The following is a 121896-nucleotide window of genomic DNA, read 5'->3' as shown; positions in this document are numbered from 1 at the left end:
AAGGAACCTCGAGCATCAATCTAGGATTAAGACAGTTACGTATATTACTATGCTTACTAAAGACGACAAAGTCACTAATGTTAAAGTCAATACTTTTGATGGGCAAAATAGCAAGAAACGCATTTTTCACTTCTTTACGGCAATATATCCTAGAAACCAATTCTTTTACCCTTTCTTGGTCCCAAAATCAAGATACTAACAAAATCTACAGCATATGTAAATCTAAAAACATTCTGATTGAAAGGGAATGATTGACACCAAATTTACGAACAAATCCACATGTTAAGGAATAAGCCTAAAGCGGGATGACGTTTTACCCCCGACTCTATACCAAAGTGGTTTTTAAAATTCTTTCATATTAAAATTTTTGATTCCTTAGAGAATACAGGAACAATAGTCATAATTAAACAACAAAAGCAGTGTGAAAAGGATTATGGTCTAGAGATGGGGGTAAAACGTCATCTCGCTTCAGGCTTATTCAAAAGGACGCGGCATCTTGACTGCATCGCACGGATCGAAAGTTTCATAAATCGTTATCACTAACTCTTACTCACACGCTTTTGATTCAGAAATGTTAAAATATATATATATATATATATATATATTTGATGGCCATTAATTTTTTTTCTGCATTTTTTTGATGTTTTCGAATATTTTCAAAGTGTTTCTTTAATACCCTACCTTACGCTATATAGCGCGCGTCATTTCAACGACGGATTCATCACATTTGTTCAGCGTTTAACAAATAAAATAATTTAAAAAAACGAATTTATTCAATTTTTTGAACAAGAATATGCTGGTGTATGTTTATGCCAAGTTTGAAAAAAAAGATTCTGATTTCAACTTCATTTGCCCGCGAACGTCCTTAAACCTACGACATGGAGGCTATTTCGAATCTATTTTCTAATACAATGCTGATGCTAGAAGAACTCGGTTTTGCCATAAGATCAACATACATATCTTATTTTCTGTTGCAAGATTAAAGACTGGAATATTCCAGATTGAATGACGTTTTAGGTTTATCGAAAATGTACTATATTTTGGATTTATTTTACTTTATTTCTATAATCTTAATTCATTTAAGCAGCCTGCAGTAAAATACCTTTCTTAAACAGCTGTATAACAATGAAACTTGTTTTTCTTTTAAAATGACGAAATAGAAATTTAAATTTCAATATTTTCAGGCTACATTTAAAAGGTTCATATTGTAGCCTAGAAATGTTAAAATTCAAGGTTTCTATTTCATCATTTTAAAAGAAAAGCATATTTCATTGCTGCTCTATCGATCCTATACAACTTAAGTAAAATTTTTAAAATCAGGTTATCAAATGATGACTTTGAGTGGCGATGAAAGGCGAGGAAACGAATCAAAGTCTGGTCTGTGAAGATAATCAGAAATACGACTACTGACACCACATTGTTTGGCATAGGTCATTATATATATAGCTGGAAGGAAAGCTACAGATTAATTTAGTCGTCAGAGCAGCGACTTGGACATAAAATGCGATATCAATCATTCTTTAGCAGAAGCCGTCACGTTAAGAGATTGATTGATTAAAACGGAAGTGAAACTAACATAAATGGCGCTAATGTGCTGCCATTCTAGACCACGTGTTATTTGAGTTTATGAATTTTCTCAGATGTCTCATGCACGTGAATACGCATTAATTAATTAATTCATTCATTCATTCATTCAATGCATTCATTCATTCATTCATTCATTCATTCATTCATTCATTCATTCATTCATACATTCATACATTCATCGTTCGTTCGTTCGTTCGTTCGTTCGTTCGTTCGTTCGTTCGTTCATTTACTTATTTATTTGTGCAGTCCAATTCAGCTTCAAGGCTGGTGTTAATGGAGGTCTGTCACATGTAACGAAATAACAATAAACTTACAAAATAGCACACAGGTATGAAAGAAATTATATTACAAGGTATATCTAGAAATGACAAGTGGTCTGAAATGGGGGAATATAGTACGCCTATGCTGTTAGACATGACGGCGAGCAAGACAAATGACATAGTTGAAGAGTAATCAGAAAGCACTGGTAATAGCTTGAAAATAAGGAAAAGTAAATCATCCTGGAAGTGACTCATTTCTAAATATGATCAATTTGAAATGATCATCAGAGGTTTTTTCTCTTATGCTCATGATCTGATGAAGTTTGTTATCAGCGATACATGATTTTATTTCTCCTTTCTTTCTTTCTTTCTTTCTTTTTTTCTCTCTTTCTTTCTTCCTTTCATGACTGACTTGCTACCCGCTAAATCTCATTTAATGCACGTACAAGCTTATAAACTTGTACGTGGAATATATTTGAAGTTCAAACAACCCTTTTCTTACTAATTACATCACGTAATATTTTACAGTTTACCTTAAATTTGCTCGTATGTTCTTTTTCAAGGACTTAACTCCTTTTACAGCATCAAACTGGTATTTAATATAAACAGTCTTGAAGTGATTCTTATGTCTCATGGATGTGGCCGGATGCTTCGCTTGAAAGCTAACCTTTTATTTGTCCTTTTATATAAGCTTCTGCTGGCTTGCCGTTTTTAATACAACCAAACATTGATTGAAACTTAGCATATGGCATGGAAAAACCTTTAAAACTTCAAGAAGCCGCACTCAAACTATGAAATATTTTCGGGTTATTCCACATCTTACCCCATGTAGAATCAACACTGAGAATATTGTCAGAAGGGTGATAGGCACTTTAAATTTAATCCATTGCCTTGCAGGAGATCTGAAATCTAGGCGCGCAATGCATTGTTCATCACAGAAAGTATCCAAGTATTTTCTATCATTTCTTGACAATTGTTTGAGCTTATATACCTACTTGTGTACAGAGTAACTTATAATTCAATAAAAACAAACAAACAGAAACTTTTAGTTTGCGTAACAAATTCACGCAAAACTTTTAGCAAAACGTTTAGCAAAACTTTTAGGCCATAGTTCGTTGCCTTTTTAGTATTGATAGGAATGGCATTTACTTTCATTTTTTCAATTCCCTCATCGGAAATTGTAACAAAACGATTGCCGGCAGATGCCATTTTGTTGCCGACTCAATATTCCGAGATTCAGAGGTGAATATCGTACAATATTCACCTCCAATTAACCAATGAGCGCGCGCGTTCTTATGAAGTACACAAGTTGGTATATGCTATTAAACGAAATATTTTCCACCAACGACGACGGGAAACACTATTTCTAAACGATATCTGATAAATCTTTCCACGGATGTGTTTTATTTCGAGTCAAAGATTTTTTTTCTTTTTTCGAGCGGAAAACTTTAAAATTAGGAAACCTTGAGCTACGAACAAAATGTTTGCTGATTGAGCAATTCGTTCTTCCTGATAGAAGCATAGTTAACTATGATAGAAGTGATATGTTTTCTTTTTTGTCTTGTTCGCATACTGTTAAATTTGACCAATTACCGCCATGGTTGACGGTGATGCCTAAAACGGACTCGACTCATTTCAGTAGCCCCAGGAGGTTGTTAAACAAGAGACAATAATTCCTATGCCGACAGTATCTGGGCTTGCTGCAAGGATGTCTCATTCAGATCAGTATCGACGTATAATATTCAAAATACATTCATAATATCAAACATAATTAATTAACACACCAAAAAGTTATAAACTTGGTTTTTCAAGGGTTTCGACCAATCAAAGCGCTCGCATTATTTGAAATATTTTATATTTAACAATTATTCGCCGAAGACGAATTGAATATATCCATGAGAGACCTTATAGGTAATATATAACATGCTACTTCAATTCAGCCCACAATTCATTTCAGTCTCAAATTTCAAATCTCCGACCTACAACGTGTTTTGGAATAAACAACAAATTGAAATTTATTATTTGTTTTTATCAATTTATTCATTAATTAATTCAATTCTTTGCCATCCGTGGTTCAGTAATAGTATTACCCTGCCGGAGTTTATATACTGTGCGACGTTTGGAAGTTGCCACGAAAACAATCTTCTGTGGCGGATTTAGGGGGGGTTCATTGGGTGCAAATGAACCCCCCACCGGCTGGTAAATTGGATTTTTTATATCTTTTTAAATAAATGATAAAAGTGTGGTACTAACTCAATCGATTTAATATGAAATGGGACTGGTGGATAGGTTTTCCTTATCAGGAGCGCCCCTAGGCCAGTGATGTGCCTCATGGGAAAAATGATGATGCAAGAGAACGTTATTGTTGTGCCGAGATTTCCAAAAATGAACCCCCCTCTTAAAGTCCTGGATCCGCCACAGATCTTCATTATAAACACTGGTATTTGTTTAAAATATCTCAAAATTCAATTCTTTTTCTGCCTTGAGCGTCCATTTGTCACTAAAAACACAAACATTGTTGTCGTTATAACGATAAAGGAGTCTGTTTGCAAAATATCGCCATAGTCGACCGCCTCAACACTCAGTTGGCGCCCGGAAAACTGACGTGGAAGAGTTCAGAACGAATGAAAAATGTCTGAGTTTTTATTTACACTCTCAGGTCCTTGCATTTGACATTCGACATTCGGTATATGATTATTTCTTTATTTAATAGTCTTGTTAATGAATAACTTTTAAACTAAATCTCTTCCTGATTAATCACCGGATAAATTGAATAGCTTGCATTCAATTTACTGAAAATGCGCGTTAAAAAAGTGGATGAAAATCAATATAAGGTTGTTATTGATTTCTTCCAAAAACAAACTACAAGACTGACTGTGACATCACTTAGCGGCAATGTTGTTGGCGTGTGTTTTATTTCGGCTTTAAAAAGTCGAGGTTGAAACCTTTTATGACTCGAGTCACTATAGTAGCAGAGGCGCAAATCAAAAAAAAATTTTGGATTTGAATTCTACACTATATAAATATTTAAGAACGACAAAAAATTCTAGGGTTGATATACACTTTAAGGGAAGCAGTGCCGGCTTAAAACAAGAATGGTATTTCAAAAATGCAAGATATGTCAGAAACTCTTAATCACAAACGTTTTCTTAACGCTAGAGAACTCAACCGCGACCTTGGCAATTCAAAAGTGTTTTTACTGGCATTTTAGTACACAATACTTACGGTTTATTGATAGCTTTTTTAGAATGTTTTCATTAACTGAAGCCGGGAACACTGCCCATTGAGATTCTAATTTCCTTCTCTCATTGAAGAAATAAATTGAACGTGACGTGGGCGGTATTTTAAAGGTGTACTCAAAAGAAAAAAAAAAGAAAAAAAAAAATTGGATTCAGTTTTCTCGAAAAGATAAAAAATTCAAGACATTCAAGACAGCTCGATGGGTATATATATTTAGAAATTAAGAATAACATGCACTGAAGTTTTGTTTTGTTTTTCTGATTCTTGCGGTATTATTTTTTTGAAACCGGTACGTATACGTTCTTCTGCGAGTTGCCTTTAGCTAATCTAAGCCAGCCGTGCTGCATGCCCAGCACATGCACATGAAAACACACTTTACTACTCACATATTATTCCCATTCTATATGATAGAACAAGATATTCACAAAAATGATTTTCCAACTTACCTTGGGAAGGCTTGAGCTTATTCTTCGATTGCACGTTACGTCATCGCGGCCATGTTGATGCCATTTACCAAAATATTTCTTATTAGCATCCATTGTGAACGGCACCACAATGGCCGCCATACTTTTGTCTTTTAACTCTCTTGGGAATGTTTGCAATCCATCAATTCAGTCGGTTCGCTTTGTTATTTTTGGTCCAGTTCAAAAACTGTAGCCACTATAACTAATGGACTTTACGTACAGTTGGCTGTGAAGGTTATTGAAAAAGCCTTGAAGCAATAAGTTAACACTGGATATTCATATTAACCAATTATAAAAGGGCTAAAGAATTGTCAGATATGCTTACGCTAACGTCACATAAATCAAAACAATGAAGCTTATACAAACTGAAGCACGAAACAATTTGTTGAAGTTGGACAGACATGGAGGATTTTGGTTTTAAATATATCCTGTTATAGTTCCGTTTGCTAAACAATAAGTAACCGTCCTAAATAAATAAATAAATTCCTTTCCTTTCCTTTCCTTTCCTTTCCTTTCCTTTCCTTTCCTTTCCTTTCCTTTCCTTTCCTTTCCTTTCCTTTCCTTTCTTTTCCTTTCCTTTCCTTTCTTTACTGCCAAATAATAGAAAATCTTTAAGACAATAATTTCAAAGTTCAAATTTGAGAAAAAATCCTGCGATACATAAGCATTCTGCCAGAGGCCAAGATGATAATGACAGCACTATAACATCTGTTCACCGCCATCTTAATGATTCACCAGCCACCTTGGCGCTGTAAAATTATGGAAAACAATTTTGCCAAAGCGATTTATCATTCAATGCTATTATTCTAGACAAACGTTGCTTAAAGGAAGGTGGGAGACTTTCTGGTGGCGTATATTAGGCGTATTGATTTCTCTCAGGCCGAAAATCAAGATTCATTTGTTCTAATGGAAAGTCATCGCCCCTTTAACACTCCGGTGTTTGTCATTAACGGGTAATACGTGTTATACCTTGGAAAGGATGATCACATTCCACGGCGCACGAATGTGTTTTATGGTTGTTTTGCCGGTAAGATAAGATGGTATTCCTCAACCTCCTATGTGCCTTAAAACGTTTTTCGATTTCTGAAATAATGTGAATGCATAGTGAGTTAAATAATCTTAGACCGACTTTGACTGCAGCATCTAGAGTGCTGATGACAGTAGCCTTGCGCATGCACAGGTAGGGCTTGATCGAACGAAAGACCAAATTCTTCAGCTTGTCAAGAACAAACTATTGGGTTAAGTAAGACCAGAATCACGAAATGCAGTCGGACGCATGACTGTTCATGTAGACCACACACGAGCAAACCACTTTTTTTAAGGTCGACGCACGACCACGAAGTCAAAATTCGGTCGGACGCATGAAACGTGGCCAGGCAAACGAAATATTATTGTCGGATGCACGACCAGACTAACGAAATGTGGTCGGACGCACGACAGACTAACGAAATGTGGTCGGACGCACGACAGACTAACGAAATGTGGTTGGACGCACGACCAGACTATTGGGATACACACGACCAAGATTGTAGTTCGTAGCAGCGTAACAAGCTATTATTATACATTATTTAATAGATTTAGCAGTGTTAAATTATAGTATTAATAGATTTAGTAGTAGTTTTAAGGTTTATTTATCTAGTATTTCTTTGTAAAATCCTGATGAGTTTACTGTGGTTAAATAAAGTCATCTTATCTTAAACCCTTGGCTAAGATTGGACAAATGATTGGAGTAACGAAATTTTGCCAAAGACTAATTTACCAGACTTATACGAGAACTTGAGTATATACCTATAAATATGTCTAAATGGATGTAAACGCTTTTGAATGCTATTGAATACTAATGGAAAAACAGCTATATAAATATACTTAATACACAGTTAACCAAACTAAGTTAACGGTTTCTTCTGAGAGGATGTTAATAATCTAGTAACTATTCTTAAAAAAAGAGACGATGACCAAGGCAGTGGGTAAAAAGCTTGGCGCCGGATTAAACTTCTTGGTGGCCTTCCTTAACGCGGAAAACTAAAATGCACTCATGCGACTGAGCTAGAAGAAATGTTACGCAATCGACGAGCTTACGAGTGAAATGAAGCCTGCTAGGTTTTCCATAGAAAACAAGGAATAAGACAGTGACAATTGTCGCGCACATATTAAATGCTAGAATCGAATTACCCTGTAAAGACCAAAAGAACAGCACGACACAAAAACAATATGAATACCTCGATTGTTTGATCATCAATATTGGTTTGGTCATGAAGAGAAGCCTGACGTGGTCCAGTGAGCCAAATACTAGTAACCTTGGAGCTTAGCTAATATCGTTTCGGCGAAATAAAAATTTGCCGTCTCGGGTTGCTGGAATTGCATATCTCAATAGTTGAGGCCAAAATCATTTCTCACTGTCTTTTATAGGAGGTGAAGCTCCCTGTGGGCATTGAGGTGTTTCTCGCCTGCTTTCGCGTTAACATTAATTTGGTCATCCGCGCGGACGCGTTTCATGACCGGAAAAATAGAAGGAAAAATTAAAAAGCTTTTTGTAAGACACTCAGTCAGGTTTGATCGGCGCATCATCTAAACATCGAATTATTGGCGGAGATGTTATCTTCACATTTAGGTTCTCACGGCGAATAAACGTTACGTAAATCATAGTATGTTATTTCTCATATCTGTGTTAGGAATGATAACTCTTCTTCGGGGGGCGTAAGGGTAAAAGTCACTTTCATAGTAAAGTGGTGTTGGTGGTTTTCTAGATCTTTTCGAAAACTTTGAACATTATATTATTTTTCTCCTTTCGCCTTTTGTAAGAGTAAACACCTCTAAATATTAATAATATTCACTGAAGAAAGAAAAAAAAAAACAAAAAAAAACAAAACACGACAATGATAAGACGTCAATGCTAAATGACCTCCCCCCCACCCCACCCCACCTCACACCACCTTCATACACACAGTCCTTTTAATTGTCTATGAAAATGTTCATTTTTTAATTATTTTTGTCCAATTACTAATATACTTTTCCAATTAACATCCGAACACAGATTTTAATTCACAAATAAAAAAGTTAACGGTCACGTGATATGCTGAGAGGGACTGAAGGAAGATAAAAACCTAAATTTTTGACATACAGAAAAATACTCTTTTACTGTGAAGGTCTAGTCAAAGAGCCCGTTTTATAGTGTCTTATATATATTGCGTGCGACAAGGCATCAACTAGTTCTTAGACTTGAGGACTGCTCATTTCAAAACATGAGCATGCATTATGTGAAGCTTCCTATATAAGCATCTAGCAACAATGCATGGATAGAGAAACGAGGTTCTTCCGCCGACTCAACACTGAAGTCAAGTTATTAAACACCTTTTAAGTATATTGTTATCTAGTCGCTGCCTTTGTTACCTGTTTTATTACCATAGAAGCCCTGCTATGAGAAAAGGAAACGAAAGAAAGCAAAAATAAATAAATGGAAGGATATAAACGAATATTAGTATAAAGACAAAATAAGTGTTAGTTTTTCGATAATGCCGCAGGTCTTGCTAATCAACTTGTTCTTTTAGAGAGCCGAAAACAGCTGAGTTTGCTGTTTAGTCATTGTAACGTTTATTTTATTTCAAGTTGAATTTTTTTCTTTAGTATTTTGCCTTCTTTCTCATTTTGCTATTGAAATCTTTTTTTTTCTGCTCCTTTTTCTTCTTTTTCTGTTTTGGAATTCTGATCTCCTCGTCTACTTTTTACATCCCTTCCTCTCTTCGATTTCTCTTCTCCTCGTTGTCTCGAGCTCTGTCTCATTCTTTCTCTCTCTCTCTCTCTTTTCCTTCTCTCTTCTTTTTGTCCTATAGAGTATCATTTAGCTTCAAACTAGCATCTACCATCGTAGTAATATTGAAATCCAATTTACTTGTGTTCCGGATTCGGCTAACTTAACAAATTAAATTTCAAGCAATCAAAAAAATAATTAATAATTATTGGCTACAAATTGAAAAAGAAAAGAAAGAAGAAGAAGAAGAAGAAGAAGAAGAAAAAGCCAATTCGTTTCAAGAACAAGAATTTTTGAATTTTTCTGGTCTCATCAGTTTTCGTTCAATTACAAAATCTCCATCCAATAAAAACGTTGCTAAAAATGATCTTATTGGATTTTCTCTAAATAATAATCATTACATTTTACTCTCGCTTATGACTGCCCAAGAGCCTTCGGCCAAACCCTTATATGGCGTGAATTTGACATAATAAATGTATTATATGAATTTTTTTTCGTGTCAAGTTCAGTTAAGGTCACAAGTAATTAGCTATTCAGAGGTAGAAGAAAAAACTGGGTCGAGTTGGCATGGCAGTGCAGTGTGGGACTGTTTTAGGTGACGAATTAAACGCTATCTTTGAAATATGTCCCCTAGAAGATAAATCCAGTTTTTTCCAAAACTTGGAACAGCTAATAATAAGCCTGAAGCGAGATGATGTTTTACCCCCATCTCTAGACCATAATCCTTTTCACATTGCTTTTGTTCTTTAATTATGACTATTGTTCCTGTATTCTCTAAGGAATCAAAAATTTTAATATGAAAGAATTTTAAAAACTATTTTGGTATAGAGTCGGGGGTAAAACGTCATCTCGCTTCAGGCTTATTGCAATTTTTTTCTAAACCAGAATCAAGTCGTCATTATTTTTAGTTTATATCATTGAATTCGGCTTTCGCATGCATCGCAAATTATCAAGGCTTACTGTTTCGGCAGATAACACGGCCTTGGTCTCGATAATTTACAATATCACGACAATATCCGCCGATATTCCAGTGAACCAGAAGCCATTTATTTTATATTTCAAGGATTCCACTAACTAAAAACTTCGTTACGTTCATAATCTATAGACGATTCAAAATATTGCTTCGCTTGTCAGCCAATTGTTTTTTTTTGCGGACCTTTTCTCATCTCAGCCGCCTCGTGAACACTAGAGTTTGTCAACCAATCATGATTACGAATCGAAAACAGTAGAATTCGAATTACATGTTTTAAAAGTCTATGAAAGCTATTCAAGGAGATGCAATGATATAAGGGAAAGAAAAAATATATATATACAGTCAATGTCATTAATGTTGTACACCAAAAAAGACATTTACACATTTACACATTTACACATTTAGACATTTAGACATTTAGACATTTAGACATTTAGAAATTTAGACTAAAAGAAATATCACGTGTTTCCTCGAAGGTTCTGGCATAAAACAAATGCTGAAATAACATTCTCCATCGAGTTGAATTTTACATTTAAAGTTCAGGCTGACGCACACAAAGCAAAGAATACATAATGAAACACGTGATATATCTTTTAGTCTAAATGTGTAAATGTTTAAATGTGTAAATGTCTTTTTTCGGTGGACAACGTTAATGACATTGACTGTATTTCATTAATTAAATTAAAAAGTATATTTACACAAATAAAAATAAGATAAAATAAACTCGAGTGTTCAAGGTTAGAGTAGAACGACAGTAAAAGAACCAAGTGGGACGGTAAATTTTATAGGTGTTTTTTATTTAAGCTGGAGAAGGTGCGAAGATTAAAGGATTCATCGTTGATATCCAAGATATTGCTTCACTTCTAGGCCAATTCTTTTTTTTTTTTCTTTTCTTTTCCGGACCATTTCTTATCCTCGGCCATTATCGCTCAGTCCCAGCTGCAAGAAGAGGTTTAATCATTAACTCAATATTCCCTCTAACTTCTAAAATCAACAATGAATCCCTTAAAGTACCTTTCACCCTTCTGACAATATTCTCAATATTGATTCTTCATAGAGAATGCTGTTGAATGACCCCCAAAAAATCAGTTTGAGTGCGGCTTTTTGAACTTATAAAGGCTTTTCAATGTCATATGCTAATGATTGTGACGTTCGCGGAGTAATCATTTAATATGCAAAACATTACGAGCACAAATTCCCTGCTAGCAGAGCCTATTTTCCTTTTGTTTATCGCGCCTGAGTGGCGTAACTTAGCAACGTTGTCATGAATTTGACAGTCGCTCTCGTCACAATCTCGTACCCAGAGCCTGTGTTTCTTCTGTCCTGCGGTGAAGAACGAGGGCTCTGGCATAATCCATTTTTCGAGACCAGGATTTCGTGGACTTACAGTATAAGAGCGTATGCGTTCAAAGACTTGCCAAAAAATTTTAAAATATGTTCCTCATTCCTAATTATAATTCTGATGGGGAGTCAACACAGAACTTTGTTTTAAAGCATGATTTTCATATATTATATTTCACTTCCGGAAAATTGCACATGCGCCAAAAAATGGATTATGCTAGAGCCCTCGTTCTTCGCCGCAGGCCAGAAGATACGCAGGCTCTGGTTAGGAGATTGCTCTCGTCAAACAACTGTTTGGCACCACGGTGCGTTACATTAATTTGCTCATGCGCACTACATGTACCCGGTTAAAAATCGGTTTTAAAACAGGTTTCGTTCGTCCACAATAGTGGAAGGCGGCATCCAAGGAAACACTCTACATCGGCAGATTCTCTCTCCTCCCCGCCTAATAGAAGGGAGGAGAAACTCCTAGCAGGGAAGAGCACAGATAAATTGAATTTAAATTCATGTTATTGTTTTCCCCATTGCCCTAATAGAAATGATTTCGAGTTAGTTTAGTTTTCCAACAGAAGCCGGTGTTTCGAATTACATGGAAAAACAAATAAACAAATGCCTCCTCATACCTCAAACCTTTATAACTTCAAGAACCCGCACTCAAACTATGACATTTTTTCGGGTCATACAACATCTTACCCCCATTTAGAACCAATACTGAGAATATTGTCAGAAGGGTGATAGGCATTTTAATCTTCACTTCTCCAACAGCTTAAATGAGTATCACTTATAAACTTTACCATTTGACCATGTTCTTTTAAAAGAGATTAGCCGCTTTTCTATTCTGCCAAAAGGTGCAAGGAAACTGGGTCGAGTATTTCTTTCCCACGTGACATGGTTATTTTTAGATATTGTATCCATTGAATTACCGGTTCCCACCAACAAAGAGTAAAGAACGCTTTTATTTATTTATTTATTTATTTAGAAAACAATAGGATTAGCATAATTTAGCAGTATTTATGTTACACACTTATAGTGCTTGTACTCTATCACTATAGTGTGTATCATTCCTTTCTCTAATTTCTTAGCTTTTTATGCTGTATATTGATCGTTATTGACCGGCTGTGAGGTTGCATATGCTGTATGTTGAGCGTTATTGACCGGCATTAGAAGAAAGGTCTACAATGAGAGAGAGAAAACACTGCCCTACTTCTTAGTGCAAAAATCAATAGCAAAAAACAACCAAAAAACTTATAACCATCACTCCTCGTAAAAGGCTCTTCTGCGAGGTCGTTTGCATGAAATATGGCGTCATTTTATAATTTTCTTACTTTTTCAAATAAACATTTTGTTCAAAATACACAAAGGATTCTTGGAGTTGAGTTGGAGTTCAGTACATGAAAACTTATTTAATAAAATAGTGAGGGCAATGCATTATTCAATACAAACTGATTTTTTTTTTTTTTTGCTTAAAAGCAAAGCAACTGTATAGAGTGAATATCTTTCTTTTTGCTTTGTTTCCACGTGCTAAAATCAGCCTGTTTTACTCAAGACAATAGCTTGGATAATAAATTCATAATCTCTTTAGTCCGGCAGGGGAGGGTTTGGTACCAGCATTTCACTCATCGCAGATTCGAGATTCAAATCGCATCGTTAATCATAACAACGAAAATACTTTGCTAGGAGAAGAATCAGCGAGTTCCTGACGATGCTCGAGGACCATTAGTCCAGGTCTGGTGATTGTTAGGAGGCCGTTTAAACAAAGGTAAGGTGACTCTAATGCTAGGGATAACTCTGTTTCTGTTTTCCCCTGGGTATATAAAGAAAGCAAGACTTGTTTCTAGCTTTAGGGCCACCCTACGTTTTTCTAAACTGCCTCATTCCTTCACACGGCACAAATTATTTTTGAAATCGGCCTTGTCTCTTTTCACCATGATGTTAATTTCCCACTTTATTGTCCGTTGTTGTCTAGTACATTTGCTGTGAGTGATAAAGCATAGGACCATTTCCCCCCACCCCTACCACTGGGGATTAATGAATTTGAAATTTCCCTACGAATTAATGATATACGTATACTATGTTCACTGACTAATTCTAAAGTAAGACGATATGGTAGAGAATCTTTTTACATAACTTACATTACTGTAGTGTTAAGGCAACATTTTTGCTTTTTAAGTAGGAGAATTTACGTTTATATATATATATATGTTAGAGATACCGGAAGCAATTCTATCTTCCTATCATAACTTCTTAATAATAAGGTAATAATAGGATAAGAATAGGATAAGAATAGGATAAGAATAGGATAAGAATAATAGGAGAAAAATCGTAACCACAGAACGTCTTCGCAATTCATGAGTAAAATGTTTTCCCCCAATTTTTTTTAGTGTATTTGGATAGGGTCAGTTCACTTTCGAATCAAAATAGCTCAGAAGCAACTAGAAAAGTCAACTGCCACATCAATAATGATACCAAAAATACGTCTAGTGGGCTAATAAAATATATTGGCTTAGTTATATATTAAGCACAAGGCTACTTATGGTGTGTGAGCTGGCACTCTTGCCACTTGATTCGGCTTTAACTCTGATAGGCCTAATATATGTCGAGTGCTGTGATTGGTTCTTTGATTGAGCCTTTTGTTTGCTATCGAATCAGCCACATCTGTGAGACACCATTAGAAAAGAAAATTTATTCCTAGATGTTATCTACTTAAGTAACTGAGTAACTTATTTGATTTATTAGCCCAGATTCACAATAAATGCCTTTGCCGATTACCTTGACTACTATTCTTTTGAGATTACAGCACTCGAAGATTCGGACAGATGACGCACCACTACACACCGATGCGTAGTTGTAAGCGCTGTGTCCTGTCTTGTCACTCATTTCAAAGTCATTTTTTGACGTACTACGTGAATCATTATGACCACACCACTTAGACGTATATGTTTTCACATTCCAGACCACGTGACATTTCCCTTGAGAACGAGATTCTTCGTTTGAGTTGCAACCATTATACGAAGAAATAGTTCTGTAATGACACGTGATAAAAAACGATATAAATCCATCCATGTAGATTTGCTCCGTTGGTATATCATCTGTTTCGAAATATTCACCTATTTATGCAACCGTTTTAATCATACGGGCTTAGAGGAGAAGCTAGAAGTAATAATCTCATATGCAGTAAAAGATCGGCAAATGCTTTTAGGATGTAATGCTGTTGGTATATGTCGTTGTATGTTTCCGTTTTTAAGTTGGCCATTCATTATTTGGCTATTTTATAACCGGATTTTGCTTCATCTATGTCTATATAATATGCTATCATCAGTAACTAAGTAACCTGTGCCTAAAGCGTGATTAAACAACGGAAAAAGTTCTTCACAATTATTGGATTATTGTGTTTTGATGACAGAATATAGCTCATAAAATTTCAGAGTTAGACCCAAACTCAAAACCGATTGTTTTACGCCGATTCTTACAGAGTGGTGGTTTTGAGAAAAGAGTATTTGGTGACCGATGCTTTGCTAATGGAATTAGACCTCGGTCGATTTTTCTTTAGAGCTTTTCGGAAGTCATTTTTGCCGAGAACATAGATACATGGATTAAGAAGTGAACTCAGGAACCTCAAATAAATAAAAACATATTCTGTGATCATCCCTAACTCAAAAAACGAATCACCGATGTTTTGTTGCAATCTCCATAAGAAGTATGGAAGCCAGCAAACGATGTAGACGATGAACATTATAACGAAAATTAGAGCCGCTTTCCATTCGCGTCTTTGTCTTCTTTTCGAGTCTTCCATTCCCGGCGCATTGTTCTGCCTCATAATGTTACTCTGACGTACAACCTCGTAGAATATTTTCGAGTTGACGAAGATCATAAAACAAAGAGGAAACCCAAAGAATACGACAAGGTTGACAATGTCGTAGGTTACCTCAATATCTTTAATCTTCTGAGATGGATCTTTATTAACATCGCTGGTTGATGGGTTGTGCCAGATGAGCTGTACAAAGGCAACGATGACTGACACCGACCAAATAATGGCCATTGATGCGAAACCACGGCGAGGAGTCACTAAGATGTAGTATCGCAGAGAATGTACTATTGCGAGGTAACGGTCAGCAGTGATGGCCAGCAAATGCAACACAGTTGAAATCGAGGTAAAGCGTAGGAAGTTCTCCGATAAGATACACACCATGTCTTCTCGCAGGATATTGCATGCGATGACGAGCGGGACGCAAACTAGACCAGTTAGGGTATCCGAAAGCGCCAGGCTGCAGAGCATGTAGTTAGCAGCATTTCGTAGTTGTTTTCGTCGTACAACAAGAAGCAACACAAGGCCATTAAAGGCGATGATCAGAACTGCAAGAGTGATGGGCAAAACATCAAACTTAACACTGAAACCACTATTCAGGTCACTATGATCGTCATTGTCTGTAGCGTTGAAACGACGATCACCATCTTCACTACCATTGCCTTTAGTACCATTTGAATTCATTCTGTATATCTTTTCTTCTTCTCGATATTGGCACTACTAATTCTGTTTAGTCTGTTTTTAGTCTTTATTTGGCTGTTCCTTTTATAGTCTTAGTCCCCAAAGTAGATGTATTTCTATAAGACAAGGAAATATTGTATTAGAGCAAAGTGGAGCTTTTGACAATAAAGTGTACACAGATTGACACACAATATTAACCTTAATATTATTATCCTTTCGTTTTTACTTAATCATAGGAAGTGTGCGCGGGATGACTAATAGCCGGAGGAAGAAAGCAGGCACACTTAGAAAAGTATTCACATTTGCGGGTTAGTTGCATTTCGATTTCCCTTTGATGGTTGAAGAGGCACGAGCACAGACACGAAAGTAAATTTAAACCTTCACATGTGGAAAAAAGAAGAAAACAAAAAAAATCCTTCAAATTAAGCAACCTATTCTCACAAATACGTCAAACCAACTGAGACAAGTAGTTAAATCTATGTCAATGTTGCCAAAGATATTTCCTTCGAGTTTCGTGTTTGATTAGACAAGAAGTTAAAAGTGTAGAGCAGATAACATCGATCAGTGAGTACTTGGAAATCGTGGTCACATCCATCAAGAGAATATAATATCTTAAGCGAGAATGCCCTCTGATCGAACTAATTATAGAAAACAAGGCAGAGCCGCGTGCAGATTTCTCACTTACTCTCTAAAATATTCCTGTCGGATTGTTACAAGATTTAGACGCCTTATAGAATTACTTACCAAATTCGAAATACTCTGCCAAATTTTACAAAGAATTTTCAGGAAGCAAACGACATCAGTTACCGCTTTGCTGATCTCTGTTTTATACAGAAGTTGCCACCCTTTTTAATGCTCATAATTTCTCTTCGGTAACGTTATATACAAGTGATGAATGGCACTGATAAATGGTAGCTTTAGTTTTTATGATTAATTCGGTAATTCCGTATAAGAGGCCATCGAGCAGCACTTTGTATAACGTTAATCTACATAAGTCTTTGATGTCAAAGTCATAAATCTTAAGAATTTGAGTCTGGTTGCAAACAATTTGGCAAATACTTAATCTTTACCATGCTTTAGGTCTATTCTATTTATATTATATTTTTTTCTATTTCTTTGCTATTCTGAATTTTTGTCCAACTTGGCTATAGGTACAAATATATTTTACCATTAATTTTGGTATGGATTAAAAAAAAAGTGTACAAAAAAGCATTACATAGCTGTTGCCTGGAAAAAGGCGTAAGAATATCATTCCACTGGGATATCTTTTGATTTTTCTTGCTCTTTACAAATATGCCAAACTTTATATGACATGCATATACACATTTTTTTTAGAAAATTCACCTGTATTCTTCGTTATGAATTCAATAACAAAGTCCAGCAGCTGCCGCCCATACAATTCATTTTTAAATGGAAAGATTGGCAAGAACTTCAAACCCAATCAAACTGTTTTCAGCATTTGGCAGAGCATCTTGAACTTTATCACGTCATTCAGCATCGCTCCAGGAGATCTATCTTTTAATTCGTCATTGAGCTAAAATGCTCTAAAGAATCTAAAGGCTTTTTTCTTATTTTGAATCGAATTTTAAATAGTCGCACATAGTACTTTTACTTTGTCTTTAATCTAATTTCCCTTTCGGGAAAATTCAAAATCAAGCAAAACAAGAACTTAATAAAGGAGTAAGTTCGTTGTTGAATGGAGAGTCCAAGAAAGGTAAAGCTATACGATGGAGTGGTTGGGAATTCGGCCAGATTTTGGTCTGAGGCCCTGAGGCTTTGGATCAAGATCATGTCATGCTGTCGGAATTCGAAAGTCGAAGTAGAATTATTTCATCCACTGCAAGCCACACCAAACAGATGTTGTTAATTATGTTAGTACTTGTATAGATTGTAATTTTTACTTATATTCTTAGTTTGTTCATCTGAATTTCAAGGTGATCGGCTGATATGGATAGTGGGAAGACACACTGCTAAAGTAATGCACAAGTCGTAAAACGTTTTTCATAATGGCTCGGTGGAAGTCATGGGCTACATAGTTTTGAAGATGTGATTCCGTAAGAAAATATAATGTTTTGTAATCATTATTATTAGTTATTTATTATTATCATTTTATTATTATTATTATTGTTATTGTTATTATTATTATTACTATTATCATCATCATCATTTATGATATCAGAACTGATAAAAATGAAATCTCTGAATCCATTCACTTTATAGAACGAGGACAGTTTTCCTGCTTCGTTTTCTTAATCTAAATAAAAATGAAACGCATAAAAATGAGATATCAGTCAATGTCTTTTTAAACAAAGCTGTACACACAAAAGTGACACCAATTGGAGTGGAAAAATACGTTTGTCATTTTTAATGTGTATTTTGTCTGAATTTATAACTAAGGCAAGTCATTGCTGTACTGGCAGTCATGTCAAGTCTACAGACCTTGTTGACCTGCATTTGTCAAACTAATGACACAGGGATTGAAACTCCCACAGGATTTCCTGATTTTTTTGATTTTCTTTCAGGTTTTAGTCCGGTACCTAGACACTGATATGTCATCATAGAGTGGGGGAGAGGGGAGTGGGGAGTGGGAGTGGGGAGTGGGGATGTGGGAGTGGGGGAGGGGACTGGGGGAGGGGGGGAGTGGGGGGTGGAGTGGGTGGGTAGTGGGGGGGTGGAGAGTGGGGAGTGGGAGTGGGGAGGGGAGTGGAGTAGTGGGGGTGGGGGTGGGAGTGTGGGAGTGGGGATGGGGTGGATGGAGTCGGGAATTGATGTAGGGTAGGGTAAGAGTAGTAGGGCGTGGGAGTCGATAGGGTAGGGAGTAGGGACGTAGGGGTGGATGGGGTAGGGAGAGTAGGGAAGTAGGGAAGTAGGGAGTAGGAGTAGAGTAGTAAGTTGTGACTTTTGTTCCTGGAGATCAGAATTATTTTTAGATAATAATAATAATAATAATAATGATGATTTTATATAGCGCCTTTTCCTAAAGTCCTAAAGCGCTTTACAAGTATATTAAAGTTATTTATAAATATTTTTGTATGTATATTTACAATAACATTGATATAAATGATTAAAAGTCAATAATTAATATAAATAAAAATATGTATAAATCTTCTATCAATTAGTAAAAGTTAGAATCATATATATGTATGAGTTTTATTAAATAAAGTATTTTTTGAATAAATGAGTTTTTAGATTTTGTTTAAAATTGTCATTTGATTGGCTGGCTCGTATACGATATGGTAAATCGTTCCAAAGTTTGGGAGCACAAGTTGAGAAAGCACGTAGTCCATAGGTTTTCAGATTATATTTCATCTAGATAGATGGAATGGAGGAATAAATAAATAAAAGAATAGATGAAAATAAAATGATATCATAAAATCAGAAAGAATGATAAATTGGTTCCAAAAAAAGAAAGAAAAAAAAAAAAAAAAAAAAAGAAATCGATTCCGTCGAAAGATAAGCATTCATGTTTGTGAGAAGGAGACAAATAGTTGAAAGAAAGGAAAAAACGAAGCTGATTATCTGGATATAATCGACGCGCATCTGAAAAAGATCAAAACAAAACAAACAGAAACAAATGATAACGATAACGGCGTGGAAAAAGACCAAAAATATCAACAGAAATAATAAATTGGATAGAAAAAGCATGGAATAAAAAAATGAAAGAAAATAGAATAGTTAGTTTGAAAGGAAGGGGGAAGGTAGAAAAGAACAAAGAAAGAAAACAAAAGCAACAACGACAAATAAAAACAGTCGACGGAACGATGGTAAGGAAAAAAAAAAAAAAAAAAAAAAAAGAAAGAAAGAAAGAAAAGAAAAGAAAAGGAAACCAAAAATTAACAAGTGGATGATCTAGAATATTTTTTGTTTTATGAAAGCAAAAAGAAATCTTTGAAATCAGCAGAGAATATCACACGCACCAAAACACGACCACACAAGCCATTAAAAAAGAGATAAAAAACTGAAATTGAATCGGCTCCCTTTTTGTATGCAAATGGAGGCAAAAAAGGTACGTTTATAGACTACCATCATCGAACCTTATTGCCTGAAGGTTGGGATTTAATGGGACCGCTTCAGATTGCTCTTCAAGAAACAAATGAGTAAGATAATATCTGACAAACAAATATCATTATGTTAATTTAATAACTTTTTGGGGGTTCGTTCATAGTAACTTGGTAACTTATATAGGTAGGTATATCAATTATTTGAAAAAATATATTTATATACATATATGTTTGGGTGCTATTTTTAATTTGACTATAAAAAGTAAACTAAGGGTAAGTCGGCGTTCGAACATGCTAAAAACCTCATTAAGTATTCTAGAACAACAAGTTTGGTTATAACTTTTTACAGAAAATTAATTATAACAAAATTATATTTTTATATATTTGTATCTATATCCCAAATGCGTCAAAGTTTTAGGGATTTGGAATGTATGTACCCATGCATGGCACCCATGCATGAAACCGATGAAACCTTCCAGATCATACCGAAAAAATATCGAATCGTCGGAACTAGAAGGCATTATACATTGTTTATGCGAACCATATCTCGTAGCAATCGTGTTTCACGCAAAAAGCTAATATTTGTAAACTAACAACCAGAGTAATGAGATGTTATTTTGATGATATTGCTATTAATATTATGAATAATCTTAAATTTGATGTTCCATTTACAGAGGTATGGATTTTTAGGTATTGGCAGATGATAAGAGAGCAGATGTGTTGGGAATTCGATAAAAGAATAAAAATTAAGGTTTTGTATTCTCAAAACTCTAACGTGAACTTCTATTTGGGCAGTTCGAAGTATATACTTGTAAAGTAAGAATTCAGTAAAACAATAGCTATTTTAAATTGCTAAACGCAGGTGCAAGGAGACCTTTTTCTACCAACCTGCACGATCTAACAAAGTTAGTCTAAAAATAATAAAATAAAAACAAACAAAAGATAAAAAAATATATGAAATATTGTAAAAGCTTAAACGTACGTATATCTGAGTAAGAGCAAGACAACATTCTCTTATGCTTGTACTTATTGAATTTTGTACGTTTGCCCTACCTTCAATTGGGACTTATGAAAATTACTTTAGGAAGTCCAAAAAGAAAGGAAAAATTACTTCGTTTGTATCAAACACATTTACCTTTTAGTGGAGAAAAAAGAACGATCAAGACTGAATCCTCCAATAGCTATAGTTGCAGTTGAGCCTGCAATGAGATATTTTTTGTTTTAGAAATCATACAAGTGAGGCTATCGGGTCGATACAATGCTTGTTGTCTCATTTGCATCTCATTTGCATGCATCAATAATATCTGCTATTGGCTTCGTATGTATGTGTACCTCCAATTATCCAGCAATGTTTTATATACGCTCACGTCTCTCAAAAGGCTGACGGCAGCGTAAAGTCTAGATTTTTGGGTGGTTTGCTGGTTACATAGTGATGAAATACCTGCGTCAAAGGCAAGCAGATGTTTATGTCAATTTCATTTTTTGTTTCTTATTTTTGACACAAAATTCTTCACGAAATTTGGCCTAATTTATCGACTAAAAACAAATGACTGGAGTCATTATTTTTTCTCTCTTCTGAATGCGTCATTGGACTTTTCAAAGGAACTGTCGAAGTACCATTTTTTACCCTAGTCTTTCTAGCCGTCTTCTTTAATAAATGTTAGTGTTTCTAAAGCGAGTTGTAATATTTTATGTCACTGTGCGAAGATGAAGTATTTAGGGGGAAAAAAAACCAAGACAGTTAAAATTATTTATAGCCAAATCAGCCATAAATTGATATCTATAATCAAAATGCGAATTTAGGATTATTGCCACAAAATAGGCGGCCATATTTAAGATGAGCACAATCTTTCATTTTTACGCGAAGCGTAGAAACGAGTTATTGCGAGGGGTCTGAATATGCAGATGTGTCACTCACTCACTGAGTAAGGCGTTAGCAGATCGATAATCAAACGTTTATCAAAAGAATCAAGGAAAGATGCAAGTTGAAGTAAAATAATACGATTAACGCCTACACCAAAATTCCAATGAGTCCAATGAGTTGCTGATTTGTTAAAGTAAATAGAAACGCTTATGTACATTCGTCAACATATTTAGATTTTTTCAGAAGATTCGTAGGTAGAGCCGGATGCATCGAAAAAATTATTATCATTAGATTTCAAAACGAGTCATGGAGTCTTGAAGAAAGTTTGGCTAGTTTTGTCATCCAAATAAGCCGTTCTGTAAAAAGTAGATTGATCGTCGGATATCACAGACAGCCGAAGCAATGTTCTTGTATGTTTACTGCGACTCAATGGATGTCGCTCGAGACAACTAACGAGAATTTGCTTCAATAAATAATCAGTAATCGGTAATAATCAGCGAAATACTTTGAAACCTTCAACAAGCATAAGGACACAGGGCACCCAATTTCTGGAAAGTGCAACTAGTATCCACGAGTTTGCCAAAGGGCGGTTTGATTTACATCGTTATATACTTAACCGCCCGTCTTCACGTATGTCATATTTAAGGTTTTAGCTCTATTCCCTTATAGGAAATGATGCTTCGTTAATGCACAAGCCGAACGATTTTATGTGCTCATTTATTAGCGTTTTAGATTGCTTATATTTCCAAATCATATCGATATAGCATCCATCGTAGGTAAGCTAAAGGGAGGTATAAATAGATAAATTGTATAAGCCCTTTTTTTACTGATAATACAATTGGACAACTTAGTAAGTCAGAGCTTTGAAATACATACGTCCAAATTAATTAATAAATAGGAAAAACATTTTTTAAATGAGTCAAGAAACAAACAAAGTTGTAGGTGCATGGTCTAGACTCGAGTGATTGTTTTCAAGCGACTTTCTTTGATCTGGTTCGATTTTACACTGAACTGGAAATTTCTACTTCACCCAAGTCGTTATCTTGTGGCCAAGTGCTAGGGAGATGTATGGTTTTCTTTTTATAGAAACGTCATAAAACTGGGGGGAAAAGCCCTACAAAAAGTGTATCATAACAAGAGGTTCACCATGTTTTCTTCTAAACGAATTCTAAAGATGAAATCTACTCACACAAAATTATGTTGCCTCGTTATGATGCATGTTTACCGCGCGTATTTTTAAGAAGACTAGGAACCACACTAAAAAATAACTAATTTGCATGCGACACTGTATTCATTTCGCGTCTAGCTTTCTTTCTTTCTATCTTCAACCCTGAAGGCTTACTTCCCGACCGTGAGTGAAAGTATCTTTCTGATAGATGTATTTTGCTACTCTCAAGATAAGCTGTGACTGCATGCCAAAGGGTCTGAGTAGATATCAGCGTACGTGCGTGCACGTTTTTAGCTTTACTTGCTGTAACCTGAACGCTCACATAAATAAATACATAGAATGTGTACATTGAGTTTAGTAAAGCAAATACAGGATTTAAATTGGTAGTCGATAAGCAAACAACACTTAGACATTGATGACGGAAATATCTTGGTTTTTCAAGAAAAAAAAATAGTCAGAAACAAAGAGTTTTGATTTTTGGCAGTTGTTTGTATAGTATGATTTTCACAGATTGAAAATAGAAATATATATGTATATAAACGCAATTCTAGCCAGGCCTCTGAAGTCTAGCCATAAAAAAAATTGATAGATCAAAGACTTTCACTAAGACCTACCTTTTTAAAAATATCTTGTTATATATTTATAATTTATAATAATTATTTATGTATTTGAAGCCAGAAGGAGGAAAGAAGACGGAGGGGAGGGAGACAAACAAAGGCAGGAATTATATAACTTTAGTATTTTGTTTGTTAGCTTCTTATTTGATAATTATATTTTATGTCTACACGTAATTGGAAACATGTTTCCTTCCATGGATAACCTTTATCCAACAAACCAGTCGCACCCATGCATTAACATCGCTTACAATTGGCTACAAGGCGAAAATGCTAGTTGTCAATCCAAGACTTAAAGAACACTAAACCGAGTCTTATGTATTTTACTTAAGGATTCATATGATGAAAAATAAATAAAAAAAGGAAACAAAAATCCATGGCAAACGATGGGATCCGGACCCACGTCTATAAAGAAAAACAACTGGGCAAAAAAATTTGGTTCCACCGTATTATATACTTGAGACATCCGAAGAAACTGAGGTGCCGTATGGATTTTGGTTCTAATGGCAACATTTTATGGCCGATTCGCCCTTAGTGAAATGATTGGGCGGGAAACTGTTTTAGCCCAAAGGCATTAGGGGATAAACCAGCCGGTCCCATGGTCAAACCGTACGTACAGCTAAATCCGTTGCACTATCTGCAGCACACATCGATTTTAAGTGGAAAATAATCTAGTCCCTTGTCCTTTGTTCTTTAGGCTATTGTTATGACACATTCAGGCCTGGTCCAGTTTGGATAAAAAGCGGGTTCTTAAGAATGGATGGATGACCTTGGGAGACTACGTACTACAAGTGAATGAAACATGACTTCTTTCATTCATTCATTCATTGTTTGTTTGTTTGTTTGTTTGTTTGTTTGTTTATTTCTTTATTTCTTTCCCTCTCTCTCTCTCTCTCTCTCTCTCTCTCTCTCTCTCTCTCTCTTTATCTCTTTCGTTTTTTCTTTCTTTCTTTCTTTCTTTCTTTTTTTCTTTCTTTCTTTCTTTCGTTCGTTCTTTCTTCCTTCCTTCCTTCCTTCCTTCCTTTCTTTCTTTCTTTCTTTCTTTCTTTCTTTCTTTCTTCTTTCTTTCTTTCTTTCTTTCTTTCTAGCTTTCTTTCTAGCTTTCTTTCTTTCTTCCTTCCTTCCTTTCTATCTTTTGAAAAGTATATTCGCTATTTCACTATTTTTCAAAGTACAGTATGCTTAAAATAGATGATGGTTAACCACTCCATGACCGCTGTAGACCAGCTTGTAAACTCATTTTACCGCGGTTTTTCATCATAAATAAAAATATTTTGTCTCTTACAGCAACTACTTTAGGTAAATACCTGGAATCGATTATTTCAGGATGAAAATAAACAGAATAATGCCATTTTATGAAACCACCGACAAGACAACGGCAAATTTATGAGGTTCAAAACAGTTCAACCGCCATTTTGCATATGAGCTAAAAAAAACTATAATCGATATTGGTAGGCAAACTAGGGTCTTTATTCAGTAACAGGGATACGGACAAATGAAACCCTTGAAGAAATTGATGTTTACGTTTTCCTAGACAGATCATTTGAGAGTTTAATTTTGAGGGAGGGTAATCACGGTAATTATTTCAGAAGTAGAACTGATATTAGGGTTCTGGCAGGTTGAAATCTAATAAATTATGGTTTGCAATCATCTATTAGGAAAGAGTAAGATATGGCCGCCATATTAGTTAATATATCAAATGGAACTGATGACAATTACAAATAGTTTGGTTAATTAAATATAGCGACGAAGACAAGTCAAGATCTCTTTCGTCTGTATTTTCTTTTAAAAAAAACAAAAAAAAAAAAAAAACACTGATGCCTACCATACTAATGGTTAAAACAGTAAACAGAAACTGATTACCAATCATTAAGATGTTTCACGGGTTCGAATCCCACCTGAAGCTCGCACTTTTTTGGAGAAAAATTTGCTTGACTAAATATAATTTACATCTGTGAATTCTGATAGTTGATGAACGCAGTCTGGCAGCTGGCACTGAAAATGATCAAGTCTTGGGGGAATCACGCATGCGCAAAGCACATGACGGTGGTGCGCCACTAGTGGAGTCGAACTACAAATAAAATCGCATATCTCCTGAACTCACTTGGGTTAGTTTGATTAGGAAGTGATTCGAAATTGAGCCTTAAAGTAGGCAGTTACTAGGAGCGCGCCACTAATGAAATCAAACCACAATAAAACTGATCGCGTATCTACGTACTGAACTCACTTGGGTTAGTTTGATTAGGAAGTGATTCGAAATTGAGCCTTAAAGTAGGCAGTTACTAGGAGCGCGCCACTAATGAAATCAAACTACAATAAAACTGATCGCGTATCTACGTACTGAACTCACTTGGGTTAGTTTGATTAGGAAGTGATTCGAAATTGAGCCTTAAAGTAGGCAGTTACTAGGAGCGCGCCACTAATGAAATCAAACCACAATAAAACTGATCGCGTATCTACGTACTGAACTCACTTGGGTTAGTTTGATTAGGAAGTGGTTCGAAATTGAGCTATAAAGAAGGCAGTTAGTAGGAGCGAGCCACTAAAGTGGATTCAGACCACAAATAAAACTCATTGCGTATCTGCTGAACTCACTTGGGTCAGTTTGATTAGGACGTGATTCGAAATTGAGCTATATAAATGTAGGCAGTTAAGTAGAAGTGCGCCACTAGTGAGGTCAAATAATTGCGTATCTAGATCACTCAGGACTTGGAATTCGATAACTGGGTGGCGCCACAAAATTGCTCAGCAGGCAGTTAGTGAAGTCTCTCAGAGTATCTCAAGATATTTGACAAAACATTGATATTCAAGGGCTTACCCCAATGTAGCTCTATCGCTTGTCCCACAGTATTTCTTTCTCTGTGCAAGCATGGAATGTCATCTCTTCTCTGTGATATTTTTACTTTACTTTTGTTTATAAAATACCTATCGCGCTCAAAGCGTATTAATTTTAGCTTCTTAAGTGATTTGTATTTCCCGGCTGATTTCCGGTACCCAAGATTGAATTTATCTATATATACATATTTTTAATTTGCACAACATTGTTTCAGAATCAAACGCCCCTAGGCGAAATGAAAACCAATCGAAAATTAAATTAATAAAAAGCCAAGGTAGAAAACAGCAAGCGAGGATTTGCACACACACACACACACACAGATCACATCGGCAGGTAGTACGTTTTTCAATAACATTAAATTCAAAAGGTAGTCAAAAGATAGAGTACCTTTTCAATTTAATATTATTTAGAAAATAAAAAATAAAAATCATAATACGAATAAATTAAAAACTATAAATTATTATTTCCTTCACGAGGGGTGGAAGAGTCAATATAATATCACTTTCTCATAAAAGCTTCTTAGTTTTTTTCGTGGCATTAATAAGTAAAAGCCCTAAGAAGCTGTGGTTACAATGTAAACTAAGACACTAAAAGCCTCGTGGTACTTTTAATTCAGTAAAGTTTGAGTTTATTTCAATTTTGAGTTTGTCACCCTCGATCAAAACAATGCGAAATTTTCTCCTACAAATCAATTACCGATGGCTTTTCGTGCAACGAAAGTAAATAGATCTTGGCATGACTTTTCAGACAACAAAAATGTTTTGATGCTTCTCATTATGTGTTGCTGTATTTGTTTTCAAGGCTATTTGTGTAGAGTTTCAATTATTCATGATTATTCAGGACTGCGGGTTGTTTTCACCGTTCTTTTCCATGTGTTGTCGAGCTCCCCAAGTCAGAAATAGATATCTCTAATATATATCCAGGCACGAGAAAAAAAAAAAAAAAAAAAAAAAAATCTCAATAGATGTCTTGCTGATAAATTTATTTCAATTAATAAATATATAGCAATGTGATCAGTGCAAGATCTGGTTGACAATGTAGACACCTGTTAGGACAGAAAATTATCTTAAAAACATTATTGAATTTGAAGTCAGAATTTTTCAATTTAGCTTTTTTATTTATTTGTTATAGCATAAAGGTGTTGTAGTTGTTGTTGGTATTAGTAGTCGTAGGGTAGTAAAGGTAATGTTGTTGATGGTCATTGGCGAAAGTAAAAGTAGTAATAGCAGTTGTTGTTGTTGTTGTTGTTGTTGTTGCTGTTAAACAGCAGTTGTCTAGTGACAGAGTGGTATAATGATAATGGCGGTGATAGTGAAAACAATAGTAGTGGAAGTAACATGCAGTAGTAGTAATAATAGTAGTGGTAGTAGTACCTGTTGTAGTATATTGGTACTTGTAATGGCAGTGGTGGTGGTGGTGGTCAGGGGCGGATCCAGGACTTTGTTCAGGGAGGAGTGCTGCGCACAAAGCTAACCCAGGGAGGGGTGCACCCCTTAGAATCAAAGGGAAAAACCGTGTTGGTTATCTTCGAAGTAGGGGCACAAAGTGGAACCAGAGAGGGATGCGCACCCCCTGCACCCCTCCCCTGGATCCGCCCCTAGGCCTGGTGGTGTGGTAGTGGTAGTGGTAGTGGTAGTGGTAGTGGTAGTGGTAGTGGTAGTGGTAGTGGTAGTGGTAGTGGTAGTGGTAGTGGTAGTGGTAGTGGTAGTGGTAGTGGTAGTGGTAGTGGTAGTGGTAGTGGTAGTGGTAGTGGTAGTGGTAGTGGTAGTGGTAGTGGTAGTGGTAGTGGTAGTGGTAGTGGTAGTGGTAGTGGTAGTGGTAGTGGTAGTGGTAGTGGTAGTGGTAGTGGTAGTGGTAGTGGTAGTGGTAGTGGTAGTGGTAGTGGCTGTTGTGGTGGTGGTGGTAGTGGACCGTGGTGGTGGCTGTGGTGGTGGTGGTGGTGGTACTGGCTGTGGTAGTGGTCGTGGTAGTGGTCGTGGTAGTAATAGTAGCTAGCAATTCTTACTTCTTCTTAGTACTGTAGGTCTTAGTAGTATGTCGTTCTGAAATCTTATCTTACAATTCAACATTTAATATTTCGTTAAAAGCAAACAAATTGATCACATGCTTTAGGAAAGTCATTTTATCATTTTCATTCTTTGTTTCTCTTAATTAACAATAACAATAATATATAAGTCATTAGTTTATATTCTTTAAGGATCAAAATGGGGTTTCATTTGTTCCTAGCCTAAACAAGCCTTCTTTATGAATAAACTGTCCTTCTATCCTCCACTATACTAATAACTGCAATGGTGTTTACGATCCCCCCTTGTAAGGGAAATACTTATATCAAAATAGCCTTAAGGACTGAAATATTTAGAACGTGATGTTGTGCAGTGTGGGAGCAGAGATGTCAGTGTGGGTAGAGAAAGTTGATTAAATGTTATGCTGTAAAGTTTGATTTGATGTTGCTGCACGTATGCTTTTGAATCAAACTAGAATGAACTGCCATAGTATTACCTGTTTTTTTCTCTAATATTATATAATAGTCTATTTATATTATTTGTAAATAGTAGTTTGAGATTTAGGGTCACGAGTTTATTAGTGTGGACAGTATTTAGTGCTTCCCTCTTTAAATAAAGTATTTACTATTATTATTGTTATTAATATTATTATTATTGTTAGTATTATTATTATTGTTATTATTATTATCATCATCATCATTATTATCATTATTATTATTATTAATGATGATAATAATGATGATGATGATAATATTAATAATATTTACTATTAATTATTAATATCATGGAAAGCTTTATTACAATATTCTCAAATATGTCTTACAACAATTTCGAACCTAAAGGCCCAATTAATGCTGATTAAACTTAATTAAACTATAAATAATGTGAAACCTAATCGAAAAACTGATAGGCTAAAAAATTATTGCAAAATATGTATATATACTGAAATGAACTAACGAATAGTATGTACTATTAGACAACATTATAGTTATAAACATTATTATTTTATTATTATTATCATTATTATTATTGTTATGGTAGTGTTTCAGACGTTATATTCCCTTCTACAACTAAACAAAAATGAGGAGCCTATTGCGTAACAAATCTCTGTTAAGAAACCTTAACTAAAAAGAATAATAATGATAATAATTATTATTATTAATATGAAATTATTATTTTTATTATCATTATTATAACTACAACCACATCAATATTGTAATATCTAATACAAGGTAAATGCAAACAATAAACATAAATAAGCAAATGTAAACGGACAGACAGACAAATAGATGAGAGAAGCCAATATTTTGTTTTGTAATTTATCGCCGGAGTTCATCAAAGCAAATAAAAATAAGGTTAAGGAGTTATAATGAAATATTTAAATAAAATAAGTAGTGATTGTGACTTCAATATAAATCCTGACTTCAATATACTATTTTTAGTATAGTAATAAGAAATTTAGGCACAGATGTTTTTCAAAAATTCTAAGTCAGAGACAAGCATTTCAAGTATTACTTGCTGCTTGTTTTTTTTTTTTTTTTTTTTTTCTTTCATCAATTCCTTTCCTTTCCTTTCCTTTCCTTTCCTTTCCTTTCCTTTCCTTTCCTTTCCTTTCTTTCCTTTCCTCTCCTCTCCTCTCCTTTCTTCTCCTCTCCTCTCCTTTCCTCTCCTCTCCTTTAGTCTATATCTTTGTTTCTTTACTATTTCCTTTCCTATTTTTTTTTCATTTACCTTCCATTTCATTTCCGTGGTTTTGTACCCTTTTTGTCTCCTTATCCTTTCCCTCTTCTCTCCTTCTTTTTTCCTTCTCTTCCTTCAATTCCTACATTCCTTTTTCACGATTTATTTTTTGCGAAATTCTACAAAATTTTTCAATAACTTTCCCCCATACCAGCTCTTTCAGAACAGAATATAGAAAAATCTAGAGTGCAGCTCTGGACTTCACTTACCTCTTAAAATTTTTTATAATAATAATATGCGTCGATCATAATGAAAGCATATTACAAAAATAAAAAATAAAATCGTCAGAATCGCACACGATAGTACGTGAAGTGGCTTTGCGTTTGATTAATATCAATATAACCATGTACTCGGAAAATTCATCATACTTAATGAATGGATGAATGGACTAAGGATCACTGAAGGGTCAAGCAGCATCAGTATTATCCCAAGGAAGGAAAAAATTATCAATAATTCTTTTGAGATTTATTGCTTAAGGCAATCCTTAATTAACACGGCTGATATTGGATGTAAAACACTTGATGAGTTGTCATTGTTGATGGCTAAAGTGAATTCCAATTTTGCACTAATTTGACGTGTGTCTTGCACGTCTCATGTCATTACTAATGGATTTTTTTCTTTGGCGATCATGTGCTATCAAAATATAATTAACAGAATGTGGACATTACGCGGAATCAGTACCATTTTTTTACTCGAGCCTCTCATCTCTACATCACTATCTCTACCAGTATGTTGAATGCCTCGTAAGTCTAACTTGTAGATTTTTCACAGACTGTCAATTTCCTGGGTGCATTTACTCGGGCTACTTAGTTACACAAATGTAATTGCTTAACATTTTCTATTAACCACTATATAATCACATACTGCATTTACTCGGACTAAATGCAAATTTACATGCATAAATGTGATGTCTCCAATTATCTACTTTGCTATTGACCATTATGACGAATGCCTTGCGAAGATTTGAACTAAAACGCAAGTCAGTGACTATTTAAAGAGCGCGTTCAAAGGCCTTGTTCACAGGCCAGATGACGAGAGTCATCATACTAAAAAGCATTTACTCGGCCTTTATGTTTTAATTCCCTATTCTGGAATTACTGGAATTATTATAAATTGCTTAAAATTTGTGACGTGGAATTTGAAATTTGAAAGCGAATTAAAATGAACAATTAATCGGTAACAAGGATCGAAAACCTCGAAGGTCTAATTAGCAAAGCCGTCCAGGAGGGGCTAACTAGCAACATGACATTGAAAGAATAGACACACATATATCATAAATCGAGAAGATGAGGACTCAAACAAAGTTAGTTTTCTGTTGTGTTAGTTACTATTAGCGAGAAAAATGATCATACAGTATGGAGTATGCGCATGCGCATGAGAGGGTTTAGAGAATAACCATGGCCGATCATATATATATATATATATATATATATATATATAATATATATATAACAACACGTAAGAACAACGCGTTTTTAAACCCTTGTCAACTTACAAGTATTTCTATTCATGGTTGTTGAAGCCTTAAAATGCGATTTTAGTTGATAGTCACGTGACAGTTGCCGTTTGTAAGCTATGTTTGACATTAGAATGAATTATGGAGCTAAAATACAGAAAATCATTTTAATTAACAGCGCCTTGTCTATTCTTTGTTTTTGTTAACCATCTTACAGTAATCTCGGAGAAAAATAAATATAAGTAAATTCTTAAAAAATCTCCTGACCACAGTCAAAAAAATGAAATTATACCGAGCTTCGTATTTCAAATAATAATGTATCTTAGATATACTGGAGTTGAAATTATTCAGCGAATCACAATTCAGCGATCGCGACTCACAGCTAGCGAACGTAAGGGAATAGGTGAAAAAATCCGAGTCCCAGGGGATAATTATACCCCTAGCCTGACTATGGGAATTCTACACCTTGACAATAAATATATTGACAGAAATAATTTGGCACTGCGAAAATATTGTTCGAATTGACTCTAAATATTATAAAGTTGTTCGGTAAGAGAATAATTCGTTAAAAGACACAACTTTTTAGTTTTGAGTGCGCAATAACTTTTCATAATCCCTCGTTTCCGATAGCCTCTCCTGAACAGAAAGGGAAAGCTGTTCTTTCTACTCATTCACAATTCCACTAATATAGATTTAATTTTTTCTCACGTATTGGTTCTTTGTGTCAGGGGATGGATTTTTAAGTAGGTATATGAATTAAGATATGAAACTGTTAGGGCGGTGGGATGTCGTTTGGAATAATCAGTGTCATTTCATAAGAACCCAAAGTATTAATTGAGCTGTCAAAAAAGAAGTATGGCTTTTAAGGTAGAAAACACCACCATGACACAAATATATTCGTAGCTTGTTCGAAATGAATGAAAAGGACAAGGAAATGAAACTAAATTATAATAATAAAAATAATAAACTTTTATAGCATTCTCCCAAGAGGGCTTTTCAGAAACTATTTACAAAACTAGAATTATATAACTAACAATATCTTAATAATAAAAAGGATAAACGCAAGGAAGAAAAAAGGAATATATATGGTTTATTAATTGAGTCAAGACTAGTCAGCAAGCAAGAAAAAAAAGTGTGTTTAAATTTAAAAGAAAAGTACAACATAAAATGAAATCTGAATCTTGAAAAAGAGAATTTTCTACCAAGAAGAAAAATTCAACAACAAATAAATTGAATTAGAGTGAGTATGTAAAAATGAATTAACACTATGTTGAATTTTAGAGTGATTAAATGGAAGGGGAAAAAAAAAATGAATTCTGTTTAAATGAAAAATAATATAAACTTACCGGTGCCCTCTTTCTTTGGAAAAGAGATTTTTCACAGACGATAACAATTTCTTCGACTTCTCTTTAGTATCTTCGTTTTCTCGTGTCAAGCGTAAAACTCAGCGCGATCTGAAATGAAAAAAAGAAAACGCGACGTAAAGTCGTTACCACACCGCCAGCTTATCTTTAGGAACAAATGTTTTCTAAATAAACCCTGTTACTATAGTACCAACCGTTATTATTATTATTACATAGAGTATATATCTTTCGTAATACACTCCTAAGCCATTATAAAACCGCGTAGGTTTCAGAGTTCAATATCATAAGATGAATGTACAGACTAAAGACTATGTTGATTATAGAGCGGGTATAATAACTGCTGATGATATTGGTGCATATGCGGTATGCGCTATCAAGGAGAAGATTTAAACAATAACAACTGAGTGTATGCCGGTCGGTTAATCGGTAAGTGATTGACCAATGGTCAATAAATCAAAACCAGAGTTCTTGTAAGTTATTGTTCAGACTGGTTTTCCTCTAAGGTCCTTATTTGTGGACACTAGAGTTCCTTAACTCATTGAACTTCTATAAAAAATCATAGACAATATGTCGCAAAACGTGCGAAAATGCAGAATATTTTCTTTCTTGCGCCGACTAAAGTACTTAGCTTCGATAAAATCTTCTTTTGACGATTGTTTGCTATTGTATTAGTCATTATGGGACCATGTGGAATATACCAACCAATCCATTGATAACGAGTTTCAATAAAGTCTAGGACAGAAGTCGAGAAGTTGATGCACGATAATATAAGAGCCATAAAGTAGAAGGAAAAACGGATAGGAGGATTAAATACGAAAAATGATGTCATACAACATGTCACCACGTATTCTTTCAAAAAAAATGGAATGTCCGGAAATCAAGAAAGTCTACAGTTGTTTCTTAGTAAATTAAATAAAAAAAACGCAGCCATTATTAGTTTAAAAAATAAGTTGATCAAGAAATATAGGGAAAACATGAATTTTCTAAGATGTAAACGATATTATCAAACGATGTAAATTATGATTTTCGCAAAGCATTTGGCGATAGTGATTTTAGATTTAATGGGGGCGATTTTCTAAATGTTGTCGCGTGCAATGTAGGCGACGGAACAAGTACTTGTTTGTGTGAAGTTCCAAGTTATTCTCCCCAAAAACGAAAACCGGTTGGCAAGTTTGATCAAATAAATAAGCCAGCGTTAGGTGGCAATAATTGACAATAATATTAATAAACTCTCGTATAACTTGAAAAATGATCAGTCAAGTTTCTAGGCAGAAGTGACGTTTAGGCTTGAATCTTAAACGCAACATTTAGCGCAATTATCCTTCAATTCAAGTATTTTGAATAATTTTTAGCACGAGCAATTTGAATGATTTTCTGAAATCCACCAAGATTTTTTTAAATAAAACAATTGAAACCTACGTTTGTTCGTCGACTTACACATTCTGGACCTGTTCACCATTAAGCATACGTGCCCATGAACTACGTCGTCTTAGAATCATCAAAAATACCGCAGAGTCTCTTGCCACTGACTATATCAAAGTATACCGAATGCGAGAAAAGCGGGGGTGTTTATATACAGAGGTTTGAGAGACGTTTTCGAGTGCAAGAAGTGTTGAATGTATGTACACTATGCTGATATTGGCTTGAATCACATTGCAAACAAAACTTCCAAAACCCCCGATCGTGTAATAGGGGCATTTAGCAACGGAAACGAAGTCACGTTTTTCCTGAAACTTCTCAGGGTCTATATATCATGCGTTTCGATTTCTTGTTGCTAATACTGCACTGCAATGACAGGAGCATGTGACTGCTCACACGTAACCGCGGACGTACGCCATGTTCTTCGTCCGTAATTAAAGCGAAGGGCTATTTCTGGAAACAAACAAAACTAAACTGTCCGCAGGAAAATGGGAAATTAGTCTTAAGAGAAAACTGCTTGCGGGCATAAAATCACGACAAAAAATGAGTTCTCTGTTGATTTTTTGTTTTTGCGATCTCAATTTCTGACATTGACATTTCGTGCGCCTCACTGATGAGGAAATGTCTTCCTTTATAAGTTAGAATGGCTTTTTGAAACGGATGAAATAAGTTTAATTCCGCTATGGTTTTCCTTGATCCCTTAAAGGAGCGGATAAGAAATGTCTAAACGTACTGAAAATGAAATCAAAAATAGGTATGTTTATTTTGACATTTTTTTGTATTTGAGGGAAATCTGATGGTTAAGGATCAGTTGGCAAGAGCAGTTTCTCATCAAAGTTGCATTATTCTTGCTCATAAGAGAATGATCTTTTTTTAAGTTTTTGGTTATTATTTTTTCTCGCTCGTTCGGAAAGTGCGTTTTTTTCTTTGATAAGATCAAAATAAACTCGGTTGAATGATGCTTGGTCTAGTGATGGAACTCCTTCACAAATAACTTTTTCTTATTTGGCTGTAGTACTAGGCTCACATCCCGAAGTTAATCATGATGCTCGTTCGACACAAATTTAATTTCGGTAATTTCGATTTTTTCCAAAAACTATTTGCCTTGATGACAGACCTTGTGCAATAGTCCTTTTCTATTTGCTGTAGCTAAAATAAGCCGAAAAATATCATGCTGGTTAAGCTCTACGATAATGTGGTAATTTTGTTGGATTTTTTTAAACTTTGCAGTGGCTGAATCATTGAAACTGGGATATTTGCCTTGGTGACAAAGGTTGTCCAATATAACATCTTTATTTGCTGATGTTACACTAAGGCAAAATACTAGTGTTATGCTGGTTATAGCTGAGTGCTATTTCGGTAGTTTTGAAGGATTTAAATAAATAAAAAACCGTGAAAAATCAACCGAAAGATGTTGCACTAAGGCAAAATACTAGTGTTATGCTGGTTATAGCTGAGTGCTATTTCGGTAGTTTTGAAGGATTTAAATAATTTAAAAAAAACCGTGAAAAATCAACCGAAAGATGTTTGCCTTGATGACAGAGCTTGTCAAATATTTCATTCATTTTATTTTCTGTTTTAGCTATATTATAAGCTAAAACAAAAAGCAACACCGGAGTTGACGCTGGTTTGCATATGTTTAGGTAAGTTTGAAGGATTTTCCATAAACACAGCGAAGAATCAACCGACATTCGCCCTGTTGACAGCCTAAAGCTTGCCCGATGTAGTCTTTTCTATTTGCTGTAATTAGTACAACAGGCCAAAATAACTGGAGGTAACTTTCGCTTTTTTTTGCCGACAGCCTGCCACTTATGATAGAGCCACTTCAGTTGACACATGCGAGGTGCATTGCATGTAATCTAGCATGAGTACAAACACCAACATACAAGCTTAAGAAAGATGATTGAATCAAAAAAGGCTAAAAATAAAGCAGATCGATGCAGTAAGCCGGTTGGGTCAGCCTCTGATCTTTCTTGATTCAATTGAAGGTTTTTTTTTTTCGCTTTCTCTTTATTCGTTTCCTCCTATACCACTTAATTTTCCTCCAAAAAAAAAAATCAGTTATTACAATCAAATTCGGTCATGGAGCAAGGGCCACAGTTTGGTTAGCCACTGTCTGTTCATTAAGTGCTACACTCCTATAATAGGACGATTATCTTGTTGAGACATTACAGTCGACGATAATCGATAATATATACTGCTATAAGTTGATATACGATAAAGATCATCTAATACTGTTAATATTTCTAAGATGATCTGAGAAGCATGATTTACCGACAGTCAACATTTTTACTTTATATCAAAGGTTATTGATGAGAAAAATGATGATATTAATTCCTTCAAAAAAAAAAAAAAAGAAAGAAAGAAAGAAAGAAAAACACTTCTTCAACTCTTTTGCACATCAAGGATGTTTATATTTGAACACTCACGTTTACCTTAAGTTTTTGAGTCTTTCTTTTCACCCTTGGATTGTCTAAGTTTTTCTCGCTCTTCAACCTTTAAGTGTTATTTGTATTGTTTTGTCAATAGCAGGAAGTAATCCACGTCAACAACTCGAGAGTAAAAAAAGGTGAGGCCGAGATAGGTCAAAATATAGAAACTTGTGATTAACTGTAAACACGAATCTTGTTTTTTATAATCTTAGAAAGGAATAACTTTCATTCAAAATTGTCAAATCACTTGTGTCCTAAGTTTATTTTTTTACTAATTCATTTTTCGCTTTTGCTCACTTTTTTCACTTTCCTTTCTTATTTCTATCGAGTCTTGAAGAGTTTATTATTTCAAAGTATGTATTTATAGCGGAGACAACTGAAGTTCTAAAATTATCACCAACGCAGAGGTCAGTGCAATTGACATTTTTAAGTTATAGCGCTGCTGGAAAAAAATGAAAATAAAAGGACTACGACGAAAATAAATCCTAAACGAATATATAAAAATAGAATAAGAGTAAAAGCGGCTACATTAGATGTCGAGATACAATGAAAACGAATGATGTCATGGTTTTTCAGCGAATATTTTACTAGTCCTCTCTTGTTGTTGTTTGGGAGGCATGGAATACAAACGACTGCATGTGTTATTTATTTTCCTAAGTTAAAAAGAAAAAGCAAATTTCGAAGATTATTCATGATTTTATGATCAAAATCTTTAGCCGTTTTACTGATCCATATTTAACATCATGAGGGCTCGCTGCCAATGATGTCATTTTTCAGGTCGAGTGTTCTCTGAAATCTTCTCTGAAATGATGCTGACTTCTCAAAGCTAGTCGAACAACTTCTAGTCCAGACGCTGTACCCTTTCCTTTGCCGCACTGCTAAGCCCAAAAACAAAAGCGGAGCGGCAAAGGAGAGAGTACAGCGTCTGGACTAAACAACTTCATGATTGTACGAGAATGAATCAGGGGGTCTTTATACAAAGTACTTTAAATTTGGATTTTAGCTCTTAGATAAAATTGCTTTTGTAGGTGACAAACGAACAAACAAACAATTAAACAAACTACAAACCCATCCACCCACCCACCAAACCTAACTACTAAACCAACTAACTAACCGACCAACTGTTAAACAAACCAACTAACCAAGCAATCAACAAACTGACTGATCAAGCAATCAACAAACTGACTGATCAACCACCCACCCAACCGACCACCCAATCACCCAACCACCCAACCAACCAACCAACCAACCAACCAACCAACCAACCAACCAACCAACCAACCAACCAACCAACCAACCAACCAACCAACCAACCAACCAACCAACCAACCAACCAACCAACCAACCAACCAACCATACTCAACCAACCATACTCAACCAATTAACTGAAAAGATATAACTAGCTAAAAACTAGTGTGAGCTGCGTCGGTGTTTCTAATGAAACAGTAATGATGAAAAGGTAAATTATACACCGTGAAAAGATGAAAAAACTTACTAAACCAATTAACTACTTAACTAACTAACTAACCAGCCAACGTACGCTGTTAAACAAACCAACTTACTAACCAACTAAGCGACTAACTGATCAACCAACCAATCAACCAACCAAACAACCACCCAACCAGTCAACTAACCAGGCAGGCAGTCAACAAGCAATTAAGCAAACGAATTGAGTAAAACAAACAAACAAGCGAACAAACAAAAAAGAAGGAAAATTAAGATGGAAGACGGTAATTTCATATCAAGTCTTATTTTCGTTCTGAATCACGAAATGATGACATCAAACTTAATAGAAATCTTAAAAACAATCAAGTGAAAATTTTTTTCTAGAAGACCAAAAACATATGATTAAGAAACCATAATGACCAGAAGCGCCTTGCTAAAAAACCTCTGTGTTATTGTCGGTTTTGTGGTTTAAAATGTTTTTCATAAAATCCCCTTATTTCAGTGCCTTGATAAACAAGCCGGTCTCTACTTAACGTGCTGAGTGGCCGGTACAAAATATATAGACACAAAAGAAATGAAAACAGAGTTGAAGGTAAAATATGACGTCAATATCTTGTGGCAAAATTGATATCAATGCCCTGAAACAGAACTCAAGGAAAAAAAACTTTATTAATTTTTTTTTTTTTCAATGATGACATTTATTGAGTTCAGGTTTTTTGGCGATAGGAAACGTCTCACTAGTGATATTTTTTTTGAATATGCTACATTAGTTCTCACATTGACATTCCATTTTTCTGAGAATCTGAATTGCTCTCATTCTGAGTTTAGAGTTTAGTTGTTATTTGAACGTGAACAGAATGAAGGTATTAAGGAAGCAATAAGGAGAAGCAATAAGGAAAAGCAATAAGGAGAACAGACTGTTCATAATTGCTCGTAATTTAGAAACGTTCGGTAAATTTAGAATAAAGCTAGTTTCTTTAGGATAAGTTGTGCATCTGGATTTTATCGAAACCATTTTGGGGTTAATTAGCCTCAGTCTTCAGTAAATTAAAAAAGTTATGCGACCAATTCAAGTTATTAAAAGTCAAATCAGCTGCCACATGGGGAGAAAACCCCACAAATCTACGCCATTGTTAGCTATAGTGAATAACAGATTTACACCAACAAGTTTGAGCGAAGCGGTCGGTCATGACTGACAGTATAAGCAAGTGTGGGTAATAAAATGTAATGCAATATTTAAATTATTTGTTTTTTTCCCACTACGTGGCCTACTGAGGGATGGGAGATAAGAGAGGAATTTATTGAGTACCAACTTTAAGGAATGTCGTTCATGAAGCTCTGTTATGTAATATTTCGATTCTCCCCTTGGTCACCTTGGCACCTCTATTCCTAGCTATTTTTGGTTTCCTTGTGAGATGCAAAAACTGAAAATGATCCTGACGTGGCTACCTAACTGAACATCAGACTTTTCATCATCGCATTAAAAGACTACTGTACAGGGCCCAGTTGTACGAAACCTGGAAAGCGCTACCCGACGGATTCTGAATCTTATCCAGTGGATAAATTCATTATATAACAGCATCGACTTATCCACTGGAGAAGGATTTATCCGGCGGATAGCGCTATCCAGGCTACGTACAACCGAACCCAGAAGAAGATAAAACCTCAGTATAGCTTAACGTATGCTTTATCACATAAGTCTAAGCGACATTCATTCTGAAGTACCTTAAAATCCCTTGTATTGATCTTGTATTGAGACGAAGGGCTGTCTATGGGGCGAGCAGTTGAATGAAGAAATAATGAGTTTAACCCGTTTATGCTTTGGTTTTTACCAATGATCACGTGACTTTAGGGAGAACCCCACAAACACATTGTGTAATGAGATGCGGCTTGCAAAGTGTGTGGAATTCCTATGTTCAATAAAATTTAGAAACCACGTTGCAGGGATAACAAATAAAAAATCGTGTCAATTAGCAGAAACTTGACGAAAAAGGGGCGTGAAGTTCATTCGAATTGTGGTTCTATGCGAGATTCGAGTATAAGTTAGAAATATATAGGCATCAGTATACAGTACATATAGTGTGTGTGTATATATATACAGTCAATTCAAAAAATGTTGTCGTCGACCAACTCAAGCCTACGCGACTGGACCGAAAGGAACTCTGGGTAGTAATCATTGAAGCCGAGTTGACTCCATAATTTTATCTGACTAGTTATGCCTGGTTTACAGCACCAACCTTCGTAGGCGAGCGGGAAATGTTGAAGGAGACTTTTTTAAATGCCTTCATATTTTCGGGATTGTGAACTGAATCATAACTACTATGTCAAGTTTTTCTATCCCTAAACCCGAAGACATGCATTTGAAGGATTGTTTCTCGCCATTATTATCTTATTACTAGCGGGAACAATTAATTCAGAACGAATATTTAACCGCTTCAGTGATTTTTACTCATATTTCTTTCGGTCCAGTCGCGTAGGCTTTAGCCGGTCGACGACAACGTTTTTTGAATTGACTCGTATATATTCCAAAAATAGATTTCTCCAAAAGCGTTAATGTCTTTCGAGTGTTTGGGCGTTAATTCCGAAACGCCACATACCACAGTATTAAGAATATTAAGTGTTAATTGTTAATGACGAGTTTTAATCCAGGATTTACAACGGGTTATCATCCATAATACAGTTCTTAATTGAACAAAATGAAAGAATTTCAAAAGTTCATCTGATCTTGGTTTTGCCTGAGGAATACATTACGTATAAAGCAGAGGTGATGTATAATAACTTCTGAAAAATATACTTAGAGGAGCATAGTGTTAGAGGAGCATAGTTTATAAAGCTTTGATTACATGATCATTTGCGTTTCAAGATCAAAGGGCTAAGCGTCACGGATGAGGTCTACCATCCGGATTAGTTCTTTGTAGCTAAGTTTGTTAGCTATTTCCTATATGTCTGAGAGCAATACTTCTTGCACTCAAGATTATTAAGGAAAAAGTTAAAATAAGACGAAAGAAGCTAAGAATAAGTAAGCAAACAATATCTCATTAAGCTAATTTGAAGCTGTTCTAATTTAAGTTTTACTAACTCAAAGTTGGTGATAAAGTTTTTGCGTTTGCTTCTAAACCCATGTAACGGTTGCCCATTGTTCTTTATTCCTGTTCGAATAAACTCTCGATAATAGTTTTATAGGAATGTAAAGAATACATGGCATTGTCTTTTTAGGTATTGGCATTGTTCTTTTAGGTCGTAACTTTACTTGAATTTCGAAATTGTGCAGTTGAGGAATGAAGGAGCGAATGGAGAGAAAAGGGACAAATAAGCAAAAAGAGGAATTCAATGGAAAGGAAAGGAAAGGAAAGGAAAGGAAAACGAAGCAATGGTGTTCAATTTATTTTGCAGTTGAAGCAGAAGAGTACGCCAGTCTAAAAATAACACTATGGCTACACCGACTCGTCGTGACTTCACAAATTTGATTCCCGAGCAAATGAATACAACTGATTAAACCATAGTTAATAGATTATTAACTATGATTAAACTACGTATTTTAGCATTTCTGCCACTTTCACTTGCTTCAGTATCTTCAACACTGAACTCCACAGGGGCGTAACCAGGGATCTTGCAGGGGAGGTGCACAGGCAATGATTTGCAGAACCCCCCACCTCCCCAAAAATGAAAAAAAAAAAAGAAAATAAATCAAACCGCCCTTTGGCGAACTCATGGATACTAGTTGACGTTCCAGAGATTGGGCTTCCTGTGCCCTTATAGTTGTTAACATTCGAAGGTTTCAAAGTATTTCGCTCAAATTCATATTTTAAATGCTCAATTTAGCCGGTAAGATGATAAGTCGGCCTTTTATTTTCCTATCAACACCTGCTTTGAAATACTATTTAATTCGTCTTCATTCAAGTCTGTAAATTCCGGATTATTTATTGGAGCGAATTTTCGTTAGTTGTCTCGAGCGATATCTATTGTGTAGATTTGTACTTCGCAGATTAACATACAAGAACGTTGCTTCGGCGATCAATCTACTTTTTATTCGGCTTTTTAACGGCTTATTTGGATGACAAAACTGGCCGAATGTTCTTCACGACTCCATCGGAATTGTTCCAAATTTCGTCTTTTGCTAATTTTACGATCTACATCCACATGATTGATTATTTAGGAAGTCACTTTAAGTAAACAACTGTTCTAATAAAACTTTGCTCGATAGAAGTTTTAAGATTTTTTGGCTGAATACTGCCGTAACTACGATCCTTTCTCTAATGAGGATAATTTCCTCCAAAGCTTGAAATCTAAATCTCGTTTTGAATTCTAATGAAAAATGATTTTTTTCGATGCATCCGGCTCGAGCTACGAGTCTTATGAAAAAATCTAAATATGTTGACGAATGTACATCAGCGTTTCTGTTTGCTTTAATACATCAGCAAAAAAGGTTTAACTCATTGAAATTTTAGTTCAGGCTTTAATTGTATTATTTTACTTCAACTTGCATCTTTCCCTGAATCTTTAAATATAATTATTTCAAAGAGAAACCTATGCGCGAGTTTGCGCAAGCACGGTGGGTCCACAGTGCTAGAAATATCCCACGTTTCATCAGCACTTCATTTCCTCATATAAATACCCAATGTAGTCTATACTGCATAAGAGTTTCGAACTTGTTAGCGTCGTGTAACGTTCGTAATCAGATGACGTAAGACGATCACTAAAAATTTAATAAGCCTAAAGCGAGATGACGTTTTACCCCCGACTCTATACCAAAATAGTTTTTAAAATTCTTTCATATTAAAATTTTTGATTCCTTAGAGAATACAGGAACAATAGTCATAATTAAACAACAAAAGCAGTGTGAAAAGGATTATGGTCTAGAGACGGGGGTAAAACGTCATCTCGCTTCAGGCTTATTATCGATCTGCTAACATCTTTGTGAGTGAGTGAGCGGTGACACATTTGCATATTCAGACCCCTCACAATAACTCGTTTCTACGCTTCGCGTATCCACGAGTTAAAAAGAAAACCAAATAAAAGTAAAAATGGGTGAGTGATTCTTAAAAATGCTATAATATGCAGATGGAAAGTGGTCTTCATTTAATCAAAAAAACATTTACATACAATTTTAAAGCAAGAGGAGATGGATGAGCGGACCTTAAGCTTTTATGGGGGGATGCACGTGCACTCTGTGCTCCCCATGGTTAAGGCCCTGCTCCAGTACACGGTGCGTTAACGTGCCATGTGTAACAGTTCTAACCTGACAAGATAACTTACCTCAACTAAGTTTGCTTTTCTATTTATCAATTACAAGATTCTGTTCATTGACTCTTGTTTCTGAAGAAAAACATAATATATTAATAAAAGCTGTATTATTTTCGGCAGTTTTCATACTTTTTACTCGACATTAGAGGAAAACGTTCAGTTCGCATGCGTGTTCAGGTACTTTACAATCATTTAAGAATTGCTGGGTTTCAAATGATGTTATTTCCTGCTTAGTGCAGAATAATATACATCAGCTGAATCACAAGTTTTCAATAGGATTCCTTCTGGTTGACAGCACATGGTGGACAGTGTTAGACCACCATTTGGAGCAGATAATGAGATTCAAGGACTTTTATCAGCTGAGTGAAACCCAGCAATTGCTTATTATCAACCAAGTGACTTTTTTAGAATTGAATGAAACAGCCCGAAACAGCCTGAAACAGCCTGAAACAGCCTGAAACAGCCTGAAACAGCCTGAAACCAGAAATCCAGATACACATACAATCTCCAGGATCTTCCAAGCCTCCAAATGTTAATTGCTCCGGAGTCAAAGCACAGATATTAGAGAGTTTTAGATTGACTGTTTTTTCTCCCCGCAAACGGCAAACGTGACCACGTTTTCATAGTTTTCGTGTATTTTACTTTACCTTTTACAAACCTTCTCACCAAGCGCAAATACTCTTTTGTTTTTCTACTACTTGGACTGTTTTGCGATTCTTTTTCAGTCATTTAAAATATCTTTTTACTGGTCAACTGACGTTTCACGTTTGCCGTGAACGTAAATCTAAAACTCTCTATTATCGGAAGTGGCGCCCTTTAGGGTGAAGGTACATGTTCGTTTTCTCCGATTATTCAAAAACGCATGCCACCATTGGCAATTTGCAACAGCAGTATTTATGTATTTTTGAAAAAGCCAGGCATTCTCGACTAATTTACACTGAAAACTCTACTCAAGTCTAAAATTATACTAATAAATATACGTCTACTGTCTGTTTACTTTGCTTGATTCTTAATTTTCACCCATAAAGTGCTGCTGGCTATTATACTTAAAAAGTCACTTAACATTGAGTGTTACATTTATCAACCGAACTCAATAAACCATCCCTAATTAAAGAGGGAAAAAGAAAAGAATAAAAAAGGGCATTAAGCCTCTTTGCTTGAAACTGCCTTCATATATTCACTCAATATTGTTTTTCACTAAGTTTGCCTTTTCGTGCTTCTACCCGCGCCGTTATACCTTTACTGGCACCTATTAATATTTCATCCATTTGTGAACCACTAATAATGGTTTTCAGCATTTTTCTTTTCACAAAGCAAGTACTCTAATATAACCAAATGCCCTGATGTAAACAGAGAACAAAGGTTCGCTGTATTAGCTTCTTAGTTAAAGAAAAGCGACAGTCCAACTAGGAAAAGCGGAGTCAAAATAATATAACCTGCAAGTAGAGGCTCCAGAACGGAGGGCAGATATAGATCTCTGCAAAAAGAGGAAAATAGTATTCCATTTCACGAAATAATTGGGTTTGGACGTTTAGATTTTTTTTTTTTTTTTTTTTTTGTTTGTTGCAAAACAAATTAAGTTTAGTCAGCTGCACTTTCCAAATAGTTAACTGTATTTTCCAAAACAACACGCAACATCGAACAGAGAAGCCGTCCGCTTTCTTGGAGTTCACCACCGACAGCTGAAGAACCTTTTACCACGATTACACAAAATTAAGCTAGTCGAACAAAACTCCCTTTGCTTGCAATCATATATATACATATATACGTACGTTGAAAGAACTAACCACGAAGGACGAAGGATCGTATCAGCGTCAAAGATGTCTGGTGATGACATTAAGCTTCAAATATTTTGATTTGGAAAATTAGAGAAATGAAAAACAATTATGCTGGTGTTTACTTACTCAAAACGATGTTGGCTTGTAAGAAATGAGCTGGTCTTGTCAGATCGTTGACACCCTACTGTACTCAGAGTCAACCTTCTCCGGTCGTTAGCGTTTTATATAATAATGTTTTAATTAGTTTGTTTTTGCTTCTTTTTTTTTTTTCCTTTTTCTAGATCATAATAAAGCTGATAATCTTCGACCGCGGCTCACTCAATCCAATTTAACAGCTTTCACATGGACAGTTTTGATTTTATTGTCTACACGAAAACCATGCATATTCAACGTATTTCCAGGAAGCTATCATTAAGATTATCTTGTTTTTAGCTCAGTATTGACATTTCCTATCCCCATCTCCTTCGAGCTTTAACGGTTTAGGAAAAGCATAGGATGCATAGGATTATCTTATCAAGGTACGCATCTTTTGGGAATAATTAGCCAAGAAACCCTAAAAAAACGTCAAATTAGTCGATACCCTGAACTAACCTCTGGGCTGACCTAACTCACGAATCGAGCTTTTTAGGTTTTGCGGAAGGAGGAAACGACGAATTTGGGCTTTGGAAACTAAATAAGAGATAAAATGCAAACTTACTTGCAGCCAGAAAAATAGGGGAAAAAACGTTTCTTCGCACGCAAAATTTTATTTGAGTCCGTTTGTTGAATCTTCCGCATCATGACATCATTCAGTATCAGTGTCTGATTAATTATATCTTCGTTCTCTCGTGTTAATATAAATATGTCCAGATCTTTTATGTTATATTTATAGACCCAATTTTCTATTGTTTAAAGCTGTATGTATAGCTATCTATCTCGGCTAGCCCTTGTGGTTATTATAGATAGCATGTACCTTTATTAAGGTTTTTAATACATTGTATTTATTTTCACTTGTAAATATTATATTGCACAGCAGGTACTAAATAAACACGATTGTTGTTGTTGTTGTTGTTGTTGTTGTTTAACTTGATCAATGGTCTTGATCAATGTTCAAAAGATTGCTGATCTTCATACAAGGATCCCTGATGTATTTTGCTGCTGGCTATTTCTAAATTAATGTGGCTAATGTGCATTATTCAATGCTTTCTTAGGAAGCCAATAATAGATAAGCTTGTTTATGAACTCAATGCTAGACTCTTTCTTATGGTCTCCTATAACTGGACATGCTGTAAGATTTTGAGGAATGATCGCCGCTTTCTGAATCCAAAGTCGTTGACAAAAGTAGAACTGAACAAAATCTACCTTTTGCAACAATTGCTGTTGTTTGTCTCGCAACATTGTTTGCTGTACAAAAGTTATAAGCTCAATGCTCCATGCTCGTGTCGAACGCCGTTGCAAAATAAGTTGCAGAAAAAAGTAGAGTTCGTTTCTACTTTTGGCAACGATTGAGTGTCCCGGCGTTGCACCGTGTAAACCGTTCTGCAACCGCTCAAATTTGTTGCGAGACAAATTGCAGAGAAAACTGCTCCTTGTAATCGCACCTTAGGACCACAGGAAAGCTTGCTGGTTGGTTCTCAGAAATTGTGCTTACATGTGTTTTTATCTGAGACAAAAATGTTCGTACGTCGTGTTGACAAAGATTCTAGAGAGTGTCTCTACTAGGCCGACAAATTATCTAAAACAGGGACGAAATAAACGCCATCTTGAAAATATGTACCCTAAAACAGACGCAAGATGCAGTGCAATGTCCGCTTTTTCCTAGTCAACCTGGGAATGGCTAAAACTATCCATATCTAAAATCTTTCCAGAGTATCATCACCATTGCAACTGCTTGTTTTATATTGGATCAACACTACAATTAGCTCGACCTCTACCTGCAAGATGCTTAGATGTTTTTACGTATTTAAGGAAACAAAGGGCGTTATAAAGCTTTATTTATTCTTAGTCGAAGTTTAACATTTTTTCTAAAGTTTTTGTTGGATCATGAGACAGTACGCTTACAGACGAACGGCCGAATCAGCCAAATGAAATAAGATCTTGAATTGAAAATAAATCGTCTCAAAATGAACTGACAGCTTCACTAATGCCTTTTATCTATATCTATATGCATATCTTATAGCAGGAAAACTTCCTAAATTCCAAGTCTCTATACAGAATTAAACAAGAATCCCAATCGAATAGCTAGCTGCCAATTTTTTCATTCGTGTATGTTCATGCTTTTTTTTTTGTTTTGTTTTGTTTTTGTTTTTTTTTTTGTTTCTAAAAAGGCACATTAATGGCCTACGACAACCAAAAATTAAAACAGGAAAAAATGGGGAAAAAATAATAAACAATCAAGTGAAACAATGTCCGTTTCACGATGTCATTTATACTATAAGTAAACCTTCGTGCACAATATTCAAAGAAAGTAAGAAATTTTATGCCTCCACGGAGAGAGAAAAAGGCCGGCGAGATCAAGGTATGAGCCGGTGGAGATCACGGAAGAAAATCTCGAAGTACAAAAGAAATTAAAAAAACAACCAGCAATTTTACAAAACTGGAATCAAAACTTTTTTAGAATGCAAAAATATATTAAATTTTGAACAAGTTGATTGAGTCGATCTAAAGATTCTCCAGTCTTTAATCTCTTGGTATAGTTTTTCTCGTTGCTTGGTGAAGATCAACGCCTTTGCCTTTACAAAGCTAAGTCAGAAGATTTTCTTGTAAAATGTAACTAATCTTCCGTCCATGGCCTTGTACATGAACCTGATTATCTTTATCTTATCAGCATCTGCATAAGACCATAAAGTCGACCCTCCACACTGGACTCTTTAGACGTACGTACAAGAAAAGATAGATATATTGTCTACAAAAGAGGTAGAAGAAACCTCATGCAAAAAGAAAACAAAAAAAAACAACAACAACAAGGATACTCGACAACGCCTTGTTCTTGTTGAAAGATACTATAGATGGATGCTATCTAATTTCTAACACAAATATAATTTACCCTGATATTTCATGTACTTTAAATCAGCTCCCATGCCCTTCAAAAAAGAAAAAAATCTCGAGAAAGCACACATATATATATCATACAGTCAATTACAACTGAAACTTTAACTTGTTTACACAATGCCATACGATAAAGACGTTCTGTCTTGAAGGCAAAAATCACGAACTTCTTAAAGCGATATTAAAAATAATATCAGTGTTCGTGGCAATTGACTGGCAGTTCTTAAGTAGCCTTGGGCAGGTTTCAATTACATAAGTACAGCAAGTCCAAACTAAGCCCTACCTTCCGTACAATAATGCGTATTTATCAACCCATGATGGCAATGTCATAAGATCGAATAGTGCTTTTCCTAAGCTGTTATGACATAGTAAGATTCCATATATATTTCCAATGCTCTACAATATTGATATTGGTGGCAGCGCTTACTTCTTAGTTAAGGGCGGGTTCTAAATGGAAAGCCGAGGCGTGTTCCTTTGTTCTTGGCGCGCGGGATATCGCCGTCTCTTAAGCCTTCTTAAGTGTAGTGCACCTTGAAGTAGGTTAGTGCATCAAGCTAATTGAAACACGGCCTTTAATGCAATAGGCATAGAAATTCAATGACCGTCGATACTCGAATTCAAAATACTTTGTTGTTCAGTGTTAGTTTCAATTTTGAGTAGAATATTCAGTCATCTTTTCCAGTAAAGGTTGGAATTCCAAAGTTTTTTCATGGTTGAAGTTGTGTTTTTTTTATCTCACCGTTGGTATTTGCGAATATTTTGACCTTGAGTATATAAAACTGATAAAAATACAGCGGTTATCTACGTATTTGAGCGCGAAAAAGTCTGATTTAGTGATAATAAACTGGTTTCTTATGTTTTTTTTGATATCTACGTGCACTTAAGAAACGATAACATTCATATCTGATGACTATGAAACAAGGACTATCACCATGACACAGCCCACTTGAACAGTTGGTAAACCTAAGTGATATTTTATGTAATTCACTTATAATTATATGTGGTCTGTATATAGACATTTGTAACTTAATACACACAAAGGTTGTGCTAATGGTAATCAGTTCTTTGAAAATGCGGTTTCTATAATAAAATAGCATGCACAAACATTTCAGAAAAAAAACATATGTTTTGTAGAATACAGTGCATCTGTATTGATTCGTTTTTGCCTGGGAAACCAATTCACAGTGAATGTGATGTTGATATTCTTTTTGCGTGCGAAACAAAGGCAACTCACTGACGATAATTTTTTCCTCTTCATTATGTTTTAATTGCTAGTTTTTCTTTCATTATGTCTTTTCATTTCATTTTTCTCTCTCTGAATATTCTCAAGATTATGGTACTCCGAAAATCCATGCCTTTCTTTAAGCTTTTTCCCTTTATTCGTTTTATAGCCATCTTAGTTACTTTTCAAGAAAAAAGAGAAAATGGATGAATTAAAGCCAAATGTTTAAATTTAATTTTGTTCTAAAATGCCGAAGCCCAGAGCAACATCACGTCTCAAATCAAAATTATAGCCACCCAGCTTTACTTATAGACTTACATGGAAAATGTCTTCATCAGTAATTTTTCAGTATTATTCGAATTCGAATTAAAAGTAATTTAAGGGACGTCTAATTTAGCTTGTCTTACCCTTACTATCATGTGTCGCGGACACAAGCACAGGACAGTGGTAGCTGCTCCACGAAGCTTTGCTAGTAAAGTAGAATCATCGATTTCGAGCTGCTGTTGGTTATTATCGACCTTCGATCGAGGTTAGCTAGTTTATTATTGAAACCATACGGAAGTATCCCAGTCTGAGGTGATGCTATCTAATGTTTCGATTTCAGAGGATGCCAGAAAGGAGACAGACCGTCGATATTCTGAAAATCAAAGCAACCCAAAGGGACTTTCCTCTAAAAAAAGGACTTGAACTAAGTACCATACGTTTTTAGTGCTCGAGTGAGCGTTTACCTAGCAATGCGGAGGTCCAGCAGACGTTCAAGATGCTTGAATAGCATTATGGGTATACAAATAAATCGATATTATTTCAGATAAAAATACACAAATGGACACATACTGAAAAATTGTATAAAAATCAATTCAAATCCAGACAAATTAAGAATAGGAAGGATGTATAAATGTAAATTGTTTCAGCTGTAGTTTTCACATACTGTGTTTGATTAACCCTGAAGCTTGCTTCTTAATATATCGGGCACTTTTATCAATCCTTTGGATAATAGGATCCGGAGTTCCTTTATAATTACAACTCAGACGTAATTGCAAATAGCTTAAGGTTTTGATACTGATTAACAACGTCAAGAGGTCAGACAATGGATAGAAAATGAGGCAAGAAATTATGATTGGGTTTATTGTTAACGCATCATAATTGAATATTAACTGATATGTTATGTCTAAGGATTGGCTTTTGATTGCAGGCCATCGCCAAGAATCCATATATCTTTCCATCCATCCCATCCAACCTTCCCTTTCCCAAATCTAAAATCTATCACTTTAGCCACCCATCTCTCCGTCTGTCCGTCCATCCATTTGTCCATTCATCCGTTTGTCCGTCTTTCCATCCACCCGCCAATCCACCCATCTGTTCATCCGTCCATTCCTCTGTCCGTCCTTCAATCCATTCATTCACGTACAATATTTTTTTCTTCTTTATCACAGCCAAAATAAATTTCCCTTAACGCAGTCCTACAAATTCTTAACATCGCACGATAATATTTAGGATGTTCGCGCTGAAATATTTTCTTATTTCCCTCTTTTGACATTCATAACCCGTGTATCACTAAGAGCAGCCGCCTACTCTTCATTAGTGATATACAGGTTATAAATGTGAAAAAAATGTGCAGCGTGTAGCTCTTTATGCCCATCATGCAGAGTTGAGTATAAAGGCTAATAACTAAGCGATTCTTGATCTAGCCGCGCAATGCATCGCTGGAAAGTATTCTCTCAGTATTTATTTTTTCCCTAAACGAAGTAATAATAATGATAATAATAACTTTAAGTAAGACAGATTTTGAAAATGGAGTCAAGATGACTCCGAAACGTCGGATTTTTGCGTAAGTTTTCATTTCAAATAATAATAACAAAACCATCCTTTTTTCACGAGGGTAGCACTTAATAGCCAGTGGCTAACAAACCTGTGGCAATCATTCTGTGATCGAATTGGAATTTAGAAATTGATTTTTGCGGAGGGAGGAAAACCGGGGAACCCGGAAATCCCTCGAAGCACAGGAGAGAACCAACAAACAACTCTACTCATATACAACAAACACCGAATCCGGCCGGACTCGAACTCGGGTCGCATTGATGAGAGGCGAGCGCTCACACCGCTACGCAACCCGTGCTTCCCTATAACATTAACAGTAATGAGAGGAAGAAGAAGAAGAAGAAGAAGAGGATGAGTATAATAACGATTGAAACATAAAAAGCTCATTCAAGAACTAGGTGTTGAGAGTAATTTAGGGTTAGGTATAGCAACTTAGGTAATTTCATCGCGATCGATAAAAGTTAAAAATCCGCTTCGCCGCCTAAAATAAGGATAAAGATATTAATGCGTAGTTTGAAATAATTGACTTTAAAATCACGTTCTTATTGTCTTTAAAAGCACACCCTCCGATTACCCAGGTAATATGGCTCTTCACTTCTTAATTCCTATACAATAATTTACTTTGTCGATGCCGATATCAGTCTTTACTTACTCAATTCAGAATGTCGCTAATTTTAGGCTTCCAGCTCGATATTTTTCCTTCGATGAAAACTGAATGTAATAGAAGTTTTGTTCCGAACTCCACATTTGTTCGTCGATAGATATCAAAGTCTTATACTGTATCAATAAGCATCGTGTGAGCTGTACTATACTTACTCTCAAATAACAATGACAAATAACATGATTTTTTTTTCCTCCGTACTTGTCATTTCATATTCCACTTGGATTGATTTCTATATAAAGGTCATTAGTGTTGCCCGCTAACGAGTTTGCCCAGCGGCGCCAATAATACAGCCTCCAATTTACTTCTAATCCGGTAGAACTTGCTGAATGTTAATGATTAATTTAAGTACGGATTACTCTTAAGTATTTCATCTTATGTGACGGTATACAAATTACGGCACTCAAATGGTTTTTGCTGGAAACCAATCAGAATACTAGAAAATGAACAACATCCAATTAAAACGAGAAGGCACTTGAGAGGCAAAAAAAAATAAAAAATTGCTATAAATAAATAGAGAAGAAAGTTGAGCATATTCCCTTCTATCTTACTTACTTATTACGGCTCTTCGTATCGATTCCCCTATCTGATTCATCTAATATTACTCTAGCAGGTTTGGGCAGGGTGTTTAAGGACGGTCTCGGGCAATGTTCGCTCGCAACCTTTCTACACATAAGTTAAGTGCGCACGCGTTCAATGAGACGACGTCATTAAAGTACTAAGAAAGCAAAGTTCAAATTCTCACAACTCTGAAGTCGGTGACCCCCATTTCTCGTTGTCTTGAATTAAGATACAACCCAATTCTACAACATATGTGAATTTTATAAAATTCTAATTGCAAGGGAATGATTGACATCAAATGTACGAAAAACATTCAACGCAATTTGGCTACATCGCAGAACATCGCATGGATTGAAAGTGTCATAAATCCTGATCACTAACTCTTACACTCATGCTTCTTATTCCGAAATGTTAAAGGAAGTCATGTTTAATGACCATTCGTTATTTTCTGAATTTCTTTATGTGTTAGATTTTTTCGAATAGTTTCGTTGATACCTCAGATTACTCTATAGCGCGCGTCTTTTATTCTCTGAATACCATATTTGCTCATCGTTTAGCAAAAAGCGAATTTCAGTTGGTGAGCCGCATTTTTTTTTTTTTTTTTTTCTTTTCATTTTTTGGAGAAGAATATGTATGTTTGGGTAACATAGTGCTAAATTTAAAAGAAAATCCGATTGCAGCTTCATTTGACCGCGAACGTCCTTAAGTCTCTGATACGAAATCTGAAATACACTGATGCAAGTGTGTGTAAGATAATAGTGAAGACAAGAAATAGTATTCTTGATAGAAATCTCGATACTGGGGAAATACAAAATTCGATAAATTCGACTGCGGGCGCATGCCCAATAGAGCTAAACAGGTCATTTGTAGTTGCGTGAACATTTTTTAAGACAGTCTTTAAGCCCTTTGCCAACATGTCAGATACACTGAAGTTAATATACTTTACTAATGCCTTCCCTCGAGGCAGATGATTCGGACTGACGTGATACTTAAAGTGTATTTAAAATGGAAGGATGCATGTGTCAGGAGAAAGAGCACTGGAGGGAAAGGTAGAGGAAATAGAAACGAAGAACGAAGAAGAAGAAGAAGAAGAAGAAGAAGAAGAAGAAGAAGAAGAAGAAGAAGAAGAAGAAGAAGAAGGAAGGAGGGAAGAAAGAGAGAAACTTCAAATGGTTGTACATAATTCATTTGCAATAGCTTTTTTAATTCGATAATATTTAAAGTGGTGCATGAAAACAACAACAACAACGCTATCAGTTCGATTACATTTGCGTGATCAGCGTTCGTTAGATTGGTTGTACACGTAAAGTACCTTTTCTGGCAATATTTTTCAATTACCGTTTATTAATTATAACTGTATGTGAGTGAGATGTAATAGTCAGTTAGCCCTTGGCTGGAATTGCCAATTAGAAGAGAGCATGCATATATTGGTGAGTGCTAATTAGCTAGCCCGCAGACATGATGGAAACTCTAGGCAAGTTCTAAGGAGATAAATTACGGTTTTAACCATTGTTAAAACTACCGAATAAAAGCATAAAAGTAATAATGTGAAAGAATGAGGAGGTATATGAAGGACTCCGTATTTTTAGCTATATCGATGCAAAATAAATTTTTGCTTCATGTTTACTTTTGTCTTTATTTTCTTTTTTCTTTTCTTTTTTCTTTTCTTTTTTCTTTCTTTCTTTCTTTCTTCCTTTCTTTCTTTCTTAAAGTCTTCGTTTATCTATCTATCACGTTTTAGTTTAGTTTAGTTTAGTTTAGTTTATTTATCACGATATAAATATACTAAATGATACATTTTATAAAACTTGAGACATACAAATTTTGCGACTGGCGAAGAAACCAGATCTTTCGTCCCAATTGATGTTCCCTCTCCATACTATTTACATAGTACAGTACAAACATGATTAACATTAAAATTGACGAGGAAAAAAACAATAATAAAAAGAAAAACATATCAAAATTTATCAAAATTCAAAAACTTTAGAAATTTTTAGAAATTTTCATTAAAGATTTTGGGATTAGATAAGAAGTAAAGTAGGCTTGATCCGCCTTGATTTCCGCCTAAGTATATATCCATGCGGGATTGACAATACTTATTGCAATCTTGTTAAAATAAAATCTGTACTAATCTCGAATCAATCACTATAGACAAAATACAGGATTGTAGGCTATACGTGCTAATCAGCTTGGATAAGGATATTCTTCATTCTGACACGTCTTCTCACGACTCGGATAAAATGCAAAACAAATGACATATTAATATATATCATTGTCTGCCAATCGTCATATTGTCTACCGAGTCAAAGAACCTATAGTCTTAGTAGCGGCACAAATGAAAGCGTTCAACATTAATGGACTAAATAAAACGGTAAAAGATAATGAAGTGTTTCAGGGAATAAATTAGGATATTGACTTGGAGGTCTTTACCCCAGAAACAAACATTTGTCACGTTAACATTAATATCTGGGATGCTAGTTCCCGTATTACCTAAGCATTTCCTCTCGTTAATGCTAAACTTCGAGCAGTCCCTTTTCCCCCCTTGAATCAGTAAGAAGAGTGTTTCCGCAATTCCTGTGGACTCGCGCGGAGATTGGGGCCGAGTAAGCGGGGAGAAGATCCACAGGAATCCCATAAAACACTCGTCTTTACTGAGTCCGACACTTTCGTTCCCAGACCCTCCTCGGTTGTCGTTCCTCCCCGTCAGAGGCTCTGGGAAACCCTACAACCGGAAGCAAGGATATAAGCCTTTTCATAGTTTAAGAATCGATTCCACTGCGCATGCGATTTTATCCCGAATTTCTCACCTTCTTTTGCTTAATTAAGAACAAAAGAAGGTTTAGACAGAAGAAAAAAAAATTCTTAAAATATGAAAAGGCTTATTGCGACCGCGTCCTCACGTCGCATGCTCGAACTCTTTTCAAGACAAGCCAAGTCAAGCATACACAAGCCTTTGGCTTTGTGAAATCTACAAGTGGCGAACAAAAGAAAAAACAAACAAAAAAACAAAAACAAAAACAAACAAAAAAAAATCGATTATCCAATCAAAAAGTAGATATATCGTTCTTCTTAAAAGCCAATCAAATTGCGAGAATTGTTGGGTTTCCCAGAGCCTCTGACGGAGAGTGACGACAACCGAGGAGGATCTGGGAACGAGAATGTGAGTCCGAGGGAAAAGTGGGACTGGTTGCAGTCTAGCTAATGCTTGCGGCCGTCATCACGGCAAATGAACGTTCCGTGACCCTTTTCTTTTACGGATGGACCCCCAGCTCAGGGTGCGCTACGCAGATACAGTCAATTCAAAAAATGTTGTCGTCGACCAACTCAAGCCTACGCGACTGAACCGAAAGGAACTCTGGGTAGTAATCATTGAAGCCGAGTTGACTCCATAATTTTATCTGACTAGTTATGCCTGGTTTACAGCACCAACCTTCGTAGGCGAGCGGGAAATGTTGAAGGAGACTTTTTTAAATGCCTTCATATTTTCGGGATTGTGAACTGAATCATAACTACTATGTCAAGTTTTTCTATCCCTAAACCCGAAGACATGCATTTGAAGGATTGTTTCTCGCCATTATTATCTTATTACTAGCGGGAACAATTAATTCAGAACGAATATTTAACCGCTTCAGTGATTTTTACCCATATTCCTTTCGGTCCAGTCGCGTAGGCTTGAGCCGGTCGACGACAACGTTTTTTGAATTGACTGTATACAATATCACGTTGGATGTTTTTGCTATATGAACTACCTGACTGTATAGCTACTGCAAACTCCCCCTAAAGACTTTTACAAGCGTTATCAGTTGATATTATTAGAGAGCTTAATTATCGTGCTTACGATAAACGGGAAAATATTAGCCTTAACGTTGAAACGAGGGAAGGCGAACGGCAAACGCGGCAAGACGTTAATCACATGATCTTCCTTGACGTTTGCGAGAGAGAGAGAGAGAGAGAGAGAGAGAGAGAGAGAGAGAGAGAGAGAGAGAGAGAGAGAGAGAGAGAGAGAGAGAGAGAGAGAGAGTAAGATCTCCAGCTTTATTAGCTTAACTAATTTATATTTTCAATTTATTTCTTAAAATCGTCATCAGGTACTCCTACAGGGAATAAATCAGCAGCTAGTCGTCATAGTAATGAATAAAAGAGGAATTGGAAGTCTTGTCCTCGATGTTCCAATGGACTTTGCAGAACAAAGATATCTTCATGCATTCTGGTCTATGTACAATAATAACTTTGTTTGACAGCTAGACTGATCAGGATTTTGTGTAAACATACTTATGAAATTACTTCTATTAATTAACTTTCTAATATTCTAAAAAGTACTTAATGAAAGAAATAATTGAAACACCTTTAATAATATACAGTTCTTTTTGTCCGTATTTGGATCAAAGCTATATCAATCATATCTAATCGACTTTTATTCAGACTTTAGTCTGTCCAACTGAGAAAAAGTCCATGTATGATGAATTCTTTTCAACGGGTGGCTTCTGGAAAGAGCTCACAAAGAGAAAACCCGTTAATCTAATCTATATGGAAATTTAGCAAGATCTGAAATATCCTCAGGCATGGCAGAATGTGCCAGATGAATTAAAAGAAAGAACGAGACGATGGCGATGATGACCACCGAAATCGACAATGGTTATCATTTCCACTTGGAAATGGAACGGAATCCTTTTCATCGATCTTGCGTATTTTTTTCTCTTTCGAAAGTGACAGTTTAATTTCTCTTTCCTTTTTAAGTACTGTGGCATGAAAGAAAGTATAATATCTGTTGTCCGTATTACCCTATTACATCTACGAATTTTATCATCCCGAATTGCATTTGCGTCTTGAAGAAGGATTTTCACCCGGCGAGACAGTATTATCATTATACCCTGTACAAATGTTAAGATAATAAATGAATAAAAAGTGTACGAACTTTCATCATCTTCAGTCGTCCTTGTGAAAAGAGCGAGTGAATATTTACTTATAATATTTAGCACATTGACATTCGATATCATGTAACAACAAAGAAGGACCGTCCGACAAAAGGGGAATACTGAAAAATCTATAGAAGCAATCCCATTTAATATGTATACATATAGCATATATTTATATCTATACATAAATGTATTGTTGATCCATTTTGGATCGAATGTCCATTTTGAACTGCTTAATCTGCACTACCCTGGAGAGGTTAAATATTCTTGGCGTTCGCGCGGTTTTGACGCGAACAGTTCACTCAGTGACGTGTTTGTCCAAATCTACCCGAAGCGAATCGAACTCTGTTCCCAATGTAAGTTTGTTAGTAGCCGTAAATCTAGGCTTATTCTTCGCTTTTGTAACTGAATACGTTCTTCTATTATTCCGGCCCCTTGATGATATCAATATCTATTTGGATAAGTTATCAATACAGCATTTTACTGAACTTTCGAAATCTTTCAGTTTTCAGTCACATATATGCACATACCCTTTGGAACGGGGATCAACGGAGAATTCTGTCTTTCTGGTTCAGCGCATTCCAAAGTTCTTCTCAATAAACCAACGAGAACGTGTATATGTTGGTCTCTATGCGATCAAACCATATTTATTTATGAGCTATACAAGCGAAAGTACGTGCAATTAACGTTATTGAGAACGATAGTAAGTGTGACGTGGGACAAAGCTGATCAAATAGATCGGAGCCATGGGCTCAAATCATAAACATTCGTCATAAACTTACCTTGCTAGGAGAAGCCTCTTCTTCTTTAATCCTCCAAGCCGATGACTCATTTGCAAAAATTAGTGTTTTCTAATAGCCAGTCGGCGTTACACGCACGTGTCCAATGAAAATGATGTCTAATTATTCGTCCAGGCTGACTCGAATGGAAAGCCGGTTCCCCTGTTTAATAACCTGAGACAAATAGAACATACGTTAGCAGGTGATAAGTGGGATCTATAACTGTAAAATAATAGGTCTTAATCGTTATCGTTTAAGCATTGATAGCGTTCATTAATCGATAAGAAGAGTAATGTGTTTCCGATCTGGAGTTTCTGGTTAGACGAAAAGAAGGCGCTTCTTTGAATCCCCTGCGACATGACTCAGTATAGTATGTGGATTGCAGCGTAAAGCGATTAATATTATAATGTTAATCAGATGGAGAGTTGGATAAAAGCGAGCTTTAGTGTTAAGACTTCACAATGCAACCGACATAATTGAATCATTAAGCGCCGAAGAAAATACATTTACAAGGAAAAAATGAGAGGAAAAGGAAAAAGGAAAAATGCGAGCTTTAGTGTTAAGAATTCACTGTACAACCGACAAAATTGATTTCAAGTGCTAAAGAAAAAAATATTACAAGCAAAAAATGAGAGGAAATGGATAAAGGAAATTGACGAGTAAGCCGGCTGTAATTTTGGTAGATTTTTCGTATTTGACAAATGAATCAAGGAGGAAACGGTTTTCTCAAAAGACTGAGCACAATGGACCGCATAAAGTAATTGAAAGGATAAAATAGTTGCAGGGGCACACTGATTGAGCCTCACCGCCATCAGTAAAAGCGCAACTACGATACATACAATCAACTCTGGATCGAAAGATATCGATGGAACGAAGGAGGGATGTAACACTTTCGCCAAGAGTTGAGACATATTTATCGAAGGTAGTCTTTAGGTGGGATTTTTAAATCTACCTGCAACAGCAGCGTAAAATCACGAAGGAAAATTCAAGATAGTTTAGGCAGGCAATGGATAGAATTAATTCGTGCTCCATTGACAGGGAATAACGAGTTGTTTTGTGATTAGTAGCAGTAGCGCACTCGCCTCTCACCTCTGAGGCCTCCAATTCGATTCCTGGACTCGACATCACATGCGAGTAGAATTAGTTGGATCTCTCCCCTGATTTTAAGTTTTTTTCCGAGTTTGTAACTTCTTTCACCCTTTGCAAATCTCAACCGTTAATTTTCCCATTCAATCTGTCGGTTAAATTCATGACTTTGATAAGCCCGGAGGTTGTTTTATGAATAATATGCGATAAAAGTGATATTTTGAACTGACGTATGCGTAATCAGTCTTAGAGGTGTGACAGTTAAATTGTTAGTAAAGTCAATGCCTTGGATTGGTTAATTTAACTGGGGTTAAGTTTTCTTTTTTACATCGATTTTTATACACTCAACAAAATTTTTCGATTCTGATTGGAAAAAAGGAGTACAATTAAATCCTCAATTGTACTAAGTAGAGTCCCAGTAAGATTCTCAATTTCGTTCGAGTGTATTTTAAACAAAAAAATCGCACCTACAATCTCGAGTACGATTCAGGGTTTATAGCCCGAGTGGTGTTTTGAAAGTTGTCAAAATTGGACGAGCCTTTACTTTTGATACTAATCAGTTTTAAAGTGCAAATGAACCCTTTGACAATACATTCAGTACTGGTTCTGCATAAAGTAAATAGTTGATTGGTAAAATATTTCTTGATTTAAGTGATGCGTCTCTAAGTTATGAAGGTTTATACTTCCAATATGTAAATGATGGTGACGTCAGGTAAGGTATTTGAGTGTTTTTGTTGTAACTAGTAATACTAAATGCTGGCCATTTTGAAAATAAAAATTTTAAATAGCTTTCATGTAAACCATGAGTAAAATAATGATGCTTTTTAAATACTGTATCTATGAACCAGTTCGATTTTGTATATTTAATTAAGCCTTAATAGACGTCACGCTCATTAGCATATTGAAAGTATAAACCTTCATAACTTAGAAACGCATCACTCAAATCAAGAAATATTTTACCATTCAACTATTTACTTCATGTAGAATCAGTGCTGAAAGTATTGTCGAAGGGTTCATGTGCACTTTAAGCTTTGTTAATCTAAAACCCAATCCACGGTGGTCCAGTGCCGCCATTGATCTCCCCGATCGTGTATCAATCTAAACTCATGAAAATCCCTTGAATATTTTCTTTGAGCTATCTTATGATCTGTATCAGGATCCTTTAATCTCTAAAGACTTGGCCGGTTGTTGATAAAGATGATAAAAAAACGATTAAGATGTGTGAATCGTAATCAAAATTACATATGTATATGTGGACTTCTGTTGATGAATATACCTTCAAGGAACCGTGGGAAGAACCCAAGTAGCAAACATTGGTTAGAGCAGTTTTCGTACAACTGTGAAAAGCTCACAGCACGAATACGGGGGCCATACGGCACGGCATACGCCAGACCAGTCACACTGCACGAGAATTTAATCTCCAACCAATCAAATGCACGAAACACGGCATGAACACGGCGTGCACACGGTCACGCCAATGTGAAGGAACTGCCAGACCAATCACATTGCGTGAAAAAAAATCCCCTGATCAAAAGTCTAGAAAACATCACGATCGCGACAAGGCACGCATACGGTACTGACGTTTTCGCAGTCATAGGAAAACTGCTCTAAAATGAATGCCTTATAACAGAAAATTAAATATATATTTAACAAAACCACGGGATGCAGCATATTTTAAAAGGGATACAGGATGCGGAATACGGGATATTTGAGACGCATCCCAAGCGATATGGTATACGGGATATAGATAACTCGAGGGAAAACCAACCTAATGGATACGAGAGAACCGGTACGGGATTCGAGGCAAAACCTTAGATATAAAGAATAAAGTATAGGGAATATTTCTGGGGGAAACCTGGGGATATAAGATAAGGCCGGAATACGGGATATTCAGGAGAAAATCCTAGGGATGCAGCATAGGAGAAATTCGAGGTAAACGAGAGGTAGGAATACGAGAGAAGCGATGCAGGATTGACGAGGGAAAAACTGGGGATGTATACGGAATACGGGAAATTCACGAGAAAACCCAAGGGATGCTGCATAGGTGAAATTCGAGGTAGACTGATGTAGGGACATGCCAGAGAAGCGATGAAGGATTGACGAGGGGAAAACTGGGGATGTATACGGAATACGGGAAATTCATGAGAAAACCCTAGGGATGCAGCATATATAGGTGAAATTCGAGGTAAACTGATGTAGGGACATGAGACAAAAAAATTGGGGCCATATCCCCTTTCCTCCTCCCATTTTAACCACTCTCATCCCATGCATCCTCCCATTTGAGAATGTATTTTTATCTTTCTATAGCACTATTCAGCATATTCATCACATAGACTTACTAACGGAACACTTTCAAGGCACGAGTCTAAATTAAATTTGCTGAAGCTTATTACTAAACTTTGTTGGTTAGTTACGTGGGAGGTGATGTAATTGACGTCCAAAACTACTTTCTTTAGTTGTACAGAGAAACGCAGGATATCCTTTTTTATTAACTGTGCCGTGGAGTTCATTTCTAGATTTCTTTATTAGGATAATTGTCTAGATCGCCGGAAGTGAATCCCAAAAACACAAATGAAAGTATTCATGTTACTAGGTCAGTTGGTGGCAAAATGGCTTCCATATTTTTTTGTATTTACAACACGTTACTGGAGAACTTCGAAAATAAGGAATTGAAATTTCTGACTTTATCGTAGTGACAGATTACGAAGGATACTAATATAATGTGATTGATACCCAGAGAACGCTCTGGGAAGTGATCCGGGGGGGGGTTACACTCATATATGGACTATACGGGGGTGATCCGCTGAACAGGGTGTGGTTTTTCGAGCTTCTTATCATAAACAGGGTATGCAATTTCACTCAAGTGCCAAGTTCTTCCTGAGTTTCCTGTCATATTCAGGGATTCTACTTTCGTATTGACCGAAACTGGTTATTATAGTCGTAAAAAACGATACGCGATAATTGAAACAGGAACTCAGTGCAATAAATTATATCTTTTGTCATAAACAGGGTCCACAAATTTGAGTTTTTTTATGATAAACAGTGTACCCTTTCAGAATCCCAGCGGAACAACCCTACCTAAATTCTGGCGGAGTAACCTCCCCCCCCGGGAAAATGATACCCTGGAAGCTGAAAAAATATTTTCAAACTGATTCTTGTTGATGGCTCTAATGGTCTGAGGACCGCGCGTGACCGGTCACATGTGAACTAAGACTTGGTGTTGTGAAAAATTCGGCATGCACATTTTGGAGCTCGATAACCTGATTTAATATAAGACCTCCACGTTCAATATCAAGATAAAATTCAGACTTAATTGTGAGGCTTCCAATAGTGATATGGTACTTCATGAATGATATACGAACACGTCGATCCCCAAATACATTTATTGGTAGGAATAATATGATGATAATATACGACGTTCCTACCTTTCTACCTTTTGGCAACATTAAGATATATTTGGTAAAAATTCTCGTCGGTTCACTGTTTAACAAAATTATAATAAAATCTACTGATACTCTTGATGCACTTTTGAACATTTTAAGAAGCCTTGGTCACCCCCCTCCCCCCCCCCCTCCCCCCAAATTTAGTACAAGCTAGCGAAATTTCAATATCATCAATATAGATGGTTTGCACTGCAATCATCCCCTAAGGGAATGAAATAATATATGGCGATAGCAGTGATGTTGGTTACGAGAGCAATAAAGTTGAATCGTGCCATGCCAAATTTTCTTTTGATTTTCTTTCTCTATTTTGGCTTGAAAAAGGCCAGGTAATTAATTAGTTCTTCAATTAGTTCCGCAATTTCGCTTTTTTTCGAAAAATGTTTATTAAATTTTTACTACGGGGGAGAAACATTTTCGAAAGAAGCGAATTTTTGGCATAAATAGCTTTGAAAAAATCAACTCCCAGTGGATACACAACGGTTACTAAACATTTATTAAGCTTTTAAAGTTAAAAGGAGACATTTTAAATATTTGTAAAAATATCATTGTCTTTTAAGCCGCAGGATAATAGCCTGTTCAGCCTGCGTTTAAACATTTCTTCTTTTTGCTGTTCCTGTTTGCCTATATTTTCATATCTTACACCTTCCGGTAAGTCTAGCAGACATGCTTATTCAGTTATGACAATAGGTGGGGGTCAAGAGGGCAGCAATGACAGCAACAAGGTACGGAAAAACTTCCGCTTTCGTATCACTCTCAAGCGTACTACACTCAACTCGGTATGTTTCTGCCGGTAATGCTCAATAAATTATTGATTTTTTTATTATTTTATTTTTATTTTATTTTATTTTATTTTTTATAAAGATTCGTACTCTCATTAACTTCAAAAACAGACGTTCATAGAAGAGCTATTCTGCTAGCAGGGAAGTAGTAAGAAATTCGCTTATGAGTAAAGAAACGTTAATAGTAAGTTGCATTTTAAGAGCTTGATATCGTTTTTATTTTTATTTTTATTTTTAGGAGTCGGAGTCGGAGTCGGAGTCGGAGTCGGAGTCGGAGTCGGAGTCGGAGTCGGAGTAGCAGTAGGAGTAGCAGTAGCAGTAGCAGTAGGAGTAGCAGTAGGAGTAGCAGTAGGAGTTGTAGTAGGAGTAGCAGTAGGAGTAGGAGTAATGGTAGTAATAGAGAGTTTTAGATTTACGTTCACGGCAAACGTGAAACGTCAGTTGACCAGTAAAAAATTACATACATACATACATACATACATACATACTTTTATTTGTTAAGCAGGTTAACTAAACTACGCAGCCACAGGCTGATGTGGACCTGCTGTCTAACTAATTACAATAATCTATAAATAACTAAATAGAAATATCTAAAAAATAAAAAACAAAAATATAGAAAATCAATTAAACTTATATTCGTTATAATTATTCAATAGATAATAAATGGAAATTCAATAAATAAATAAATACTAAATACTTAAATTTCTAAAATTTCTAAAAGACTAAAAATATAGAAAATCATCATCTTTTTTCGCTATTAAAGAAGCCCTGAATGAAAAATTATTAAATTATTATTATTCTTTTAAATGACTGAAAAAGAATCGCAAAAAAGTCCAAGTAGTAGAAAAACAAAAGAGTATTTGCGCTTGGTGAGAAGGTTTGTAAATAGTAAAGTAAAACACAGGAAAACTATGAAAACGTGGTCACGTTTGCCGTTTGCGGGAAGAAAAAAAGGCAATCTAAAACTCTCTAATACTGTGATTCCTACGTGTCGCAAATTACATTTCCTGTTTAATTTGATTTTTATGATTTATTTTTCCCCAACAAAAAAGAAAAAACCGGCAGGTTTAGCATTAAAAACAAAACTACAAAAAATCCCTTCTGTATTAAAACTGAGAAAACAAAGGTGTGTGCATTCCATCATTGAACAAAATACACAACTGTACAGATTTAGTTCTAAAAATAGGCCAACCGGAAAGCCCCGATAGGGAAAGCCCCCTTCCTCAAACTCATTTATATGTCATATCTGACTTTCAGTTGACAGACCATTTTCACTTTCCGTAGAGTTCTGAAACCTTTCAGCAACGTTCGATTTACAATTTAAAGTTCAAACTCCTGATTTTCTCGAACATTCATTCAGAGATCTAGAGTACCACTGAGTAGACTGCTACGTTCTTACTGGCAATTATTTAACTGAGGTAAGTAGTTAGTTATTATGTACTTAGGTCCATGTGCTCCCTTAGAGATACTGTATTGTTCTAGTTCGATTTACTGATCGTAATAACACTATCCTTATTATAAGTAAAAAAATAACACATATACTTAATCTTTCGATTTCATTTACTCGAGAAAGGTGTTTAAATATCATCGCAATAAGTTTAGAATATAGCTACTGTCTATGCAGTATAGTTATGATGTCCCAAAATTTCATTAGAAAAAGAATTGTTTTAAATTGGGTTATTTTTATCATGGTTATTCCACGAGCAGATCTCGACATGCTCTCGGTTGTCTTCAAGGCTATAAAATTGACTTGTAAAGTAATTTGACGAAGTTTTACCAAAACGAAATGTACGGCAACTAGTGTAACCACATACAAACGCTTGCCGACCTTATGCCGAAGTATATTTTTAATGTGCATTTCGAATTTATTTATTTATCTATTTATTTATTCATCTATTTATTTATCTAATTATTTATTTATTTATCTAATTATTTATTTATTTATCTAATTATTTATTTATTTATTTATTTATCTAATTATTTATTTATCTAATTATTATTTATTTATCTAATTATTTATCTATCTATCTATCTATCTATGCTATCTATTTATTTATTTATTTATTTATTCATTCATTCATTCATTCATTCATTCATTCATTCATTTATTTATTTATTTATTTATTTATTTATTTATTTATTTATTTATTTATTTATTTATTTATTTATTTGACTTCGTTCGTGACCTACAAGGCATTGCCAGAACACATCGACATTAATTGAAACCAATTCAATTACAGTGCACCCTGGATGCCAGAGGCCGTATGGGCGCCCCCAAGCCCCACACGGTCTCTGGAACCCAGAATAATTACAGTGGGCTCGAAACAGGCAAAACCACAACCTAAATGAAACAAAAAGTCCTACAGAGTTCAAGTATTGTCTACATTATTAACTTCACTTGTCATACTTAGGCCTGATTTTTTAAGCAATTTTCTTTCTTTTTTTTTTTTGTTTTGTTTTTGTTTTTGTCCACATCGTAATACATCAGTGAAGCAAGGAGTAATTACCATGTAGTGAAATATCATAACGTTTCAAATTTAGAGGAAGGATGTTCCAATTACTAGTTCAGTTATTCATGAATTGAGAATAATGATTGTTGCAAAGACAGAGTTTCCAAGTGCTTATTCATTATATTCATTCATTACATCAGTTTGTCAAAACCTAAATAGTCTGAGTGAACTGAACAACAATTTTAGCTCATTTCAGTTCAGTTTCAATATTCTGTAAGTGTTTTGAATCCAGATTTAGCAGGCCAATAGATAACTGAATGGCTAACTTTTATGCTACAAAGATATTTTGATTTAAGAGGTTTTAGGATTTTAGTACTCACGGGACAGTATCCTTGTTCAACTACGCACAGAATCTTTAGCAACTCCAGGCCTTGTAACTTATTTTTCCACTCGATATAAACGGTGTAAACGGAAAAACAACTGACGTGAAACGAAACCTTCCACTACTTCAAATGAATAATTTAAACCATTGAACGAGAGGTCATGCGTATTAGAGAGGGTTAGCATTGGATTTACAAAGACTGATCACGCAAGGGACACTCTTTTGGCAAACGGGAGACGTTAGCGATTTTAGACTTTTCCAAATAAATAACCTCTATCCCGCTATCTAGCTACAAAATAGGTCTCGATTCTAACTGATAGATCTTACGTGATTTATAACATGATAGAAAGAAATATACCTAATAATGATTTTTTTATGAGTGATATCTTTGCGTTGCATCTGTTCAAGTAAAGTCTGTTTAGCTCAGTGCGTTATTACGGGAATTCAGATGCTCTAAGGCATCAGGCTTGGGTTATTTGAGACAACTGGTTATGACATGCTACATGGTAGAATGCAATGGAATCCCAAAGCACCTCATTATTTATCTATGTTTTGCTCTTCCTTCCCAGTTCCGGAGTTCTAACATAATCTTGAGGCTTGGGCTTGACATTGAGCATGGCTTTCCATTTTGACAAAAATAAACAATGTATATAAATTATATATATATGGCGAAAGAGAATGAAAAGGTCCTTTATCTTGTGTAAAATTGATTCAAAATATTTTAGGTCAGAGACAAACATTTCAAGTAATAAGGTCCTATTGTGTATTAATCTACACTACTAGCTAAAGCTGCGCTCAGATTGGCTGAGCTACTAGTGGTCTGTTTATTAGTGAAAGACAACTATTAGTAAAGAGTGCCAGTTTTAAAAATCAAAGAAAATGGCGGCTGTATTGAACTCGCGTTCGTTGACCTAATTTCAAATGCTTTTGTTTAATTCATTTATTTGACCGATTAGTAGTTTTTATTTAAACAATTAGACCTCTCAATCTCATAGTCTACGAGTCAATGGTCTATTCGGATTCAAGCCTTCCTTGAGGAATCTCTGGGCTGGCCAAATTCATGGCACGGCTAATTCACAGATCGAACTGAAATTTATAGTTAGGCTTTGTGTAGCGAGGGGGATTGATATTTCTACACATGATGCACCCGTTTACCGCCTTCTTGCTGAGGTACTGCGTTAACTTTTCAAAATTAAATTCTTACCTTACACGTGTTTCCATTTTCAGGAGAAATAAATCAGCGATATGGCAGAAAAACTATTGACCAAGTTTGCAAAAGAAAACTTTGGGCACACCGAGTACATCCCTGCTGTCCATGGTCGTTGCTCCAGCATTAAGCCCTCTACTCTGATTATCAAACGAAAGCGCGCATGGTGGAAGAAACCATTCCATCACTCGGAAATGATCGTTCTTTCTGAGCTTGAGAAATATGTCGATGAAAATTTCAAAAAGTTCTATACTGAGGTTGCAGAGAGTCTTCTTACAAAGTAAGCATTAATTCTAAAAAATAAGATAATTTTGGGGGAAAATGTAGTTTTTTTTGTAATTATGCATAGAAGTCGCAGGTGCGCTTTTTGATCGTGTAACGTCAGGTCCATAGGAGTTTAAGCAAATTTTATATGACTTGCCTAGAAACAACTCACGCTACAAACGTGCGATCGTTACGGTGCCTTATCCGAACGTTTTTATTGGCTGAGCAGTGATCTCACACGCGGTGAGTGATTGATTGAAAGGATGTCGTAATAACAGTACCGTGACAGTGTCACTTCGTTAATGTCACGATCGCGCACGCTAACCAAACTGACAAGTCACATTATAAATCGCGTGCACATCCAGCTGATTTGACAAAAATGTTAAATAATCAGAATAGAGAACATTTGCAATTTTCCTCTATGTTACTCCTGACCCCAGGAGCGGGTGGTAGCTACGGAAATCATTAGACGAAACGCGCCTGCTTGTTCATCTTACCAAACTTTATTGCATAACCTTATACAATCAACGAACCACTGTGTTCATACGTTGCGTTGGTGAATGGCAGTTTTCTACATAAATGATAAAGTTCCTAAATCAGTTGCTTACAAATGTTATAAATTACCAACGATATAAACTTACCGAACTATTTGGGAATTCTAGCTACCAATAAACACAGAAAACAACGAGCTTTCTCGCACTCCATGTGCTTGACCGCTACCCTTTTCTCACATGCCATGTGCTTATCACATGACGTACCTTACCATTACGTCATAATATACCTATGGTAGCCACACTCTAGGAATTATGGATTTCCAGAACACCAAATGGGGAAAATAACGTTGATAATAAGCTTTTGATAACAGTGACGCAATGATTGTGTTTCGTATTCCTATTTCAATGGCGGACATGTTTTTATTTTTCGCTGGTCAATTTTGGCAGGCTTCATGAGACATCAGTTTTGCAGTGTCATCATTTCTACGGCACTATTTCAGATCAGCTGGATAGTTATAAGTTTCAAATTACCTCCAGACGTGGCTTTCGCATTCTTTTGACTGGTTCCGCTGTGGATTCCGACATCCTTTTATCTGAAAACCAAGTCAAAGCACATTCACTATCATATCTTCCCGTTATGATGTCTAGCTTTTTTTTTTTTCAATTCCGATTTTCGATTAGCTTAGCATGGTATGGAAAGGACTGGAGTCATCATCATGTTGCGATGAAATTCACTTAGGGACCTGTCAACATTTATGGGGGAGGGCAAGGGATGTTTCAAACGGTGGCTGGCGAGGACTACCAGTTTTCATGTGGGAAAAAGGGACAAGTAAATTTATGCAAGAAAATAAAGAACGAATAGGGAAATAAATGATACGTTTGATGGCGGGAGGAGTGAGGTGGAGAGAGGGGGGGAGAGAGGAGGAGAGAGGGGGAGAGAGGGGAGGGTGATGGTAGGGAGCTGGCTGCAAAGGGCATCCAACAAATCGGAAGAGGGTGGTATCGAATAATATATTACAAGCTTTCGTTTTACAAAAATATTAACTGTTTAAAAACTTTTTTGATTGAAGGAGTGAAAAGAAGCTGAAGAAAAAAGAAATAGCCGAAGTGGTGGAGAAGCACAGCGTTAGTCTCAAAACATTAGACTATGCAAAGATCGAATGTGAAACTAATTGCAACATGGGAGATATGGAACTGGGCAACATAGACGAAATATACTATGAAGATACAGATCTACGTTCGCTGCTGGAAAATGCAATCCTGTCCAATAAAAAATTGAGTCCCTATTCTAAGCAGAAGATGTACATTGTGACAGGTGTGGTATACAGCAGCATGTTTAAGGTCATTGGAAAAAGGGAAACCTCATTTGGTATTAACGGACAAATTGCCTTCAAATCGAAGCTTGGTGGGTGGATGACCAGAGTCGGAAGCCTGCGTGGTGGCTGTTCTAACATTAAATGTAAAGCAGCTTTGGTGTCAAGGTACGTGTACCAGTGCTTTCCATCTATTCCAAAGTTTTGTTTTTAGTGTTCGATGGATAAAATATCATCATGTTCGGAGCCAATGCATGGATATTTGTATCCCGACGTCCCAGCCTCTCTCCTCTACATGTCATTTTTATTTGAATGCAATTTAGCATATTCATTCCAAGATCTATTTTTCTAGAGAACTTTAAAAAGGTAAAAGACTAACTTTTCAAATAATTTCCAAACATTCGCTTACAGAACGAAGAAAGCACCGATTCTGTTCACAATTAGTCCAGTCGAATATGACGAGCAGGCCAAAAAGCTTAAACTTCCAAATGATGTTTTTGTGGGCAATATCATTGCTCGTGGAAAGTGTAGTCTTGGAAAACTGGAAGACAAGATTCATGAACTGGCTCATGTCACCGAAGAAGAAACAGAAGAACAAGAGCAATTGTTATCAGGTAAGCCAAAATCTAAACTGAAACTAGATGGCCATTTTCCTAGAGCGTTGCTTCAGAAAATTAAGGACTTTAACATTTGCAAAATCTACGACGGCGACGTCAACCGGAGGTCGGTAAATAATTTCACTTTAGGGTCCGGGGGTCTTCAAAGTCTGCCTTTCCTGTGGATAAGTTGACTTTACTGACAACGTTTTAAATGAAATCTCCAATGAACAGAACCCTAAAGAGAAGTTATTCACAAGATTAATTAGATTTTGCAAATCTTAAAGTCCCTCATTACATTACCTAAACTAACAGTTCTAAAAATCTATTTTATGCGTTTACCACTCCTGTACAGCGTAATGCCTAAAAGGCCGTTTGCAACCCAATAGTCCCCTTCACAGTTCCCTGCGCCATCTTGAAAGGTAGCCGTGCCTTTGCATCGAAGCGAGACGAACGGTGAGCTTGCAATGATTGAGACCTTTTTTTTTAACACCTTGGACAATTATTTACATGTCTCTATCATTGCAAGCTCACCGTTCTTCTCGCTTCGATGCAGAGGCACGGCTACCTTTCAAGATGGCGGAGGGAACCGTAAAGGGAACTATTGATAAGGTAACCGATAGATCGAATTAGAATTTAGGAGTGGATTTTTGTTGACATACCGGTAAGAGGGACAACGCGGTCTTCCTTTTATACCTTAATTTATTGAAATAATGCCAATGTTATGCTAGTGCTTATAAAGAGCTCCGTCGTTAAGCTCTCTCCTGGTTGTTATATTTTAGAACTGTTTCAGATAGCAAAAATAGAAGCCAAGATCGAAGCAATTGAACGCCTGTTGATGTCTGTCAACACAAGAGATGAGCGGGAAGTACTTGTCGTGAAATTCCTTTACATGGTAAGTATGAGCTTGCTGGATTACATACATGCATCAGTTCTTAATCAGAGTAACAACTGTGAATGAAGCGACCTTAAAAAACGTCGTGAAACTCTTTTACATTGTAAGTATAGCTTGTTGGATTACATATATGCATCAGTTCTTGTCATAAGCAGAGTTACAGCTGTGAATGACGCGACCTTAAAAACGTGAGCACATTCATTTTTGTGCGCATGTTGTCGGCTTTAAACCGGACCTCCTCAAGACGGCGTCATTTCTACCTTTTTCTCGTCCTGATGGAGGGAAAGCTTCAAGAAAACGGTCCGAGTGCACGTAAAGAGAACTTGCGCAGTATTTGAAGCAAAATCTTGGCTACACGTGTCTATATATAATGGTCAAACAGTAGGCACACAGATATAAGTTAGAAAAAGAGAATCAATGTCTGACAGCCTGAGTTGAGTGTTTGTTAATATCTTAGAATTCATAAGAAATAAATAATATATGATTTCTTTCTTTTTTTTCTGTTTCTTTTTTTTCTTCCTTTCCAATATTTTCGTTTTTATCTTTTAAAGCTTGAAAGGCTTTTAAGCGAAAAAGGTCAAAAACTGTATCTAGACGGATGCTACTTTCCTGAGACAGACAGCGAAAAGGATTTCTTTACTGAGCTCGGGTTATGCCTTGATGGAGCTAATGTTTCTGCACCTGAAGAAGATCTCCTTCAGAATGTTCAAGACTATGGACTGATCCTAAAATTCATTGCAGGTTAGTACTGCCATTTACTTTTCATCGATAGACGAAATCCTCTTGGGCACAATGTTTGATCAAACCATGCCTCATGTCATTCCCTTGAAAATAACATTGTTTTTTTGAGTTGTATACATATTCATGTTTCTTCTCATGAGCAACCGAAGAAACAAAGAAACGATACTCTAAGAAATGACAGGTGGTCAAAAATAGAAAAACATTACGTCTAAGTAGATTTGGTCCATTCCATTTTGGCCATGAGAGCCAAGCCTTGTGCAAGGTAATGCTTGGCAAAGCAAAAGCAATCAAATGGAAAAAGTCCATATTAGATATATTTAACTTATTTTGTATGAAAGACATGAGTTTTATATACGGTTCTCTCGCAAAGCAGTTATTAGTTGTAGAAGGCGAGCAAAACAACAACAACAACATCAAACAAACGAACCAACAAAAAAGCCTGAAAAAGGTCACTTGTGTGCATATGAATTGTCCGTTAATTTCACTCCCGAAATGTACAATAATACAAATAATTACTTATACATGCATCTAATATTCAAACTTACATCAAACTAATCCTTTGGTTTACAGCGAGCAACCAGGAGGAATTGGATGAACTTGACAAAATATTAATTGAAGGGAAAAGAGATGACAAAGAAGTCGCCGAAACTCAAGAACAACTAAAAAAGCAACAAGCAGAGGAACAAGAAATAGTTTGCTGAGTACATAGAGCGAACGTAAAATCAATAAACGACACAAATTTTCTCTAAAGCAATGAAAACTTGGCTTTTTTTAAAGATTCTACAACCTATAACAATACCATTTTTAAAGCAGAAGTACATGGGAAAAAATTAACGAACAGAGAAAAGAGGCAAAAAATCTATCTTGTCTAACGGCTCGTTTTTGATCATTCTTCCTAGAGCATTTATTTTCGTAAACTCGAAAAATAAAAACAAAAATGTTTGGGACAACCTTTAAACTATATAAGCTTGTGATATTTTTGGTGTATTAAAAAATAAATAAAACATACTGAAGGGCGTTATAGCGTGCGCTAATCTTGCATCCTGTGTGTGTGGCGGCCTTTTGTTGAGGAGCTCGAGGACTGTGAATCGTTTTTCCCCTGTGCAGATAACTGCTTCGTCTTTACTCGAGCATTTGTTGATGTATTTGAAGTAAATTTATGTTCTGGGCTATTTACTAGCAACTGGATTTTATTGCGCCTATTGCGATTATTTACTAGCAACTGAATTTTATTGCGCCTTCGTGATAAGGCTTAGCAGCATGTTATAATCAGATTTTCATAGGCCGACTGCTGTTGTCGAAATCAGAACAAAAGTAATAACGACCATTGATAGTTGTCAGAAGTCAATATATGTGCAATTTATATGGATGAAGTCTTCATAATTAAAATGCAGAAATAAAAGTAGGCAGAAATGAAAAGAAAGACCGGGTGTTTTTGTTGACGTTTTCATTTTGAATGCTTTGAGAGTAAATTTGAGAAACCCTAAATAAACCACATATACTGATACATTCTATTCCTTGTTGGCCAGAAAAGAATATTCTGTAAAAACTTAAAATAGATATCTTGCTATAACGAGAAAGCTGATAATATTTGGATGGCTGAGAGAACTTATAAGGAATAATCAGGAATGATGATTGACCATGACTTCCACGTACACCTTAACAACACATCGTCTATTGCATGGGATCATGAGTACAGAGAGACAACCTAAAGTGAGATTATAGATGAGTGCATTAAAAGCAATATATGTATTCACTTGCTATTCAATTGACAAAGCACGTTATTCTTAAACGATTAGAAAAATGTTTACTTAAACATCATAAGTACTATATTAACTATCAAGTATCAGTTTCCTCATCAAAACCCACACACTGGTCAAGATCAGTGTTATAACACATTTTAGCAGACTTCGTTAGAACAGATTTCGGACTACTGTAAAAAAAAATTCGATAACGGCACGGTCACGGTGCATTGAAGCATTTGTTAAACCAATCAAGGGGTGATATATTATTGATTATCTAATCAAAATGCTCAATCACGGCAGTGTACATGTTGCGATTAAACAATTAGTAAATAAGCTTTCACACTCAGTACACATACAGGACTTTCCTTTGATAAAATCATTGCATTTTTCTTATTGTATGGTCACGCCGCTATAAATATACATATATACACTATCCATCACCATCTTTTTGAAATAGGAAACTCCTGACCGGAACATATAACGAGAACGCCGTATTTTCAAGTACAAAGACAAAATAAAAAATAAAAAAAGGGAAGTATAAAATTAGATAAAGAGAAAGAAAGGAAATGAAATGAGAGAAAAGAATGAAGTCTGAGTGAACAGGAATTGAAAAGGAATAAAAAGAGAAGAAAAGAAAAGAGTAGAGAAAAAAGGCGGAAAGAAAAAAGAGAAAGAAAAGAAAAAAGGAGTAAAAAAGAGAGAGAGAAAAAAAAAAAAAAAAAAAAAAAAGAAGAAGAAGAAGAAGAAGAGAAAAAAGAAGAGAAAAAATCATCATAAGAAAGTAAACACAAAAGGAAAAATTAACAGAAAAGAATGAGCAAGTGGAAAGTGAAAAGAAAGAAACGGATAAAATGGATGAAATATTTATCATACACCGACTTGCTGTCACTGCATTATGATATTTCGCCCTGAAATTAAAATGATTTGTCATTTTTGTTTATTGCCAGATTTGTTTATCATTCTGTTGGAGTCATCGCTAAAATTACTCTCCAATCTTTTGTTATTATTTCTTCAAAAATGTTGATTGGATGGTACAGGTGCCATGTGTTCTGTTTTGTTTATATTTGTCCTCTCAATGGCCGCAATAACAAAGGCTTTTCATGTGAAAGCGAAAGGGCATATTGAATGCCACATAGCCGACACCCACAATATTGATTTGATGTGACAAAGTGCACGAAAACCATGTAGTTTATTTATTTGAAAGCAAAAATCCCCTTATTAATTCCCTTAAAAGGTCAAAACCAAATAGAGTATCTAATTGCGTTTGTCTGGAGTTAACAGCTAATAACGCTGTGGCATAGGTGAACAGAGTGGTTTTCTGTTCGTGCTCGGACTAATAAAGAGAAATTATAGTATAGTCAATCAAAAGAACAGTTTTCAATTAGTTTAGTACATTAGTCTCTCGTAGACGCATTTTTGTACTTATGCCTCGCTTTTAAGTACGGCGAAATTAGGAGAGAAAATTGTGCATTGAAAGCCGGATAGCGCTTGTATCACGATAGGAAAAGAACGATCTTGGGGACTATCCGAAAGAGTGTACTCCAGACCATCTAGGTTTTTGTTTGACTAGGATGGCACTTCCCCATCAATCCTTTTCGATTCATTCCTACAAAAGTAAGACTCCTGACAAGTAGATGTCTTCTGATGCTTCATAATAATAGAGGTTGAAACTCTCAATATTTTTCTTACTGCCAAAGCTATGTAAGCTTCTCAGACAAACCATATGTCCAAGTGCGTTTTGTGCTATCAGCCAGAATAAACAAATCTGATAAGTCCTTTTGTTGACACACATTACGAAATGTCAAATCGCGGCTTTCGAATGTGTTCCTTGCTTACCACAATAAAAAAACCTTGAAAATATTGAGTAACTAGGGGGACTAGAGACGTTATCACTCAAAGCCTTAAAAATGAAAAGAAAGGAAAGATTTAAAGCGATAAGCTTTCAAGAACGTATTCTTTTTCATTTTGTATTCAAACCACGTGTCACTGTGAATGTCAAAATTCTCCACTTGCTCAACGTGGCCTAAACAGTTTTCAGCTGCATTTGAGGAAAAAAGAAAACAATAATTTATATGTTTGCTAAAAGCTAAGCCCAGGCCATACACTAGTTAGAACGCCAGCCAATCAAAGGCCGTCTAAACCCGATAGCACGTCTCTTGCCTGACATCTATTTTATTTCCAAGGTCGTTCCTGTCTGGTTGGAAGGTTGGGAGAGTTGATGCTTTGATAAATCGAGTCGGACGGGCTGCAGCTGAATAGAGGCTATGTGATGACTATAAATATAATACACATTTGAAAAATGCATTAATTGTTGCCTGGTCAATTTCCAATTCAGCGTGTTTCGAAATCCATGACTGGAAATTTAGGAAAAACACTGCATTCATATTGTTTTCTCCGCTCGTGTATTTATGTTTAGATGAAGATGAAAAGAGACTGGCGTGGGAGTGGCCTTTGTTCTGCCTTCTCTGTTTATTTTTGTTTTTATTTACAGGTGCCAATAACGTGACGTCACAGGGCAAAGTGAGGCTTTCTCATATTGTTTGGGTTGCAAACCAAGAGACATCAACAACAGCGGGCAAATTATTTAGCTGAAAGGAGACATTTACAACTGGAGGAATATCTGGAAACCGTTCTTTAGATTTGACTGCTGGACTTGAGGGAAGATTTTAATCTTGATCAGAAGACAACTTGTCAACGGAGCATCAAACTATGGCCCTTTCATTCATTCACGGACAAGCGAAACATTTTTAGAACTTTCAGGTAATGTGCTCACTATCGTCAACATTTTCGCTCGCACAAATGATCATTTCTATGAACTCAGAACTCAAAGTATAAGCATATTACACTTTTTAGATATTTCTTTAGGCATTAGTCTAGTTATCTCTTATTTTAAATAGGTCTTTGGCGCTTTTTTATTGCTGGTATTTCAAGGAAAAGACGCTAGCTGTTGTTATTTGTTGTTTACTCGAACACGTTTCACATTGTTGTTATTTATGGCGACGCGCTCAAAGGGAACCTCTTTCTCGCTCAAAATCTTGGCTTTTCTCAAAAGAAAGTGTACTTTACATACAAAAACTACATAGTCTGTTAAGTTATCATTTATTTGAAGTTAGTTTTTGAGGAATTATTCTGTTCTAGGAAACACTTTCTGCGCATTATTTATTCGAGGACAAAATGAATTCAAATAAGCCCAGCTCTATGTCGATCGGTGGCGTGTTGGAAAGGAAGTGGCTTTTTTCTCCTTCAAAATATTCTCCCTGACAAACTCTAACAGTTCAGACTTGAAGCTTGTTAGATGTTGGAACAATAAATGCTAATTTTAAGAAACAAAATTGGTATTTATGCGTCAAATGGGCTAAAAATGGTCGTACCACATAGATTATTTGCGTCTAGCCGCCATTTTCCTCGCGATTAATTAATGAAAACGATGTTCATTGCATCGTTTTTCTTTCAAGAAAGAAAGACAGAAATATATTTTCCTCTTCTTAAACTAGACAAATGAAATCTGGAACCAGGAGTACCAACTGGTAATCAAAGTAAAGGAAGAACGCTATCGAAGAAGCCCCTTTGTGATCAATAATCGCACCCATTCAATCCAGCCATGTCAACAAGCAACACGGAGGGAAACATCGCGGGATCAGTAACTTTGGCTGCTTCTAGAACCTCGACAAATGTAAGAATTGCATTGTTTAACTGTATATTCCCTACCGATTTGATTGTCTGTTTGGGAACCGTCATAAGCGACCGTGCTAGCTACTGCACAAGAAACAACCTACGAAGTATATACACGACAGTTTAAATTTAAATCCTACAACTTTACTAGCCGAAGCTGTCCCAAACGAGAAAAGAAAATAAGCTCTAAAGCCAGCAAGTAGTAAACCTTTAGGATCCCTTTGAGGTTTTCTTGTCTGTCATAAATCTAATATAAGTGCAAAGAGCTCGTCGTTTTCAGCTGTATGTCTGGTATCATGCCGTTCTATTGAATAATTCCGTCCGTCCCACTCTAGTACCCCCCTCGGTTTAAATGTCTTACAAAGCGAGGAAACGCAATCGGTTATGGAAAAAAAGCTTTTCATCCTATTTCCTAACTCTGCAACAGGTGCTGTTTTAGAACTTTTATTTTACTCTCAATTTCTAAAGTTTTTTTTTTGAGAAGAGATATAACTAGCTAAAAACTAGTGTGAGCTGCGTCGGTGTTTCTAATGAAACAGTAATGATGATGAAAAGGTAAATTATACACCGTGAAAAGATGAAAAAACTTACTGACGTTTCGGACGCTAGTCCTTCGTCGGAGTAAAAGGAAGTTTTTTTTTTGAGTGTGATTTAATTTTTTTCCCCAAATTTTTGGACAGACCCATGTGGATAGATATTTTAAGCTGTGTAGCTGGTGCATTCAGCAATCCACAGATTTCAAGTGCAACTTTTAAAACTTTGATTTTATTGATACCAATGGTAAATTATTTCTCAAATCCAAATTTTATGCATTTTTTCACCTTTGACTTATCACTCATATTTAAAACAAAGTTTTGACTATATAATATTGGGGGCATTTATTTATTTATTAAATGTTTTTTTATGAATTTCAATGGTCGACATGTTTTCGGCATTATTTATTGCATCTTTGGAAGATCATGTTTTGGGGCTTTGATCACATTGTTTCTCACCTAAATATCTTTTTCTATCATCATATAAACTATTATCATAAAAAAAATAATCAAATTATAGCCAGATGACATGTATGTAGTTAAAAATTACTTTCCATGATGATGAGAAATTACTGTACAGCATTAAGGACTACATATAATATTAATACAATGCTTTCCAGATAAGATTCACTATAAAATTTGCAGAAAGCATACATGTACACCTTGTATACATTACATAGGACATCAATATAAAGGATATGTTTTGCAAGAATATAGACAAAATAAATCAAGTAATGGCTATGTAAATCCTAAATTGATGCTTAGATATAGTCTCCAACACCATCACTATGACAAAAATAATATTGGCAGATACAAAATGTAAAGCCATTACTTCACTATAGAGTTAATATATACTTGTTTAAAGAACTTCCCATAAATATGGATCATGTGATTGTGATTTTGAATCAACTTGATACAAGAAATCAAGCAAGCTTTAATTTTAACACTGAATGAGTACTTGTAAGCTCTTTGTTGAATGCCCAAACTTTGTTGTTGATTTGAATAAGAATAACAATTCATTCTCTCTCTGTTTGACCCAAGCATTGTGAATGGTGATGGCACAAAATAATCCATTTCTCAACTTATCAACAAATAGTAAATTCTAGAACTCACAGTCAGAACATTTAGACTATTGAATTTGTAATCAAATGAATATTCATAAATGTACATATTTTAATATATGCTAAACTAATAGTAATAGCACTTCATATCTTATTTATATATCATGGCACATACATTTTGTTTGCATGCTGAGTTTCTTGTTTTGTTATTCATATTCTTTCTGTGATCAAGCCAGACCTTTCTAGACAGTCCTGGTATACTCAAAAACAAGGTCATAAGTTATAGGAATATATCTATTGGTCATGTTTCCTTTTATCACTAACAACAAATGTGGAGGAATGATAGCCACATTTATTGACACCTTTTTTTATTTAATCAATATTATCAAAATAATAACCTTGAGAGTTTAGTTCTGCATGCATATTATTAATTATTTTGATACATGTCTTACTGAGTTTTTTGGCTCCTGGATTGAATATAAGTATTGTTTGGGTGTGCAAGGTACTAGGTCAAATAGAATGTGTGTGACAGATCAGAGTAATATGAGAAGAACCTTGTGGATGACAGGATATTGTTCTTTGCTTATATAGACAGAAATAATAGGTATGATCCTCATTCATTGCATTTTCTAGATATACTGATTAAAACATAAAATATTGATTTAAAAAAAATAATCGTGAAAGTTTATAGTTGAGCCATATAGTAGCCTTCTTGGGAATAATGGAACTTATGTTATTTCACAAAGAATATGACGGTCAAAAGAAAGTATCTTTCCTATTTTATTCATGAGTTATCAGTTCATTTCTAATTCTGACTTGAAATTAAGAATTTTATGCCCATGAGTGTGATATATACCAGACAAGTTGTCAATCACAAAATGACTTGTTGTGACATACAGTCTTTCATAGTGCATGTTTATGAGAATCACTTCTCATTTTACATCTATATCAACTTTTAATAAGAGTCAACTGTTGGACTATATTGAAACAATGAGAAGGATAGTAGAAGTATTTCCCAAGAATAAGTGGTAACACATTGATACTCATGATACTCATGATCAGGACTAGGCATAGCCAAGTTGCTGTTCTGCATCATTCAACTTAATAGACAGGTGCTTACCATTAAATCATTACCTGTCGCAGAAGTTTCTTATCATTTAGAATTTGCATGTTGACTATAACGATTGCGGTATGTAGCAATTTGCAGTGAATTTTATTTGATCCCCTATCTCGTTGCACAATGAATAGCATTCTTATTCTTTTCTCTGTGCAGTTTCAATGAACAGATATTTTTCTTCTGTATTTTTCATTCATGTAAAAAAAAGGAATGGGTAAATTTAAACTAGACTGAGTGAATCAGTTAACCAGTTGACATAATTATAAATTGTTACTGTCAATAATGAATAGCTTATTGTTTCTTTACAGGTCCAATGGAACCAGTACTAAATGTATAAAACCTATATTTTATCATTATATCATAGTTAATAAACAAGACAACAACTACGCTCAAACAGTCAGAATCTTCGAATAAGGCCAACTCAGACATGGTTAGTCCACAAGGATCTGCTACCAACCATACAAATGGCACTAGACTATCTGGACAGGGTTCTAAGAAAGCCTCTTGCTGTTGTTCTTCACATGACGAGCACCTGCCTGGAGTTCTATATCAGCATATTCCAAATGGTACTATTCCAGTTGACTCTAAAGTACCAGAACATGGTGTAAAGGATTGTAAGGGTGGAAAATCAAAGCACAATGGGGGAGCGTTTTGTTCATCTTGTCCTCCAGGACTTCATACCCATCACATGTATTCTCCTCAAAACTGCCATCCTCAGCCCACTTTTGAACATGGGCACTGTGGCTGCCCATCTGGGTACTTAGATGGTCATTATCACTATACACATCATCAACAAAATCAATCAAGGCCAGTTGCTGTTGTAGCTCATCCCCCACCTTTGCTTCTAAGACCAATACAACCACAGCATATTCAACAACATCAGGTAAATAGAAAATATTATGAAAAGCATATTATATTTTCTACAGCTATTTACTAGTGTTTATTGTGACACAGTAAATAAACTTTTTCTTTCCTTTTTTATGCTTTTGACTGCAATTTGCAACACATTAATGTTGTTTATGAGGTGTTATAAAGATGCCATTTAAGAGTTGACTACTGTCTTAACTACTTATTAGACAAAAAGTATATTTAAGCAATTATCACAGATTAGTCATACAGAGCTCTGTAGATTATTGCAAATTCTGCATTACTATTTAAAATAGTAATGCAGAATTTGCAATAATCTACAGAGCTCTGTATGACTAATCTGTGATAATTCTGTGCTACTATAGGTATATTAGTAATAGACCACTTAAGGGGAAAACTAATCAAAACCATGGCATACGTATCCATTTGTATCAAAGCTTTGACAGAAAGTGTTCTGAATGTTTTGCAGTGTTTTTTTGGTTTGTTTGATAATTGCTCAGGCAAGTAGTATGTTAATTTATAGTCTTATTGTTATTATTATTATTGCTCAGACCTAAGGCCAGCCCCCACTTCCTATAATACCTTTTTTTGAGTTCAATGACAAACAAGATGCATCATGGCCTAGCTTAAGCTTCAGTACAAACAACACCATATAAGGCATGATAAACAAAAGATGTTTGTACAGAAGCCAAATCACAATACGTGATGTTTGTTAATTCAGGAAAAGTGCATTGGCTATTGATGATAGCTTATTTGATCAATGGACCTAATTGTTTAACTAGAACTAAAGAAAAAAAGTAGAATTTGTCCATTATTTCTTAGTGCCTTTAATTAGAAATAATCTAGAAAACATTGACCATAAGATATGATAATTTAAACTTTTTGGGTCTATTTATGACATTTTTTGAAGGCTATGCTTTATACAGTATGATAATAAATTGCAATTAATTTTTTAGTAACATGATCATGTTTTTTTCCATTTGGAAATAACAGCCTTTTATACAATTATGATATTTTAATTGGTAGTTATCAGTGCCAATTCTTCAATTTCAATTTTTTCAAGAGCTTTGTTTTTTGGTATTTTTCACTTGAATTGTAAGTTTTAAACAGATGTCAGTCAAACTGACATATGTATTAATTGAACTGCAGAAATGTGTTTTTGATATACACAACAAAGTTAATATATAGCAGCCATCACTTTCTTGCTTTCGTGCCCCAAAACACTAATATTGGAGCTATAAGATGTTTAGAAGAGCCACATTAATTCAAGTTGATGTTTGTAAGGGATGTTTGATTTGCAAGGCTTTATTTTAATAATCAATTTGTCTTTCAGGCTATTCTTGAACAGGAACTTAGGCCATACTATGATGGAAAATGGAAGGGATTAGTAGAATCTCAAATTCCATCATTTGGTAAGATAATATTTTGAACATTTATGGAAATGGTTTGCTTTTGAATTTACTGTATAATATCAACTTTTATGGTTACATTAATATTTTATTCTATACTCAAGGTCTTTCTATGTACAACATATATGATGTGTCATCATATACGTAAATATAAGCTATCAGATTGATTTTACATCTGGAGGCAATTACTACCGGATAACCTAAGTACTAAATTGTAACAACAAAAGTCATCTTTATTACATTAACCCTAAAAGCATGCATCCTTAATGGTTTAAATATGTATGACTGTATATTAAAGTGATATTTTTAGTATTATTTGTTTGCTAATATTGAGACAATTTTATTCATTGATATGTAAAATATTTTATCTGTTGCAGCTGGTAGGAATCCTTCAACAGATTCCCATAATGCAGTAAATACAGTGTAAGTTTGTTAATTGATTTTCAGACTGCATGTTACATTCAGAGCAAAATCGATTTCCTCTACATCAAGAAAATACAAAATAAAATATTTAAATAATCATAACTGTGAACACTGATGTCAAAGCTGGCATGTGGTACTGTTTGGTCATATTCATTCTTTCTTTTAACCTTCCTACTTACAATTATTTGTGGATACATACACATTTGATGCAATAACTTTGTCAACATTATAAATCTGAATTTTTCTACAAATATCTACACCTAAATCTTGGAACTCATAGAGAGCATTTTGTCTGACAATTACTTTGTTCAACAATTACTTCTGAAATGAACAGCTGGTTACACTTTCAAGCAGATTCAATAAATTACACCTACATAAGGAAATATATCTACTATTAAATTTTAAATGTTGCTGCTATAAAAAGCACATGGCACATGTTAAAATTTAAAGGAATGCGACATCTGTTATGTGGTTCATATATAAATTTATCTTATAATTCAGAATGCTATTTTTGTAAAGCTATCAATAATTTCACTAGCTTTTAGTGATTTACTTAAGACTATCCTTACAGTTCTTGACAGAAAATTTTAATACTTTTATCCTTATTATTTCTTTCTTTTCGTATTAACAGACCTGCCGGATTCGTAGCGGACCCACAATCAAGTAAGAGTCAAAATACAACTAGATCCTTGTAGACATGACAGCAACTCTTTGCATTTTTTAGCCCTTTTTGTCATCTACATAATTGTATTGCAAGTGATGGTTTTTCTCGTGCGTGGGCGAAAAACAAGGAAATCTTAATTCAGAGATTTAAAGGCTTACCTTATTTTAATCCCCCAGTACGATTTGACAAAACATGAACGATAAATCCCATAAACATGTGCTTTGCTGTTATTTTTCTATTAAGCTCGGATATTTACTTTTTTTCAAATATTTAATATAATTTTTTCTCGTACTTACATTTTGACATGTCCTTTGAATATATCCTTGACTATGGTCCAAAAAAGAGGCTTTTAAGACCGATTTTACGGAATATTGGAACTCGGTCGCCATTTTGTTTATGTGTAAACCTTCGAGTTTCCCGCCCTTTGGATGCGCTCACAGCACGCGCGCAAATATGGCGCGAAAAATAAAACCTAATTTGCATAAACTAATTTATTGAGTTTATTGATTTTTTTTAGTTTTAATACATTTATATATTATTGTTTTCGTCTTTGATTGTTGATTTTATATTTTTTTATGGTTTTCTTTTTGCCTGGTTTATTAAGATTTGTCATTTCCTTGATGTAAGTTTATCTCGTCATTGTTACCTCATTTTACTAATTATTTCGTATCTAGTGCATAGCTGTCGAGTGAATTCTTATCTTGACGGAGCCTTTAAGCTTATCTTTTTCGTATGTCATTACAGTACAGGGACATCCTTTGTTGATTCATAATGTCTGCCAATGGCCAGGTTGTGAAGCGTATTGTGACAGTTTTCAACAATTCTTACTGTGAGTATTCATCTATTTTTAAAAGAGAATTTACTCTTGATCTTTACGATAATAACAAACGAAAATCACACTACAGTCTACCAACTTGAATTAATAAAATAGGCGCGAGATGGTTCGTTGAATTATGTTAAAGTAAATGTTTATTATAGTCTAATTGTTGCCAGATAATTCTATATTTTAAAATGTCTGTCTTACATTAATGTTTGCTCCTAGTCATTTAGATAACGACCACGCATTAGATGAACGAAGCACTGCTCAAGCTAGAGTACAAATGCAGGTTGTCGGTCATTTAGAAACTCAGGTATGTGCGACGGAATTATAGTAATACGTTTACTTTTGTTTGTTTGTTATTTTTCCTAATGCCATAACGGCTTCCATTTTTATTTACCTTTTTGTTTTGTGGTTTTTAAGACAAGAACGTACGATTTACAGCTGAGCTTTTTTATATTTGCTTTTAACTTTTAGACATACATTTAGTCTTGAATTCATGTGTGTTCTTTTTCTTTTTAATAGCTAAATAAAGAACGCGAAAGGTTGAATGCAATGATGAGCCATTTGCACATGCCAAAGGTAATCAATTCTTCCGTGTGTACCCCCCAAAAAACCCGATTATTTTAGTTTGCTTATCTTTTAGTGTCATTTATATCGTGCACATTTTTGTGTCTTATTAGGGTCAAGTAACATCCCCAGTTTCCGAACAAGAACAACCACCTCACTCTCATTCTCTTGTAACGATCCATGGTCAACCTTCTTCCCAAGAATCAGCTGCCAGATCACTTTCTTCCTCGCCTTCAAACACAACCAATGAAAACACAGAAAAAGATGGGCAGCTGGCTGCAGAGAATAGGGAACGCAAAATATGTATTACGCCTCCGCCCAATATCAGTGTCCACGATATTACTAGCACCCATGAAGCAACAACCGTCACTATGATGCCAATCATTCACATGCCCACCCACATACACGAAGATATAAAGCCGCTGGTACGTCATATGCATGAGGAGAAAATTCACAAAAGAAGAAGCGCAGATCCAGACGGAATTTCTTTAGGTAAATCTGTACGGTTACACAAACTCTGTGCATGGATAATGATGTTGGTGGTGTTCATATTGATGAGGAGGAAGAGGAGGAGGATGAAAATTTAAATGGTGATGATGATGCCAATAGTAAAGAATGATAAAGAATAAGCGTTTTAGAATGTGGCGCTAAAAACTATTACATTTTTAAGCATTTTTTACTGGAAGGAAAATATGTTTAAAAAAATTATTCTTGCATTTGAATTTTCTTTCAACCGATATTTTAAAAGCCTAATAGTGCGCACAGTTTGAGAGCTTTGTTTTGATTTGCAAATGCTGACAAACATTTGTAATTTGGTGTGTTAAATGAAATGATCAGGCGATTGTCTATCATTTCACTGTCAAAAATGTTGTCTTTTATCAAGAACCAAATAAGTTCCCGGGAATCTTTTATCGAGACAGACAGCGACTCCCACTAAACATTTTATAAAATAATGACCTTAAGCTTTCATTCTGACACATCGTTGAGATTCGATAAGGAATGTATTATTCTATTTTTAAGCTTTTAATTTGTCTTTTAGATATCCAAAGGTCTGCTGACTTCTATCAAAAGGCGGATGTACGTCCCCCTTTTACATACGCGTCTTTGATAAGACAGGTAAACAATACTAAAGTACTCTTCTTGAATAAAGCCAAGCTTATTGCTTCTCGGTAGTGGGAAATGGGTCACTTGTTTACCACTTTTAATTCCCAAAGACCGAAATCAAAAAGTCAGGTGTCATAAGAACGATATCCGTCATATTCTGTCCAATTAATTGTTGTTTCCTCTCAATGTCCATTTACTCGTTCAATTTTCCAACATTATCGTGTCAAGGCTGAAGGCTAACCATTTGGATATAATAGTGATCACTTCCTTCAACATTACCGACCGAGTGATAGGTAAAAGCAAGAATTTCCGCCAAGCACTCGATCAGTTTGTCAAATATTACAATTGAGTCTAATAGTCGTATCAATCATGGTGGTAATTTTTGTAATTAATATTAAATATATTATAAATAATTCGATCTTAAGTTTTCCAGACGTCGGCGGGTTAAAATTACTCTTTTGTTTCCTATGAATTTCTTAATTTGATTTATTACATTGTAATAAATAAGGTGGAACATGGAAGAAAAAAATTAATGCATTCGCTTTCTCTTTCACTTTTTAAATTCCAATATTTCACTATATCTTTTGCGTTTATAGAATCCCAATATTGCTCGCTCATGTACAAGCAGATGCGTCTAGAATATTTACTGGGTTTATTTTTATTCTTTTATTTTTTCCTGCTCAATTTTTATGTCTTATTTTTCTCTGACGTCCCTTGTGTTTTTGTTTCTCTTTTTAATGTAAGTACTCATTTCTGTTATTGTTTTATTTTTATTCAGGCTATTTTAGATTCCCCAGACCAGCAGTTAACCCTGAACGAGATATATTCCTGGTTTACTAGAACGTTTGCCTACTTTAGAAGAAATGCAGCCACATGGAAGGTACTCCTCGCTTCTCTCTCTCCACAAAACCCACCTGGCTAAATTCCAATTCGATGTCAGAGATACCATACACCTAAATCCAAAATGGCGCACGGCCGGTTGAAAACGAGGCATCCAGGGCCAAATTTACAGTTTTCTTATAATTTGATGCTGCAAAATTATCGTGTTCTTGAATGTAAGAAGAATAGAAAGACAGAACAAGTAAACAACGATATCTTTGCATTGACACCATATTATTTCTTTCCAGTGGGAACCCCTTGAAGATCATTTCATTTCTAGCTATTTTTAATGAAAAACCCTTGAGTTTATTAATTAAGTGGGTTTTGGTGCGATAGCTGTTATTTTGGGCGTTGTTGTTTTGTTTGTTCGTTTTCGCTCAGAACAGGCTTGACTAAAGGTGCTGACACACGGTGCAACATTGCATGCAACAAATCTGAAGTTGAATCGCGCTCTTTACTCTTGCAACATTGCGCGCAACAAATTTTATCATGTGAACATGACTGCAATATTACCCTGCAACATTTTGAAATTTCCAGCCTATCAGCTTGCACCAAATTTATAACTGCTGACCAAATATCTTAACATAGCAGGCTGACACAAGCGATGTTGCGTCATTTTGTTGCAATGTGTGTCACCCCGATTCAAATTTGTTGCTTGCAATGTTGCACCGTGTGTCAGCACCTTAACCTTATGAAAATATACGATAATAACCATGTCAGATTGTCATCAGTTGTATCTTGTTGCTGTCGTTACTTTTTTGTTGTCTTTGTTGTTGTTGTTTCTGTTGTTGCTGCTGCTGATAATAGTGGTTTTGAGAGAGTAGCAAAGGTGTGGTAGTCGTTGGTAATGGTAGTGGGTGGTAGCGGTGACGGTGACGGTGCATGGTCCCTTTTAACAACATGGTTGATGCTGACAACAACAGTTCCGTCCAGTGATCAAGAATAATAGTTCGAAGTCGAGGATGCAGTTTCCGCGCATAGCAAAACCATACTTTTTACCATGTACTCCAACCTCGGCTTGGAAATATTGTTCATGGCCACTGAACGGAACTGTAAAATGGAGTATTACTGTGGTATTGATGCTGTGCTGCTGTTTTGATAGTGAACCATGATAACTTAAGTTATTCGCCAAACCGCAATACTGAATATATATTTCTATTGCAGAATGCGGTCCGTCATAACTTATCTCTCCATAAATGTTTCGTAAGAAAAGAAAATGTTAAAGGAGCTGTTTGGATGGTGGACGAAGATGAGTTCATGAAACGAAGACCACAGTCTAAAGTTACGCAAAGTGCTTCGTAAGTAACGGCCCAATGACTATTTAGCAATCAAATCCAACTAGTGGCCAATCATCAACCCTGCGTTCTGATTGGATGAGGAACTACTAGGCTATAATTCATATCCTTCTAATAGCGAAAAGTGCCGGTTTTGAAAACCAAAACCGACATTAAATTGAACTTTAATTCAAAACTTGTTTGCATCTATATATTTAACCGACGTCTATTTGGTTTTTGCTATTCCAGTATGCATTCGTTTATATTAGAATTAGAAAGATAAAAGGCGTAAAACAAGCATGCAGCCAGTTAATTTTTCTTGGTAAAGATTCCCAACTTGTTGGTCTTTGATTTCAGGACATTAAAGCAAGAACGTGAACGTTTACTACAGCAGCCGCCATCTTGCCTGATAGGCCTTCCAACACAAGTCAGTCTTGACGCAGTTTCCAACTCACGTGATCACAATGACGTCGGCCTAGATGACGTCAGCATGGCGTCTTCTTCAGACGAAGGGAGGAAACGGCCACGAGAGGAAGAAAGCGAAGAAGGTGGACAACCTAAGCGACAAGTGTTACAGGAAGAAGAAGAAAGTGAAGGCGTTGGAGGAATCAGGAAGTTAGTTGAATTTTGCTCCAAAGATATCAAGTAAGAAATTCTATTAAGTATTTGTTCGTATTTTAAGGACGTTTTAAAGAAAGAAAAAAGTTTTTGATTTTTGCTTTAGATTGATTCGTTATTCGCAACTCAGTACCAAATCATTCATTTCAGTTAGCCTGTGCTAATTTCATTCAGGAGGGGGGAAAACGAATAACGCATGCGTATACTTACGTAGCTCAGCATGCAAGGAAAAGCTTTACGAAACAGATACTTAGTAGTATTTTCAGACTTCTTGGGTGCTTACCATTTAAACCAATCCATTCGGTTGGAAATTTGATTGCTAATGGTAAGAAAAGAGCGGGAAACTTTGACTAACGACAAGAAGTACACGCGTCCACCACCGGGAAAAACAAAAAGGGCGGGAAAAGTGGAATACCTCAATCGGAAGACCAAGTTTTCCGGAAATTTCCGATTGGAATGACAAATACCATTTGTTTACCAACCGGAATTTCCGGTTTTTCCGGGTAAATGGTAAGCACCCCTTGATTCCATTCCTTCCAATGACATTTAGAAACGACTTTGTTTTCTTTTCGTATTTTGACTTCAAAGCAGTCAACTGTCGCAGTCGAATGTTCAAGTCAAGCTTGAACCCCAGGATGATGAGCCAGAGATACATATGAACAGCAGTCCTGAGACCGACGATCAGATGCGTAATGACACAAACTCACAAGATAGTGATATTCAGTTGGAAGCTAGGATGCTTTATAGTGAAAATGGTTCTTTTGTTGGAGAGGACGAAAATGACAGGTAAACAACCTTTTATTTATTCATGATGAATAAGTTTGTTCAATGAATCATTCATTCAACTGTTAGTGCTGGGGTTTTGATTTATTTGCGGACACACTATGCGACATCACCAGCAACGTTGCATATAAAAGGCTGAGGTTTTTGACTTCTACTTCTGCGACGTCGCATGCAACATCGCAACGTGTGTCTGTACCTTTATTAAACCAGGGATTGCCCTTTTTTAGATGCGTTATAAAAAAGGTGTGACGCGTGAGTAAGAAGAGAAAGTGCAAAAATCTTCCATAAAAGAAATGGTGGTTTTAAAAGTGCGAAGTTTGGTCCAAATAAGTAAAGTTTGATCCAGCGCCTTAAGTTTGATCCAGTTTGCTTGACGCATACTCCTTTGCTCTGGATGCAATTGACGTCATAGCATGGCCGCCATTTTTGTACTTGCTTTCTTTTGCTGTGTCAATTCGGGACGCACGCTACCGCCCTGACCTATGAATGAAGCTCCCTTATTAATATTATCTTGATTATGTTACAGGTAAAGATGAGATACCAGCACTAGAGTCGGTCCCTAAATTAAATTGGCGTAGCAATAGCAGTAGGAAAAATATCAAAATGGGAGCTAGCACGTTTTTGGTATCGGAGACACTTTTGGCCACAGCTCGGAAGGAAGTCTTTTTAAATGATTGACGCGCGTGGCTATAATTACTGGTAGATGGTAAGGTAGATATGAGGAGAGTAAGATTCAGTAGTTGCTAAATGCAAGGATAGAAACGGTTTTATACAGACATGCACTGCTCAAAGCAATTGACTTAGCAGAATTTGTATGATGGGCTGAAAAACGGATGATATGTTGTCTCAAAGACTTTCAAATTGAACGGCGTGTTTTGATTGGTTTAGAGGGAAACCATTTTATTGTCAAGGTACCGTAAGTAAGTTTTGTCGTATGCACAAACAGCGCTTTTCGATGTCATTTTTGCGACTAAAGAAATCTCTGGCAGAGTTCATCCTTCAACCATCTTGAACTTGTAGAGATAGCAGATCACATAAATAACACTTTAACGAGGATTAGATATGTGTAAAAGAAGCAAAATACTTACAATAATATAAGCTAATGAAAGAAACATTGTAAAAAGTACATTGATTGAACCACAAACGATTTTTCAATGAGCATGCGACATCGACCAAAACTTGGGCACGGTTTAGTTTAAACATCTAGATCTTAATATAAATAAATAAATAATATATATATAAATATATATATTAAAACTATTTCCAGAGGGCGACAGACTTCTAGAAAAAATAAATAGATAGTTTCTGATTAACTTAAAAAGGAGCATGTGTCCAAATAATTCAAATCATTCAGCCCCAAGCAGTCTCTTTGGCGATTATTAATAGATATTACTTTTTAATAGTTTAAAACGTGTTTAGTGTCGTGGAATGAAAATTATTAGTAGATTATTTTTTTAGAACCTCGATGGAGGTATAAAATATCTTGATTTTAGCACAGAATTTTATGGAAAGAATTTTTTAGGCATTTTATTTTAATTTACTAATGCACAGAATAATATAAAAATGTTATTGGATATGCAGTGTGACATTGTTAGATATGTTTGCACACGTCACGCAGTCCAGTTTCTTTAACCGGCTGTGTTGCGTGACAAGGAAATTTGGAGTACAACCTCCTTCTGGTGTCTGGCAGTACCAAATAAGAGTCCAAGGAATTCAAGGCATATTAACAAACATCTACTTTAATATAGTTCTGTTAATTTTTCTCTGATTAATTTTTTCTTCAATACCCAACTTTTGATATTGTGGTTGAGTTTGTCAAGCACAAAAACATTTCGAGTCGAGGCTCCGGGGAAATTTAACAAAGTAACCGTAAATATTCTTTTGTTTCCCCGAAGCCTCGACTCAAATGCTTTTTGCTTAATCATTCAACCACAATATTGAAAGTTGGCTATTCAGTTTTACTTTTTCGGAGACCGTCTTCGCTTTTCCTTTGTTCCTTCACACGATCCAAAAGAAACTTGATATCTGGACATAGCAATATTGCTCTGCGCATTATTTACGCACCCAATGCAAAAGTTATCATTGCTTTCCAAAGCGTTTTTGATATTAATACTGTGCTAATTTTGGTGGGAAAAGACAACTGCACCAACAGCAGGCTCTATAGGCCTTTTTCGAGTTCCGCGATGGCTGTCAAAAGTATCCCGTGCTCAGATTCGAAAACGAGGCATTTTCGGGCAAGACTATTTCACGCGCTTTTGAAAACACATACAAAACTTTGAAAATCATGCTAATAAATTGAGGAATGCTTTGAAGTTTCTTTTAGTTGGGAAGCAGGATAATAACTTTTTGAAAAAAATAAAGCTCACTTCAGACAAAATCATTTCTTCAAGAGTCTTAGAAATTGCCTTAAATTTTATGGTTTCTTGTCACACTGCCCGAAAATGCCTCGTTTTAATGTCTGCGCCTGCGATACTTTTGAAAGCGCTCGCGCATCTCTAAAATCGTCTACTAGTAATACTTAAAGAAATCGAGTCGGCTGTGGATCCTAGTCATTGATTATGGTATGACAAGTAGATGTAGATATATTGTTACGAAGGTTCTTGGTATGTCTGACGAAATGAAAATCTAGAATAGCTTTGAAATACTGGAAGAAAATAAAGTATGAACTTTGTCAATTTTACATTAGAAATAAATTTATAATTCGTTTATTTCTTTTAAATAAAAAAGAAATCTATAGATGAGAGGAAAATGGTGCAAGTGATTAATACTCTGAAACTGATCAGTTATACAGTCAATGTCATTAACGTTGTGCACCGAAAAAAGACATTTACACATTTAGACTAAAAGATATATCACGTGTTTCATTATGTATTCTTTGCCTCGTGTGCGTCAGCCTGAACTTTAAATGTAAAATTCATCTCGTGAATCGAAAATCCAGAATGCCCTGACCATTTAGTGAGGATTTAAGATTGAGAATGGTATTTCAGCATTTGTTTTATGTCAGAACCTTCGAGGAAACACGTGATACTTCTTTTAGTCTAAAGGTCTAAATGTGTAAATGTGTAAATGTCTGTTTTTGGTGGACAACGTTAATGACATCGACTGTATGTCCATTGGTTACACCGAATTTTAATGCATCATATATTTATGACGCCATTGCTTGTTTATGAGGAGGACAAAGAGGTGGGAAGGAATAAGAATTTGAACTAATTTTACTATGAAGCTGAATTGGTAGCCTTAATATGTCTGGTTTTCAACAATTTTTAAACTGGTGTTCATACTACAATATCTATGGTATTTCGTGACTATTATTGCTTTCTTAAGTCCTAAAATTTCCCATCTTCGCAGTTTTCGATGTGTTGTGTTCATTGTCCCCAAGATGCCATGACCACACGACTAAGATGTTTAGCGTGTTATATAGTGTTTTCATGTGACGTCATAGTATAAGCAACACAAAATTTGTGCGACGTGTGTGCCTCCGTGCACGTGCGCAAAAGTTATAACTTATGAATTTAAACTTATATTTTACAATCACCACTCCCTGTACCACTACATTCTATATTTACAACATACAACTCTCAACTCACATGTTGATTTTTACGGAGGAAGGAAACCGGAGATCCCGGAGAAAACCCTCGTGGCAAGGGAGAGACTAACACATTTTAAAAAATCAGTCAACTCACATATTACGCAACACGGCGCCAAGGGCGTCTGTGCAGGACGCTAGCGCAACCCAGACAACTGGAGACCCTGTTAACTCGTCGCTTTTATAAGTGAAACGTTTTGCTTAACCTTTTCTAACCTTTCTAATTTGCCATCTTTCAGTGGCACGTATAGAAATTGGAATTGGTTTTACCGGATACGCGGTGAACACTGTTGAGCACCCGCGCTACATTGCTGGAGACAGCTAGGCTCCCGAGGGATGTCACGCGTAGCAACTTCCCGCAAAACTATTAATAGCGCAGCGCAGTGATTCTAAAAATAGCTTAAAGATTCTGACAAACATTGCATTCTGTTTAACCGCTACGAGGATTATACGAACCGATTTTATTATTTTTTGACTTAAAGTTACAATAATAACCCATGTAAACTAAGATCAACTGCGATCGGCTATGAAAATTATCTGCTAAAAGTAAACTTGTAAACTTGTAAGTTTGTTTGTCCGAATTTCGCCTTTGTCTTCGTTTTTATGACGTCACGACTGCGCTGCGCTATTGAGGAACTCTGCTATTCTACACGAAATGTTGCATTTCATTGGCTGGGTACATCACTTCCGTTGCAGCAGTTTTTCATAAGAAAAACTTTGCTGCGTACAACGTTTTAGAGCTACTACATTCGAGTGTACTTTCCTAGCATTACCTGCAATGATGCGCACTGCAACTATAGATCTAATTCGTCTTGGTGCAATGATATGTTTACCCATTTAAGACCACGTGTCATATGTCCGGGCCTTGAGAATAACATTCTTTGTATGGTTTTATCTATAACGACACGTGGTCAGAAATGGTTAAGCATTGCACCAAAAAGAATTACTTAGGTCTATTACACAGGTGAACAGACGGTACAATTACAACTGTGCGCAACGCCGTGAGTAATAGTTGCACCGTGTGTCTAGGTGTTTGTCTGAAACCAAGAATTTCGGCAGTAGAGTTAGGTTTTGATGACGGTTACGTGCCGGTGCCTTGAGGGAAGGGAGCCGGAATGACTTGTCGATAGTAATGAGCAGTACCCCTCCCCTGTCTTTTTTATATTCCTTGCTTATCAGTCCCACACCTAGAATGGCCACAGTACGTTTGTAAATCATGTACTGAAGGTTCTATCCTGACCTAGCCTATACTGCGCATGGCTGAGACAAAGTTTGTCCGGCTCGCTCTATCCCGTGTACGAGCTTTTTTTTTTTTTTTTGGCTCTTCCAAGTGGATGAGCACTATTTAAAAATTGCTAGAAGGTTGCGTTTACGCTATGTTAAAGGAGTATTAGATCGATATTTTAAACATGACTTAACTTGATAAAATTGTTAAATATATAAGAAATTTGAACAGATACATATGTCAAGTGGCACAGCAAAATAGTTTACCGGCCGGGCTTTATGTAGTCCTACTAAGACAGTTCTGAAGCCGGAATTTAAGCAGTCCGGTCCTCCAAGATTAGCTGTCTCTGTGGTAAGTTAGTACAAAGAGAGAGAATGAAAAAATAGCTATAATGCTTCAGAAGCAAAACCTTTTGTCTTTTCTCTACATGCCGTACAGACAAGAACAAAGCCGGTCCCAATTCCGGCCTTTGAACGAAAACCAAGTTATTATGTTTTTAAACCATAGTAGAATTAGAGGGGACTGTAAAACATTTTTTAAAGACATATGAAAAAGAGTAAAAAGTACAAAGCAATTCTTTTCCTATTTTTCCTAGAGGTGGCCGTTTGACTAAATCTTCCAGGCGCAAAGAGTACGTTTTTCTATCGATATTGTCATCATTCACGCTCTGGTTCACCTTTTTAAATGCGATTTATATGCGCTTTTGATTCAAATGCATCAGTAGACAAAAATCTCTACAAAGCAAAGCTTCACAAAACACATGTTCGGTGTACTGCTAAGCTCATAGCATCAGTCATATTTCGAGCTATCGATCTTCATGTTTGCGTGAACAAGGAATTCCAGCATGGACTCTGCATAATATTGTGCCGTCAGGGGAAAAAAGGAAACGCTTTCCTGGCGCTCAACCTTTATAATAAGTCAATTGAGTAGCTAGTGGTTGAAAGCTAAGCTAGGCTTTTCAAGACATCCATAGTTGCAGCATCTCAAAACAGCTGATAGCTAGGTAAGAAGTGCTCATAGGATATTTGAAATCTTGTTAAATAAGTTTAACTAGTGAGAACTTGAAAAGTTTCGTAAGCCTTGCCCAATGCATGTATAGGTTATCGAGAATGCTAGATTCGTAAGCGTAAGTGTGAAAGTGGAACTCAATCGCTTAGCGATCTTAAAAACATTTCTAACCATCTCTGCATACTCAATTAACTATGATCTCAGTTATACGAGTCATGCAAGTTTCTAAATAACCTGGACTCAGCTCTTTGGCATTAAGAAACTACACAGATTCTTGAGTCCATTTAGCTCTACTCATTGTTCAGGTAAGACACGGTTTTAGATGAGCCAAATCCAAGCTTGACAAGTTGCTGTCATCAAACCTGATCATCCACCGTCCCTCATCACAAATAGTAATTGCCAGAGACATGCCTATAACGCATCCTAACTCAATTCAAATTCACTCAAAAATTAGCAAAATTATACAAACGTCTGAGCAAGAGAATATGAACTATTTTTCTCTTAATTGTCTCTTGGTCTGAGACAGCAATGTTAATTATATATTTTTTATAGGATTCGAGTTCTGACTGTTCTGCTCCAACAACCATTATTTTGGCGCCATTTTTCATCGCATCTTAGCCAAAGAAAAAAAGTCCGTTTTAACATACAGAACATCTCCATGACTAAACTATCTCCAAACTCTTTAGCGAACAGGTTTTTTTTCTTGAATTTATGCAACTTTATAGAAAATGGCTCATGATTGAATGCTTTATCAATGCTAATATTCACTTCAGTCTGGCTGGTTTAGTCACACTTGACAAATCATTCTCAGCAATTTTAACTCGACTTGTTTTAAGACAATAGAATATATGAAGGCTAGAAGTCAGTTTGAAATCCAGACCTTCTAATCTCTAGATTTATTTTTATTCCATGAGTTTTTTTTCTTTCTTTAAGTTACTAAGCACCATTCTTTTCAAATCTTTTTAAGCCCAGTTACTGAAAGGAAAAAAACAGTTACGCCAGGTTGCCTTTCAAAATGGCTGACGATGATTTAGGTAGAAAATTTCTTAACGACGAAGAAGAAGAAGAAGCAGTAGACTCAACAGGAGAGACGCTGATCCTTCAAAACATTAAGAAGAAGAAAGAAGAACGAAGTAAAAAACTGAATAGTATTTATATGTCCTACGACAAACTCCAAGTTGACGAGAAGCTATTCCAAAATGGTGATGTTCATCAAGCTAATCAGGAAGATGAAGTTGAGGTTTGACAATGAATTATTCGTGCTCTAGTACATTTGGGGGTGGGGGTGGGGGTGGGGGTGGGGGTGGGGGTGGGGTGGGGGTGGGGGTGGGGGTGGGGGTGGGGGTGGGGGTGGGGGTGGGTGAGCATGGGTTGTTTTTTCGCACTTTAGCGGACGTTTTAGTCATTTATTGAAAGAAAAAAAAAAGATTAATAGAGGTTTTTCACGACAGCCATGTTCGTTGACAGAAACAATGCAATATTTTTGCATGACAAAATAATTTATTTCCCATAGAAGAAAATTTATTTTTGGCCTCAAACACGGCTACCATGATAGTTGGTATTGTTGGATTTATGGTTTCGATTCATAGTCTTAGAGTATTGTACTAACTAAAGCTGCACATGCATTATCTCTAGGGCGAAGTGGTAAAGACGAAAAAACCTCAGAGGTTGAATGAGGCAGTTATGTCATTGGATTATATGAACGTATCAAAGTTGCTTGCTCAAAATATAGGTAGGTAACGTGGGAGAGATGAGCAGAGATTCTTTATGTACGCCTCTTTGTGCAACGGAGCACCTCTACCTATGGATAACAATGTGCGCATAAAAAATTTGTATTGCGGAAGAAAATGCGATCAAAGTGGTTTTTTTTTTTCTTTTTTCTTCTTTTAGTCCTCCTTTTTGTCCTTCTTCTCCTTCCCCTACTTCTCCAACTCCTCTTCATGTTGATGTCGTTGTTTTCTTCATCTTAAATTCTTTTTCTTCCATTCCTCTTCTTCTGGTCTTCAAGCTCTAGATCTCCCCCGTTCTTCTTTCATCGTCTTGGTTTTTTTTTTTTTTCCTCTTACTAAAGTATTTATTATTTTTCACAGATATTAATTTTCCCAATAGATTTGGGCGCGGTCCTTTACACAATGCAATACTAAAGGGAGATTTGAGAATGGTCAAAATGATCCTCGATGCAGGTGCTGATGTCACTCTTAAGGACGATAGAGGTGATACCCCTCTACACTATGCAGTAAGAGCTGACAGTGAACAAATAACAAAGGTAAGACGATAGCGACTGCTTTTGCAATATATAATTTAGGCTGCGTTCATAAAGTATGGCAGAGGGAGGGGGGGCAGGTGAAATTTTTAAATGTCCAGAATAATTCTTAACAGCCCCCCTTAAAGTCATGCAAAAAAATACGATCCCCTCCCCTTAAGCAAGGCTGTAGCTTCTTTCAAAAATTGTGCATCCCCCCATTTTTCTGATAAAAATTTGCCCATCCCTCCCTTTTTCGATCCCCCCCTCAATTTCACCTCAGTACCCCCCACCCCCCTCTGCCATACATTATGAACGCAGCCTTATCTTTGGCTGGAAAGATGACACAGGGCGGAACTTTTAAGTTTGTAGAGCAAAAGACATTATATCTTAACCGATCTTTATAAATTATAAAATGAACTGAGTGAAGTCATTAACCAGTGAAATAAAAAATACTAGTCAACGTGTAATAGTACTAGTCAAATAGACATACAAATAATCTGTATTAGACTAATATCTATTTGACGGGTTTAGTGGCTTCACTTTATGGCTATCCCTTTCTTTGTGTGCTACCTCTCCTAAAGGTCATAAAGAATTTGTCCACTGCCAGCTCTGTCATGTTCCGTAGAGACACGCGCAACACAGTCGTGTATCTTGCCGCGCAAAATAATTTGCGCTGTTTTATCAAACGTGGCTCGGGTTATCACACCGCGCGCTAGGTTATCGCGCGAAAAGCAGTAACACGAACAACATCCACTCGGCACTTTAGATACGTTGCAATGGGTTTGTAGCGGTACCTTCATACAATGGACTGAATTTAAAAACCTCCGCAAAATGGATTTCCGCATCTTCTCGATTAAGCATTTCCACGGATCCATGCAGCATTAAGTCGCCATAACCCACTTTGACGCTTGTTATTCTATGAATACACGATGGGGAAATAGTAAAAGAAATTAAACTTGAAGTCCAGATATGGATAACATTGTTGAAACATTTAATATAAAATTAAAATACGTTTGCGTTCAACTCAATTCACAAAACTAGATGGACCCATTAATATTAAACCTGCAAGATTTATATGATAAGACATGTTTATCATAATTGAGCCTGAATGTTATTTAGAGGCAAACTTAAAACCGATTCCAAATGGACCCTTCCCTAAAGTATCGTGGATGCAACGCTAGCATAGAAATTCGAAAGAAATCACACTTTTTCTCGATGGAATTTTTGTTTGTTTGTTGTTGTTGTTGTTTTTTAATGTTAACCTTGCATTCAAGACAATTTGAAGAAGGGTCCATTACTCTGCGGATACTCCAACCGGGATCACTATGATAAATTAGTATCATTAACCAATCACATTGCGACATTTAGCTCAATGTTTTTAACCGGCCAATCAGATAGATCATCGATATAATGAGAGCGTGAGAACGTGATAATTTGATTGGTCAACACTGTTAACAGTTCAATCACTGTCTAGTTTACCATTATCTGATTGGTCAGTCTTATTCAAGGTCCCGGTTAGTGTCCGTACAGTAATCTGACGTCGAAAAACAAACGTCCAAAATCTCTAATACGTAAACGAGTTTTAAATGTAAGTATATCACTGTGGTCGTTTAACTCAAAAACGTTTGAATGAAGTTGATATGTCTATAAAACAAAGCTGGATTCAATCATTCTAAATCTTTAGAATGTTATTCATTGGTCTTAGTTAATCCAAAAAATATATTAATTCTGCGTATATAAATTTTGAAGCAGAAAAGTCATTCTAAGAATCTGTTTTGTGATTCATAATATAATAAGTCACTAGCGTGCACAAGCCAAAGCTCGAAAACCAATTACGATGGACGTCTCCAGTAGTATGCTTAAATACATCAAGGCCACATGACGCAATAATACAGGAACCTAAGAAGAGTGTTTATAAATTCTTAATGATTAGTGGAGCGTTGATAATCTGGAGAAGTGTACATTGGCACGTTTGGAGGGTAACTGTAATGAGGTGCGCAAGCTCGATTACAATCAGATCCTGCCGGGCATTCTTGACATAACGATGGTTGCGGTAATCGAAGTCCAGGGGATATTCCTGGATATTCTGTAGTAGGATTAGACGGATGATTTAACCCGATACTAGGGTACAGCGGAGTGTTAGCTGGGCGAAGAAAGCTTTGATGTTCTTGAGATAAAGTCTGATAACTTGGGAACAAAACGGATGGGTATGCTGTGTACCCAGGATATATCGAGGGCTGGTAACTAGAAACAAATGGTTGAGGAGGTCCACCGCTGGCCATTCGATTCGCAAACGCCAGTTTAGTGTAATTCTGAGTCTCTTCCGCGCGCTCTCTCTTGCGCTTCATGCGCCGGTTTTGGAACCAGGTCTTGACTTGCTGGTCGGTCATTCTAACAGCCAAGGCTAGTTGTTGTCGTTCTCTGGTGCCAATGTATTGGTGTTTTTCAAACGCCCTCTCGAGTTCGCGGACTTGATCAGTTGTGAACGATGAGCGGTTTTTCTTTGGCAGAGTGGACGGGGATTGGTGACGAGAGTCAGGCGAACCTTCGGGGACAAATACTATCATAAATTCCAAGAAAGCAAACATTTTATGTTTTATAAAACTTGCTAATCCTTTTTGACAAAAAAGTGTAAAACATATATTATCAAAAAAAATTATGTGTGCAATTCTCGAAGGATTAAATATATTATATGCAAAAAACAAATTGTATGATCAAGATTTAGGTGGTCCTTTCACCTGAATTTCCCATTAGGGATCTATAACTATTAATAAACAAATAAATAATAATAATTCAGATCTCCCGTGCATGACGTTATTGTCAGTAAATCGTATTTGCGTCTGTGAATGACGATAAAAGCTAACAAGCAAAATTTACTCAGTTTGCAAATGAATTGACTTTGATCGAGTAATTATGGGTAAATCGAGGTCTTACAAGATAATAGCATGAATAGAAAAGATGAATAACACATTTTCCTCGTTCATTAAAAAAATTTTTTAAAGCTGTGAGCTGTATAGTGAAGCGTTAACGAGTCATTCGACACGGGTGAGATTAAAATGATAAGTTAAAACAACAACAAAATAAAGACTAAATCAGCCAACATCTTGAAACAATTTCAAATATATCTACAAACAAACAACTGATATTTATATATCTAACAGAATAACAAGTACGGGATTCTTGAATGTAAAGATACATTGAAAATCATTGTGATTGTTGAACACCTCTACTTTTAGAGACGTTTATACTTCGTTTATACTTTATGCTTCGGACATTATTTCAATGAGCCTTTGTCCGAAATAAAAAAAGAAATTTCAAATTACCTGGTTCTTGTGATGAATCACTCTCGTACATCTGAGGACTTGTGGATTTATTCGGCGAAGACTCACACGTAGAAGACGAGCTTGTTGAAGAACTCGAAGGCGATACTTGACTATACGGGACGGGAAAAAGATCCTGAACTAGGAAAGATGAGGGCTTCTTGATCTCAGCTTTAGCGCAGAAGTCTTGTAATTTCATGGTGGAGCTGTAAGGATTTATTCCAAGGTTATTTTTCGACATGTTTGTCAGAGCAAGAAGAAACCGTTCTCTCTTTGAAGCAATGAATGTGTAAACTCTGTCTTTGAGGTGCTGATTTGAATATGAAACTAGCCGCTTTTGGCGGCAAACGAGCTTGATACTGCCAGCGCGAGACTATTTCAGAATCGGCGTGCTTATTCGATGGGAAAACAATGGGTCATCGGATGGCGGGATCTTGTGACGAGGGGATGAATTAGCCAGGGTATTGTGTTGGGCCAGGTCAAGCTGAAAGGGCGGGAAACTCAAACGGTGTGGTTCTAGGAATGACGCACTAAAGACGCAAAACGATCGCAAAGTAGGACTCAATTTCATATCCAAGCTGTTCATGCCTTTTGTCAGTGAATATTTAAGAGGAAAAAAGTATACCTTTGTAGTATTCATTATTAAGAGAACACTTTACAAAAACGTAGACACAAAAAAGTCTTTTCCAATTTAAAGTTAGTTTTTAAATTTTAAACTCTGGAGGGCAGTAATGTCACACATAATTAGCGAACAATGAACTTTTTATGTGGACGCTACCACCTAAAGACACGCAAATGCTTTGCACGTAAATCTTTCATTGACGACCACAGTTAACCTTGGAATTAAAGGCCCATTGCTTCAGATCATTGTACTCGAATGGCTCATTTAGATAACCAACTTACTCTTAATTCTAAAATAAATTCGTCAAAACTTATTCTCTCTTAAATGGAACGCTTGACGCATGATATTCGGACAAAGGTGTTGTGAAATTGCGCGCGCTGTTTGAGAGAAAAATTTAAGATGCGACGCCCATTTCTTTAATTTTCTTTTGAGAATAAAGTGAGTCTTCCGTTGCATCAGTTTTGTACTCTCGATTAGAAGATTCGCGTTAATTTTTTTTTTTTTTTTTTTTTTTTTGCGTTATAGTTTTTATATAGAAACTATGATACTAAAGCTCAAACGATTTTTTACTCATCTGACAAGAGGTTCTTTTAATGTTCTTTCAAGCACAGTAGATAGACATGAAGAGAGCGCGAGGGAAAGAAGTTCTCACTCTCGCTTCCTTTAGCCTTGTACGCAGACGTTCTTAGGGTTATCTGGCTCGACGTTTCTTTCCCCACGAGACGACGTGACGACCCAAAGAACGTCTCCGCAGGAGGCTACGTTTCCCTCTAAGGCCCCGTATACACGAAGCCGGATATTTTTGCAAACGCATATTTTTTTTATCCGTTTAGGCCTACCGTTTACACGGAGACGGTCTTTAGCCGGCTATTTTCGAAAACGCTTTTCAAAGCGGATATTTTTGAAAACGCTGGCTATACCTTTCCATGTAAACACTCGAAGCTGGATATTTTCGTTAACGCTGACGTCACTAAACAAAGGTGATCGCAGGCTCAGGAGCTATGCGCATGCTCATTTAGCTCCTTTGAGCGTTTTCCGAGTCGATACAGTGTTTTCGTGTAAACGGGCGAAAACGATGAGCGTTTATGCGAAGCCGCATATAAACGCAATTTTTTTTTTACACGGATGAAAAAAATGTCAAGCTTCGTGTAAACGGGGCCTAAGTTTATTAGTGGAAATCCACCCCCCCTCCCCCCCCCCCCCCCCCCCCCCCCCCCAAGCCCCAAAAGAAAGAATACCTCTGGAACCTGGGTATTTGAATAATATATTGTTGTTCTAGATCATGGTGAACACCTTTATTTTATTGCATCAACAGCTATTATTGGAACACTCTGAATGTGATGTTAATGCCGAAGGAAGCTCTATGGCAACACCACTTCATCTCGCAGCAAGTCTAAACAATGCAAAACTTTGCAAGCTACTTGTATGTATATAGATCATAGAGAGTTATTGTTTATTCTGACACGATAAGAATTTATATAAGCTTAAAACGTTTGCACAGCTATCAACCACTTTACACTCTAACATTTTGTAGCATCAAAAAACCTTTCTACTTAGTCATTTTGATCATTCATTGGATTCAAAGTGTTACTGATTGAAAAAGTTCGTATAATTATGTATGCTAGTCTGGTCGGTGGCCAAGGCACTCAAAGACATGGTGCGCATAGCGCGGGGTGATTAAATGATGATCAGTTCTCCATGCATAAAATGAGTGAAGTTAAGGAAAACGAACTAACATATGTTTTTACGCGACCTTTTTTCAATTTTCAAATTCACGAAAAGTTTGAAGTAGAGTCGAGTCTATCCAGATTCCCTAGATTCTACTCAACCAAAAATGCCCACAGGGTACCCACTTATCAAGTTGCTTTTTCATGTATTACTTTTTCATTTTCAGTTGGAACACATGGCAAGAATGGAACTGAGAGAAGAGTTCGGAAGGACAGCTCTTGGCAAAGCAATGGAGAGTGGGGCTACGAAAGCGGTCAAATTTCTCTTTGAATTTAGTACGTCAAGTAACAATATACAAATGATTGTTGAGTTGAGTTTTTTCTGCTTAAGTCCTCTCTTTCATTCGATGCATCTCGCTGTTTTTTGATGATCGCAGACTCATTCATACGAATTTGGCCTCGTTTATAGGTAAACTATTCAACAAATGAGAGAAAGACTATTAATTTAAAATCGTTGTTTTTTATAGTCAAAAACAATGAACTTGGAATGGAAAACTACTTGTATAATGCTGACAAAGAAGGGAGCACTTTGTTGCATTTAGCAGTGGACAGCGGCTTTGTGAAGGTATAAATGTACAATACTAAAAATGAGCTGAGTTAAAAGATAAATAGTCTTAGCAGTGGTTTGGCAGACTGGCTCTCTGGAGCAACTTTACTTCCATACGATTTACATCTAATCATGGACAAGCAGCTGTACGAACATACGACACTGAGTTCAGGAACTGATCTTGGATCGCAGTAGAGAGACGCGAACCTGTGTGCACAATCTAAATACTCGGTTTATGACTTATTTGAATGTGATACATTAGCTACTGTCGTCGCCATTATAAATTGGTACAATGTCGTTTGAACACTCAAATAAATTGTACTTGCACCGTGTGGGAACCTGGCTATAAATTCGAGAATACAACTAATAATTCTCTGTGTGCGGTCATTCTGAATCTGCGCATCTGCGTTTAAAAGCGGCGATAGCATTACCATGGTAACGATCTTTCTTATTTTTTGATCCCAAGGTCGTTGACCTTTGCTTGAAGTATGGAGCAAGAATAAGACAACCAAAGGTACCGATCTCGCTACAAACAAGGCCCTCTTATTGTCTTTTAATAATCGTAACTCTTATATTATTATGAGACGTAAAAATCTTTTGATTTCAGAGTCAGGGTCGTTCAACAGCTTTCCACTTGGCATGCGAGCAAGGCTCAGTAGAAATTGTCAAACGTCTGCTTCAAGAAGACCCTAGTGTTGCTAAGATACTATTGATTGATGCTTGTGGCTCTACACCATTACACAATGCCGCCAAGAACAACAGCTCCGCCATACTTGAGCTGCTTATTGAGCATGTAAGTCATCAAAAAATCGATCAGGCAATTGAAATGCGCGTGTGAGAAACACTGCATGTTATTCGCTACTTTAGGAATCGGTGGTAGACTGGGACGAGTTGAGACGCGCAAAGATGATTGGGATTGTTATATGGACACTTGTATACAGATAAAAGAGAGCTGTGAACAACATATTTGCTAATTGACTTGTCATTTATAGACGGAACTGCACACGAGAATTATGATGAATTAGAATACTGGTTGACGTATTCTGAGTCAGGATTAGATCGTGAAAATAAAAAGACTGCTTCATATCAATGAATAATGCTACCCTTACAGAGTGTTAATGTTGGGGTGAATTTGAGTTGAGTCGTTTCCATCGAATACCTTGAGTAAATCTAAAGAACTAAGTCATATAAATGAATGCTCTTGATATACTCTTACAGGGTGCTAATGTCAATGCTAAAGACGACAACAACGTTACCCCCCTCATGTTGGCCGCGAGTTTTGGAGCAACCGATTCTATTCGACTCTTGATGGAAAAAGGTACGGATCCAACGATCAAGGATATTGACGGACGAACTGCGCTATTCAATGCTGTGAGGCATTCGAATGCTATGGAAGTCTTGCTAACGGTAAGTTATTGCTGGGTTAGAAAGAGTTGTCGTTACATGCCTTCCCACATCGGCCAAAGAAGCAACGAACCTAGAGAAGAATTCTATTGTTTGACTTTGAGCGGACGGACGCATGCGAGCGGTGACAGTCCACGTAATCTGCTCTATGATCGTAAACAAGAACGTGACGTGTCTCGATAAACAAATAAATGAACAGTAGCCCTGTAGCGTCGTTGTGATTTGCTTAGTTGATGTTGCCATTATTAATAAAAATGCGGTACCTCGTGTTCTGATGGTATTTTTGCAAACTGTTTGCAGAATCAACAAATGATTCCACTGCTGATAGAGAAAGACGCTACAGGATATGCTCCTCCTCACTATGCTGCAAAACATGGGGATATCAAGGTAATCGTTTTTAAACCCTAAACTAACATATAAACTGACTAAACGCATATATTGGTACATGTAACAATGCGCAACCTCTGGGTTGATCAAAGTCAGGGCATGGCTAACTCACAGATCGAATTGTAATTTAACTGGTTGGGTTTTGCGGAGGGAGTAAAACTGTAGAAAAAAACAATCCAGGAATCAAACCAGGGACCTAAGACCGTACCTTGCTTTAAAATAAAAAACTTCCGCTCTTATAACATGCAAGCCTTTTATTGCGTGTTGATTACGAATGTTCTCCCTTTCAGACAATGCAACTCTTTCTATCCCACAACAAAGCAATCGCTAGTGTGACGTCAGACTCCTTGGCCACGCCCCTACACGTGGCTTCAAGGTAAGACAATTCCATACAATAAAATGCTGTGTGCATGCTATCTCCTTGTTATACACACTGGGCTTGATTCGGATACAAATAACAGTAATGTCTGCTATTATTGTTCGTTTGTCCGCAGACATGGCTGGGACGCAGTCGTTAGCATTTTACTTGAAAAACAAGGCAGTAAAATTGTCAATCTCCAAGACAATCGAGGTAGGACAGCCTTACATTATGCCGCTAGCGGAGGGCATCACAGAGCAGTTGTAGTTCTCCTACAATACGGTGCAACTATAGAAAGGTTAGTCGCATAAATAAGTACCATCTGTTTTACTTTATCATCAAAGGAAAGTAAACAATACAAACAATTTTCAATCAATTTTCGAAATCAGAGTTTTAAATTCTGAGATATTCTAGCTAATGTTTTGAGCTTGTGGGACATAGCAACGGTAACTAGGAAGCGGAACCATGAATAATCGTTTCATCTTTAGATGCGTGAATACTGTGGTTAAAAGCACGAACGTTAGGTTAGCTATAGGTATAGTTGCGGTGTTTGTTCCTTTTTAATAGAGCTGAGTGAGTTGTTATAAATAGAAAAGAAATACCTTTGCAGCTGTGTTCTAGACTAATTATAAGAAATCATATGCATGCATAAAGTTTTTGCGCAAACCGCCTTCAGTCATTGTGATTACAGTACTTTTTTTATTCAAACATATAGTTTCTATAAGTTGTCTCCAAGAGCTCTCATGCGAGCTCATCTAGGGAGATCACTTAATATAAATTTACAAAATTAGATCAGTGGAGTACACAAAGTAATTAACAAAATAGTAGTAAAGCGTACAAAGCCTTTACAAAAATACAGAAAATGAAGATATAGTTACACTGACTAGTTAAAGTAGACGAATGCAATTTTTACAATAACTTACAAATTTCTCGCGCGCTGATTGGTCATCAATAAGAGGACAGACAGATAAAGCTGATTGTTTTGATCAGTAAAAATGAGAAGTTTTTATCGCTTTTGTTATTGTAAAAAACAAATAGACATCAGTTTTTTATGTGTCTGTCCTCTTAAAAAACTGATGTCTATTTGTCAAAAAGTAAGTACAAGGATAAAGGCCTGGTAGATGTAGTTATTCTTTTGTAAACCTTTTTGTTTCGACTATATATTACAGGGCCCGGTTGTACGAAGCCTGGATAGAGCTATCCGGTGGATAAATCCTTATCCAGTGGATAAGATTTATCCGTTGGATAGCGCTATCCAGGCTTCGTACAACCGGGCCCTGTATATTAATTAAAGGTGATAGACAACACAAAGTCACATTTCCCCCATTTTCTTCTTACGTTTTCCATTGCGTTTCGATCAGGGATCAGAATAACAGAACAGCTCTTCATGAAGCAGCAAGAAAAGGCTCCAGAAAATCAGTCGAGATGATTGTCGAGAAAAGATCTCATTGTATTAACTATATGGATGATGACAGGGTAAGGAACGTGTCATAATCTAGAAAGTTGACAATTATAATAATAATAATGATGATGATGATGATGATGATGATGATAATGATGAAGATGATGATGATGATGATGGTGGTGGTGGTGGTGGTGGTGGAGGTGCTGATGATGATAATGATGAATGATGATGATAGTGATAATGATGATGATGATCAATGATGAGATGATGGTGGTTGTGGTGGTGTTAATGATGCTGTTGCTGATGATGGTGGTGATGCTGCTGGTGCTAAGGGCTGGTGGTGATGCTGATGGTGGTTGTAGTGTTGATAATGATGTGCGCATGCTATATCTAACATAATATTTGGTACTCTTTCTTAGAATACAGCTCTTCACTTGGCAGCCGTCTACCAACACTCTCATCTCGTCAAACTACTACTTGCGAATGAACACCAAGAAATTCTTCTCAATTCATCGAACCAGAATATCTTGGACATAGTATTAGAGAGAAACAGCACTGAGGTGGTGGAAACTATAGTGGAAGATCCAAGGTAATCATGCGCTAGACACAGCTCTTCGTGGTGAAGCGATAGGACGTTTGCATGATGGCGTCACTGACCTTTACTACTAGACTCCCTTGCACACTTTCTTTTGTTCAGTTAATTAGCACCAATTGCCTTATGCATTATGGTAGTAGTAGTAAAATGACGCTATCTTGGACATTCCTATTGGTTGTGAAGTGAGGCGATTGCAAGTTATGTGCAGCGATTGGGGAGTCAAGATTAAGATCGAAAGCTTGTATGTGCGAGTAATTTTATTCTTATTTCAGATGGCGAGAGGTGTTGAAGTCTTGTAGCAGTGGTGTTTCTAAGCAGATGATAAAATTAATCGAAAAAATGCCACACGTAGCAGAGGTATGGAAAGCAACTATTTAAAATTCTGCAAAGGTTCCCCTCGTGTAAACTCTTGATGTATTCAAGTACGTGTAACGGAACAACTAACGGGCACGGTAACAGAGCATCACATACTTTAGAGGGCTCAAAGTCAGCTCCTTTCAGTTCCTTCTCAGCTTTCTGACAAATTTTTTTTTTCGATTTTCAGCCAAGAAGGGTCTGGCTGAGAGAATGGTCACACCTGTAGTAGGCACATGTTAGACCACAGAGAAAATCTCTTATGTAAAATAAAACACACACATACCGACAAGGGTGCCGTGATCTTGACGGTGCCGTGTCCAAGCATCTTTATTGGCTGAGTAGTTGATCCGGTGCTCTGTGATTGATTCAAAGTGTGTCGTAAATTCCGTACTGTGATAGTATCGTGTTCTGTACCGTGCCGCGTCATTACACAGTCATGCGAAATGTGTTCCTTGCGCGTCTATTCCAAATACGATGTATTCGAGGGGGGGGGGGGGGGGGGGATGTGTGTACTTATTGTAACGTGTTCTCTCTTTTTTATTTAAGCGTTTATTGGATCACTGTATGCAACCTGAGGGAGATCGCTTTAGTAAGGATTACAAGGTAACATGATGATCTTCGGACAAGATAAAAGTAAGGTCGTTCCTTGTCATTTCTGGATCATTCAATCAACTAATATTCTCGAATATCTGCACCAAATGGAGCTCAAATGCCCACCTGACGTGCTGTCATTCACAAAGAGTTTCAAAATACTTAAACCTACGATTCAGCTGATGAACATTCCTATGTTAATCGAAGTATTATGATCATCCGGGTGGATGTAGTCCTGAGAAGGACTGTTTGATGTGACTGACGTTTCGACAACCTGAGCGGAAGTCATCTTTAAAGTCAAGTGAAGAATAAAGTCAGATTGGTCATATTTATACTGCATTATACTGCTTAATTATACTACTACATTCCTATCTGGACATGAAATTAAGTTGTGCTATAACGTTATCCTAATGGTTTCTTTGTGAATGTTTTAGATCAAATATGATCTCAGCTTGATATTGTGCAAGGAGAATGCAAAGGAAAAAGCAGGATCTCTTAAGATCTTAAAGGTAATCATGGAGTTGATAAGTTGAAACCTATGATCTACTGCCATCCTGTCTGACTTTTTATTCTTTGTTTCTTGATCGTTTTTCAAGACAATGGCGGAATATCGACGCGACAGATGCCTTGCTCATCCGCTATGTTTCATCGTACTTAGCACGAAATGGTAAGCAGTCTTCATCTTTTTTCTTATTTTTTCTTTTTTCCTGTTTAAAGCTATAATTTTCCTTTTTCCACTTATATTTTTCTTCCTTTTCAATGCTTTTCAATGGTTGTCGTTGTCGGCCCCTCTCTCCGTGTTTCGAGTTATGATACTTTTAGTTGTTAAGACTCTTCTTCGCCTCCGCGTATTTCTTAGTTAATTAGATGACCAATAAGCAACTGTTATATTCATCTTGCGTTAACTCAGGCTCCCTGCCTTCTATTTCCTCCCTTCCTTTCTCCTCCCTTCCTTTCTCCTCCCTTTTTTTTTTTTTTTTTTTCAATCCCTGCTTTCAGTTCTCCGCTTATACTACGACTTCAACCTTAATTTCCAACTACAGTGGTACCTCTATTAAGCGGACACCTTCAGGACCTTGTCTGTTGTCAGCTTTAAAAAATATGTTTCTGCAGAAGTATAGGTTTCTTTAAATATGTAAATATGTAAATTTAGGACGTTTGCACGCTTAAAAAGGAGTACGCTTACTCAGTAATTCTGTTTGTTTTTTCGTCTGGCTCTGGTTTTACAGGAAGAGATTTGGTTGCACCGTTTTTCTACTAAACCTCTTTTTCTTCCTGGCATCGATTTTACCACTGACCGTGATGCATGTCTTTCTCGAAGACCACGACGAGATATATTGCGAAGATCGCATAATAAACCGAACATCGAGTGGGGAAATCTTATACGATGAAGTGAGTAGAATAAGACTTATAAATTAAATATTACATTACGGTCAACCAAGCAATAGCTTGGGTGGGTGGGTGGGTGGGTCGGTTGGTTGGATGGTTGCGGGATGGTTGGTTGGTTGGTTGGATGGGTGGATGGGTTGGTTGGTTGATTTTTTCCATATATTCACAAGTTAATTTAGACCTTAATGGTTTGTCATTTTTGATTTTTTAGCAAATTAAAAGTTGTCTCTTTAACCATGCGGTAAGTGGATCGTAAATGTGTTTGCATCATCTTTCAATAGGGGTGCCAATGAGGTTAGTAGTTAACTGGCAAATAACCTAAAATTAGTAGTTTAACAGTTAACTGATATTTCATTATTTTGGAAAATATTATGACCAGCGCTCGTAAAATTATTACAGTCAACTGACATTCGGTAGTTAATTAGTAGCTAACTGACAACTGGGTACCCCCATGACACCCTCTCAGTAGATATGGTGTCTAATATTATGCAATACAGCTAGCCCGAGTGCCGACTGAGTACGGTTTAGTCTGGTAGCTAGCTGGTCACTGTTTTTGACTATTAAAAATAGACCTTTTCCTTCACAATGCGTTGGCATTCAAACTAAAAATAATCAGAGGGTTTTTTACGTTTCTAAAATATTGTATATCAAATTTTGCGTGCAAAGGTACCAAATTATGTTTCTTGTGTTTTCAGCCGATTCAGATTCTTCATTACTTCATTATACTCATGCTTTCAATCCAAGTCCTGAAAGAGGTCATTCAGTGTTATTATCAGGTATGTACATAGGTTCATATTACCCATTTCAAGGTTGAGGAACCTGGGTCGAGTTGGAATTGCAGCAGTGCATTGTGGGACGATTCTAGGGGACATATTTCCAAGATGGCGTCTATCTCTTCCCCTAAAATAGTCCCACAATGCATTGCGACTTGACCCAGTTTTTCCTCAAACTTCGTAATGCCTTAAAAACATAGCAATATCTATCACAAACCAGACAGGGACTTTAGAGAGGGTAGGGCTGGACGGACGACCAGCTCCTTCACTTTTTCCTAACTTCCACTACATTTTTAAGTCTCTGCCCTCATACTTTTGGTCTTTTGCATACTATTCTGCAAGATTTACCAGTGTAATTAAACCCCCACCCCCCTCAACTCTTTATGGTGCTCGGCAGACCTCGACAGATCAGAATGCAGAAAAATCATTGTTTATCGGTCAATATTACATTTCCTATCTACAGCGCATGCGCTACTTCACCTCTGTCAGCAGCTGGATCGACATCATCGGGCTCGGAGCAGCCTTATTCTCTGTTGTACCACCGTGTGCATGTAAATGGGGAATACAAAAACAAGCTGCTTCTGTCGCAATTTTTCTGAGCTGGATCAATCTCATCATGTACTTTCGAAGGTAAAAATTCCTTTTTTATATATATAATGATATTTCTGTAAGTCTCTCTTTGTTTGCTTGGTATAACTTTGCACCGTCATGGCACGGTAAGGGCAACGAAATGATGCTCTAAACTCATACAATCGAAGTATAACAGACCAACCAATCAATTTGAATTCCTTAGCATAGAATACGCATAAAATAAAATTTCAACATGGATTCAGGAGAGAAAATATTTACTTAAGGGGGCCCCAGAACTGATCATGAGGAACACCACAGATATCTCTGTTTCATTTTTTTCTTACTGTACACGCAATAACATTTATTTCAGTGGCCCCAGAACCGATCTTGAGGAAAACCACAGATATTGCTATTCAAAGTTTTCTTACTGAAGTTAACACTTGTTTTATCGTTTGTAATATCGTGAATCAATCTGGCGTTTACGGATAATATTTCTTGTCCAACAGGCTTCCCTTCTACGGTAAATACGTCATCATGCTGTACCGTATGTTCATTACACTACTCAAGGTAAGATATTCGTAATGCTGGGGAAAGGATTTGCCATAAAATTCAATTTTTAGAAGCGGCGGCGATAGAATGAATTTGACGCTAAGCTAGATTTTTGGGACCGTTTATCGGAAATAGTATTCCTCTTGTGTAAAACTAGTACTTTATTTTTCTGTCTGTTTTCAAACCACAGACTTGTTTATCCACTCTGGTTCATAGTTTTAAAGATAACATTGAGAATCCTACGAAATGCTATAATAGGACTAACTTTTACTGCTTCACAGGTCTTGGTTCTATTCGCTTTTTTTATCGTGGCTTTTGGAGCAACTTTTCATCTCATTATTGATCAGGTAAACAACCTTCTTCTCTTCTTTCTCTTCTCTTCTCTTCTCTTCTCTTCTCTTCTCTTCTCTTCTCTTCTCTTCTCTTCTCTTCTCTTCTCTTCTCTTCTCTTCTCTTCTCTTCTCTTCTCTTCTCTTCTCTTCTCTTCTCTTCTCTTCTCTTCTAATACTCAAATATTTCCATCGTTCAAATAGGAGCCCTTCACGTCTCTCCCTAACACCCTGATGAATATATTCATAATGACGCTGGGCGAGATCAACTATGTAGACGTCTTTATGCCATGGAGCAAGCTGTTCTACCCTCGATTAGTCAACACTCTTTTGATTCTCTTTTGCCTGACAATGCCCATCATTCTCATGAACATGTTGGTAAGTATGATGAATGTGATGACGTTGGAATCGCGGCCTCTCGGGGGAGCGTTGGTGCCATTTATCAAAATATTTCTTATTAGCATCCATTGTTAACGGCACCAATATGGCCACCATGTTTTTGTCTTTTGACTCTCTTGGGAATACTTGAAACCCATCAATACTCTGTAAAAATTTGATACGTCTGGGTTTTTTTAACAAAATACTTTGAAAATTGCCAGACTAACTAATATTGAGGTGCTTAGTCAGAAAACACGTTTATTAAATGTTAAAATTCAAACTTGCCTAAGTGTCTTCCTCCTGTCGACTTTGAATCGTACGGCCGTGATGCCAGCGCAGCCTAATTCGATAGACCTCTTTACCTTGGGCGTAATGTTTTAGCATTTCAAACCACCTGTCATTCTCTAAATTATCATTCATTTGTTGCGCATGAGAAGACCCTTCAATATGGATACAATCAAGCAAAAAAAATCCTATTCTTCATGAAATGACACGTCTTAAATGTGAAAACATTTAACCCAAGGGTAAAGGGATTTATATATATCTTCTGTAGCAAAAGCGTTGAAAATACTTCTGCCAAATGTAACGCATAGCTATGGTCGGGAGAGGATCTTAGGAAACTTAACAGTGCGGGAAACAGACCGCTTTACCACATGAAAGTAAGATTTTTTGTTTGAGCTGTATCCATATTCATGTGTCTTCTCATGTCCATCCGTTAAACAAAGAGAATGACACTTGCTCTGAATTGGGAAAACTTTATACCCAAGGCAAAAAGGTCAATAGCATCCTTAACTCCAAATCCTAGAGAATGAAAACCTGGAATGATTATTATTGTTTGGTTTGATAGGTTGGTTTGGCTGTAGGAGATATTGACAAAATCGAACGGAATGCTCTGATTGACCGATACATCATGCAAGTATGTTAACCAACGTCAAGAGAATATTAAGTAAGAGAGCACATCTCCCATACATGGGTCTGTAACCATGAAAGTTTCTTGAAAATCTATTTTTAGCTGCGCGCGCAAGCCTGAGCTATTTTTAACATGCGATCCCTTATTGCTGCTCAGAGTTGTAGTGACTTCCATGCGAGCGAAAAATGTTTAGTTCCCGACGAGAAGAATGCCTTCAAAATTAGTAAAAAGTAAAAAATTTCGGAAATGATTAAAGTACCATGTGTTCTTCATGGACGAATTAAACATTAACTTAACAATTGATGTAAAAGAACATCGAAAAAGATCAAATCAGGATGGTTTTCAGTCACATACGAACAAGCGCTAAAAACAGCGAGGACGCCATGGGGAAAGAAACCGCAACAAAAAAATACGATGAAAATAGCGAAAAACCTACAGTGAATACAGCTAAAAATGCATTTACCGTAGTGTTTTCTATAGTTAATAAAGTTTAAGTTAAAGTAATTAAGAAGACGATGAACAAGACCAGTATTTTGTTTCACACACGAATCAGAAAAACTATTTGCACCGAAATGTGCCGAAGAAAATTTTCTGTTTTCACAGAGGAAAAAACTACAAGAGGCACTGAAGCGATTTTTCACAATCATTAAATATGTTTAGCTTGCCAAAATACGGTGTGTCAGTTTAGACAAAAGATATTGTCCATTGAGAAAAGGCGAATTAAAGAAAAAGTTTGACTATTATAAAACTAGAACTTTCTTTCAAATTTTGCACCATGAATTTTTGCTCTGCCTCAATGTTCAGGTATTTTTTTCATAACTTTTCAACTAAAGTCCCAAACAGACAATAGAAATACAATCACAATATCGGCGAAGTACAAAAAGTGAATCAAACTTAGTATTTGGGGATTGAAACTAATAAAAAAGAGATTATTTTTACCTGATTGAAGGGCGTTTTACTTGCGATTTTTTCTGCCAGATGCTCTCAGTTCGGCGCATTTGTGCCTTTATGTTTAATTCTTGTATTCCGAGCAGCTTGACTGTTTTCAGCTTTCTTAAAACCTCTTCTTTTTACTGGTAAACAACTGATTCCAACAATAAATGCTAAATTTTCTCTCAAGTTTAAAGTTTTTTAAACTCTTGACTCAGTGAATTCAACAAGTTTGTTCATCGAAAATCCGGCTCTTTCGTAAACGAGTCCAATCTACCTTCATTTTAGATGTCCATTAGATAACTTGTTGTTTTGAAAACACTGAAGTTCAGGTCAGAAGTACGTGTTCTTGGGATGCAGCAATATTAACTGTATTTTAGTTTAGGTGGAGAATTGTGGAATAACTTACGATCTCGTCTATAACTGCAATCAAGTCTCAATCGAGCGACCATTGTTTTGATTTAAAAACAAGCTTGAATGATGTTGTCTCAGCTAGTATTATTTACATATGCTGTTATAATGGATTCTTTCAAAAACCTTTCAGAATTTCTCAAGGAATTCCTCTAAACACATTTTCTCGTCAAATTGAATAAAGTTTGGTTTGTCAACTGCGTGAAGCTTGCTTTGTCACTGCCGATCTCTTGTACCCATGACATCACTACAATCTGACCAATCAAGATTCGCATGCTAAAATAGCTCAGACTAGCGCGCGGAGCTAAAAATAGATTTTCAAGAAACTTTCATGGGTCACAGGGATATGCTCTCTTACTTCATATTCTCTTGCCAACGTTCAATATCGCTATCCACCCTTCGTACAAACGGGCCCAGATGCTTTTCTTACTAATAAGAAGCATTATCTATTGCGTTTAATAGGTGGAATTGCTGATCGATATCGAGGCAGCTTTGCCATCTTGTCTCCTCAGACGCGTCCATTTTAGTCACGTGACAGACTATCCTAACAAAGAGCCTTCTTTGTTTTCCAAGGTTAGAAAAACTTCGACACGAAGAAAATAGTATTTTCAATGCGTTATCAACATGACAAAGCAATAACGAAAGGATGAATAATGTGGTTGGTTACCAATTTCAAAAATATAGAGTCTTTGCACCATCACGTGACGGCAGCCATGTTAGATGGCAGTAACAATACAATTGTTTTACATGAGAAAGAATTCAATTCCCAAGAGCAAAGGGATTTTGTTGCTATCCTATGCCATCCAACCACAGGCAGCCCAAGCATTATTTTGGGATGGGCAAGTGATGGTGCAAAGCCTGTATTCAATACTGATTTTCTTGTGGGTGTCATCAATAGGTCTACAACAGTCTCATAGGCTTTGGTCTCGGCAACGAAGAAGGTGAAGCGGACGAAAGAGACGCACGAATACCGGAGATGACACAACTAACCGAGAAACTGGAGGAACAGGCTTCAGAGTAAGATTTGTTTTGTCAAAATTTAAAGAAAGGAAAAGTAAATCGAATTGAAAAAAAAGGAAAGAGTGTAGAGGGAGAGAGATAAAACAGTACTCTTAATATCAGGATAGAGATTGATTCTCTAGTCACATCGTACGTACCTTCCGCCATGTTGGATGGGGCTAAAACATTCCAGCTTACAATTCAAGAAAAGTTACTTCATTAAAAGAAAGCCATTTAAAAATCAGTGCTTATACAAAATAAAATTGCATGTTAGAGAAAGATCTCGTTATCCTAACACTAACACTAACATACCGCCAAGACTATCGTCCTTTGTAGAATAATAAGACTTACCATCTATCCATGTTGCCTTGTTTCAGAATCGAGCACCTTCAGAAAACAATGGAGACGATACTACAGCTTGTACGCGAACAAACAGACATTCTTTCAAAGCCCAAAAAGATCGAAGCTCCACTAGAAGATCCAAAAGCATCGCTTCTCGGTAAACCCCTAGATGTCTTTGGTAGTTTAGCTTCAACGGCCATCTCATTTGGGACCAAGAAAACGGAAGAGGAAAAGACGCAGGACAAAACATCATCTATTACTTAAGACTTGGATTCATAAAACGGACGTGAAAGAAACGTATTGCGCATGCTCCCTAGTTTGTATGCAAATTAGTTCAAAAATGTAAAGATTTGCATCATTTTGTTGCGTCCTAGTTTGTTAAAACATCGAGGGAACAAAAAGGCAAAGCTTCGACAAGGAACTGACTGATTTGTCAGTTCTGGAAACTTTATTAGTTATTTTGTATCGTTGTTAGTATAATATCTTGGTTCTTTAAAAATATATTGCCAAGTGCACGCATGCGCAATAGGTTTTTCTCTGGTGACTTATCAAACTAGGCGGCAACTCCAGCCTCGGCTAGGAACTATTATTCGTGGTCACTGAACGGAACTGTAAAATGGAGCATTCCAAAAAAGATAATTTACGCACATAAATGTTAAGCATGTGTAATGTCTTTCTCTGCTGTGCCTTTTTAACTTTCTTGAGATACAAAAAGTTAATATTCGATGCTAGAGAGAGAGAGAGAGAGAGAGAGAGAGAGAGAGAGAGAGAGAGAGAGAGAGAGAGAGAGAGAGAGAGAGAGAGAGAGAGAACGTGTTTACTGTTGACTCACAAAGTAAATAAATGCGCACAAACATATCACAATTGTGCAAACTTTGATAGCCATAATCCTCTTAGTTGGTGTATTTGATTTGTTTGATTTGATTAAATTTTGCAGATTCAATTATCAATATAAAAAAAATCACTTATCTTCCTTCTTATTTTACTACATTTCATTAATAACAATAATAATAATAATAATAATAATAACAATATATATGGCTTATATAGCGCTTATACAAGTCTGTTCTAAGCGCTTAGTAACATAACGTTAAAGGAATAAATAAATAAGATAGAAAATATGATTATAAAGAAAAAGCTTAAATAAATGAGTCTTGAGTTTAGATTTAAATAAAGATAAACTGGAAATATCTCTAATTGAAGAAGGTAGAGTGTTCCAGAGGAGCGGAGTAGCAACTGAGAAAGAACGTAGACCATATGACGAAAGTTACGAACATAAGTTACGAACATAAGTTAATTTGTGAAGTGCACTTCGGGAATCTTGAGTCCAAATTTAGCACTCTTAACAGATCAAAATCTTCATTATTAGGTTTGTTTTCTTTAATTCCCGACAATGGATTTTTAATCGTTTACAAATCAAACGATACACATTCAATAAAGCTACTGGGTCACTAAAAGGATCAAAACGCCTGAGGCAATGATACTAAAGCTTTGTCTCTGTTCGTTGCACCGTGGATCGTTTATTATATATAATTATCACTAATAGCATATATAATTTGTATTCATAAATACACCACATTTCGCTCGCAGCGTGGATTTGCACCATTTAACCATATTGATCAATGTAATTCAATCCGTGAACTGTTAAGTAGATAATAGTTTTATTGAAGTTCGTGTTATAGCGTTGGTTGGCTCAGTGGTTCTTGAGAGAGGGAAGGATATTATGTAAAGATAACACCACAGAGTAAAATCACCAAGCGAAACTTTGTAATTATGTTTACTAACAGTATTTATTAAACACGGAGATGAAAACCCTGAGAACATCCAAGCTCTTAATATCAAAAACAAATATGGTAGTAAAATTCAATAAAGTAAACAAATCTGTTCTTTGAAAAATTTGGATGAAAGTTGCTGTGAGATTGGACGGAAAATTACAACTATGGAAAGAGGCTGTTGGAAAAGCAATAAGGAAAAAAACGTTTATCAGAAAAAAATTGAAAACTACAAACTAGAATGTCATCGTTATCATCACTACCACTATCATTATCACCCCATTCCCCATCATCATCATCATATTATCTTCATCACAACCACTATCATCGGCATCAGCAGCAGCGGCATCAGCAGTAACATCATTATCACCACCATCATCATCATTCATCATTATTATTATCATCATGACCACCAGAAAATTTACGAGCTATATATTGAACTGTGCGACAGTGCATTTAAACCTATTATACCTGATAAATGAATCCATATCATAGAACAGCCAACTGAGACTGTATTTCTTTTGGTCTCATTCGCCTTAAGATTTTGTCCGCGTATTGCTCGAACGTTCCAGCGTTCATTCCAGCATTCCTGTGTCTCGAGATGTTTCTTGCACTAAAAGAAAAATTCTTGCTGACAAAACGCTGAGGTGGCACGATACGGAACAATTACTGAATTATCTTCACCACCCCATAGTCTTGACAAAAGAAATTGTGAATTAAGGATTGCTATTTTGAGCAAAAATAGATTATTATCTATTAAAACTTTAACACAGAAACTTGAAGACCAAACTCAAAATATAAAGTACTTGTAGAGAAATTTTACTTCGTGTTTTAGCGCACGATCTTTGCTGGTTAGTGTCACAAACCACGTGTCCTTGCCTCCGTGACTAAAGTACCTCAGATGGATTTCAGTACCCAATGACAAGAGCCGAAGAGGTGGCAGACGAAAACATTAACTGATGACCAGAGGCTCCTGTGTAACATCGCGTTCATCTTTTTGTTCATCGTGTATGAATAGATTGGTATTGGCTTATGGAAAATGAAAAAGCTGCAATAGACTTGTCTTAAACCCTTGATTTGGGACATTAAGGGAGGGTTTGGTTGTTAATTGTTAATTTCTTATTAATTATTATTATTAATTATTTGGTTATTAATTAGCAATTTCTTGTTCGTACTTAACACATTCTAAAAAACAATTTGTAGCTGAGATTTTTTGAAGTGCTTTATCTCGAAGAAGCACGCAAAGTACTTGAGAAATTACGCGCGGTCACGAAAGAAAGTGCCTTGGCTTAAATACTTGAATCCCAACAAGTTTATCTATAAATAGATTAAAGGCTTTCCAAGAGTTATTTTATACTCGTAGAGTGCATTTGTTGGATAAGATATGAGGATATGAGGATAGAAATCCCTCGAACAATCGCAATATTCTACGATAAAGCCATTTTCGGTAAGACGACCCCACACCAGGGTGCTTTCTTAATCAATATAACATCTACATGTATATCTATTAAGTCAGATAAGCCACCCCAATTAACCATTGATTCAAGTATACTTATTATTGGGCCCAAGGGCCATAACCGGTACTGCGCAGTGAACCATTCACACAGACTAAGTTCCCACGGAAATTGCTCAAATGGATGCACATTTTTAACAGAAGACATCACATACTTTTTTTTGATATTGGATAATTACATGGTATAGGAATCTTGAACATTAGTTGTGTTTTTGTTTCATTAAGTGCATGACTGTGTAGTTACTTTGGTTCTTTTCTTTTCTTTTCTTTCTTTCTTTTCTTTTTTTTCTTTTTTTTTTTTCTTTTTTCTTCTTCGGAGAAACCTCCTCAAAAGCACAGCATTCAATATAATGCCTTTATTTTTCATTTTGAGTTGAAGGTTTTTCTGTTTCAAAATATCATTGCCCATTTGCGCGGAACTTCAGAAACGTGCATTAAGGTGCTCAATAGTACTTTCCACTTACGTCATTAGCGCACCATGCGAACATTCGCGTGTTTCTGTCCGCGCCAATCGTTTTATAAAGCTATCCAGCTCATACTCAAGTCTGCCTATACAACCGTATATGTTTAGAGTTAGAACAAGGTTTACTTCAATTTTTGAAATATATATGTTCCTGTTTAAGCCTTCGACCTTAGACAGGGATTTAGTTCTGGCTTCCTTCCAGTGTGCTTCAGAATATAGAACACCGCACGCATTTTACCTTGATGAGCATAAACACGACCACTATCGTTATGTGGCATCGTCATATGGATGCTCCAGTCTGATACACATGAGAATATATTGCGAAGAGTGTAAAAGAGTGTAAAGCATACTAGTATGTGTCATAAACAGAATAGAAAAACATTGAAAAAATAGTAAACTTAAACACAGTGAAGAAAGACTATATGGGTTTTGTCGCGTAGGTAAATATAAGTGTACTTGCAGTCATTGCTAGCGTAAAAGAGAAAAAGGCGGCCATTTTTCCCCAAGAAGGTGCGAGAGGCTTCGTACATCAACGAACTAGTTATAGTAAGAAGAAAAGTTCAATTTTTTACCACTTTTCATACCACAAGGAGTAGACTTAACAGCAATGCGCAGTTAAACGGGGTGGAACTAAAAGCAGACAGGCGCTTCTCGCAACCGCTATACAGTCCATGTATGGCCCTAGGAAACAGCTCTAATCGTTTTGAATTAATTAATAGGGTTAGTTAGAATCAGTTAGTTACCGTGTATCACAGTGAAATAGATAGGAATGTTCATGGCAAGGTTTTAGTTATAGTCTTTAGTAAAACCACACAAGGCCGGTGATTCGGAGTAGGGACCTTACAGTGGTCTAGCGACAAATAAGATCAAATAAAGTCATATTCGACCACACTAATAAAGGATATGTCGACGCAAATATATTTATTTTAAATCCCTTTGGAATATCGCCCAACCTGGACAGTCATTCCATTAGTATATGATCCTTCCCAGAAATAAGTAAGTACAGAGATAGAAGACAATCAAGTCGTATGGCCAATGTACCATATGTAGGGATGTCATGCGGTGCCTTCCTACAGTCGGAGTCCTTTTTTTTTTTTTTTTTTTTCCTGTACTTTCTGATCAAAAAAAGAAAGAAAAAAAAGATGTTCATACGAATCACACCAAGCAGGCAAATGAAAAGATGATCTGTACCAGGGTGCATGTATTAAAATAATAACGATAATTCTTGATATTTCATAAAACCATGAATGTAACAAGGGCTAGTTACTGTTATAGTGTTTGGGGAAGGCACTGACGAAAAACTTACACCACTACATCTTAGAGTGCATACCATATATCCGTTAAAAACCTTGTAAGAAATTCCACAAATTTGCCGAAATAAATAAGTTCAGCAGACCTTAATAGACTGTAGACCTACACAAATTTGCACGAATTTCTACAATTTTGTTTGTTTTTCGCGGATTTATGGTATGCACTCTACTGCAAATTAATAGGAAAGTTTACAAAATCAATGTTGGACATAAAAACAATCACATCTGATAAAACCTTTTTGTGCGT

General features: G+C 36.1%; 4 protein-coding genes and 1 long non-coding RNA gene across 16 annotated transcripts; 4 read left to right on the top strand and 1 right to left on the bottom strand.

Annotated features, from left to right (window-relative positions):
- Nucleotides 1–12333: 12333 nt before the first annotated feature.
- On the bottom strand, nt 12334–66701 carry LOC116286534 (octopamine receptor beta-2R). 10 transcript variants are annotated; one of them, XM_031693078.2, is made up of 6 exons: nt 66587–66701; nt 58452–58622; nt 58200–58297; nt 43699–43758; nt 33128–33235; nt 12334–16215 (listed from the first exon to the last, which is right to left on the bottom strand). In XM_031693078.2, exon 6 carries the CDS (start codon nt 16100–16102, stop codon nt 15080–15082), a length of 1023 nt encoding a protein of 340 aa, XP_031548938.1. In that variant the 5' UTR covers nt 16103–16215; nt 33128–33235; nt 43699–43758; nt 58200–58297; nt 58452–58622; nt 66587–66701; the 3' UTR covers nt 12334–15079. The 10 variants fall into 10 exon arrangements, with proteins under 10 accessions (XP_031548938.1, XP_031548937.1, XP_031548936.1 ...); XM_031693077.2 differs by lacking the exon at nt 58200–58297 and adding an exon at nt 21236–21299; XM_031693076.2 differs by lacking the exon at nt 58200–58297.
- Nucleotides 24120–24569, top strand: LOC116286536 (uncharacterized). The gene is made up of 2 exons (XR_004195968.2): nt 24120–24355; nt 24444–24569. It is a non-coding gene; the product is annotated as an uncharacterized LOC116286536 (long non-coding RNA).
- Nucleotides 65003–73521, top strand: LOC116286533 (uncharacterized). The gene is made up of 7 exons (XM_031693075.2): nt 65003–65174; nt 67816–68075; nt 69624–70034; nt 70278–70480; nt 71245–71357; nt 71909–72098; nt 72669–73521. Exons 2-7 carry the CDS (start codon nt 67834–67836, stop codon nt 72797–72799), a joined length of 1290 nt encoding a protein of 429 aa, XP_031548935.1. The 5' UTR covers nt 65003–65174; nt 67816–67833; the 3' UTR covers nt 72800–73521.
- Nucleotides 73522–76061: 2540 nt separating this feature from the next.
- On the top strand, nt 76062–92383 carry LOC116286532 (uncharacterized). 2 transcript variants are annotated; one of them, XM_031693073.2, is made up of 16 exons: nt 76062–76603; nt 77338–77516; nt 80591–81109; nt 82427–82505; nt 82880–82925; nt 83557–83588; nt 84334–84418; nt 84632–84719; nt 84932–84988; nt 85090–85468; nt 86016–86092; nt 86859–86960; nt 88124–88257; nt 88591–88848; nt 89440–89637; nt 90161–92383. In XM_031693073.2, the coding sequence occupies exons 2-16, from the start codon at nt 77445–77447 to the stop codon at nt 90162–90164; spliced, it is 2130 nt and encodes a 709-aa protein (XP_031548933.1). In that variant the 5' UTR covers nt 76062–76603; nt 77338–77444; the 3' UTR covers nt 90165–92383. The 2 variants fall into 2 exon arrangements, with proteins under 2 accessions (XP_031548933.1, XP_031548932.1); XM_031693072.2 differs by having other exon boundaries at nt 76063–76603; nt 88591–88878.
- Nucleotides 92384–95192: 2809 nt separating this feature from the next.
- LOC116286543 (transient receptor potential cation channel subfamily A member 1-like) lies at nt 95193–117564 on the top strand. Of its 2 annotated transcripts, none has more exons than XM_031693100.2 (30): nt 95193–95448; nt 96426–96693; nt 97089–97185; nt 97544–97719; nt 102956–103063; nt 103535–103643; nt 103835–103932; nt 104381–104428; nt 104522–104707; nt 105133–105321; nt 105619–105705; nt 105996–106081; nt 106200–106361; nt 107425–107539; nt 107888–108057; nt 108336–108420; nt 108967–109023; nt 109446–109520; nt 109608–109678; nt 110241–110403; nt 110612–110641; nt 111096–111176; nt 111637–111803; nt 112250–112310; nt 112574–112639; nt 112826–112999; nt 113847–113915; nt 115713–115823; nt 116149–116267; nt 116627–117564. In XM_031693100.2, the coding sequence occupies exons 2-30, from the start codon at nt 96469–96471 to the stop codon at nt 116853–116855; spliced, it is 3414 nt and encodes a 1137-aa protein (XP_031548960.1). In that variant the 5' UTR covers nt 95193–95448; nt 96426–96468; the 3' UTR covers nt 116856–117564. The 2 variants fall into 2 exon arrangements, with proteins under 2 accessions (XP_031548960.1, XP_031548959.1); XM_031693099.2 differs by having other exon boundaries at nt 96421–96693.
- The last annotated feature ends 4332 nt before the right edge of the window (nt 117565–121896 follow it).

Source organism: Actinia tenebrosa, unplaced genomic scaffold (genome assembly GCF_029948245.1).
Source record: "Actinia tenebrosa isolate PJP-AT-01 unplaced genomic scaffold, QUT_ActTen_1.0 PGA_scaffold3__52_contigs__length_22856419, whole genome shotgun sequence".
Classification (NCBI taxonomy): domain Eukaryota; kingdom Metazoa; phylum Cnidaria; class Anthozoa; order Actiniaria; family Actiniidae; genus Actinia; species Actinia tenebrosa.
This window is presented reverse-complemented; position numbering and strand designations above follow the sequence as displayed.

Excerpts from the sequence above, each read along its gene's own strand:
- LOC116286533 (XM_031693075.2), top strand. The coding sequence starts at position 67,834 with ATGGCAGAAAAACTATTGACCAAGTTTGCAAAAGAAAACTTTGGGCAC. Across the intron at positions 70,481-71,244 it reads ACAAGAGCAATTGTTATCAG|AACTGTTTCAGATAGCAAAA; the intron begins GTAAGCCAAAAT and ends GTTATATTTTAG. Across the intron at positions 71,358-71,908 it reads TCGTGAAATTCCTTTACATG|CTTGAAAGGCTTTTAAGCGA; the intron begins GTAAGTATGAGC and ends TATCTTTTAAAG.
- LOC116286532 (XM_031693072.2), top strand. The coding sequence starts at position 77,445 with ATGTCAACAAGCAACACGGAGGGAAACATCGCGGGATCAGTAACTTTG. Across the intron at positions 84,419-84,631 it reads AGTTTTCAACAATTCTTACT|TCATTTAGATAACGACCACG; the intron begins GTGAGTATTCAT and ends GTTTGCTCCTAG. Across the intron at positions 85,469-86,015 it reads TCCAGACGGAATTTCTTTAG|ATATCCAAAGGTCTGCTGAC; the intron begins GTAAATCTGTAC and ends TTTGTCTTTTAG.
- LOC116286543 (XM_031693100.2), top strand. The coding sequence starts at position 96,469 with ATGGCTGACGATGATTTAGGTAGAAAATTTCTTAACGACGAAGAAGAA. Across the intron at positions 103,064-103,534 it reads CAAAACTTTGCAAGCTACTT|TTGGAACACATGGCAAGAAT; the intron begins GTATGTATATAG and ends TTTCATTTTCAG. Across the intron at positions 115,824-116,148 it reads AGCCTTCTTTGTTTTCCAAG|GTCTACAACAGTCTCATAGG; the intron begins GTTAGAAAAACT and ends TGTCATCAATAG.
- LOC116286534 (XM_031693078.2), bottom strand. The coding sequence starts at position 16,102 with ATGAATTCAAATGGTACTAAAGGCAATGGTAGTGAAGATGGTGATCGT.